Source organism: Schistocerca nitens, chromosome 9 (genome assembly GCF_023898315.1).
Source record: "Schistocerca nitens isolate TAMUIC-IGC-003100 chromosome 9, iqSchNite1.1, whole genome shotgun sequence".
NCBI lineage: Eukaryota > Metazoa > Arthropoda > Insecta > Orthoptera > Acrididae > Schistocerca > Schistocerca nitens.
The window spans coordinates 491,749,772-491,893,950 of NC_064622.1; positions in this window are offsets into that span (position 1 = coordinate 491,749,772).

Sequence of the window (144,179 nt, forward strand, 5' to 3'; positions counted from 1 at the left end):
TATCCTCAGATGTATTGATAAGACCATTTCTGTTTATTATGTTTGGAATAATTTTTAATTGTTTCATATTAAAGACTTTATGGAGATATAAAGATTTTTTATTCAGATCATTATCATTATTATTAATATTGTCCTCAGAACTTTCGATAATAGCGATTAATTGTTGTTTATTAAGTTTAGAATAATTCTTTAATTTTTTCGTTTGAGAGGTTTCATAAGGTTCTTCTGAAGATTGTTATTCTATTTGTTATCATTATTATTAATATTGTCAATGGGATTTATTGTCAATGGGATTTAGAATAAGATCGATTAATTTTTCTTTATTATGTCTGGAATACTTCTTTAAATTTTTGTTTTACAATCGATCTAAGTTCTTTTATATTTTGGTTCCTTATTTCTCCCTTCTTCATTTCTTTCATATCAAAATTCCAGGAGATTTTGTCTCATTTCATTCGAATAACAATTTTCTTTACAATAATTCTTACTCCTTTTTTTGTTCATAATAATCTTCTAAGTTTTGAAATAGCTTTGGAGTACATTTCTTTTTACTGTTTATTTATATAGAGAAAAACTAAATTTTTGAAAATTAAAATGTTTGTGGTTGAAATGTATGTTTTGGAAATATCAGTCACTCATATGGATCAAATCGATCGTGGAGAACTTATTTACAAAGAGAAAAATTGTTTGAGTTTTGATTTTTAAAATACAGTAAAAAAATTCGTGTCTAGGAATAGACAACTTTTTTGTTGTGGGATATAGCAAAACCAAAATCTTATTTTCAATTCTAGAAATTTTTAAAATATATTCTCTTTGGTGCAGAATTCTCATAAATATACTACTCACAACCTTCTCATTGACCTTTATCATGCTGCTTGATCATTTGCTTTCCAATAGGTTCCATGTCAAGTGGGCATCTTGGAGAATGAAATGGGTGACTGCATGGCTAGAGGAGCACTTAATCCCACCTCTTCCGCTTCTTCAATCCAGTTTGTGGGTGAACAAGAGATCTCTATGCACTCAGAAATGAAACAATATCTGATGGGCTGACTACTGCCCAATATAATAAATTCTGCCCAATCGAGCCAACTGTCGAAACATAGAGCTCTTCCTTCTGTTTCTCCTAGAAGGAATTTACAGGCCTATATTACATCCACGGTAGTCATAACAGTATAACCCATAGTTTTATTTTGTACAATGAGCCACCCTTACGAGCTATAAAGGCACATTTCCATGACGTGCGTGAGTTTCCTCGGAAACGCGAAATCTTAATTAAATAATTAATCTCTGACAAATAAATAAAGCCTATGGCACAGAACTGCAGCGCTATGTCGCTGATAAAACAAAAACACAATTATGATACTCTTATGTTTGATTAAGAAGGAGGAGGTCTTGGATAAGTGGTGCGGGAAGCACGTATATTTTATTGACTGGCACACCGCCATATTTGATGTTATATAAGAACACTGCGAGTTGCAATCTTACTAGGCACTCGATTCTGTAAAGAATTTATATTTATGAAATAGACAGTCACCTCTGTACGACGTATTGACATGGCTGGCAAATTATTCTAATATTGAGATATAGATTTGAGTCCGCACTTACCGCAGCAGTCTTTGGAAACGATTTAAATACGAAGTCCGATTATTTGAGTCTTATTTCACAGTCAACTACGAATAACATTACATTTACGAAAAAGCCATTGTCAAGCGTCTGATACCGAATAATTAAACGTCCACGTTCAAGATAAGCAAATATTAATTACATCCAATCACTATCATACAGATAGAATAATTAATATTTTATTCTATTTTATTTTATTTATTTTATATTGGCGACTGCGTGTCGGACTTGTTATTTTGTCATTTGTTACATTGTTCTCTTTGTTTCATGTGAAAAATCAACTTTCTGGACCTGGACTTGACTATATGAGAAATAACAAAAATCTGAAGATATTTGCCAATTATAAAATTTTGCGGGAAGACGCAATGAAGCTTCCAGCAAAATAACGTAAGACGCAGCATCTTTGCATTGGCAGGCTTGACCAGATGCATAATCCAGTGTGTTAGCCCTTCAGTAGATTCTGTAGTATTTCTTTCGCGCGTAGCAGTTTTCAGTGATAAATTTCATTCTCAGTACTTTTCCTTAAACAATAACTTCTGCAACAATACCAATACACGAGTGTACAATATGGCCGACTTCTGTACGATACGTTGTAACATGGACAGCAGCCATTAACAATAATCCCATATTCAGTTTACATTTCTAAATTAACAAACAGCCATTGTTGCTACGAGCGATTCATGCTCAACTGCATTTTATTTTAAAACCAGTGTCAAACATTATTTTCTTGAAACATATATCACGTGTGGCATGGTCATAACTAGAAAACAATACGCAAAGATGGAACAGCAAAGACATACTATTCAGGCGCAATCCGACTCGGACGAGAGACAAATGTTTGAAAGTGACTTTACGACAGCATCCGGTAGTGACGATTCATCAAATATTGACGCAAGTGTTGACGGAAATTTTGACAATAGGCCGTCCACCACAAAAGTTTCAAAGTCTCAGTCAGAGCCCATGTTAATACGTGACGTCACGTCTAATGACGCGGCGGGGGCAGAGACCTTGCAAACAGTAAACATTGCCAACATGTTACAAATGCTAATGAAACAAAACGCAGAAAATATGGTAACCTTAAGGATGCAGAACGCGGAAAACATGGCAACCTTAAAGACACAGTTAAAGACACAAAATGACGAAATTAAATCTGATCTCATAGCAATCAAGACAGGTAATGACACTTTATGTAAACGTGTAGAACTTATAGACGCCACACTGACCAAACAGATGACTGAACTCAGTACGAAATTTTCCAGGCTTAATACGAGACAAGAAAAGACTACAAATGACGTAGCACTTTTACAGACACAATTAAAAAACCTTAATGTCACGTGTGAAGCTCTTACTGAACAAATTCAAACATATTCTTCAGTACACGACAACCTTGAAAAACGAATTACTGACGTGCAGAATAAATTTGACGATGTTGAACAACACCTGACTGACATCTTACAATCTGATGCCACAGCTCATTTTCAAAATATTAATAAAGAATTTCATGATTGGGTAGAGAACAAAGACAAACATTTTGATAGATGCATACGTGAAAATTTACCAACAATTGTGCACGACTCCGTAGCGGAATACATCTGATTAGTGACGCAGTACAATCTGTCACTGCACCCATGAGACAATTCACCGATCAACCACAGTCTGAATGTAACGAAAATATCAGTCAAAATGTACAGTTCAGAAACCAATATACATTCGAGTATGACGCACACATACCGCACACGACAAACACACAAGAACAAAACACACTACGACTACAACACATACCACGACGTGCAACCACAAACACAAGCTATTATCATGGTAAACCACAGCAACATTATCGTAATTACTCGCCAGCTGAACATTGCAGTAATTACAGTGGAACAAATCCATATCATAATGCAAAGGAAGAAGAAAGCTTAATAAAACACAAGCAATTTCAGGCTTTTATCCCAGAAAAACGAACCATTCATCCGGTGATTTTTCTTAAATCTTTTAGTAACGCATTTCCACACACTTGGAGTGACCGGAAAAAGATTTCATATATTGTCGGTTACATCCAAGGCGATGCAGCTGTCTGGGCATACAGTCAAGCTGACGTATGTACCACGTACAGTGAGTTTGAGCGTGCCTTTCTGAACAAATTCTGGTCGCAATCCGTCCAGGAGCGACTCAGAAGACAAATTTTAGAACCTGAAACTTTTAAGAGTAAAAATGGTAACTTACGCAGATATTTTGAAAAATACTTGAACATGGGACATTTTTTAGACGAACCAGTCGCAACACGTGATATACTCCGTGCGTTGAAGGCCAAATTGCCTTTCAACATTAAAGAAAAACTCTTACATATTCCGGATGACGATCCAGATTATTTTTTAACAGCTTTAGATTCGGTCGACATGTTACTAGAAGATCAGCGCTTCGCGCGGCAAAACAGCAGCCACAATGTTTATACTAGTGGTATGCAAAACATGCAGGCTTGCCAACTCAATTCTGGCGCGCCCACAGTTGGATACGCGGTACAGCAAAAACAGCAAACTCACATGCCGTCTCAATACGGAAATCAAAATCAACACGCGTATTCCAATACAAACAACAGTTACAACAGTAATAACACTCCATGCGGCAATCCATACAAAAGGCACCGCGGTAATAACAACAACGGTAACAACGGATACAAATGTAACAACAAAAACACAAACAGAAATAGAAATAATAATAACTACGAGCCAAGACAGCATCAAGGCTGGACTCGTGGCGATCAATACTTTCATTCAAACACTGCTTTACCACAGCAGCCACCAGGACAAAATTGGAGCATACCTTACGACCGACAGGTAAGTTATAATGCGCAACAGCAACAACAACCGCAAAAGTTTGGAGATCACAACAGGCAATATCCGAATGTGAATATAATAGAAATGACACCTGATACACAACCTCAATCTGTGTCAGTACCTAATACAAATGCTAATCCAACAAACTAGAAACAGTCACTTCTATGCCCCGGGTCGTGGCTGAAGAATTCTTGGGGGGCGACTTCAATGTTAATCAGTTATTTGACACCACAATTGAACAACAAAATAATGATATGCCTAATAATTCTAAACAAAAACTACCTGTTTTATTTATAAGATACAACCGCAATGACAATATATCAGATGAACTTTTGCAAGACAGTACACAATGTCGTTCAAACACAAATGAAATTGTTTTAGCATCTACTACTGGTGTAGTAGGTGGGATTCCAACTACTATTATCTTAGATACAGGTGCAGCTGTGAGCGTTTCGTCTTTTAATTTCTATAAAAAGATGTGTGAATTGGAGCCTGTGCCTGAGTTTCCTGCCCAAAACTGTAAAATAACTACTGCTCTAGGTAATAAGTCATGTAGGGTTACGAAGCAAGTCTGGCCCACACCCATTCTTTCCACGTAGAAGACAACATTTGTTAATAGGTGTTTTTTATGGAGTTATTAACTGTGTCTTACTTTAAATGATATAAGTTATTACAAAATAATCTCACCACTAAGTAATTGTGTTTAAGATTCAAACTCAAATGGCTCTGAGCACTATGGGACTTAACAGCTATGGTCATCAGTCCCCTAGAACTTAGAACTACTTAAACCTAACTAACCTAAGGACATCACACAACACCCAGCCATCACGAGGCAGAGAAAATCCCTGACCCCGCCGGGAATCGAACCCGGGAACCCGGGCGTGGGAAGCGAGAACGCTACCGCACGACCACGAGATGCGGGCAATTGTGTTTAAGACTAGATATACGCCTAACATATTGATACCATTTTCAGAAACTGGCTGCTGACATTAAAGACGTAACAGTGTACTGTAAAGGCTAATTGGAACTTCGCAGGGAGCAGACGCTAATACATTACTAGTACATATATTCGCTATGCTGCAATCAGGGGCCCGACATTCGTTTGTTGGGTAAAGCCTTGGCTATGCCATGGTTCCTGAGCTAGAGACTTGTAAGCGCCGCCAGTCCTCTGTCACCATAAGCTCTGGACATGATTCAATTACCACCGTGTGGCGTGGCGGTGGAATTTTGTGTGCCACAGGGAATGGAAATTTTGGCTTGACCGCCTGAATCCCGAGGATGGTAAGAACCTCCATAAAAAATTCTCGGTCTTAACGTTTGCTGCCCACTGAAGCGATACATGGCTGTTGACGTGGAATAGTCACCAAGAAGCAACTTCTGGAGAACCTGCGGCACCTCAGTTATTTAAGTTACTCAGGCAAGCAGGGCTCCGTCTGGGTGGACTGTATGTTTCCCTAGCTGCTCGTGGGATCACTATGGGAACCACAATGTCTTAAGCACTTCCTCGTGACAGTTCCAATGCTCCATTGGGCAATAGTAACATTCATCCTTCAAAGCGAGCATGAGAGGATAGCCCTGCTGAACAGTTTTCCTCTAAATTTCAGGCAATGCAGTTAGCAGGATACACCCAGCTTGTTAAAATCTGTTTCTTGTGATAAGGAGAGAATGTGGTACATTTGAGAGGTACCGCTGTTCTGTATGCAAAAAGGCATTGTGGTTTGTCTGGAACCGTCAAATCTATTAAACGGTTAGGTAATGGCACATTACTGGTCGAAATAGCGACATTACAACAAGTTAACAACCTTTTGAAGTCAAAAATTTTGGGTGAGTAACCTACTGCATTTGAACAACACCATACCCTTAACTTCAGTTAAGGAGTGATCATATGCACTGACATCATTCATACGGACACCTCAGAGCTAAACGAGGAGTGGGCTGGCGAAGTGGTCATTGAGATGAACATGTAATCTGTCGTGTGGATGGGTAACTGGATAAATCAGACTTATTTAAGTTGTCATTTGATTCGCTGGTTCTGGCAGGTCACATTAAAAGCTGGATCTTTAAGACTGTAAGTCGGACCATAGTTCCTCAACCCTCTGACGTGTTTCAGCTGCCAGAAATTCAGGCACACCACTGCCACGTGCAATGGGTGAGCTACGTGTAGTACATCTGGTATTGGTGCCCACCCTGACGTAACTACGTGTGCCTCCCCTGACCTTTGTGTCAATTGTCCAGATCCACATCCAGCTTGGAACAGAAAGTGTGTAGTATTCAAGGAAGAAGAGAAAATCCAAGAGTTAAGGTGAGTAACCACATGTCTTATTCTGAAGCACCTGTACCCCTTCATTTTCTACAGCACTCAAGAAAAGTTCTGTGACTTTGAGTTTCCACCGAGATGTCACCTATGGACGCTGTTACCAAGAAATGCTCTTGCAAGAGCACCTGTGACAGCCACAGTTTAGATGCACCTGTTACTGTCTCCACATTCCAACGGTGACCACCGATTCTGCCGCTGCTATTGATGCTACTTTCGAAGAGCAAGTGCTGCAAACCTAAGCGTATTGTCAAGAAGGCTGAATCGAAGCAGGTGGCTCATCAGATTCTGGAACAGTTAAGAGGATAACTACTTGGCCATGGACTTAGAACTCTGCTTCGATGAACCCTTGAGTCCACTCAGGTCTCCTTCTTCTGAAGTGATTTCTCCTATCCATAGCTGGTCTGGGTGGCCGAGCTCTTCTAGACGCTACAGTCTGGAACCGCGCGACCGCTACGGTCGCAGGTTCGAATCCTGCCTCGGGCATGGATGTTTGTAATGTCCTTAGGTTAGTTAGGTTTAAGTAGTTCTAAGTTTTAGGAGACTGATGACCTAAGAACTTAAGTCCCATAGTGCTCAGAGCCATTTGAACCATTTACTATACATAAACGGGCAAGGGCAAAACATAAACCTCCCAGATAAATGGCTGCTGTGCTTCAACGGAATATGAATGGGTACAGAATATATGTGGAGGAGCTGAAACTATTGACACAGGATAGACACCTCTGCCTGTGTCTACAAGAAACTTATCTTAAACGTAGTGATACCTGTGTGATCAGGGGTTACCACCCTCAGTGGAAAATTGACCTCAGTGAATACAGGGCTAAAGATGGAGTGGCTATCTTTGTGAATGACACTTACCAGTCCTCTTCTGTCTTCCTCAGACCAGCTATTCAAGCTGTTGCTGCCAAGCTGCATATTCCATTCGCTGATCTGCAGCGTGTATCTGACGCCCAGCCCGCATCTCGTGGTCGTGCGGTAGCGTTCTCGCTTCCCACGCCCGGGTTCCCGGGTTCGATTCCCGGCGGGGTCAGGGATTTTCTCTGCCTCGTGATGGCTGGGTGTTGTGTGCTGTCCTTAAGTTAGTTAGGTTTACGTAGTTCTAAGTTCTAGGGGACTTATGACCACAGCAGTTGAGTCCCATAGTGCTCAGAGCCATGTGAACCATTTTTTTTTTCTGACGCCCAACGAAAGTGTAAATAGAGCCGGTCTTGCTTACCTGATTCCACTACTCCCTTCACCCTTCCTACACGATGTGCTACGGGGATCTCCATCAACATGCCAAAGGAGTCGGGTTGTCAAAAGACTTACTGTGTCAGAGGAGCTATACCATCTTTACGATGTTGGCAGCACACAATTTAGCACTGCCATGTGGTCATTCTCGGCCATACTTTCTGTTTTCCTGCCCATCTCGATGCTGCTCACTGGGAAGTGCTCGATGATTGCATACCAGTGATCACTTTGCTATCTGGATCTACCTCTCACATCGAGCTGTCCATGAAATGAAACCGCTATGGCGGATTCTTAGGAGAGAGAACTGGGCACTGTGAATCAGCTGTTTTTGAACGTCGAGATAGTGTCCAGGACTGGGTGGATCACATTACTGATGTGATCCATCACGCTGCTGATGCCTCCATTCCCAGGTCTTCAAACCGTTTTTGAAATGGGCACATCCCATGGTGAAATGATGAATTTCTCTCAGCCATCAGGGAGAGACACATGGCCTTGAGCCGGTTTAAATGTCAACCTTCTGCCTTTCGAATCACGAGGGCAAAGGCATCACGGATAATCACAGAGAGCAGGAGAAGGTCTCGGCGAGTGTTCCTGGACTCGATCAGTTGTTCCACTAGCTCTTCAAGCGTATGGGAATCCATACAGAGAATTTCTGTACCAACTCAGAGGTGTCTAAAATCTGTATCTCGTGACAGCGGACGCCAGTGCACACTACTTTGGTTCGATCACTGCCATTGAAAACCATGGTCCAGCTTCCCAACTCCATCGAGCATTGGTGGAGAGGGGTGGTTGTAATTGTAATTCTGCCAACGGCGAGGACTATAACTGCCCTTTTTCCATGTGGCAGATTGAGGTGTCCCTAGTAAAGACTGAATCCCATGTTACAATATCTTCAACTGGAAAGAAGGACGTACTCTTGTCCCTTTTTAATGTGATTTTGTTGAATGGGAACTTTCCTGACTCGTGGAGGCGGTTGATTTTATCGACACATCTGAAACCGGGGAAGTAGTCCTCACTACATGCATACCAAAGACACTAGAATCCTTGGTGAAGCGTAGTTTTTGGGCCCTAGAATCATGGGACCTACTTAGTTGTTCCATGTGTGGGTTTCGGAGGTATCGCTAAACCCTTGACAACCTCACCCCGTTGGAGGCAGAAATTCAGCAATCCTTCCTATGCAGACAGCACCTCATAGATGTCTTCGATCTCTAGAGGGTCTGTGACACTACTTGGAAGCATTACATCCCGGAACAGCTTTACCAATGCTGCTTCAGAGGACGATTATCAATTTTCCTACAGTCTTTCTTTTCCAGACAAGTTTTTTCGCTATCGGGTCGGAGATATTCTTTCCGAACGATTCGAGCAAGAAACTGGGGTCCCTGAAGTGTCTGGTTTAATTATAACTGTGTTCGCTATTGCCATCAGTGGTATTACGTCCACAGTTTAGTCTTCCATTCGATGTTCATTGTTTGTGGACGACTTTGCCATCTTCTGCTCCTCCTCCTCCGAGTGGGCAGACAGTACAGGTTTTTAATTTTTCTGAGAGGAATGAGTGTGTGTTAATTTTAATCATTCTTGTCCTCTTTTTAATTTGACTCTTCTTACAGTAAGAAGCACTGTCGTTAATTTTAAAATTCAGTGGGCTATTTAGGTCTCACTTTGGATGAACGCGTCACGACAAGGATACTAAAGCTGGAGGTTTAAAGGCACTGAATATTTTTAAATGTCTCAGCGACAGGTCTTGGGCAGCAGACGGAACATGTCTGCTTCAGTTTTACAAGGCGTTTGTACAGTCTCGCCTTCACTACGGTGGCACAGTTTATGCTTCAGTACGACCATCTCATCTTGATAATTGATGTTGTTCATACTGAGGGGATTCGGTTGGCGACAAGATCGCATATGGTGATCCCAGTTCCTAGCATTTGTGTTGAGGCTGGTGAACTACCACTTGTCATCCGGCAGCGGGTCCTGTTGGTGCAACATGTGTGCAGCCTGCTCTGCACGCTATAATCAACAGCGTTCCATATTGTTACTCGCCCTCCACTGTACCAATTGTTTAAAAATGGGCCACTTCAACGAAGCCATTCGGGATTCCCGTGCGGTAGGACGTAGAGGCTCTCGGTACAGATGATATTTCTGTGCTTCATCTTGGTTGGAATCATTCGCCACCATAGTTAATAGTTAGATCAAGGATTAATTTAGATCTCTCAGTTTTCAACTCTGGCCTCTGTTTTTAAATCCACGTTTTACAGAATTTTAGCCAAACAATGTTTACACTGATGGGTCTAGGCAGGATAATTCCATCGGCTGTGCTGTGTTATTTCCAGACTGTGTCGTCAAGATTCGCTTACCTACTACATTCACAGTGTATAAAGCTAAATTATATGCAATCTTGATTGCACTGGAGAAGACGCTGCTCCTTCCTGCTGCCAAATTCCTTATCTGCACCGACACCCCAGGTGCCTTTCAGGGTCTCCATCACATGTATGCAGCCGACAAGTATATTCAGCTGATTCACGACTCCCTTTTGGAATTACGGAGGCAGGAAAAGGATGTGTCATTCTGCTGGGTGCCCAGGGAACTAGGGTATGTGGGTATTCAGGGCCATGAAGCAGCAGACACAGTAGCTAAAGATGCCAGGTTGTAAGTAACAATCTTCAATGTGATGCTCGTGTCCATGCAGTTTTCTCGCTATTGAGACAAAACATCATGCTTCTGTGGGAGGGGAAGTGGTTAGGGTAGGAGATCAACAAGCTGCGGCCTGTGAAACCAACGGCACGACTGTGGCGTTCCTCCTTCTACACACTGCAGAGGGAGCAAGTACTTTTAATGCTGCTCCAGATAGAGCACTGTCCTCTGACCCATGTATTTCTTCTTCTTCTGGAAGACCCACTGGTATGCAGGGCTTGGGGTGTACAGCTTACTGTAGGCCACATTTTAACTGCATGCCTTTTATACCAAGCCACGAGGGCTGCAACCTACTTACCAGTTGACCTATTTTAGGTGATGATGAATCGAATGTCGTTCGTGCTTCAGTATTCAATGTGATGTCTGGTCTCCTCAATAGTGTCTGAGATGGAAGGTTTTAATGTTTTCTAGGATGGTTGCTCCATCTTTTATTTTCAATTTGATCGGGTAGTCTCATTTTCTTACTCTACTATTTTAAATGTTGTGCGCTTGTAGTCTACGTATTTTACTCACTCACTGCCCTGAGGCATGCGTGTTTTGCTGTTTTGTGTGACAGTGTGAGTGAGAGAGGTTAGGATGACTGTGGATTACATTTTGTTACGTGCTTCTCACACAGCCACACTTCACTGAGTATGGGTGTTGATGACCTCGCCGTTGAGCCCCCTATACATACCACTACCATCATCGCTCTACTCTCAGTTGCTGAAAAGCTTATGCAATCGATTTATTAAAGACTAACTGTTGCACATAATGAGAATCTTATCTGGAAAAATGGTCCAGTGGTTACTCATACTCAGCAATATCAAGCTTCCGCGTGTGAGCCAGTGAAACGCCCTTGCCTGGTTTGGTGCAGGACTCTAAAGAACACGTCTCCCCCCCTTCCATGAGGAAATAAAAGAGAGCGTTGCACTGTGACTGGAATGTCGTAAAGCGTCTTGGCAGACGACTTAAGAATTAGCTGACACATTTTTTACAGCTGTATAGCTCTAAGAAAGATATATATTAGGCAAACTCTTGCAATCTTAGCACCGCTCATGACCCTGGCAGATTTCAACTTTCTGAGCTTCATTTTGTACGAACTCAGTAACATAAGCTGTGAGATGAGGCGGATTGCTTCTCGTCTATATTTGTGGGCCTGATCAGAGTGTTTTCCTTTCTATTGGGGTACTGAAGTGTAATCATCCCACACCGTGAAGAACTGATCTCAGTGAGTACTCACAAGTTTAGTGGAAGTGGAAGTTTAGTTTAGTGGGACTGAAGATACCGTTTTTCCATTTTTCCTTTTTATTTCATGCCATACAACAGCATGGGCTGTTTGACATCTCGACGCATTGAGATTTCGAATTGCTTCAACTAGCCGTGTTTTATACTAACATTTCATTCTCTACCCCAATGAGTAAATGACCTGTTTTAGATCCAAACTTCTGTCGAGGTGGATTCTCCTCACGCAAATGACAGTAAAATGGTACCGGGGCAGAGGGGACCCTAATAGAGAGGTTTTCTTTTTTGTGAGGGGAAGAGTTGCTGCATTTTCTGGAGAACTAATGGAAACTTCCCCAAAATCTAGATGGCAATGGGAGGATTTCACTTTATTTCATGGATAATATGTTTCAGACAACAGCATAATGTCCGATGAGTGACTGTGTAACCGTGTGTAATGGAGGTAAGTCACTGACTTAGTTGAATACGTTGCTGTGCACCCTGCCGGAATAAGCGGATCTACATTTTTATTCTTTTGTTTTGCCTTTCACTCTCCACCCTGAAGTTCAGAATTGGGTATTTGATATCAGACCGACTGTAGAGTTGGGACCTTTCCAACAGAATAAGAACGAGAAAGTAGCGAGACACAGAAAGCTTCCAGTTGTGATTATTTGCCTCATCTTTCTTCGTACAGACTGGTACTGTAGCATTGTATACTAAGTAAACAAATAAACCCAGCTTAGCACAGTGTTATTACAAGCTCAAGAGAGCTGCTTAGATGATTCGTAGTCCTGTTGAATTCGGTCTCACATTGTGGCATCTCTACTGGAAAATAAGCTCGCCAGAGAAAACTTTAGTCATCCCCTTACTGCTCGCTTTGCAGCGCTTATGGAAACGCCGTCGTTAGATCGCTCGACGTGGAGGCGTAAGAGATTGGGAAAAAGGAGCTATTCGTCTTGTGACTGAAGCACTCCTTCTTTCCGGCAGCGTTTGCCTCCTAATATACAGGGTGTATCAAAAAGAATCATTCGATATGGCACGTCTATATTCCTGAAACTAATAAACATATGCAATGAATTTTGTTTTTTGATGAACAGGAAATTCAAAACTTCTTTCATACCTTTTTACAGGTGTTCGATATGCCCCCGTTGAGAAATCGTTCCGACACTGCTGCGAGCATGTCTTAAGTTACAACTTCCACAGCTGCTTTTATGTGATGTCTCAGTTCATTCATTGTTGTTGGCAAAAGACACATAAGCGGATTTTTTTATACGCCACCACAAGAAATTATCACATGCAGTCAGGTCTGGTAACCTTGGAGGCCAGTAATGTGGGGCTGAATCATTTGGTCTAGTGAAATCCTTTGATTTAAGAATTCCCACATTTCCAGATGCCAGTATGGCGGTGCCCCATCCTGTTGGTAAATGAAGTCTTTCGAAGCAGTCTCCAACCGTGGGAAAATAAAGTTTTCAAGCATATAAAGATATGTGCTTCCTGTAACTGTGTTCTCAGGAGAGAAAAATGGGCCACACATCTTTTCACGTGAAACTGCGCGAAACACAGTAAATTTTGGAGAGTGCCTCTCATGTTGTACAACTTCATGTCGTTCTTCCGTACCCCATATTCCCACATTATGGCGGTTCACCATTGCATTTAAATGGAATGTGGTCTCGTCACTTAACACTAAGCGTGGAAGAAAACTGTCATCCTCCATCTTGCCAAGAACGAAATTACAGAAATCCACACGTTATTGTTTATCACCTTCACGAAGAGCTTGCAGCAGCTGAATTTTGTATGGTTTCGTGTGTTAACGTCGACGCAACTCACGCCAGACGGACATCGGGGGCATGCTGAGAAGTCGAGCTGAACGCCGAACGGATTTCTGCGGACTCCTTGTCAAACTATGGCGGATGCGTTCGGCGTATGTGTCAGACACTCAGGGACGAACCGGTGATTTAACTTTACACAGACAACCTGTTTCTCGGAACTATTCGTGCCATCGTTTAACGCTCTGTGGTGTAGGAGGGTCCACACCATACCTAATACGAAAGTCACGCTGAACAGTTATTAATGACTCGCACTGTGCAAAACGTAGAAAACGAAACGCTACTGTTGTCCCGACACCATTTTTACTAGAACTGAAGTGGGTGCACACTGCTGCTACCTAGCGGGAACCGTGTAAAACAGGAGAGTTTGCTCTCTCCAACAGTACGTTGTTGATGCACATATCTCAAATAAGGTAATAGTTATAATTTTTAAAAGACAGATGATTCTTTTTGATACATCCTGTATATTTATGGAAATGCGGACATGCCTTGAACAAACAAAAATTCTTCCTGTTTAACACCCAAACGTGTTTCGGTGATGTTTTACCATCGTCAGTTGGTTTATGTGTTCTCTTAGTACCACATACGAATGTTTATCCATGAGCATTAGTATGTGATACTAGGCGAACAAGTGAACCCAATGACGGTGGTGCAACTTTACGAAAATACTTTTCGATTTCAAACATGAAGAACTTGTGTTTGCCAGATTCGTTGATGTATCAACGCCGGCTGTCCTATGTGTCTACAAGAAACGGCGCACGCCTCGAAGCAGTGCAACACGACATAAAAAAAATGGTCGTCAGAAGGGCACAACTGAAAGGGATAGCGGAGACCAGTGTCACGGGTTGTCAACGATAATTAATCAGTGTCAAATCTGAAAGGAAATGCCGCTGTCAGGGAAAGCAGGACCATCTCAACCAGCTTCCGAGCGAGCATTGCGAAGTGAACTGCACAAAATGGACATTCGCTGTGGGGTACCTCGTAAACGGCCATTGCTTCCAAGTACAGCTGCACGTCTTCATTGTGCGGAACAACAAAGTAGTTACACAGTAGCTGGCTGTAGGCGGGCAGTGTAGTCAGACGAGCAGCCAATGTTCCTCATTTGGAATATCGCAAGGTGTCATGTGCACCGAAATCCCTATGAGGCGTTTCACGCGCAACATATGTACAGTGTAGTTGATGCCGGAGATAGTTTTGTGATGTTTTGGAACTGATTTCCCATTGCATGACTTGGGTACAGTCATTCAGGTTGCCGTGAACATGAAGCAGAATCCAGAATGACTGTTCGGTACGCAGCCGAGTGTGTGCTAACCTGGAACAATGTTCTACCAGCTGAGCTACCTGAGCATTTCTCACGATCCGTCCTCCTTGTGAGACGAGCCCGGATAATTAGTTGGTAGAGCAGTTGCTCGCGAAGAGGAAGGTCTCGGGTTCGGTCTGACTCACAGCTTTAATCTACCAATAAGTTTTACGGACCAGGATGTTTAACGTGACCGAACGTTGCCTGCTCGTCTGCATCTTCATGATGGGCATGCTGCTGACATTCTTGCGTTCCACGAAGACAACAACTGCGTTCGAAGCGTTTCACGCGTGTGTTCCTGATTTGATGAACACTCAGGAGTATCGCATCACGACGGACTCGGTGAGTCACTCGATCTTAGCCCCACAGTCTGGGTCATATCGAACAGGAGATGAAAATTATCGCTCAACATTCCCGGAATTTGATAACTCTCCAGTGCCTAATAGGCAATAAATAGTTTCAGCTGGATACAGTACACGCGACAAAACTGCAGACCGTCTTTCCCGCAGAAATGAGCCCCTTACTGAGGCTAACGGAGTGTTCACGGTACTAGGGTCACGTCTCCTGGAGGGGTGACTGAATTTTTCGTCCTCTGTGGCCTGCGTCGCTCTTGCTCGGTATCGGTGCTCATGACGGCAGTCAGCAGCAGCAGGCGGGGGGGGAGGGGAGCGGCGCGCACACATAAACACGGCGTGGGGGCAGCGCCGCGGCGCCCCACCGCCTCTCGCAGGCGGCAGGCGGCGCTATCGCGGCCCCCCGTCGCCAGATAGCGGGTGTTTTATGGCGGGGCGGCTGGGGGCGGCGTCGCGACAAGGGGTCGCTTTGTCGGCCGCCGCGGGGGCGCTGTTCTGCCGCTCTCCGCCCCCGGGGGCCGCTCCCCGGCTTATCTGCCGGCGCCGGCGCCGCCTCCGTCTGCGCGCAGTGACGTCCACCTTCCGTACTGCCGGTCATCGCCACACCTCGCACGCCCCGCGACGGCAGGCGGCCTCTCTGACGTCCACACGCGCGACTGAAGGGGTCGCCGCAAGAAAGTGCTAACCTTAAATTCACGGGCACTAGTCTGGTCACATTTTCTCTTGTGTTCTCCAGTGTACCACGCGCTGGTAAGAAGCAGTTACATTCGTACAACTTCAAAGAACTGTCCACGGTATACACTGTTTTCTGCTGTTGCATTTATCTTCTTGTCGTTGAATTTAACAAAAACACTACACGCCGCATCTCAAAATGTTTTCTCTGTTAATTAAATGAAACAACAAGTTTACTAGTCACTATTTTTCTATCTCCACGACGGGTTTCAAAGGTTTAAACCTCCATCATCAGGTGGATTTACATTTATTAATATGACATTTGTGTGTGTGTGTTGTGTTACGATTTTTAGAGGAACTTGTCGCATTCTCTGGTGGAGAAACAAAACACTACTTCAGAACATGGTTTTGGGTCTCTTTTGACAAAAAATTAAAAGTGTATCTAACGGTAAATATAAAATAAGTAAAATAAAGTACCGCTAGTGGTTCAAATGGTTCAAATGACTCTGAGCAATATGGGACTTAACATCTGTGGTCATCAGTCCCCTAGAACTTAGAACTACTGAAACCTAACTAACCTAAGGACATCACACACATCCATGCCCGAGGCAGGATTCGATCCTGCGACCGTAGCGGTCACGCGGTTCCAGACTGAAGCGCCTAGAACCGCACGGCCACACCGGCCGGCTACCGCTAGTGATCACAGGTTCCTTTCACTGTCGTAACACATCACATGTATACCGTCATATTTTGCAAACAAATTTGGCGTCGGAAACTATTGGGCGCGTGGATCGTATAGCAGAAGAGAAAACATTGTCACAAAGTAAAAAGAATATACGTTCTATCAACATTGTTACAGAATAAATTTTTTAAAGGATTTGGAGGTGTTATTTGAGATATTGAATACATTCGTTGGAATAAATACTTGAGGTGGCACGAAACAAAACATGATGTTAACAACACAAATATCAGCATCCTATACATCGAACCAAAAGGCAGAAAATTAGATATCTTTAAAACACTCCAAATATACAAACACCAAACAAAACAACCTGACAACCTGAATCCATCTTAAATGACAAAAATGATAATATTTACAATAGCATCATCTCTGTTTTCAGCAACTGCCTACGTCATGTGTACATCAACTACCGGCACAAATTGCACATCCATCCACAAGTTTTTAAGCATTAACCAATGTATTACCGCAACCTTTAGGCAGTTATTACATGTAGCAGATATAATCTTAAGACCCCTTGCCTTGTAAAGTTTGCTCTCTTACAATCACTCTTTCCATTGAAACTTCCTGGCAGATTAAAACTGTGTGCCCGACCGAGACTCGAACTCGGACCTTTGCCTTTCGCGGGCAAGTGCTCTACCAACTGAGCTACCGAAGCACGACTCACGTAGGTAGGAGACGAGGTACTGGCAGAAGTAAAGCTGTGGGTACCGGGCGTGAGTCGTGCTTCGGTAGCTCAGTTGGTAGAGCACTTGCCCGCGAAAGGCAAAGGTCCCGAGTTCGAGTCTCGGTCGGGCACACAGTTTTAGTCTGCCAGGAAGTTTCATATCAGCGCACACTCCGCTGCAGAGTGAAAATCTCATTCTGGAGACTCTTTCCATTCTCTCTCTCTTTCTCTTTCTCCCTCTGCCTCCGGCCTTTCATATCTATCTATGAACCCCAACCAAAACTGTTATTTGTGTATAATTTTACCACTGTAGCCGATATGATTATTGTACTTAAAGTTTGTAACGCTTCACCTAACTGTATAAATGAGTATGAAGTTTAAGCTATTTTAACTTATCAAAATCGGATTTATATGCCAACTAAAGTATTTATTCCAACGAATGTATTCAACACCTCAAACAACACCTCCAAATACTTTAAGAAATTTATTCTGAAATAATTTTTTTACGACGTTTATTCCTTGTTCTTTGTGACAGTATTTTCTCTTCTGCTATACGATCCATGCACCCAAGGATTTCCAAAATGGAATGTCCCAGCGTCTAGACCCAAACTATCATTCGGCATTCACAGTCTGTTAATTCCCGTCATGCAGGCACAATAACATCGGAAACTTTTTCACAGGAACCTCTCGAGTAAGTTATAAATGACAGCTCCGCTAACGCACTGCTCTTACATACCTTGTGTGAACGATACCACCGTCACACGTATCAAGCAAAATATTATAAAAATTTTTGCACGCAAACAAAACCGGCAATCTGGGAGGGTTTCCGAATTCGTAAGATTGACATCACAAATTACAACAGTAAAAGAGTGAGTGTGTTAGGGCAACTACTAGCGGAGTGACGTGAGGAAAAGGCGGTGCTTTGACCTGATAGCTTCAAGCATCGTTGTGCTCTTCTACTTATGACCAGTCCTATGGTGGCAACACTGACGTCGGCTATACGTTTTTATCAAATCAACGAAAAACTCCTCCTGTTCCTGTTGACATATTTATAGTGTCCGCTACCGGTTTCAGCCTTCATGTAGAACATTTTCAAGTGAGTATGAAAAGTGGCATAAATATGATAAATATACGAGATGTTAGGAGTGTAAGTACAGATAATCCAATCATTGTTACCTTAATATGTATCCATTTCAGTGTAGTTTTTTTGTGTCTAACGGTCCTGCAGGATGTCACAGAATTTATTACCAGATGTTTTCTTCGTGTTCGTAACTGTGCCGCTAAGTCAGTCTGTCAGTTTTCACTACCCGTTTTGCGTCCAGGCCTCCAGACATGATCACCTGACCTGCCGTCCAGGGGAAGACAGGCATTGTGGCTTGCTCTTGCCACCCACTTGTAGGTACTGTAAGTAGGCTGTTTAGGTTTTCTTATTGGTAACGCCACGTAGCGCTCTGTATGAAAATCGCTGGCTGTGCTGTGTGCAGTCTGTGGCTAGTTTGCATTGTTGTCTGCCATTGTAGTGTTGGGCTGTTGGCTGTTAACAGCGCGTAGCGTTGCGCAGTTGGAGGTGATCCGCCAGCAGTGGTGGATGTGGGGAGTGAGATGGCGGAGTAAGACTGGATGCCATGAACTGATATATATATTGACTTTTGAACACTATTGAGGTAAATACATTGTTTGTTCTCTATCAAAATCTTTCATTCGCTAACTATGCCTATCAGTAGTTAGTGCCCTCAGTAGTTTGAATCTTCTATTTAGCTGGCAGTAGTGGCGCTCGCTGTATTGCAATAGTTCGAGTAACGAAGATTTTTGTGAGGTAAGTGATTTGTGAAAGGTATAGGTTAATGTTAGTCAGGGCCATTCTTTTGTAGGGATTACTGAAAGTCAGATTGCGTTGCGCTAAAAAAATATTGTGTGTCAGTTTAAGCACAGTCATTTATAATTTTTCCAAGGGGACGATACATATGTCGACCCTCAGCCGAGGATACCTCACTGGAATCTTCTGATTATTTCTTGTAGTTTGTGTAATTAGTGTAGCTATTGTTTATTGCTAGCGCGTAATATAGAGAGAATTTCCTTTGTAGTTGTAGTTTTTCATTGTTGTACAGTAAAACAGTTGTGGCATGCATGTAGATTTGCACCAAGTATTGTGCAGCTGCACTAGCGATTAACGAGATATTATTTTCAGTGCTATGTTAATGTGTTTTTGTTATTTTGCTCTTCAAATTGTGCTTTTCTGTGTTGTCGTGTGAAATATTGTGACAATAATGGCGTGTGGAAAACGTAATACTAGGTCCCAAAGTAAACTGAGAAATGACAGTGAAGACGAAAGCAGTGTGTTAGCGCCACCGTGTAATGAATTAACTAATGTTCAAACTAGTAATTTGGTAACTATGCATAGGGAAATGGAGCGGGCTGCAAATAATGGTGTAGACAGTGAAACAATTAGTGAACAGGAAAGCATTATCGATCGATCGGTCGGCAACAGTTCGCCTCAGGAATCCGAAATGACAGGACACAATCTTGCAAATACTGTAGATTCAGGTTTTGCGTCTTCACCGTTTTCTCAAATAAGTCAAGACACATTTTCTGCTCGTCAAAATGTGAATGTTGCCGGTGGAAATGCAATGCCGAAAAGCATAGAGGAACAGATTCCAGATACTAATACATTATTATTGCAATTAATGCAACAAATGAAACAAAATCAGAGACAAACACAGCAACAGTTAGACACAATGGAACAAAATCTTCAAAAGTCAGACAACAATGCAAACTAGCCACAGACTGCACACAGCACAGCCAGTGATTTTCATACAGAGCGCTACGTGGCGTTACCAATAAGAAAACCTAAACAGCCTACTTACAGTACTAACCAACCTAAAAACGAACTACTCATTATATCTACAATTATTAGTCGGCAAATGTAGTAAATACTGATGCAAAGTTGTTCAGTAGACTATTCCCAGTCACCAATAAAAATATGTGCACTTGTAACCCAACACTGTGTATAACAGGTGAAGGAAAGACGAGGCTTAAATATGTATAATATAAGCGCAGGTTTGACGGTCACAAAGCAGATGAAGTTAGGGAATGGTGCTACTTATCCAGGAAGAAAACCAATGACGGACGGGACAAGGAGGACATCAAAAGCAGAATAACACTGAGAAAAAGGGCATTCCTCGCTAAGAGAAGTCTACTAGTATCACACATAGACTTTAATTTGAGGAAGACATTTCTGAGAATGTACGTTTCGAGCACAGCATTGTATGGTAGTGAACGACAGACTGACGGAAAACCGTAACAGAAGAGGATCGAAGCATTTGAGATGTGGTGCTACAGATGAATGTTGAAAACTAGATGGACTGATAGAGTAAGGAATGAGGAGTCTCTGCACAGAATCGGAAAGGAAAGGGATATGTGGAAAATACTGACAAGGAGAAGGGACAGGGTGATGGGACATCCGTTAAGAGTTCAGGGAATGACATCCATGGTGCCGGCCGGAGTGGCCGTGCGGTTCTAGGCGCTACAGTCTGGAGCCGAGCGACCGCTCCGGTCGCAGGTTCGAATCCTGCCTCGGGCATGGATGTGTGTGATGTCCTTAGGTTAGTTAGGTTTAATTAGTTCTAACTTCTAGGCGACTGATGACCTCAGAAGTTAAGTTGCAAAGTGCTCAGAGCCATTCGAACCATTTTTGAACTTCCATGGTACTAGAGGGAGCTGAAGAGGGCAAAATGTGTGGAAGAAGACGGAGACTGGCATACATTCATACAAATAACAATGACTCAAAAAAAAGAAAAAAGACAAAAAAGAAAGAGCAGCGACTGGAGTGGTTTTGCATTACTTAGACAGTAGCAGAATTAGCACATGGAGAACCTAACATATGATTTCATCTTGTGGTGAACGGTAAAAGCGAACATTAAATAAATTCATACTACTTCATACGAAGGAATGCGCCTCTAACCCTGGACGAAAGGCTCATCCATGATATTTGCGAATCTATGACCCTCTCGAATTGGGGATTGGACTTTACGCCGTCAACTTTAGACTCTACCCTGGTGAGCTATCCCTAGCGACATATTCTCCGGGAAGGGAGCTGCTCCCGTCGCGACTCATCGGCAGCTCGGAGGCATTGAGTCTACCGAACTCGAAAGCTATATCCTCCTGTAGTGGATGGTCTGACCCGCAACTGGTTGGTTATGTGCAAAAGATTAGATAGTGTTTCGCTGTCTAATTTAAGGTAGCCATTTAAAGTAAAATTGTGGCAGATGTGGATTGTGCAGTGTTTCTGTAAGCAGGCTGTTTAGGTTTTTATGTTGGTAACGCCAGGTAACGCTCTGTATGAAAAGCACTGACTGTGCTGTGTGCAGTCTGTGGCTGGTTTGCATTGTTGGAATGTTTGCTATTGTAGTGTTGGGCAGTTGGATGTGAACAGCGCATAGCGTTGCGCAGTTGGAGGTGAGCCGCCAGCAGTCCATCAGAAAGAGTAAATTTGTAATATTGGATATTGGGTATCATGAACTACTATATATATATATATATATATATATATATATATATATATATATATATATATATATGATTATTTTTGAACATTATTAAGGTAAATACATAGTTTGTTCTCTATCAAAATCTTTCATTTGCTAACTATGCCTATCAGTAGTTAGTGCCTTCAGTAGTTAGAATCTTTTATTCAGCTGGCAGTATTGGCGCACGCTGTATTGCAGTAGTTTGAGTAAAGAAGATTTTTGTGAGGCAAGTGATTCATGAAAGCTATAGGTTATTGTTAGCTAGGACCATTCTTTTGTAAGGATTATTGAAAGTCAGATTGCGTTGCGCTAAAAAAATATTGTGTGTCAGTTTAGTGATGATCAGAATAAGTAAAGAGCGAAATATCTGAGTACGTTGAGTTTTGCTCAGCTGTTTTGAAAATCAAATAACGCAGAGGTTTTCCAGCACTGTCATTTATAAAATTTTTCTAAGGGGATGTTTCATTTCTAATGATCGTCCTAACGTACATTTACCATCATTTGCAATGTGAAGAGTTACAGAACCTGAGGTACTATGGAGATGCTTTCTTAGGTATTCCCGGTGCTTTTAATTTATTTACTGGTGGCAGCGAAAACTTCTTTTCGCGTTTGGAAGACGATCCTACCCTACACCACCTGCAGTATATTTATTAAACAGAGGAATATCATGAAATTCTATGAAATAAAAGGCGAAGATTTGGACGACATGTTTTTAAAGCTTCTTCGTAAAGAATTCGGTAAGAATCAGACAACAGAGAGCACGATAAGTAAGATGGATGTAAGATTTTGTGTATTTTATGTAGAGAATTTTTTTCGCGAAATTCTGCAGTACTACTGAAATTTTGTGCAGCGAACTCTCAGTACTATAGAATATCTATCAAGAACTGTGAGCAGAAATGTATGTTTCTCGTAAGCCGGGCGCAGCTTCGCACGAGTGAGGCAGCGGGCCAGCTGACTGGACGCAGAGCGGTCGCCTATCCGGCAGGCAGCCGGCGCTGCGTAAGCCGGCGGCTGTGCGCCGCGGCGCTCCACGCCTCTCAGCCTGGGATCGGCGTGCGCTGCCGCTTCCAGATAACGCGGGTCTCTCTCTCTCTCTCTCTCTCTCTCTCTCTCTCTCGCACCGCCAGGCCTCGCGGAATTCTTTCCCCCTCCGTCGACCGCCGCTGTGTACTTCCGGCAAGAGCGCGTGCCGCCCCCCGACTTATCGCGATCTCGCCAGAACTGGGCTCGCCTCAGTAGGGAAGTGGTGGCACCACTGCCTCACACACCAAACTCGATCGCCGACTACGTTTTACAAAAAAAGCTCAACATTAACGTTTCAGAGGAAACCGTTTCTTTTTTTCGTACTACCTAATTTTTAAGTGTAGTTCCGTGAGTGAAAAACGGTGCCTTCATTAACGTTAAAACTAACCACGTACTGCGGTCGACAAAAAATGGAAACACACGGGAAATGCATGACTGAATATACACCGACAGTCAAAACAACATGACCACCTGATTAATAGTTCGTTTACTCGTATCAGGCATACGACAATCTGTTGGTAGGTTTGTCTACGCACAGGTCAAGTGGTTCGCGTAAATAACAGGCCGCTGATTTGCGTACTCGGTGATGACCACCGGTAGCGACCCAAATAGGTTTACATCAAACGCATTTGGTCGCCAAGACATCAAAGTGAGTTAACTATAACGTTCCTCATACCCCTGTAGCGCTGTTCTCACTCCGAGACACAGACAATTATACTAATGAAAGATGGTATCGGCGACGGGGAAGACATCAAGCATGAAGGGATGCAGGTGGTTCGCAGCTGTCAGCGTGTCTTCGATTAGTGCCACAGGTCCCATGCAAGCGCAGCAGAATGTCTACCATAGCACAATATACACTCCTGGAAATTGAAATAAGAACACCGTGAATTCATTGTCCCAGGAAGGGGAAACTTTATTGGCACATTCCTGGGGTCAGATACATCACATGATCACACTGACAGAACCACAGGCACATAGACACAGGCAACAGAGCATGCACAATGTCGGCACTAGTACAGTGTATATCCACCTTTCGCAGCAATGCAGGCTGCTATTCTCCCATGGAGACGATCGTAGAGATGCTGGATGTAGTCCTGTGGAACGGCTTGCCATGCCATTTCCACCTGGCGCCTCAGTTGGACCAGCGTTCGTGCTGGACGTGCAGACCGCGTGAGACGACGCTTCATCCAGTCCCAAACATGCTCAATGGGGGACAGATCCGGAGATCTTGCTGGCCAGGGTAGTTGACTTACACCTTCTAGAGCACGTTGGGTGGCACGGGATACATGCGGACGTGCATTGTCCTGTTGGAACAGCAAGTTCCCTTGCCGGTCTAGGAATGGTAGAACGATGGGTTCGATGACGGTTTGGATGTACCGTGCACTATTCAGTGTCCCCTCGACGATCACCAGTGGTGTACGGCCAGTGTAGGAGATCGCTCCCCACACCATGATACCGGGTGTTGGCCCTGTGTGCCTCGGTCGTATGCAGTCCCGATTGTGGCGCTCACCTGCACGGCGCCAAACACGCATACGACCATCATTGGCACCAAGGCAGAAGCGACTCTCATCGCTGAAGACGACACGTCTCCATTCGTCCCTCCATTCACGCCTGTCGCGACACCACTGGAGGCGGGCTGCACGATGTTGGGGCGTGAGCAGAAGACGGCCTAACGGTGTGCGGGACCGTAGCCCAGCTTCATGGAGACGGTTGCGAATGGTCCTCGCCGATACCCCAGGAACAACAGTGTCCCTAATTTGCTGGGAAGTGGCGGTGCGGTCCCCTACGGCACTGCGTAGGATCCTACGGGCTTGGCGTGCATCCGTGCGTCGCTGCGGTCCGGTCCCAGGTCGACGGGCACGTGCACCTTCCGCCGACCACTGGCGACAACATCGATGTACTGTGGAGACCTCACGCCCCACGTGTTGAGCAATTCGGCGGTACGTCCACCCGGCCTCCCGCATGCCCACTATACGCCCTCGCTCAAAGTCCGTCAACTGCACATACGGTTCACGTCCACGCTGTCGCGGCATGCTACCAGTGTTAAAGACTGCGATGGAGCTCCGTATGCCACGGCAAACTGGCTCACACTGACGGCGGCGGTGCACAAATGCTGCGCAGCTAGCGCCATTCGACGGCCAACACCGCGGTTCCTGGTGTGTCCGCTGTGCCGTGCGTGTGATCATTGCTTGTACAGCCCTCTCGCAGTGTCCGGAGCAAGTATGGTGGGTCTGACACACCGGTGTCAATGTGTTCTTTTTTCCATTTCCAGGAGTGTAGCTCCCACCAGCCTGCGTCCGCGGTGCGCTCCACGTTTCTGGCCGCCGTTCACCTCAATGACGGAGTTGGTGAACACGACCAGCGATCGAGTGCAGCAGAAATCTGATTCACCCGAAGAGCCAACACGTTTCCATTGATCGATTGTCGAATTCCGATGGTCCCGTGCACACTTCAATCGTATTTGACGATTTCGTTGGGCCAGCATGTGAATGCATAGACGAGGTCCGCTGCGGAGCTCCATGGTCAACAATGTACTATCAACGGCGAGCTCCGAAACACTTGTACGTGCTCCAGCATTCTGGTCTTTCGGCAGAGATGCCATGCCATAGATCACCATCTTACCTACATTACAGAGGAGCCAAGCGACTGAAGATTCGTGGACGTCCAACGATTTAGGGCCTGGTGGTATTTTCACTGTCCTTCTAGCTCTTTCCGCCGACGCTCGTGACAGCAGCACGCTAACACTGGAACAGATTCGTCATTTTCGAGATACTCGTACACAGGTTCTGCGTAATAATAAACCAACCTTTGTCAAAGTCGCTTATCTCAATGGATTTCCCCATTTGCAGCCCATATCTTCGCTGGGGTGATGCACCGTCCGTGTGTGCTCCGCTTACTGGTTGCGTCCTACGTCGCTGTGGGCGGTGGTCGTAATGGTTAGGCCGACCAGTGTAAACGCCGATACCTGCAAATCTTGTGATGTATTTGACCACGAACGGCACCCGTACAACGTCCCTAATACGTTGCAAGCGCCAGTAGTTGTCGAAACAGTCTTCTGCGTAATGGTGCGTGCATTATGTCGGCGCTCATTGCATTCGAACGTGGGCAAATTGTTCGACCTCGTAATGTGTGTGCTTCCGTAACAAGGTAACCGAAGTGATCGCTGTTCAAGGATCGCCATATTGTAGATTTAAACTGCACACAAGAAAAGCGGAAAAACTTCATCTGCTAAGTCAAAATGGTTCAAATGGCTCTGAGCACTATGGCACTTGACATCTGAGGTCGTCAGTCCCCTAGACTTAGAACTACTTAAACCTAACTAACATAAGGACATCACACACATCCACGCCCGTGGTCGCGCGGTTCCAGACTGTAGCGCCTAGAACCGCACGGCCACCGTGGGCGGCCACATCAATTGCAACCCGCCACTGCGTTCCACGAACACTCCATCACACTCCTACCATTGTGACATGGCGCGTTATCTTGCTGAAAAATGCCATTGCCATCGGGAAACTTGATCGCCGTAGAGGGCTGCACGTGGTCTGCAATCAGTGTACAATACTCCTTGGCCGCCATGGTGCCTTGCACGAACTCCAATCGACGCATGGATGCCCAACGTAAATGTCCCTTGGAGCATAATGTAGTCGCCGCCAGCTTCTCTCCGTCACGAAATACAGGTGTCAAGGAGCTGTTCTCCTTGAAGACGACGGATTCGCGCCCTGCCATCGGCTTGATAAAGAAGGTATAGGGATTCATTAGACCGTGCAACGCTCTGCCACTGCGCCAACTTCCATCTCTGATGGTCACGTGCCCACTTCAGTCGTGGTTGCCGATGTCGTGGTGTTAACATTGGCACACGCATGGGTCGTCGACTGTAGAGCCGCAACGTTGGGAGTGTTCCGTGTACTGTGTGTTTGGACACGCTTTTACTCTGCCCAGCGTTAGTCTGACGTTAGTGCTGCCGCAGTTCGCCGCCTGTCCAGTCTGCGGAGATCACGACGTCCGACATCGGTAACGAGGGGTGGCCTCCCAACGTTACGACATCAGGATATGATTTCGCCAAGTATTGAAGACACTCAGTACACCACTCCTCGAACAAAAGTTAAGTCGTGCAGTTTCCGAAATGCTCGCGCCGAGCCTCCGGGTCATCACAATCTGCCCTCGGTAAAACTCAGATAGATCGCGCACCTTCCCCATTCTACATCTACATCTACATCTACGTCTACATCCATACTCCGCAAGCCACCTGACGGTGTGTGGCGGAGGGTACTTTGAATACCTCTATCGGTTCTCCCATCTATTCCAGTCTCGTATTGTTCGTGGAAAGAAAGATTGTCGGTATGCCTCTGTGTGGGCTCTAATCTCTCTGATTTTATCCTCATGGTCTCTTCGCGAGATATACGTAGGAGGGAGCAATATACTGCTTGACTCCTCGCTGAAGGTATGTTCTCGAAACTTCAACAAAAGCCCGTACCGAGCTACTGAGCGTCTCTCCTGCAGAGTCTTCCACTGGAGTTTATCCACCATCTCCGTAACGCTTTCGTGATTACTAAATGATCCTGTAACGAAGCGCGCTGCTCTCCGTTGGATCTTCTCTATCTCTTCTATCAACCCTATCTGGTACGGATCCCACACTGCTGAGCAGTATACAAGCAGTGGGCGAACAAGCGTGCTGTAACCTACTTCCTTTGTTTTCGTATTGCATTTCCTTAGGATTCTTCCAATGAATCTCAGTGTGGCATCTGCTCTACCGACGATCAACTTTATATGATCATTCCATTTTAAATCACTCCTAATGCCTACTTCCAGATAATTCATGGAATTAACTGCTTGCAGTTGCTGACCTGCTATATTGTAGCTAAATGATAAGGGATCTTTCTTTCTATGTATTCACAACACATTACACTTGTCTACATTGAGATTCAATTGCCATTCCCTGCACCATGCGTCAATTGGTTGCAGATCCCCCCGCATTTCAGAAGAATTTTCCATTGTTACAACCTCTAGATATATTACAGCATCATCCGCAAACGATTCCCGGCGGGGTCAGGGATTTTCTCTGCCTCGTGATGGCTGGGTGTTGTGTGATGTCCTTAGGTTAGTTAGGTTTAAGTAGTTCTAAGTTCTAGGGGACTGATGACCATCGATGTTAAGTCCCATAGTGCTCAGAGCCATTTGAACCATTCTGAGCCATCATCCGCAAAAACCCTCAGTGAACTTCCGATGTTATCCACAAGGTCATTTACGTATATTGTGAATAGCAACAGTCCTTTGACACTCCCCTGCGGCACACCTGAAATCACTCTTACTTCGGAATTCACCTCTCCATTGAGAATGACATGCTGCGTTCCGTTATCTAGGAACTCTTCAATCCAATCACACAATTGGTCTGATAGTCCATATGCTCTTACTTTGTTCATTAAACGAATGTGGGGAACTGTATCAAACGCCTTGCGGAAGTCAAGAAACACGGCATCTACCTGGGAACCCGTGTCTATGGCCCTCTGAGTCTCGTGGACGAATAGCGCGGGCTGGGTTTCACACGATCGTCTTTTTCGAAACCCATGATGATTCCTACAGAGTAGATTTCTAGTCTCCTGAAAAGTTATTATACTCGAACATAAGACGTGTTTCAAAATTCTACAACTGATCGACGTTAGAGATACACACGCACAGCGCGCTCACTGGTACCATATTTACCGCGCGTGTGTCTGAGTAGCAGTCATTGCTCGCCAGGCGACGCTGCTATCGCCTGGACAGGTTTATATCGGTACTAGGGCGGTGGTCATAGTGCTGTGGCCTCTCAGTGCATTATTAATTGCCTGTAATGTGCGAAACAGTTCGGGTACTCGTACTGTCGGAAGAGGGGCGACTCTAAATTGACTTCATCTCTTGGGAAAGCAGTTACTGCGAGATCATAATGAGTAAGGCATTGGCGGTGATTCGTTTCGACGAGGTGGGGATACGGAAGCCATCATCAATCGGTGCGCTCACTGAGTTAATTGCTGCGCCCTCAGAGGGAAAGGGACTGAATGAAGAGGGGGAGAAAAAAGGCAAAGCAGCCGCTTCACGCACTCGCCGACGCCGCTACTCGCAGCTTCCCCCGCAAAGCCGCGCAGGAATGGAATGCGTGAATCACGGAGCGGGTGCTCGGGAAGTGGTGCAGTGTAGCCGGCCGACGGGCGCCGACCGCCGGCCGCCGCTGTTTGATTTGGCCGCCTGACGCCTCTTGAAATACGATAGGCGCCGTGGGGCGGCGCCGCGACGCGCACAGTGATGGATTGCCGCCAAAGGGCTGCCGTGATGAATGGCCGCCAAAGGGTGGCGCCGAGTGCGCTGTGCGCTGTGCGGTGTGAGCAGGGCGCTCCGGTTTGCCTGCGACCCGGGTCACCGCCACTTCCACCCTGCGCCGTGTAAAACACATCCATAAGTCGCGCACCGATATCCTTTTAATCGCTCGGATGGGCTATTAAATCTCTCTCGAGGATTTTTGACAGTGGGTCGAACATGGCACCCACGATTAAGCAATTATCTGCGTGACTCCAACGTTCGGAGGCGGGCAACTATTGTACTTTCACGTGGAGCACACAATATTCAAACACGTGGCTGGTAATCGTGATATGTCAATTATCCCGTCGAAAATAATATTTGAACCGTGATTTATTTTCAAAAAAATTCTTAAGAACTTATTTTATTTACTAGCGATTCATCAAGAGCATTAACACATTTAATCACGCTATGTAAGCATGGAAGTAGTTGCCAGGCAGTAACTGATGAAATCATAACCAAATTCCTTTTAACAAACGGGAATTTTATTCACTTTAATAGTGCCTAAAAAGCATTTTTTAAAAGAAACAGAGAAACAAGCTTTGACTGTATGAGCTTTCGGGCAGAGAACCTTCCCGCTCACTTTTGACACGGCCGTTGTTACGACCGCTCACAACAGCCTCTGAAAGACTACACTGGTGCAAATCTGCAACACACCAGATAACTTTAAACTAAGAGTTTAACAATTTATCAATTTACACAAGCACACAAACTATGCACCCCCTCCCCCCCCCCATAGGAGGGATGGAAATGGTACAAAACACTAACAATTAAAACATTAACCTTGCCACCGAAGGTGCAACTTGATTTTAACTTCTAAGAAAAGTCTTACAGTGAAAGGGTTGCAAGTTTATATAATAAAATGATCATTTAAATAAAAGCCCATGAAATGCAATCTTATATAAACTTCTACAAGGTTGGTCAAAAAATAGTTAAGATGCTTTACAGTACACAGATACCGCCTCTCAAGATCATAGGCAATAATATCAAAGTTTTCAAAGATCAAAACATATTTCAGGTATTAGGCCATTACACTCCAAGCAATAAATTCGTTAACACACCAAATCCGACAAACATGACAGAGGTAGCTCCTAAAGTACGGTAGATTGATAGGGAGATTACCGAACAACCCGAACCGCAGGTTGCTCTAACAGCCCCTACTCCACAAGGGAAAAACGGGCCACCCAATTTATAAACTATCACCTTCCCGCGGGTGGGCAAACGGAGAAGAATGGTGGGACGACCACAAAGCAAAAAAATGGTTCAAATGGCTCTGAGCCCTATGGGACTCAACTTCTGAGGTCATCAGTCCCCTAGAACTTAGAACTACTTAAACCTAACTGACCTAAGGACATCACACACATCCATGCCCGAGGCAGGATTCGAACCTGCGACCGTAGCGGTCTCGCGGTTCCAGACTGCAGCGCCTAGAAACGCACGGCCACTCCGGCCGGCCCACAAAGCAAAACGGCTGGTGACGTCACAAAGAAAACAAGTAGAATTTAGCAAGAGCAAATCAAACAAGATATCACCAATCACTTAACTGCCGGCCGGAGTGGCCGTGCGGTTCTAGGCGCTACAGTCTGGAGCCGAGCGACAGCTACGATCGCAGCTTCGAATCCTGCCTCGTGCATGGATGTGTGTGATTTCCTTAGGTTAGTTAGGTTTAATTAGTTGTAGGCGACTGAGACCTCAGAATTTAAGTCGCATAGTGCTCAGAGCCATTTGAATCACTTAACTGCTAATGAACTGCGATTTCTCGAGAAGACCTGGTGCAGCATTCCCAAATCACTCTCCCAAACCGTCCGCTGCCAGCCGCTTCAACGGACGCAGGAAGGCGCGCCGATCCCCCGTCTCACGGCGTCGCAGCTTGGACCGGCCAGACTGATGTCGTAGGTTGACCCCTGTTGCTCTCGTGTCGACCGCGAAGTCACTACCGCTCGCTATACGCCGCGGCCCACTGGACTCACGTGGCGACCTCACATGCGCCGGCGCTCAAGGCGGACAAGTCATCTCGTGTCTCAGTGCGCGACCGACCGACCGATCCATCCAACCGCCAATGACCATTGCTGAGCAAACTCGAGCAGACTGGCGGCCTAAGGCGCAGACTCAGGTGCAGGAACAAAGCCCCGACCCGGCGACCACTCGCTGAGTTCTCTTACTGGCGGAGTGGAAAGACTCTCATTTTGCCGGCTTTAAAGGTTGATCCGAACGACAGACACTAACTGCCTAACAAATGCGGACCAGAGACTGACCCAGACTGACCAACTGGCGAGCTCATAGCGCCCCTTAAATGCACGTGAACAGGCAACCTTTCCCCTTTCCCACCAGAGGGAGACACCAACACCAAAGCTGCGATTGCCACAGCGGCGCCACCGCCAGAAACGGAGGGCGACTGCTTCACACTACGCGCTGCGGCGCTCTCTTCAGACACCAATTTTTACCACGGCTCAATATTATTACGTAAATAATGTTTGGTTTAATGGTGTCTCTCTCTTTGCGTGTTATGGCGAGTTGTTCTTCCCAGTTCTTGCACGATATTTCCACGACGACTCAGTCATCTTGTTCAGGTGCTGCGAGTTTTCCTGTTAATGGGTACTCGCTGGCTGGACTCCAACCGGAAAGCGAACCACTGTTGGCCTCTTGCCGCTATCTGAACCTGTGTTCCATTGCCGATAGCCGCTATGCGCTTTCGTGCTCAATTGTTCCCAGAGCCTGCGCTGATATTCCGTAAAACGCAAATTTTCTCAGCGTTTTCCAGTTCTGACACAGCTTAATAAACTGACTGCTTTGTGTAAATAAAAACTTCCGTCCGTCTTTGCTACGTTCTTTAACATTTTTATTTCGACGGACTCTTTAATTAAGCCGTTCCTGAATCTTGCCCTTAGCAACACGGCACTAGCCTCAAAGTATTTCATTTCATCATTACATTTGAGGCAGTGCTCGGTGGCAACTCACAGCTTGATTGTTTTACTCGGGCGTGTAGATAATGTCCCTCGCATTGACTTCTCTGATAGTCTGCCTGTAAGGGATCCGTGATCCCACGAACATAGATGCTAGTATCCGACACCCAAGTCGATAGTAGAGAGGAGTCGACTGTCGAGCACTGCAGGAGTCAGTGAGACTAGTGTCGAGTGAGCGGTAATACTGGAGAGACGGGCAAGAATGGTGGTCGAGTGAGCAGTAAACGGCAAATTCACCGGAGTGTGACAGATGAGCGCGTCCCCCTGATCGTCGTGGGGTTGACCCTCATCGATACCCATTCGCGAGTGATATGAAACCAAAAGTGACAAGTGCCGTGTTTCGCATCAACCGCATCGGCCAGCAATAACCATGGATTGCAGTGAAGATTGTTGTGAATATTAAACATCATCATTGTGTGTGATGGAGTACTTAAAATCGGCAACCAATAAAATATGTAACCGTAATTAGACGTGTAAGACGAAGGTAGCAACTGCCTCAGAATTTGTGTGTCCGTAGAAAATACAATACAGTTTGTACATCGCAACCTTTATGGCTTTTTAATAATAGGCAAACTCTCAATACTTAACTATTCCGTCTCAGAACAGCCGCACTCGGTTGAAATACCCCCGAAACCACAGCAGAAAAACCGACAGTCTTTCATCCATTAAGCACTCTGTCATATAATCATAATAATTAACTTTTTGGCGGCTTCGGTAAATTCACCCAAAAATCCAATAACAGAATTTAGACGGGGGTGTTTCATGCCCCATGTAAGGCATGTCACATACTCATGGAATGCTTTCGGGGACTTACACCGTGATTTAACGTTACAAGTTGACGGGGGGGGGGGGGGGGCGGAGTGTCAGTTTTGCTGTTTTTCGTAACCCTATGATGTTCAGGCTGATCTCTGATGACCCACAAAGAAGGGAAGCACCCCATATGACCATGCAAGTTCATTAAAGGAAATAATTATGTCACGCTACGGGTCATTAAATACTACAGCGAAACGTAGCCTTGGCACAGATGGGTGGGCATCATAAATGCAAAGTTATGCAGATAATACACAAATATACAGTGGGAGCATGGTTAGCAAATTACAGACACAACGTGGAAAGGCGGGATCGAACATCAGCGCATACCGAAAGCGAAATAAATGACTGTGGAGCCTCAATACCGAATAACTGGCTCTTGAAAGAAGTGAACTAATGCCGCAGTCCCCGTCAAATTGCCGGCCGCGGTGGCCGTGCGGTTTTGGCGCTGCAGTCCGGAACCGCGGGACTGCTACGGTCGCAGGTTCGAATCCTGCCTCGGGCATGGGTGTGTGTGATGTCCTTAGGTTTAAGTAGTTCTAAGTTCTAGGGGACTTATGACCTAAGATGTTGAGTGCCATAGTGCTCAGAGCCATTTGAACCCCGTCAAATTACCTGTCGCAACGATGGCTCATCTTACGACACTCGTGGCGTATTTCGGAAGACAGCGCAGGTAGCGGCTGCAGGCCCTGAATTCAGCTGTGTCTCCGTCCACAGAACTCATGTGGAAACGTCTGTCTGTGTGAACCCAAGGCTCGCCTCATCAGTCACCCGGCAACAAGTCTTTATTCCATTATCTCCCAGCGTCATGTCTACTCACTCGTCGCATAGTGTTAAGTCTAGATGAACAATACTCAAGAATCGGGCGAACAAAAGCCTTATAAGCCACTTCTTTCGAGGATGAGCTACATTTCCTTAAGATTCTTCAGATGAATCTTAGCCTGGTATCTGCTTTTCCCACTATATGTTTTATGTGGTTATTCCACTTAAGGTCGCTGTAGATAGCTATGCCTAGATATTTTACGGCACACGTTGTCTCCAGCCGTTTGTAATCAATAGCGTAGCTGTACAGTAGTGGATTTCTTTTCCTACGTATGCGCAATATGGTGCATTTGTTTATGTTTAGGGTCAACTGCCAGAGCCTGCACCATTCATCAATTCTCTGCAGGCCGTTGTGCACATTCTTACTATCTTCTGGCGTTGCTGCATCATCTGTAAATATCCTTAAAGAGCATCCGACGCTTTCTACTAGCGCAGCGTATGTATATTGTAAACAGCAACGGTCCTGTCGCACTTCATGTGGCACTCTGGATATTACCTTTACCTCTGTGGATTTAGTTCCGGTAAGAGCGACGTGCTGAGTTCTTTCTGCAAGAAAGTCTTGAATCCAATCGCAAGCCTGTTCCGATACTCCGTAAGCTCGTATCTTTCTCATTAAATGGGAATGCGGGACAGTGTCAAACGCCTCACTGAAATCAAGGAGCACGGCGTCAGTCTGAGCGCCGTTGTCCACTGCGCTGTGGATCTCATGGAGCCACAGAGCGAGTTCAGTTTCGCAGGATCTCTGTTTGCGAGATCCATGTTGATTTTTACAGAGGAGATGTTCATTTTTCAAAAACGTCACAATTCTTGAGCATGAAACATGACGTCAACGATATAAGTGCGGATCTGTCTTACGGCCTTTCTTAAACCGGGCTTGACCTGCGCTTTTTTCCAGTCGTTCGGTACCTTTAGTTGCTCAAGCGATCTACGGTAAATTACAGCGAGAAGTGGAGCAAGTTGTTTCGCATAATCTTTATACAATCATATAGATATCTTATCTGGTCCCGATGCCTTTCCACTACTAAGCGATTGTAGCTGCTTTCAGTTCCACGAGCGGTTATCTCAGTATCTGCCATTTCGACGTTCGTACGACGATTGAAAGGAGAGACGGTGTTACGATCTACCGAATTTAGTGTTTCGGCCTTCTCTCTGTTATCTTTCCTTTCTGTGCTTGTGTGGTCGCTGAGAGAATGAATAGATGATTTTGACTCACTTACTGATTTTACACACGACCAAAATCTCTTAATACTTTCACTTAGGTAGGTTGACAAGGTCTTACTTTCAAAATCATTGAACGCTTCTCTCACTGCTCTCCTTACGCTCATTTTCGTTTCGTTCACCTGTTGTTTGTCAGCTAGGTGTTTACTTCTCTTGAATCTGAGATGAAGTGCTCTTTGCTTACGTAGCGCTTTTCTAACACGGCAATTAAACCATGGCGGATCTTTCCCATCTCTTAAAAACTTATTCGGAACACGCTTGTCTAGGGCATATTGAACGATGCCTCTGAATATTTGCCATTTGTTCTCCACATCTTCGTCCTCATCACCGAATATTTGATGCTGACTGCTGAAATACGAATATTCTCAAATTTGTATTCTGTCATCCTTGGTGAGCAAATATATCTTCCTACCTTTCTTAACATTCCTTGTAGGACCCGTCGTCATAGATGTTTTCACAGTCTTATGGTCACTGACACCTTTCTCTGCGTTAAGTGATTCGGGAAGTTCAGGTCTGTTTGTTGCCAGGAGACGTTACCCTCACGAGTTGGTTCTCTAACTACCTGCTCCAGGTAATTTTCGGACAAGAGATCCAGAACAATGCCACACGAATCGCTGTCTCTGGCATCAGTTCTGATGGCATAACACTCCCAATCTATACCTGGCAAGTTGACGTCAGCCCCTATTACAACGGGGTGATCGGGAAAATTACTAATGATATTCTGCAGGTTCTGTCTGAAGCGCTCTACAACTACAGATTCTGAGATAGGTGGTCTATAAAAACATCCGATCAACATTTTTGACCGTTCTTTGATACTCATTGTCATCCAGATTAATTCACATTCGGAATCCGTGATAACCTCGCTAGATTTTATACAATATTTTACTGCAATAAACACGCCGCCACCATTGGCGACTAACCTATCCTTACGATAAACATTCCAATCTGAACTCAGGATTTCGTTATCATTGACGTCTGATTTCAGCCAGCATTCTGTTCCCAATATTATTTGTGCATTATAACCTTCAATAAGCGATACTAATTCTGGGACCTATCCTTGGATGCTCCTGCAGTTTACTAAAATCACATTAATCTTTTCTGTTTGTGATCTCCGAGAACCACGATCCTCTGAGGTTACTGTGGGTGATTTAACAGGCAAATCGTCTTTGATCCCAAGGGAGGGGTTCTCTAACCTAAAAAAAAGCCACACGTGCACGCCACATGTGCACGAATACAGCCACCTTGGTTCTACGTGCCAAACGGATGTTTTGCACTAACTCAGCAAGTGAGAGACGAAAGTTTGGTAACATAGGTGTCGGTGCAGCCCAGAGAGACAGTCGCAGTAAGCAGAGAGGCTGTGAGTTTGGGATGGCAGGTACAGAGGCGGCGGAACGGAGCCCTGTGGAACAGGGGCGCGCCCACTGCAGCGGAACGGCCTCCGGCGCCGTGCTCGCTCAGGCTCGCCTAAAATAAATCGAAATCCGATCCCCTCACCCCTCGCCGCCTCCCCTGCCTCTGCCACCCCAGCCTGCAGCCACCGCAGCGGCTTCTCCATCCCCCCCGCCCCCTCTTTTTCTCTCCTCTGCTGCCTGGTTCAGTTTCACTTCTAGCCAAACACTACACTACTCCTGTGCTGGCCGTGAAGTTATCGCGCAGGCGTTAACTCCACCCCTACCCTAATCATACACGCTTGTAACCGTACACACACTACTATCTGGAAATCTCTGCTTCTTTCTTCAGTTTATCAGCTTTGTACGGATTTGGTACTGTTATTGATATCCAGTATCAGGAAAGGGTCATCAGACTCAGGTCAACTTACTTCGTTATAATATACTCTCGCCAGATATATGCTGGACATCTGAGTATTTCGATGTGAGGTTCGCCGTAGATAATTACTGGGCAATTCCTTCGAAAACCATGTCCCAGTCACTGTTTGTGGTCTCGTAACAGATACAATGTCTGCACACCAGTCCAAATAAATGTAATAGGAAATATGTGTCGTGTTTGAAAGCTGTTGTGTTCGGATTTTACATCATGAAATGCGATCTCGGCCCTTCACGCCCACGTTTGAACTTTGGCAATGGTAGGAACCAACAATGCTTGCAGCAACATATAACAAAAACTTACAAAACGAAAGACAAAGTAATCCAGCAAAACTATTGTCGTACACACAAATACTGAACTTCGAATATGCATTGCTGTACAATCAATTACGCTCGCAGCGCAGATACTTTGTATATCTACCGTGAAGAAACATTTGGCAAGTTTTTGAGGCTTTCCCAATGGACAAGTTGTAGAAATGGTTTTCAGGTGAGATGTCGGATGTCGTCGTGATAGCGCCACAATATTTCAGAGACGCAACTGATCCACATCTAAAAAATGGTTCAAATGGCTCTGAGCACTATGCGACTTAACTTCTGAGGTCATCAGTCGCCTAGAACTTAGAACTAATTAAACCTAACTAACCTAAGGACATCACACACATCCATGCCCGAGGCAGGATTCGAACCTGCGACCGTAGCGGTCTTGCGGTTCCAGACTGCAGCGCCTTTAACCGCACGGCCACTTCGGCCGGCACTGCAGTCTGAGGCTGGTCGGCATTGTTGCAATATTCGCCATTGTAGTGTTGGGCAGTTGGCTGTTAACAGCGCGTAGCGTTGGGCAGTTGGAGGTGAGCCGCCAGCAATGGTGGATGTGGGGAGAGAAATGGCGGAGTTTTGAGAGCGGATGATCTGGACGTGTGCCCATCAGAGACAGTAAATTTGTAAGACTGGATGTCATGAACTGATATATATATATATATATATATATATATATATATATATATATATATATATATATATTATGACTATTCAGGTAAATACATTGTTTGTTCTCTATCAAAATCTTTCATTTGCTAACTATGCCAATCAGTAGTTAGTGACTTCAGTAGTTAGAATCTTTTATTTAGCTGGCAGTATTGGCGCTCGCTGTATTGCAGTAGTTCGAGCAATGAAGATTTTTGTGAGGTAAGTGATTCATGGAAGGTATAGGTTATTGTTAGTCAGGGCCATTCTTTTGCAGGGATTATTAAAAGTCAGACTGCGTTGCGCTAAAAATATTGTGTGTCGGTTTAAGCACAGTCATGTATAATTTTTCTAAGGGGACGTTCCAAACTTAAGACATGTTCATGTTTCTTCAGTAATCCTATTTTCTACGAAACGTCGCCGACCTATGACAAGGCTGCCATTGCTCTTTCTTCTTCACTGTCTACTAGCTCCTGAAACGCGTCAGGCAGTAGTCGGTCTCGCGTTTCATTCTTTTTTTTTTCACTCAGCACATTCAATCCATCGATGTGTTAGGTCAAATTAGTCAATAATTTCCGATGTATATTCAAGAGAGCGGTATTATCCGTGAGAGTGGGTGATTTCCTGTAACTACTCTTAATTCTAAAGTACATGTTGAATTAGTCATGAATTCTGGTAGTTAGTTGGGAATGAAAACATTGCTCTTACAAAATGGTTCAAATGGGACTTAACTTCTGAGGTCATCAGTCCCCTAGAACAGAACTACTTAAACCTAACTAAGGACATCACACACATCCATGCGCAAGGCAGGATTCGAACTTGCGACGTAGCGGTCGCACGGTTCCAGACTGTAGCGCCTAGAACCGCTCGGTCACAACGGCCGACCAGCCGGCTCGCTCTTACACCTCACGCTCGCGTTGACCCGATTTGGGCGGACAATACTGGCGGCTGGACGTGCACTGGGGGTTAGCGCAGTCCACATGAGTCCTGTCGCATTCACCGCGGCAGAGGCGGCGCGCGACTCTCACAGGATCAGCCACGCTCGGGAAAGAATGAGCTTGCATGCGGAGTTCAGCAAGCTCGCCCTGTCCTCGCGAGTTGGCGAATATGAATATGAAGGTTTCTCCAAAATACAGACCACCCACAGAAATGACATGTCCCGTACAGTAAAATTGCAATCTTGTCCTGTAGCCAAGGGGTGCTTCCAGAAACGACCTTTTGTCTAGTGCTGACGGGCTGCTGACATCTTGAGCGCAAAAAACTGAGAAGGCAAAGTTAAGGGAAGATTTTTGCAGGACGCCCCTTGATAGGTCGGAACTCGGAATATTTGGGAGCGTGTATATGCCGTAGGACGGCGCTCGCAGGTTTTTTGAACGAGCAGCTGGGAAAGTTAACATTTGGAGTTCTTCAGAAAGTGATACCGAATGTTCCAGAGCAAATAACTGTTAGCTTGTTCAGACTGGAGAAATACAACGATAAAAGCACTGCATTTCGCGAGCCTGGATGTCGCCTGATGGCGCTGCGGGAATGTAATACGTTAAGAATAGTATGTAAGCGGAGCAGAGACGAATGGGGTGATCATTTAGAGACGATACTGGTCGAAAATGGACAAATTCTCTGACATAAGCATGTTTGACAAAAGCGAGATTGTTATTATCCGGAGCGTATGGATGAGTATCTCGAAAACGGCGAAGCTGGTCGAATGTTCACCCGCTACTGTCATAAACACATACGGAATGAAGTAGAGGGACAGTGAAATTATTTCTAGGCACTAAATGGTTGGACATCCACAATCTTCACAGAACGTGAAATGGTTCAAATAGCTCTGAGCACTATGGGACTTAACATCTGAGGTCATCAGTCCCCTAGAACTTAGAACTACTTAAACCTAACTAACCTAAGGACATCACACACATCCATGCCCAAGGCAGGATTCGAACCTGCGACCGTAGCGGTCGCGCGGTTCCAGACTGTAGCGCCTAGAAGCGCTCGGGCACTGCGGCCGGCACAGAACGTGAAGCTTGCAGGCTTGTCGGCTCTCTGAAGTGGGACAGACACCGATCTGTGGCATCTCTGCCGAAAGAGTCTAATACTGGTGCACGTGCAAATGTTTTGGAGCACACCGTTCATCGTGCATTCTTGAATATGGAGCTCCGCAGCAGAACACGCCTATGTATTCCCATGACGACCCAACGACACACTATTTCAGTGGACACGAGACATCGGGATTCGTTTGTCGATCAATGGCAACGTGTCGCCACTTCGAGTGAATCATGTTTTTGCTACACTATGTTCAGAAGCACTGTCATCGTGGTGAATGGCGGTTCTAAAAGTGGAGAGTGCCACGGACACAGGCTGGTGGGAGTAGCGTTGTGCTATGGGAGACATTCTCCTGCCCTCGCAAGGGACCTGTGGTAGTCTTCCCCGATGGCGGTGTCATCTTTCAGCAGTATAACTGTCCGTGTCTCGGAGCCAGAACCATGCTACAGTGGCTAGAGGAGCATTATAGTGAACTCAAGTTGATGTCTCAGCGACCAAATTCACCTGATGTAAATCCTGAGGAGCGCATCTATGTCGTCAGATCAGCGGCCCGTTTTTTTTACACGAGTTACATGACCTGTGCGTAGATATGTAGTGCAACATACCTCCAAAAACCTACCAACCAACTGCAGGACCATTGATTCGCAGAATCAGTGACGTATTTCGTTCCAAAGACGAACAACGAAGCCATTGAGTAGACAGTCAAAATGTTTTAGCTCATCAGTGAAATGTACGTGGTTTCAGACTGGCCAAAACGGGCAATTTAGAGGGTTCACAGCCCAAAGGAGCAGGAAAGCGAAGTATCAAGGCCTATGTGATGCCCACAGAAGAAGCTGGTCAGCGTGAGAGAGGGACGGAGCTGGAGAGGAGCAGTGGATTCAAGAGCAGACGGGTAGCCAAATGACACCGCCTGCCCCTCCTGTGACCTCACTGCGCCTCATCTCCCTCAAATGATGAAGTGTCGCAGCAGTGGCATACGAGGTACGTATTGGATGACAGACGCGGTGGTTCAGATTAATCAATCAGCCACTGTGTGGTGACCTTCCAGCCAACGTTTCACTTTGTGGTGTTCTATTTCTCTTTACTCACTACTTGCCAATTGAATCATCACCAACACTTAAATTTCGCGATTTTGAGTCAGTTAGCAGGTTTATGTGTTTGTTCGGCCTTTTCATGATAACTTCTCCAGTCCTGTTTCCCTCTGAAGATCCACAGTTATTGCACGTTCTTATGTGTGCAGTCGTTCTCCCGTTTCAGTATTTCATCTTTGTTTGTTTGTTCTCGGCACAACGTATGAACGTACGTGACATGTGACCTTTGTTTCATTACAGTAGCTGACAGTCGCTATCACTATTTTGTAATTATTAAAGATTAATCAGGGCAGATAACTACATTGCACGTGTTAGGGTGCATGCAGTGAAAAGTCGCTATTCCTTCACATGCGGACTTCCCACGCAGCGTCTCTCATCACCTGGGTGGTCCGGTGACAGGCGGGCTCTGCTGATCTTGAAAGGGTTAAGCTGACGGGTGTGACGGAGTCGAGTGATTGCTTTCCAGACGCTGACATTGTCATAAGAGCGGCGGAGACACGCCCGCAGGGGCCTGAAGGAGCGGCTGGGCTAGAGATTCCGTTACTTCGCAGAAACTTAGCGAAAACACGTTTTGGCGGGCTACCAGCGAGGCGTGGGGATAACTTGTGTTCCCAGGCAGTCTTGGCGGGCAAATTCCCGCAAAATCGTAACTGTGATTGGCTTGCTCAGGGCATAGCTCCATGACGTAACAAAATCGGCGCACAAATTGGCGCCAAGAATCTCCATTGGTGGAATGGTTGTGCTTCGGCAATAGAGTGGAATTTTCCGCCAGTTTTCGAGTGGCTGATTGGAACGTTTAACCACGGCCATTGTCGTGGGGACAGGAATATTCTGTGTTCGGTTTGTATGGGTACTCTTGAGGAGTCGGCTCTCGCCTTTCGGTCGGGGTAGGTTACAAGACTGAGCTCTCGCTGCTCTGGACAGCCTGCCTTCCGTTGGCTGTCTAATATACTTTCATTTAATTGTAACTGTTTGACGAAGTTGCTGAATTTTCGACTTCAACGTAACTATCTGAGTACAGTTGGCAATTGAGCGTTCTGTGTACAAGCGGCCTATGTTGCCCATCTTAAGCAGTTTTGGCTAAAGTTGACTGTATCGGAGTTACTGTGTGACTTCGCTTGTTAAAATCAATCACTGTACCGTCAGTGATTGTGTGGCGAGCCTTCTTCGTCTCCCTCAGAGGCGCATTTGTATTGATAGGAAGTCTTTCTTTTGGAACAACCAGACCAGGATAATTTGTTTCGGGCTATACTCGCGACATTATCATCACCACAGCGGGACGTCGAAGCAACCAGCCACCGCTTCCGGTACGCCAGATCGTGTCCTTGCAGTTAAGAAGACAGCTTGGTAACGTATGTCTGCAGCACCGGCAGATTAGAGAATTTGCTCTGTGATAATCAGAGCTCAGCAGAGCGCGCCTGTTCCCGTCTTTTCTTACGTGGTTGAAGGAATTGGCTCCACATACCACTTGGTTGTAAACGTCACAAGCTAGTTTATGGACAACTTCACTTTCACAGCATTTATTTGAGTATCCAATTTGACGTATTGCAAATGTTTCATGTGTTTTGTTTATTATTTTGAGTTTAGTCATAATAAATCAAATTGTTGTTTTGGACAGAACTTTCATTCTGTGGATCGGCAAAGCAACACTTTCATTTCTCACTACGTTAATGAAACTTTCCTTTATCAAATTAAATTATTGCAGGTGCCAAACTCTTTGCTACTCCACTTGCAGGGTCGATTACAGTCAGTTAGCGTTTCTTCTTAATCCATGTGCAACAGCAAAAGTCGGAGTTAGCAAAGGAGGAGGGGGGGGGGCTTAGAGCATCATTTCAATATGAAGATTCTAGAAGAATTTAGTCTTAAATACACTGCTAGCCCCGGCACCTAGCACACTCAGTGCCTGTCAGTGGCAAAACAGACTGACTAGAGGCTTACTCCAGTGGCTGCTGGTAGACCTCACATTATCTGACATGAACCAGGTGGAAGTGACGGCGACTTTTCGTTCGGAATAGCCATGTTGCAGGTATACGGTGCGGTGGCGAAGCTCATACGATAAGCTGTCTCAATCGGATTTGGAACGTGCTTCTAAGCACGCAATTTCGTTGCGAAGAGTGGTGACATCTGGTGACATGTAAACGTTAAGTCTGTGCGTGTCGGTTTACAGTACACTGCGTGTCCCAAGTCGCCATCCTGTTTCCTCCACAGTCCTGGCACTGTAGATCGTAGTTTTACTCCATCTCCGTTGTAAATGTGATGTTGGAAACAAGAAGATTTAAATGCTGTGGAAATACATACAGTGGTACAGTGCGGTGGGAACCATATTACAAAGGTATCATCCACTTATCGCCGAAAGACTGTATGTCTTAATAGGTCGAGATGAGCACGTCCTTGAACAAATGTTATATCCTCTGGATAATAAAGAAACAGCGTTTTATGCAGCGGTACTACACACAATATACAATGAAGCGCCGAAGCAATTGGAATAGGCATGGGATGTCTAAACAGGCAGAATAGGGCGCTGCGGTTGGTAACGCCTATATAAGACAACAAGTGTCTGGCGCCGTTCTTAGATAGGTTACTACTGCTACAACAGTAGGTTATCAAGATTTAGGTGAGTTTGAACGTAATGCTATACTCGGCCCACGAGCGATGTAGCGTTGAAGTGGGTATTTTCCCGTACGACCATTTCCCGAGTGTACGATGAATATCACAAATCCGGTAAAATATCAAATCTCCGACACTGGTGAGGCCGGAAAACGATCCTTCAAGAACGGGACCAAATTGCTGCAGATTTCAGTGCTGCTCCATCAACACGTGACAGCGCGCGAACCATTAAACGAAACATCATCGATATGAGCTTTTGGAGCCGAAGACCCACTCGTATACCCTTGATGACTGCATGACACAAAACATTACGCCTCGCCTGGGCCCGTCAACTCCGACATTGGACCGTTGATGACTCGAAACATGTTGCGTGGTCGGACGTGTCCCGTTTCAAGTTTTATCTAGCGGATGGACGTGAACGGGTATGGAGAAAACCTCATGAATCCAAGGACCCTGGATGTCAGCAGGGGACTATTCAAGCTGATGGAGGCTCTGTAATGGTGTGGGGAGTGTGCAGCTGGAGTAATACGAGACTCCTGATACGTCTAGATACGACTCTGAATGGTGGAACGTACGTAAGTCTCCGTCTGATCACCTGCAGCCATTCGTGTACATTGTGCGTTCTCACGGGCTTGGGCAATTCCTGCGGGACAATGTGACACCCCACGCGTCCAGAATTACTACACAGTGGTCCAGGAACATTCTTCTGAGTTTAAACATTTCCGCTGGCCATCAAACTCCCCAGACATGAACATTATTGAGCATATCTGGGATGCCTTCCAACGTGCTGTTCAGAAGAGATTCCCACTCCCTCGTGCTCTTACGGATTTATGGACAGCCCTGCAGGATTCATGGTGTCGATTTCCTCCAGCACTACTTCACACATCAGTCGAGTCCATGCCACGTCGTGTCGCTGCACTTCTGCGTGCTCGTCGGGCTCTACACGATAGCAGGCATGTGTATCAGTTTCTTTGGCTCTTGAGTTAATGATAGTGGAGTCGTAAGTTCTTGAGTCGGAAAACCTGAGATGCATATGTGGTGCTAATATTTACCTTCCAAAGACCTAAATTATGCTGCCAGATGTTTCTCCATCTTGCATGTTGGCTCCCTACTATTATAATTGGCTGATATGACACGCTATCTTAATGAATTTCAGTCACTCCGTATAGCTTGGGAGAAACAGCTGTCTGTGTCCGCGGTTTCTTGGACACAACATCGGAGATCTCGCTGTTCCTTAGGAGCTCTGAAGTTGTTCACTGGCGCTAGCGCGTGTCTTACGTAACTCATCACCGTGTTCGCCCCACCTCAAAATGTTGGTCAGTTGCGCCAACGTAATATTGTGGGGATTTCACAATGACGCCCGACGTCTTGTCCGAGGACTATTTCGACAACACTTTCATATTTCATGAGATTTCGATATTGAAGCCGGATAATTACTTATTGCTGTAGAATTTCGACTGACCACCAGATACCCATTTTGGGGCGAGTATTACAGCTGGAGATTACCGATGCTCGTCGCTGTGTTTTTGTACCAAACGTTGTTGTATGTATGTACACAGCTGGCCACCGTAAACGCAACACCCTGAAGGAAGCATCCGAATCAAGTGAAATTTACACCATGGGTTTGCAGCGATGAGATATGCAACTGATTAGAATTTCAGCGCAGACGCACATCACGCGCGCCTGTGGCGCCACCTCATAGCGCCATTTAAGACTTGGCGATTTCGACGAGTGTACGTTCGGCACGTGTGTTTACCTTGTGGTTGTTTCACAAGACAGTCAGTTATGCCTCGTAGACAACAGCGAACATCGTTTGATCAAGTATCCGAGTTCGACAGAGGAAGGATAGTGGCTTACCGAGATTGTGGATTATCATACACAGAAATCGCTAGTCGTGTTGGACGAAACCAAACAACTGTAATGCGGATATGTGACCGTTGGATACAGGACGGTACGACGGACCGACGTGGTCGATCGCATTCACCTCGGTGCACCACTGCATGTGCTGATAGGCAAATTGTGCGCATGGCAGTGACGGATCGCTCAGTGACATCCCGAACCGTAGCACAGCACATTGTGTCTGTAACGCATCATCCAGTGTCTGCGCGTACCATTCGACGCCGTTTACAGCAGAGTGGTCTGTCCGCAAGACGTCCATTGCTTCGTCTACCATTGACGCAGAACCACAGACGTCTCCGTCGCCAATGGTGTGATGACAGACGGATGTGGACGGCAGAAAGGAATGACGTTGTCTTTACTGACGAGGCACGCTTCTGTCTGCAGCACCACGATGATCGGATTCGAGTGTGGAGACACCGTGGAGAGAGGATGCTGGACAGCTGCATTATGCACCGCCACACTGGTCTTGCACCGGGTATTATGGTATGGGGCGGTATTGGATATTACTCTCGCACGCCTCTAGTACGCATTGCCGGTACTTTAAATAGCCGGCGCTACATATCCGAGGTGCTGGAGCCAGTTGTCCTTCCTTACCTTCAGGGCTCGGCCACAACCATATTTCAACAGGATAATGCGCGACCACACGTGGCACGCATTGTCCAAAGGTTATTCGTCAATAACCAGATTGAAGTGCTTCCCTGGCCGGCTCGCTCTCCGGATCTTTCGCCGATAGAAAACATGTGGTCCATGGTTGCTCAACGAGTGACCCAGATTACATCCCCAGCTGCCACACCAGATGATCTTTGGCAACGTGTGGAAGCTGCTTGGGCTGCTGTACCCCACGAACACATCCAACGTCTGACTCAATGCCGAGACGTGTGGCAGCGGTGATCTCCAACAATGGCGGCTACTCTGGCTACTGATTCTGGCAGGAACCACATGTCACAGACGTCTGTAAACGTAATCATTTGATACTTGGTCGACATGTTATCTACAAAATAAATTTTGTTGTGCTACCTCTTGTCTTTCTTGGTGTTGCATTTACGGTGGCCAGCAGTGTATATGTGTGTATGAGCTTACGGTAAACGGAGTGGCCTAACGACCCATCCACATCCCGACTAACTAAGACATCTAGAAACGGTAGACTTTTTTCACTTACATCGTAAATCAGATGTTCTTCTGGAGAGAGTTTCGGTCTTGTGAAAAACGTGACGTCTCTTCTTCACCTTGGAGCCACAGTACAAACATATTGTTTACTCACTGAGAGAAAAATTTGGTTTTAGTTCCTCCGACTCGAGTGCATTCCCCTCACAGCCATGAACTAGAAAGTTTTGTAGCAGAGACGACAACGTAGTTCCCATGTAAATGTCATCAGTGTGTTGAAAATATTCACTGTTGAGCAAATATTAAGTTGAGGAGAAGCCATTACGGAACAAATACTGGCGTTGCTCTTATCCGCTGGAAGGACAACCATGTAGTGCTTGCTAAGTGCTGTCCTTTCTGCAGAGGAAGTGTGTGAACTTTCTGAGGAGGAACTCTCGTAAGTGCATGGCACGCTTCACGTCTCATTTCGTCTGCTGCGCCACTGAAAAGGGATCTGATAGCAATTTAAGGGTGTCTAATACAATCAGATACCTGAAGAATTTGCCAGATTTTAAACATGGCTGAAGCAGCAACTGTTGAAATTCTTCACGGTAAATGATAACAGCCAAACAACTGCAGGATAAAGATTTATTAAAATCCTTGATCACGGTTTCGGTATATCTAAATATACCTTCATCAGACGTAAAATACACTAAAATCACATCCTGTAGTGGAGATACATAAAACAATCCTGCCAAAGGCGTCGTCAGTAGTTAAAATATCATCTCCATTTATATAACATAATTATGAACAAAGGGTCGATGCGAACACAGCATAGCATCACTACTTCGATGGAGATGATGTTTTAACTACTGACGACGCCTTTGGCATGATTGTTTTATGTATCTCAACTGCAGGATGCGATTTTAGTGTATTTTACTTCTGATGAAGATATATTTAGATATACCGAAACCGTGGTCAAGGATTTTAATAAATCTTTATCCTGAAACTGTTTGGCTGTTATCATTTACCGTGAAAGGGAGGAGTGCTTTAGGCGTAGGTGCGAAGCTCAAGTCCTTTGTTTACTCTGTAGCATAAGAACTATCTATTTAGGTTCGTGCCAGAATTTTTACTTTTCATATGCGCAACTGTTTTATTTTTGTATGGTATGCTCTGATTGCAAGAGGATGTCTTCGTGTGAGAATCTGTGACATGCAATATTCGTCCTGAATCCCATAGTTATAATAATTGTGTTAAATAGTGTGTCGTCATCCGTTTTCTGTGCCTGGCGATATTGTTTCCGCAGCATCCCAATAATATTCTCTGTTTCATCCTAAACATGGCAGCGAGCCCTGATTGAATGTATTGGTCCTTTGTTGAAAGATAATTAAATTATACAAGGAAAGCACATAGTCGTTTTGAACTTATAACTGTTATTGGTCACTTTGCTTTTTCGGCGCCAACTGTTAATACACAAAAGTAACATCGATTGCACAGCTTTGATTAATCGTGTTCGAAGAGATTTCGGGATTGCAGCTGGTAGTTGTAAACTTCACTCCACGGTATTTCAAATGCACAGTTGTTAGTCACCTTTAGGTGAGCCATCGAAGACTTCGAAGATTGTCTTCGGGCGCTCACCTGAAGATGACTGGCATGCGTCCAGTTCAATTATACACTCCTGGAAATTGAAATAAGAACACCGTGAATTCATTGTCCCAGGAAGGGGAAACTTTATTGACACATTCCTGGGGTCAGATACATCACATGATCACACTGACAGAACCACAGGCACATAGACACAGGCAACAGAGCATGCACAATGTCGGCACTAGTACAGTGTATATCCACCTTTCGCAGCAATGCAGGCTGCTATTCTCCCATGGAGACGATCGTAGAGATGCTGGATGTAGTCCTGTGGAACGGCTTGCCATGCCATTTCCACCTGGCGCCTCAGTTGGACCAGCGTTCGTGCTGGACGTGCAGACCGCGTGAGACGACGCTTCATCCAGTCCCAAACATGCTCAATGGGGGACAGATCCGGAGATCTTGCTGGCCAGGGTAGGTGACTTACACCTTCTAGAGCACGTTGGGTGGCACGGGATACATGCGGACGTGCATTGTCCTGTTGGAACAGCAAGTTTCCTTGCCGGTCTAGGAATGGTAGAACGATGGGTTCGATGACGGTTTGGATGTACCGTGCACTATTCAGTGTCCCCTCGACGATCACCAGTGGTGTACGGCCAGTGTAGGAGATCGCTCCCCACACCATGATGCCGGGTGTTGGCCCTGTGTGCCTCGGTCGTATGCAGTCCTGATTGTGGCGCTCACCTGCACGGCGCCAAACACGCATACGACCATCATTGGCACCAAGGCAGAAGCGACTCTCATCGCTGAAGACGACACGTCTCCATTCGTCCCTCCATTCACGCCTGTCGCGACACCACTGGAGGCGGGCTGCACGATGTTGGGGCGTGAGCGGAAGACGGCCTAACGGTGTGCGGGACCGTAGCCCAGCTTCATGGAGACGGTTGCGAATGGTCCTCGCCGATACCCCAGGAGCAACAGTGTCCCTAATTTGCTGGGAAGTGGCGGTGCGGTCCCCTACGGCACTGCGTAGGATCCTACGGTCTTGGCGTGCATCCGTGCGTCGCTGCGGTCCGGTCCCAGGTCGACGGGCACGTGCACCTTCCGCCGACCACTGACGACAACATCGATGTACTGTGGAGACCTCACGCCCCACGTGTTGAGCAATTCGGCGGTACGTCCACCCGGCCTCCCGCATGCCCACTATACGCCCTCGCTCAAAGTCCGTCAACTGCACATACGGTTCACGTCCACGCTGTCGCGGCATGCTACCAGTGTTGAAGACTGCGATGGAGCTCCGTATGCCACGGCAAACTGGCTGACACTGACGGCGGCGGTGCACAAATGCTGCGCAGCTAGCGCCATTCGACGGCCAACACCGCGGTTCCTGGTGTGTCCGCTGTGCCGTGCGTGTGATCATTGCTTGTACAGCCCTCTCGCAGTGTCCGGAGCAAGTATGGTGGGTCTGACACAACGGTGTCAATGTGTTCTTTTTTCCATTTCCAGGAGTGTAGTTGAGTGAAGTTCACGACGAGCGGCTGCAATCCCGAAATCTCTTCGAACATTTAATTCGCCGGGAAAATTTTAAATTTCATTCATCATTTTAAAGATTTTCTCGAACATTAACATAATTTCCGTACTTGTTTCGTTATTTCAGTTGTGATACTTGTGTCTTTGTTGCACCATCGATGTTCTCTCCCGAATGTTAAGTTAATCAATACTTCATACTCGCTTTAGCGACATCCATCGTCGATCCCTTTCCGTGCTACCGTCCGACTCACAAAACTTGGCGTCCGCTCCGCGGGGTAGGTCTACTAGCGCCGCCTGCTGTGATCAGGTGAACAGAAGGCAGGGGTGACAGCGTCAAAACACGTTCCTTTCACTTGAACGTCAGTGAAAGGCAGTGCTAATCTGAAGAATTTCTTTGCGGTACAACTACAACAAAGGAGCACTGACAAGGGGAGGCCGCCAATTGTGAGATTCAGATTCGATTCATACTGCGCATAATAAAAGCTCATGGCCAGAGGTGTAATGTGGCAAAGCACCAAGATGCACTTCTCAGCCGTTGTCGAGAAAATCGACAGTTAAAAGAAACCGTTGCAGTGAAATACTCTCTACGATTAATAACTTTCTACAGCGTCGTGGTGCAGCGGTAAGCGCTCGGGTTCGTAATCCGAAGGTCGCCGGATCGAATCTCGCGCCATGCAACCTTTTTTTTTTTTTAGTATTTGTTTTTTGTAATTCAAGTGTGTGTGTGTGTGTATAAAATTCCCGGCAATCAGTTGCAACAATTATGTATATAATATGTTGTTGAAAGTCGTTTGTCGTGGAAAAACTGGCGACTTCGAACATCGTTATGTTTTCCGTAAACAATGTTGTATTTCACAAATGTTATTGTCTTCATAATGTTAACCACGTATAGTTAACGGAAGACGTAGAAACGATATTCCGAAACGAATACGTATAGCGTAAGTCAAACGTTCGAATTAGAATAGAGACCCCACGAACATAAATTTGCTGTGGCAGGAATGAAATATAAACTCCGTTACTCGCTCGTTACACTTGAAGAACAGACGTTGAATGGGCCGAAACTAGCCGTTGCGTAACTAGCGTAGTTGCCTGCTAACTTCGAAAGAAGGTAGATGCGGTCCCTAGCGCAACTTATAACTTCGTCGAAAATCAGTGCGGACGGGAGAGCTTTGGTACACCCTGTTAAAAAAACGGAAAAATGGAGGTGGTACAATTGGAGAGCGATCCGCCTTCACCAACATGCATAAGCAATTCATTAATATATATATATATATATATATATATATATATATATATATATATATATATATATATATATTTGAATTACAAAAAACTAATTATAAAAAAAATTACATGGCGCGAGATTCGATCCGGCGACCTTTGGATTACGAACCCGAGCGCTTACCGCTGCACCACGACGCTGGAGAAAACTATTGATCGTAGAGAGTATTTCACCGCAACGGTTTCTTTTAACTGTCTATTTTCTCTACAACGGCTGAGAAGTGCATCTTGGTGCTTTGCCACATTACACCTCTGGCCATGAGCTTTTATTATGCGCAGTATGAATCGAATCTGAATTTCACAATTGGCGGCCTCCCCTTGTGAGTAAAGGGACGAATTTAAATGTTCACTAATACACAGTGGTGTTCAAAATTAAAGCAAAAACGGAAATTTCGCAAGGTTGCGTTTATTTTGTCACGAAACAGTATAAACAGGTGATAGCAAAGTAGAAACAATGCAAATAATACAGAATGTATGTGGTGTCACCGCTAGACACCACACTTGCTAGGTGGTAACTTAAATCGGCCGCGGTCCTGTAGTACATGTCGGACCCGCGTGTCGCCACTGTGTACTCGCAATCCTAGCGCCACCACATGGCAGGTCACAAGACACGGACTTGACCTCGCCCAGTTGTACGGACGACATAGCTTGCGACAAGACGTATCAAGTCTTACTCTCAATTGCCGAGAGACAGATTAAATAGCCTTCAGCTAGTCCATAGCTACTATCTAGCAAGGCGCCAATTGTATTATTGCTAATTGCTTACTACTATGCAAGAGATGTATTTCAACAAGAAGAACATCATTAAAAGTTAAGTAGATGACAATCTCTCTTCTTTTCTTTATAGTTTTTCATCCAGTCTCCTGTTTCAGAATTTACGCCCGTCTGCGTTAGTTTCGCGTGCAACTAGCCACTCATTGTGTCGAGACCTTAGGGAATCGACACAACAATATTTTGGCGCCGAGGAGTGGTGCCGCGCCCACGTTGCAGTCTTTGTGTTATACTTGCTCTAATTTGCTTGTGTCATGGCTTCGCCGCATTCTCCAGATGTACTGTCCGAATTTTTTCGCTTGCAGAATCAGCAGACGCAGGCGTTATTGGAAGCCCTTGGACAGCTCGTCCAGGGTCAACGTGCGCTGCAAACCGATGCGGCGGCAGCCGCTTCTTCGCTACCGCAGCCACACAACGCTGTCGCACCGCCATTTAGGCCCTTTGAGGCCACAACCGAAAGCTGGACTGAGTGGGCCGATCAGTTCAACTTCCACCTCACTGCTTATGGAATTCAAGGTAAAGAGCGGCAGCCGTTTTTGCTTTCTTGTGTCGGTGTGTCTACCTACCGGGTGATAGTGAAATTGTTTCCCCGACGCGACGTAGCAACTCTGACCTACGAGGAAATTTTGTCGGCTTTAGATGCCTATTTCAAAGAAACAGTTAATGTTGTTGCAAAACGGTATACGTTTTTTCGTACAAAACGTACCGCCGGTCAGACTAATAGGGAGTGGGTAGCAACTTTGCAAGGCCTTACTAGAGACTGCGCGTTTGCCTGTGAATGTGGCCTCCCATATTCAGATACTATGGTGCGTGATGCAATTGCACAGAACGTTTCTGATGTTCGCATAAGGGAACAGATTTTGAAACTAGTTAATCCCTCCCTGCAACAAGTGATAGACATATTGGACAGGCAAGACACACTTGACTTTGCTCAGGCATCATTTGAAACTTCGCCAGCAGTGTGTCACGTTAATCGGCCCGCCCGGCCCGCTGCACGGGACGCTAAGCGGCCCTCGCGCCCGACTTCGCTGCGGCCGCCTAGCTTGCAACCACGTGCGCCGCGTAAGCAAACAAATGCAGTGAAATCATGCCCGCGGTGTGCAACTAGACATTCGCGTGAAAATTGCCCGTCACGCCAAGCTATTTGCTTTTACTGTCACAAGAAAGGACATGTACAAAGTGTTTGCCAGAAAAAGTTACGATCAGACAATCACACAAATTCCAGGCCCTTTGCTTCGCGCCGGAATCGAACCCAGGACAATCAGGCTAGTGGACCTTCGCCCATGGACATTCATGTAGTTCATGCCCACCCGTCCAGTGACACTTTAGCTAACAGTGACTGTGTTCGTCCCACCCAACGTGTGCGTCGACGTCGCCGGAAATCCCGTAAAGTCGCAAGTGCTTCTGTACCTGTATCAGTTCAAATTACACGAGACAGTCGCTCTTGTCGTCAACAAGACAATAAACTTTTTGTGGACTTAGACTTTGCAGGAAAAGTGATCCCATTCCAGCTCGATACCGGAGCTGCTGTTTCATTGCTCAATCACGACACGTACAAACAACTGGGCGCCCCGCCATTGCGTGCCGCAAATGTTACGTTAACTAGTTACTCAGGACAGCATATCCCTGTGTTAGGACAGTGCAGCCTTCTTGCCACATACAAGGGACAGACAAAACTTGTGTCATTTTATGTTCTTCGTTCTTCTAGTGCAGTGAACTTGTTTGGTTTAGATTTGTTTCAATTGTTTAATTTGTCTATAGTGAATCAGGTTCTATCAGTGAATCAGACTGTGCCTTCTGCCAGTGTTTCTAGTCTTTGTGAAGAATTTGCAGACATTTTTGCACCGGGCCTTGGTTGCGCTAAGAACTATGACGCGCATTTGGAACTGAAAGACAACGCGCAACCGAAATTTTTCAGAGCGCGCAATGTTCCCCACGCATTGCGTGATGAGGTCGCACGAACATTGGCCGAGTTAGAATCTCAAGGTGTAATTGAACGTGTGCAGGCTTCTCTCTGGGCCTCACCCTTAGTAATTTTGCCAAAACCTTCCGGAAAATTGAGACTTTGCGTGGACTTCAAGGCAACTGTGAATCCACAACTTGTGACTGCTACTTTTCCTTTGCCCCGCCCGGAAGATCTTTTTGACAAACTGTGCCCGGGAAAATATTTTTCAAAATTGGACCTAGCAGATGCGTACTTGCAAATACCTGTGGACGAAGAATCCCAGCGCGTCTTGGTGGTAAACACGCATCTTGGCTTGTATCGCTTCAAAAGACTGCCATTCGGGTGTGCATCCGCCCCTGCTTTATTTCAGCAATATTTACCAACTATTTGTGCGTCGGTCCCTACGGCTGCGAACTATCTGGACGATATTGTAATCTCAGGAAAGACAGAAGCAGAACATTTGCAAAATCTCCGAACATTATTTCAGGTATTGCGTCAGAATGGTCTTCGCTTGAGGAAGGACAAATGTGTGTTTTTTGCTCGTGACTTACCGTACCTGGGGCATGTCATAAATGCCCAAGGTATACATCCGAGTCCAGAGCACCTTCGTGCCATTCAGGACTTGCCGTCACCGCAGAACTTAAAACAGCTACAGAGTGTGCTGGGTAAGGTAAATTATTATCATCGATTTGTGCGCAATGCTTCTTCCATTTCAGCTCCGCTTCATCGCTTACGCCGTAAAGGTGTTCCGTTCGTCTGGACGACGGAATGCGAACGCGCCTTTCGCCAGTTGAAATCGGCGTTACTTTCAAATACTTGCCTTACGCCATTCGATCCCCGAAAACCCCTTTTGTTGATGGTTGATGCCTCGGATTTCGGGATCGGTGCTGTGCTTGCGCACAAGGATGGCTCGCATGATCGCCCTATTGCCTTTGCGTCCAAATTGCTCTCATCTGCGCAAAGAAATTATTCACAAATCGAGAAAGAAGCTTTGGCTCTTGTGTTTGGTGTAACAAAGTTTCACGATTTCTTGTATGGTCGTCACTTTACAATCATCACGGACCACAAACCTTTGACATCGCTTTTTCATCCGAACAAACCTGTACCTCCACGTCCAGCGCAGAAATTCATTCGCTGGTCTCTTTTTCTCTCGCAGTCCCGCTACGATATCTTGTATCGGTCCACTGCTAAGCACGGCAACGCTGATGCGTTGTCCCGTTTGCCTGTTGCTGAGGATAAAGCATTCGATTCTTCCGACCTTGCTTGCATGTTCATTGATTCGGAAGCCGATGACGTGGTCGCATCGTTTCCGATTGATTTTCGTCGTGTAGCTACAGCCACAGCTGCTGACCCTGTCCTTGCTCCTGTTTTGCGTTTTGTTGCTACGCAATGGCCCTTGTCAAAGTCACGGATCGAAGATCCTTTGGTTCGCCGTTTTTTTGCTCCCAAGGAGAGACTTTTTGTACGACGTGGTGTTTTGTTGTTGCGTTCCGATAATGATCAATCCCGAGTCGTAGTCCCACGTTCGTTACAGTCCTCTGTCTTACGGCTTCTTCACCAAGGACATTGGGGTATAGTGCGAACGAAACAACTTGCTCGACAGCACTGTACTTGGTTCGGAATCGATGCTGCGATTGCGAATATGTGCTCCTCTTGCGTGGCGTGTGCCGAACAACAATCCGCACCGCCGCGGAAATTCTTTGCATGGCCGAAAGCCACTTCCCCTTGGCAACGCTTGCACATAGATTTTGCTGGTCCATTCTGGAATGCTCGATGGTTGGTTGTGGTCGATGCTTTCAGTAATTTTCCTTTTGTTGTCCGGATGTCTTCCACGACGTCTTCTGCCACCATCCAAGCCTTGTCTGCTATCTTTTGCATTGAAGGTCTTCCGCAGACTATTGTTTCCGACAATGGGCCACAATTCATGTCCGCAGAATTTCAGTCGTTCTGCAAGGCCAATGGTATTCAACATCTGACATCCGCGCCGTTTTCGCCTCAGTCAAACGGTGCCGCTGAACGATTGGTCCGGACTTTCAAGTCACAGATGTTGAAGTTGAAAGAGTCGCATTCTCGGGAGGACGCTTTGTTGCTCTTTTTGTCCTCATATCGCTCTCAGCCCCGCGATGGTCGCTCGCCGGCTGAGTTGCTCCATGGTCGTCCTCATCGAACTCTGATGTCTTTGCTGCATCCGCCACATCAGGTTCCTGTGCTGCGGCAGACTCCTGCTTTTGCTCCTGGCGACGTTGTCTATTATCGCCACTATCGCGGTTCACAGCGTTGGCTCGCAGGGCGCATTCTTCGCTGCCTCGGCCGCGCGATGTATTTGGTTTTGGGGGCCTCTGGTGAGGTGCGTCGGCATCTCAATCAGCTGCGCCTCTGTCGTCGCCTGGGTTCTGCCGCTCCCCGTCTGCTTTCAGCGACGGAGCCGTCCGGTCAGCGCCTTGGGGACCCATCTACTGGCTCGCCTCATCCCCAGGTGTTACCGACGATGCCTTCCATTTTGCCTCATGGCGTCGCGCCGCCGCAGCCGCCGCCGGCGCCGCCCGCAGCGGACGCTTCGCTGCAACCGCATGGCGCCTCCCTGGGTCACGCGCCGCCGCTTGCTTCCCGTGACCAGCCGTCCTCCGCCATGGACTTCTTGCCCGCTCCGGACCAGATGTCGTCTTCGCCCGTCGGGTGCTCCGACCACATGGAGGTCGACCCTTCTGTATCATTACGTGCGCATACACCTCATGTTGACGTGCACCCTGGACTAGGTTTGCAGGCGTTTCCTAGCTCCCCTCGGACCGAATGGCCGGGTGCGGGTGGCACAGCCTCGCCTGTTGTTAGGCTCCCCACCTCATCGCATACGTCAACATGGGGTCCTCCCCACGGCGGGCGGAAGCCTTATCTCACGACCGTTCGCCGATTTGCGGGGGAGGAATGTGGTGTCACCGCTAGACACCACACTTGCTAGGTGGTAACTTAAATCGGCCGCGGTCCTGTAGTACATGTCGGACCCGCGTGTCGCCACTGTGTACTCGCAATCCTAGCGCCACCACATGGCAGGTCACAAGACACGGACTTGACCTCGCCCAGTTGTACGGACGACATAGCTTGCGACAAGACGTATCAAGTCTTACTCTCAATTGCCGAGAGACAGATTAAATAGCCTTCAGCTAGTCCATAGCTACTATCTAGCAAGGCGCCAATTGTATTATTGCTAATTGCTTACTACTATGCAAGAGATGTATTTCAACAAGAAGAACATCATTAAAAGTTAAGTAGATGACAATCTCTCTTCTTTTCTTTATAGTTTTTCATCCAGTCTCCTGTTTCAGAATTTACGCCCGTCTGCGTTAGTTTCGCGTGCAACTAGCCACTCATTGTGTCGAGACCTTAGGGAATCGACACAACAATGTAAACAACTGCAATATGCATAGCAACAGACGAAAATATTCTACTTTTTTTCCAACTTAAAGGATTTGCACAGCAATTCTGACAACCAATTAATGTGCTCAATAAGGGGTACGACCACCTCTGGCAGTAATAACGAGCTACAACGACGGAACATGCTGTAAATAACGTAATCAATCGCATGTGGAGGCATCAATGCTCTTTCTTCCTGCGGAGCTGCTTCCAAGTTTTGGAGCGTGCTCACGTGATGCAACTCAGCTCCGTGGAGCATCCCAGATATGGTCTATGGGATTCAAATCGGTAGAGAGACCAGCGCGCGCCATGCGTGCGGTATCTTCCGTTTACAAGAAGCCACTCGCACACTATTAGGTCCAGTAATGTCGTCCATCAGTACGAAGTCTGGGCGCACAACACCTCGCAACAACCGTACATGATTTCCCAGGACCTCGACACGATACCTGACACCAGTTAAACCTTGTCGATACATCCGTACAATTTCATGAAGAGGTGCTCGAGTGATCAACATAATCCATGCCCACACCATAAGGGCTACTCCTCGATATCGGTCTCTTTGCACAATGTTAAGTATCGAAATTGTGTTCCACATTCCCTTCAGATCCGTTCGATCGAGAATCACTCTCCAGACCAAATCGAGACTCATCTGTGAAAAGAACATTGGCCCACATTTCGTCCTTCCAGGTGGCATGTTGACGACTCCACTCTAGACGTTCCTTCCTGTGAAGATGCGTCAGAGACACACACACAGCAGGTCTCCTACAATAATGGCCACTCTGCCGAAGCCTTCTCTACACCGTTTGCCTCGATACAACACGTCCAGTAGATACTGCGAGGTCAGATGCCAGTTGCAGTGCAGTACTAAGGCGGTACCGTCGTGCCATTACAGCAAAATAACGCCCCACTTTTTCTGATGTCATACGTGGTCGTCCCTGTCCTGGTATTCGGGATACAGTTTCGGTCTCTATAAACTGTACCCTCGTCAGAGAAACAATAGAACGATTCACATTAAGCCATCGGGCCACATCTGTTTGCGGCACTCCTGTTTCTTACTATGACCCTCCACAGCAGAGAGTCTGGTAGGCGTCTTCTCTGTGCCATACTGCACCGTCTGTGACTGTGTACACAGCGATTGTGGATGTGGGACAACCCTGCAAACTCTACCTTGCTTGATAAGTGCCCTGACGTCATTGCTAACATGGTTCTCCGTTGACTGGACGGCCATCTCCCATACAGAACACGTTCGCATGGAAATCTGGTTGACAATTTGTATGATTACATCGTGAATTAGACACAGGACGGGGAAACACCGGTTTGTCGATTAAATTTTGGACACCATTCCATCTGTCGCAATGAATGGCAACTCTCTTTATCTGTGGATACATGTAATGCAATTGCTATAACATCTCTAAAGAACACGATAATACCCGATTTCAAGATGGTCAACATCTTCTGCACGTTACGTCGTGTAAGTATTTAGGAGTACTACTAAGAAGTAATTTGAAATGGGATGTTCACGTAGAAGTCAGTATTAGAAACGGCGAACGCAAAACTTGGATCTGTTGGGAGGGTTCTGCAGTGCGTCTGTAAAGGAACTCTCCCACAAGACACTAATGTGACCAATTCCAGAGCACTGTTCCAGTATTTGGAGTACTTATCAAGCAAGTGCGACAACAGACATTGAAATAATTCATAGACGTTTTGCTCCTATCGTAACAGATCGACACAGCGCTCAAGAAGGAAATATAGAAACGTTTGCGGGAATTAAATGGGCAACTTCAGTGCAGAATGCGATCGTACGAACGTCGGTTGACAGTTTGTACTATTATATCGTGAATCATACACAGCACAGGAAGGGGAAATAGCCCATTATTGCTTTAATTTTAGACACCAGTGTACAAAGAATTTTAATATCAGTGCATCAATAAAAATATGAGCTGTCAGCTGGATATGGCGACCTTACAGTGGGATCGATAGGGTAGATTATGGTTGGAAAAAGGGTTGCATCTTGGGTATGAGCCCACTTTATGAGAGTGGAAGGGACTGAAATTCCTTTTGGAATGGAGAAGAAGTGTATGTGGAAGGGACTGAAATTCCTTTTGGAATGGAGAAGAAGTGTATGCAAATGAGCGGGAGGTGGGATCCGTAGACATAGGCGCTGCAAGTGCTCGGACAGACAGGAGGGTGCGGGAACTCGAGTTTATGGAAGAGGTAGGAAAAGCGTAGATGATCTCTGTATTAATGGAGATTTAGGGATTTGATTAACTGGTTAAGAATGTGGGAAGCACGGTAGGTGGAAGCGGAAGATAAGGCGGAGCGCAGAGCTGTGTAGGATTCGGTGAGAGAGCTAAAATTTAGCGCGGTGGAGGTCCGTGTAGACCTGGCAAAGTACTTGTACGATTCTCCCCAGTAACCTCCTCTTTACGGAACAGTGAAGCTGGCGAATGTGGGCGGATGTCGTAACTGAGTCAGGAGCTGCGATGGAAACGGCTGCGGCAGATGCGAGGTGCCAGACGCGATAGCGGCCAGGTCTCGGCCTGCTGCGGGAAACGTATGAATGAATCGGGGGCGGCGCGTGCCGCAGTTTGTCGCGGAGTGCCATCTGGCGGCGGCCTGTCGCGCCAGCGATTACTGGCGCCAGCGAACAGGTTTCCACAAAGGCGGCGCTCGCGCGGAGGCGGAGCTGCCGGAAACTAATGGTGCAGCGAGAACTCGGATCTGCTATTGAGATGTTAGGTACGGGACGGTGGGCGGCCTGGCGAGGCCGGCAATAAACCGCACGCGCCGCGCGTTTCCGGGGGGCGGCGCTGGTGGAAACGCTGCGAGCAACCACTGCTCGTCTCTCTTTAGCATTCCTCGCACCTCAGTAGATACCACCAGCAATACACAATCGCCCGTCTACTCTTTTGTGTCTATTTTATGCACGAGCCTGGACGATTTTTGACAAGGTCGTAGGGCAACATTCCTTTATCCTCGTAACATCCGTGGCTCGACCCGGATTAATTCTGCGCACTGCTGCCAGATCAGTGTAAATAGTGATAAAATAAGGGCAAAATTAAAAAAAATGACAAAATCGCCAACCTCTTTCTGAACTGCATGGTAGGGTCAAACAGTTCACCACCCCAAAGTGAAGAACTAAGAGTCCTGTAACAAGCCTGTTGTGTACAGCTTTGTATTCAATAGTAATGAGATGTGGGCTGCAGAGTGGGGTGGTAACTGTCGTCGTAGGAAAGCTGGGCAGGTGCAGAAATGATTCGCGAAAAAATTAACACAGTAAGCAGATGACTTACTTAACTCGTATTTCTCCAAGCACACAAAGACTCACTACACATAATGGACCACGAATCAAAGTCGAAGTGTCACAGTGTCAACTGGGAAGAGGCTCACTGTACTAAGCGCAAACGACGGTGTCGTAGTGAAGAGCCACAGAGTGCGAGTCGGTCAGCGTCTGCTGCTGGCCGTTGTGTATTGCGTTGGCAGAGGGCGCTCTTAGTCCGCAGCTACTGGAAGTGTGGCTCAGCGGGCGTGCTCCATTGTTTCCGCCAGGTCCCACAAGGCCGCTATCGGCGTCGCATGGAAACTTGCAGTTCCATTGTCAACTCGGCAACACCCATGGGGTGGAATCGACATGCGATACCACAAAGCTGACCAGTCTCTGAAAGGGACCCAAATCTGACCACTGGACCAGAATGTTATCACCACTTCAATTTCCAACAACTGTCTCTTAAAAGCTTCCCCTAATAAACACGACAACAACAAACCAGGAATACGGCTGACGTCAAAAGGGTAAATGTCAAACAAAAGTGTCATACAATCAGTTTCACTGAAACAAATTCACCGCTAGTCAGTGGATAGCTGGTTGAGCGGAGCTGACTAGGAGAGACTGGAAAGATAGAAACCCCCGCCCCTTCCTGGAATTGAACCAGTGACCTCTATGCCTAGAATCTAGTGTTCTAACCACTAGATTACCATGGCCACTGCACTCGCCTCAAAAACTTTAAAAACTATTGACCTCTCCACACTCACACACAAGAACCGCCCTTAGCAGTTCTCTCAACTTCCCATACTGGTAGACGTGATTCCTGGTCACAAAATCTCCAATGACCGAAATCAGTATTGCTTTCGAATCCCAGAGAGCTCACGACTCCAACTAGCAGACGTGTCGATCGACTCCTCATTTCGCGAGCTCCAAACCTCTCCATAAAATTTTTAACGTCCCTACGCTTCAGCCAGTCAGAATTAATGGCTGCGTGCAAACATTTTCATCAGCCACTTACTGCCCGCGCTAGATAAACACCGCAAGACGCTGCTTCCATCGAGTACTAGTCAACACCTGGCGTCAACGCAAAATTCCTCGCTTTTCAGCCACCCCCGTAGGCCCCATCACAACCCGTTTAGAAGGGTCGGGGAAAGAACTGACCACCACCTGTCCGTTGGAGAGAGCCTGCTTCCCGCCAAAGCCGTCTCCACCGCAGACAAAGAATAGCACACCGCCAAAAGAATAGCACACATGCGTGGCCACGAAATGAGGTGCGACAGTGTTCATTCAGTTTTCCTACTTTCATTAATATGTGCACATGTTTCTCATTCATTTTTATACTATTTTAATCGTTAGAAAGAGAGTAGATGCCACATATTAGCAGATGCTACTAACATGTAAAATCATACACACATCAAAAAAAGTTTTCTATCGCCCCGGTTCCCATTACTCCTGAAGATAGTTTTGACTGTGGATATTGTATCACAGACACAGTCCCTTTGACTGTTCAGAGGTGTCACTTAACACGCCCAAAGAAATAAACAACCACGCATGGGCAGCGCCTGTTAGACGGAGGGGGTCCGACAGCTGATCAGTTCCAGTCCTTCCACCAGGAAGGGGGTACATGGCTCGTGTTGTCTGTACTTCAACCATGCCTAAGACGGTCAATACCGCTGTTGAATCGCGTCCGCATTGTTACTTTGTGCCAGGAAGGACTCTCAACAAGGGAAGACTCCATGCGTCTCGGAGTGAACCAAAGCGATGTTGTTCGGACATGGAGGAGATACAGAGAGACAGGAGCTGTCGATGACATGCCTCGCTCAGGCCACCCAAGGGCTACTATTGCAGTTGGTGATTGCTATCTACAGGTTATGGCTCGGAGGAGCCCTGACAGCAACGCCACCATGTTCAATAACGTTTTTCGTGCAGCCACTGGACGTCGTGTTCCGACTCAAACTGTGCGAATTTGTTGCATGACGCGCAACTTCAATCCCGACGTCCATGGCGATGTCCATCTTTGAAGGTCTCGCTGTATGGTGGTACAACATGAAATGTGTGGTTTTCATGATAAATAAAAAGGCCGGAAATGACGGTTATGTTTATCTCTATTCCAATTTTCTGTGGTTCCGGAACTCTAGGAACCGAGGTGATGCAAAACTTTTTTTGGTGTGTGTATGTCGGTTCTAGGTTATCATTTAGTTTCAAACAGCTTGCAATAGAATATGAAGTTATGAACATATACACATGAAAGAGGATACACTGCTGAGCTTTCTGAGATTAGATGGGTAGATCACGTAACTAATGAGGAGGTATTGAATAGAATTGGAGAGAAGAGGAGCTTGTGGCACAACTTGACTAGAAGAAGGGATCGGTTGGTAGGGCATGTTCTGAGACATCGAGGTCTCACCAATTTAATATTGGAGGGCAGCGTGGAGGGTAAAAATCGTAGAGGGAAACCAAGAGATGAATAGACTAAGCAGATTCAGAAGGATGTAGGTTGCAGTAGGTACTGGGAGATGAAGAAGCTTGCACAGGATAGAGTAGCATGGAGAGCTGCATCAAACCAGTGTCAGGACTGAAGACCACAACAACAACAACCTGTTTTGTAAATGTGCTATACTTTGTAACGTGTTGCTGCACCAACACCCTCGCACATGTACAAACTGTAACCAGTAATGACTCCTCTTCTTTTATTTTTACTGTTTAGACGAAATATTGCTGTATTTTACGTCCGTGATACTCAAACCATATTTTCAAATATTGCATCCAGATGCACATACATAGCTTTAAGGATGAGATAGTAAAGACATCAGAGGATAAAGTGGACAAAAAGACAATGACAGGTGTTAAAAGACTGTATCATTTCCCACTTTTGCAAAAAAAAAAAAAGAAGAAAAGAAAAGAAACGGAAACAAATTAATATAGTAGAAGAAATTGAAATTTTCAGTCATTTAAAAATCAACCTTATGCAATTTTTAGTAAGCAAACAGATCATCTGAGCAACACATTTATTAAGAACTTCAGTCACAGTCTGTTATGACTAAACAGAAATCACCTGTACAATAAAATTAAATTTGAAATTAAGTTCAGCGTCACCTTATGTTTTAATATTTATTTTAATTTAATTATATTTTCCATACTCTTACATTTTTCTTGCTGTTTTGACTTTCCTCAAGTACTCACACACTATTTGAAATTATTATTCCATTTATTCCATGATTAGCTTTGTTATTTGATCAGTGTGACACATTTGTAAATGTCAAGTTACCAAACCAACAAGACAGTGACTGTGAATCAAAACGCTTATATTTGCGTATGAAAAGCATAGTTTTCTATTTCAGAAGTACAAAATCCCTAAAAGGCTGATAGCAGTAGTCAACAAAGAAAATTAATGCAGCAAAAGTGGGAAATGACATCGTCTTTTAATTACTTCGTAACTGTGGTAGCTGCAATGAAGAAAAAACTGACACGTGTGTATATTACCAAACCATTAGTTTAATAAGTCACGGTTAGCAAATAATGACACAATTATTTGCAAAATAGTGTAGAAACTGATCGAAACCAACCTCGCGAAAGACTAGTTTGAGTTCCAAAGAGACATATTAAGACTCGAGTCTAAAATGACTTTACAGCTCACACTGGTCACCCACAACATTACGACGACCAACTCAATAGCAGGTATGTCTCCCGTGTGGCACGGATGACGCGTCGTGGCATGGAAGCAATGAGGCTTGGTAGGTCGCTGGAGGGAGCTGGCACGACGTCTGCACATACAGGTGACCTAATTCCCGTAAATTCCGGGGGGGGGGGGGGGCTATGAGCTCTAACGCGGCGTTCCATATAACATCCCAGATGTGGTCGATCGGGTTCAGATGTGGCGAGTTGGGGACCGGTACATGAACTGTAACTCACCACTGTGTTCCTCGAATCACTCCATCAAACTCCTGTCCTTGTGACATGGCGCGTTGAAGTCGTGTACGTGGTCTGCGACCAGTTGGCCGTAATGCTGCCTTGCACGAGTCCACTGGACCCATAGATGCCCATGTGATTGTTCCACAGAGCATATTGCAACCGCCTCCAGCTTGTCTCCATCCCGCAGTACAGGTGTCATGGAGCTGTTCTCCTGGAAGACGACGGCTTCGCGCCCTCCCATCGGCATGATAATGAAGGTATCGGGATTCATCAGACCGTGGAACGCTCTGCCACTGGACCAATGTCCAGTGCCGACGATCGCGTGCCCGATTCCTAGCTGCCGATGTGTTTTTAACATTGGCACAAGTATGGGTCGTCGGCTGCTGAGGCCCATCGTTAGGAGTGTTCGGTGAACTGTGTCTTCAGACACACTTGTACCGTCTCTGATATTAGTTCCGCCACAGTTTGCCGCCTGTCCTGTTTTACCAGTCTGCCCAGCCCACAGCTTTCGACTAGAGATGGATCGTTCGCGAACTAACGGGTCCAAAAGAACGGTTCACCAAGATGATGAACGAACGAGAGAGGAACGAATTCTAAGGAACGGTCTTTCATAGTTCACTTCGGTAGCGGCTCTCTACTTATAGCTGCAAGGAACGGGAAACAGTCGGCCTCGTTCCCGCAACGGCACGTCGGCCGGCCTCGTTTCAGCCTCAGTCCCGTTCCCGCCTATCTCGGTCTCGGTCTCGGTCTCGGTCTCGGTCTCGCTCGGCCGGACTCGTCCTTCTTCGCGTGGCCACTCGTCGCAGTTCCACTGCCGACTGATCCTAGTTAGTTCAGTAGCGAGATGTTCGTTTCGTTCGCTTCACACGCCCATTCTAGATCTGTTTCAAACCTATGTTGAACTCTGGACTTGTGGTTATTTTCATATTCTATTCAGCGTCAACGACCGGTAATTAATATGTATTTTATAATTACGTAAATTACACAAAAATTCCGTGGTATGTAATACATACATCTTTTCAGGTAACAAAACGGCATATCAACTTACTTCACTATTTCGATAAACAGCAGAAGAAATACTTGTAAAAAGGCATGATTTTTTTTTGTTATTACACATGCAAAAGAAGTCATCAGGGCACACACGAGTGGCCATTTCCGTCTTTTTTTTTTAATCCAAGGGAAAAGAGCATGTTCATTTTTATATAAGGCAGACCGAGTTACAACCGAATTAAGCCTGAGCTCCATAGTCGAGTGTCTGGTGTCATATTTTGTAAAGAGAATATGATGATTTCTACAATATTATTTCAGTGGTACAGGGCGCCTCACGAAAAATCGGCCCCGAGGACTAGATTGCTGATTGTCACCCACCAATCATCATCTATTGTTGCGAAGTTGTTGTTTGCTTTAGCTTATTTGTTATTTCTTCACTACTTAATTATTACATGTTTATCTGTTCTGCTCGTAGCGGTCAACAAATCGTGCATAATTGGCAAGCAGTCTGTACTCGGGGCCGGTTTTTCGTGCGCCACCTTATATTATTTCTTTGCGATCAGCCACATAACGCTACAGTTGGTTAAACGAGTTGTTTTGCAGGATCACGAAAGTTAAGAGTGGGTGAGAATTCTGCTATGAATAAACACTCTGTACTCCATGGAGGAGGCAAGTGCCCCCTCTTGGCGACTTCCATCTTCGGTCACCTATGCTACTAATTTTCAGTTTTTCATAAGAACCATATACCAAGCACAAATGAATGGTGAACGAGTAAAAATGAACGGTTCCCAATAAAGAGCTATCACCAGTGAAGTAGTTCCCAAGGTTAAAAAATGGTTCAAATGGCTCTGAGCACTATGGGACTTAACTACTGAGGTCATCAGTCCCCTAGAACTTAGAACTACTTAAACCTAACTAACCTAAGGACATCACACACATCCATGCCCGAGGCAGCATTCGAACCTGCGACCGTAGCGGTCACGCGGTTCCAAACTGAAGCGCTTAGAACCGCACGGCCACACCGGCCGGCAGTTCCCAAGGCTGAACGAGTTTGCCCACCTGTACTTTCGATATCTGTAAGAAGGGGGAACCACCCAACACCACAACGTCTGTAGGTGGTTTCACCTTGGTTTCGTCAAGTTTTGAAGACACCCACCACAGCACTCCTCGAACACCCGAAATGTAGTTTCAGGATTGCCCGAGCCGAGCCTAAGGCCATCATTGTGAGCCCTCGATTAAACTCAGGTAGGTCACGCCTTCCCCATTCTACACACGGGCTGCACACTCACTGGTACCACATACACTGTGCGTGTGTCTGAATAGCAGTCATTCCTCGCAAGATGACGCTGCAATCGCCTGGACGGTTTTATATTGACTGTAGCTCGCCGGTCATAATTTTCTGGTTGATCGGTGTATATTAAAAGATAGGGTGAAGAAAGGCAAACCTACAGTTACAGCATTTTCAGATTTGTAGAAAACTTTTGACAAAACTGACTGGAGTACACTCTGTGATGTACTTTTTGCATTTCTTGCTTAAATCTCTTTATTTAGGGAGACAGTATAACTCCTTGAAATTATGAAGATGGCGCGGATGAAGTACGGCGGCAAAACGTTATTTGCAATTTGTGGAGACTGCAGTTGTGAGTCTAACGGCATAACGGGAGTCAGTAGTATAAAAGGCAGTGTTGTACTCTCTGTCACATGTACGTTCAGGAAGAAGTAAAGGAAATTACGGCTAAAATTTCGAAACGAAGCGACTAAAGCTTTGAGATTCCCGTGTGGCATTGAAGTTGTGACAGAGACGGCAGAGTAATTGGAAGAGCAATTGAACGGTACGGATTGTGCCTTGAAATAACCTTATAAGATGAATATCATCTAAAGTGAAGAGGTGTAATGGAGTGTAGTCGAATTTGAGAAGGGAATTATAGGCTTTTTCATTGCAAATACGTGTCTGAGTATGTTCTCCTGTTTGATCGATACCGGTGGTGTTTTAATAAATATGCGACATGCAGCTTTTGTGTCAAACCGTGATTTTATAACACGAAAATTTTATTATATCTAAATTTTAACCAAACAGACAACTCCTGAAGCCATGACTGTTTAGCATTCGTAGAATATAAATGGAAGAACATCAGTCTCCATTCACACACGTGGTTTCCAGTTGTTGTTGTTGGGGTCTTCAGTTCTGAGACTGGTTTGATGCAGCTCTCCATGCTACTCTATCCTGTGCAAGCTTCTTCATCTCCCAGTACCTACTGCAACCTACATCCTTCTGAATCTACTTAGTGTACTGATCTCTTGGTCTCCCTCTACGATTTCTACCCTCCACGCTGCCCTCCGATGCTAAATTTGTGATCCCTTGATGCCTTAAAACATGTCCTACCAATCGATCCCTTCTTCTAGTCAAGTTGTGCCACAAACTTCTCTTCTTCCCAATCCTATTCAATACCTCCTCATTAGTTACGTGATCTACCCACCTTATCTTCAGCATTCTTCTGTAGTACCACATTTCGAAAGCTTCTATTCTCTTCTTGTCCAAACTGGTTATCGTCCATGTTTCACTTCCATACGTGGCTACACTCCATACAAATACTTTCAGAAACGACTTCCTGACACTTAAATCTATACTCGATGTTAACAAATTTCTCTTCTTCAGAGACGATTTCCTTGCCATTGCCAGTCTACATTTTATATCCTCTCTACTTCGAGCATCATGAGTTATTTTGCTCCCCAAATAGCAAAACTCCTTTACTACTTTAAGTGTCTCATTTCCTAATCTAATCCCCTCAGCATCACCCGATTTAATTTGACTACATTCCATTATCCTCGTTTTGTTTTTGTTGATGTTCATCTTATATCCTCCTTTCCAGACACTGTCCATTCCGTTCAACTACTCTTCCAAGTCCTTTGCTGTCTCTGACAGAATTACAATGTCATCGGCGAACCTCAAAGTTTTTACTTCTTCTCCATGAATTTTAATACCTACTCCGAAATTTTCTTTTGTTTCCTTTACTGCTTGGTCAATATACAGATTGAATAGCATCGGGGAGAGGCTACAAGCCTGTCTCACTCCTTTCCCAACCACTGCTTCCCTTTCATGCCCCTCGACTCTTATAACTGCCATCTGGTTTCTGTACAAATTGTAAATAGCCTTTCGCTCCCTGTATTTTACCCCTGCCACCTTCAGAATTTGAAAGAGAGTATTCCAGTTAACGTTGTCAAAAGCTTTCTCTAAGTCTACAAATGCTAGAAACGTAGGTTTGTCTTTTCTTAATCTTTCTTCTAAGATAAGTCGTAAGGTTAGTATTGCCTCACGTGTTCCAACATTTCTACGGAATCCAAACTGATCTTCCCCGAGGTGCGCCTCTACCAGTTTTTCCATTCGTCTGTAAAGAATTCGCGTTAGTATTTTGCAGCTGTGACTTATTAAACTGATAGTTCGGTAATTTTCACATCTGTCAACACCTGCTTTCTTTGGGATTTGAATTATTATATTCTTCTTGAAGTCTGTGGGTATTTCGCCTGTCTCATACATCTTGCTCACCAGATGGTAAAGTTTAGTCATGACTGGCTCTCCCAAGGCCATCAGTAGTTCTAATGGAATGTTGTCTACTCCCGGGGCCTTGTTTCGACTCAGGTCTTTCAGTGCTCTGTCAAACTCTTCACGCAGTATCTTATCTCCCATTTCATCTTCATCTACATCCTCTTCCATTTCCATAATATTGTCCTCAAGTGCATCGCCCTTGTATAAACCCTCTATATACTCCTTCCACCTTTCTGCCTTCCCTTCTTTGCTTAGAACTGGGTTGCCATCTGAGCTCTTGATATTCATACAAGTGGTTCTCTTCTCTCCAAAGGTCTCTTTAATTTTCCTGTAGGCAGTATCTATCTTACCCCTAGTGAAACAAGCCTCTACATCCTTACATTTGTCCGCTAGCCATCCCTGCTTAGCCATTTTGCACTTACTGTCGATCTCATTTTTGAGACGTTTGTATTCCTTTTTGCCTGCTTCATTTACTGCATTTTTATATTTTCTCCTTTCATCAATTAAATTCAATATTTCTTCTGTTACCCAAGGATTTCTATTAGCCCTCGTCTTTTTACCTACTTGATCGTCTGGTGGCTTCACTACTTCATCCCTCAGAGCTACCCATTCTTCTTCTACTGTATTTCTTTCCCCCATTCCTGTCAGAGCACGATAAACTACGAGCCATGAATATGCAACTTACACATTAGTTCGATAACGAAATATACGTGACAAAAAAAGTTATAAAAATAACTAATTTCTTCAGAATTACACATTACAGCGAATTTTTCCCTCAGAAGTTAGCATTTCCAATAACCGTGTCCGTTAGAGACCTCAGCACTATGAAAGTCTATAGAGCTATTCAGCTGGCGAAGACACAAAATGGGGCTCTGTCCACGAATGTTCGAACTTTAGTACTGCCGCCGCTGGAACTTGGGTGAGGGGATGCTTCCATGTCGTTGGCAGCGGAGTAATCGTTCGTGGCAGCGCTTTTGTAGCGCGGTGGCAGCTGTACGAAACTCACGGAGTACTTGACAGCGCGCGTATTTTATAGTGCGGCCGACCGGATGGTGCGCCATACCAAAAAAGTCGAGTCACAGTACTTTCACTTGTACTTGCATCTCTTGTCAATAGTTGTGCCTGGGTCTCGAAGTATACTAAATAGATCGGACACGATCTTCGTCCCTGGTACTACCTGAGTAATGATTAGTTTGTCCTGCCAACGGTGTCCAGGTATTTTTCCTGGTTTTTCGTCTGGTTGGAACACCGATGCTACTGAGATGTGGTGTCTCGCTCTTCTGCAGATTGAAGCCTGATTCTTTGTATATCATTCCTGTATGACGTTGTTTTCTACAAGCCGGCCGGAGTGGCTGAGCGGTTCTAGGCGTACAGTCAGGAATCGCGCGACCGCTACGGTCGCAGTTTCGAATCCTGCCTTGGGCATGGATGCGTGTGCTTAGGTTAGTTAGGCTTAAGTAGTTCTAAGTTCTAGGGTACTGATGACCTTAGATGTTAAGTCCCATAGCGCTCAGAGCCATTTGAACCATTTTTGAACAGACCTACCTGTGTAGCAGGCTATCGATAATATTACAACTATACACTTCCCAGTACCCGCCAAAAATACATTCCTGGAAATTGAAATAAGAACACCGTGAATTCATTGTCCCAGGAAGGGGAAAGTTTATTGACACATTCCTGGGGTCAGATACATCACATGATCACACTGACAGAACCACAGGCACATAGACACAGGCAACAGAGCATGCACAGTGTCGGCACTAGTACAGTGTATATCCACCTTTCGCAGCAATGCAGGCTGCTATTCTCCCATGGAGACGATCGTAGAGATGCTGGATGTAGTCCTGTGGAACGGCTTGCCATGCCATTTCCACCTGGCGCCTCAGTTGGACCAACGTTCGTGCTGGACGTGCAGACCGCGTGAGACGACGCTTCATCCAGTCCCAAACATCCTCAATGGGGGACAGATCCGGAGATCTTGCTGGCCAGGGTAGTTGACTTACACCTTCTAGAGCACGTTGGGTGGCACGGGATACATGCGGACGTGCATTGTCCTGTTGGAACAGCAAGTTCCCTTGCCGGTCTAGGAATGGTAGAACGATGGGTTCGATGACGGTTTGGATGTACCGTGCACTATTCAGTGTCCCCTCGACGATCACCAGTGGTGTACGGCCAGTGTAGGAGATCGCTCCCCACACCATGATGCCGGGTGTTGGCCCTGTGTGCCTCGGTCGTATGCAGTCCTGATTGTGGCGCTCACCTGCACGGCGCCAAACACGCATACGACCATCATTGGCACCAAGGCAGAAGCGACTCTCATCGCTGAAGGCGACACGTCTCCATTCGTCCCTCCATTCACGCCTGTCGCGACACCACTGGAGGCGGGCTGCACGATGTTGGGGCGTGAGCGGAAGACGGCCTAACGGTGTGCGGGACCGTAGCCCAGCTTCATGGAGACGGTTGCGAATGGTCCTCGCCGATACCCCAGGAGCAACAGTGTCCCTAATTTGCTGGGAAGTGGCGGTGCGGTCCCCTACGGCACTGCGTAGGATCCTACGGTCTTGGCGTGCATCCGTGCGTCGCTGCGGTCCGGTCCCAGGTCGACGGGCACGTGCACCTTCCGCCGACCACTGGCGACAACATCGATGTACTGTGGAGACCTCACGCCCCACGTGTTGAGCAATTCGGCGGTACGTCCACCCGGCCTCCCGCATGCCCACTATACGCCCTCGCTCAGTCAACTGCACATACGGTTCACGTCCACGCTGTCGCGGCATGCTACCAGTGTTAAACACTGCGATGGAGCTCCGTATGCCACGGCAAACTGGCTGACACTGACGGCGGCGGTGCACAAATGCTGCGCAGCTAACGCCATTCGACGGCCAACACCGCGGTTCCTGGTGTGTCCGCTGTGCCGTGCGTGTGATCATTGCTTGTACAGCCCTCTCGCAGTGTCCGGAGCAAGTATGGTGGGTCTGACACACCGGTGTCAATGTGTTCTTTTTTCCATTTCCAGGAGTGTATTTTGCGAATTTTTCCTTTCTTTGGTGCTATTTCATTAACTGTTTTGCACCAAGGTAACATGTAGGTTCCTAGAACCAGATATTGTTCCAGAGTTTATGAGAGATACTTTACTTCCAGACGGTTAAGTCCTCCGCTGGTGTTTGTTAGTCGGTCAGACCCGGCAGTGCGCTCCTCGGCGCTCGTGCACTGGGGCGGTTAGCAGCGAGCGGCGATCCCGCGCCCGCCGGCGGCCGGGGAGGAGTAACACGGCGTAAAAACAGAGTGGACGCCGATGTGGAACGCCGGCCGTTTCATTAGGCGCCCCGGGCGGGACGAGGCCTGCAAGCAAACAGCGGCCCGTTGTTTTCCCTGTGTAGCGGCCGGCTGCCGTTCTCCAGGGGGCGCCAGCCCGGAAAAATGATCGCCTCGCGCCCGCTCACTTCTGCCGGCCTGTTTGCAACGCAAACACTGCCGCGGGGGCCGGTGGTCGGCTCCCGAGGAGCGGGAAGGGGCGCAGCGGCGCGGAGGAGGCGCGGCGTGGCGTGGAGGCTGAGGCGAGCAGGCGCCGGCCTTCGTGCCGTGTCGACCGCCGCGGCGAATATCGCGCAGGACGCTCTCGTCGCATGGTTGGCGCGCGAGCGAAGAGACACGGCATCTCCTAGGTAGCGACGAAGTGCGGATTTTCCCGTACGACAGTTTCACGAGTGGCCAGCCGGTGTGGCCGAGCGGTTCTAGGCGCTTTAGTCCGGAACCGCGCAGCTGCTATGATCGCAGGTTCGAATCCTACTTCAGACGTGGATGTGTGTGATGTCCTCAGGTTAGTTAGGTTTAAGTAGTTCTAATTTCTAGAGGACTGATGACCTCAGATGTTAAGTACCATAGTGCTTAGAGCCATTTGAACCATTTGAATCATTTCACAAGCGTACCTGGTGGTGGTGGTGGTGGTTAGTGTTTAACGTCCCGTCGACAACGAGGTCATTAGAGACGGAGCGCAAGCTCGGGTTAGGGAAGGATTGGGAAGGAAATCGGCCGTGCCCTTTCAAAGGAACCATCCAGGCATTTGCCTGAAACGATTTAGGGAAATCACGGAAAACCTAAATCAGGATGGCCGGAGACGGGATTGAACCGTCGTCCTCCCGAATGCGAGTCCATTGTGCTAACCACTGCGCCACCTCGCTCGGTACGAGCGTACCGTGAATATCAGGAATCCGGTAAAACATCAGATCTATGAATCAGTGCTTCCGGAGAAAGATCTTGCAAGAATGGGACCAATGACGACTGAAGAGAATCCTTCAATATGACAAGAGTGCAACCCTTCCGCAAATTTCTGCACATTTTAATGCTGGGGCTTCAACAAGTGTCGGCAAGCGAACCATTCAACGAAACATCAACGATATGGCCCACTTGTGTATCCTTTATGAATGCATGGCACAAAGCTCTAAGCCCCACCTGAGTAGGGGGGCAACAAGGACGCTGCCCCACATTCCATTGTTGCCAGATATATCCAAGATGGCGGCGATGACGTAATCCAAGAGAGTGGCGTTCAGACTTGGCAACAGTGCATGATGTCAATCAAGATGGCTGCCATGACGTCAATCAAGATGGCGGATTTTGGCAGGAAGAAGGTCAATTGAGCTACCTCCACTAACCTAAACCCCTCCCCAATAAAAATGGTGTGAAGTTCAAAATCTAACAGGACAATGAACCACACCCCTGTTATCTCTACTAAGCAAGGAAAATGGCGAGAAAAAAGGACTTCTCTTTATTATTTACCCAATTTCATATATGTAAGACAAAGCATTCACTATACTTTCAATTACATAGTTTCAACTACTTTTCAAGGTCCAGACCGCCACCTCTTCCTAGGAACCAGTAAAGAAAGATCACTTGGGCTTTCACTACCAACCTAAGAAAATTGTTGCAAACGAAGCTCACCACCACTAACCTAAGCCACAAGGGCGCAACCTCTTCCTAGGGGTTGCTGGTAAAAGGACTCAGTCCCACTAGGCTGATGGAGAGAGGAAGGAATGTACTTTATTTATTTGACAACAATTAATTAGTGATGGAGTATATGTATCACAGAACACACGCTCTGACACGCCCCACAGCATACAGACCTGCAAACTACTCCTACGTAACTCATGTATATGGCTATACACACACGCTTGCTAATTGTAAACCGTCAAAAATAACTCATTGCACAGCCTACAGACATGTGAACCACTCGTAAATAATGCAATACATTTACGTCCACATAGCCAAACAATTTGTAAATTATCAAAATAATAATCCATCTAAAACACTCTGCTTGCTAATGGTCAGCTGTCGAAATCATACACCAGCCTTTATTTAAACAATTAGAGGCAGCACCACCACCCACTAGTCCATAGCCCATGTGACTTAGTTCCTATCGATGCCACTAGAGGACGCTGTAGTGACGTCAGGTGATGACGCAAGTACTGTAATCTAAGATGTGCCACCTAGTGGGTTCACCACAAGCTCCAGAGCCCAACTGGCTACCAGAGAGTACTACCGTGACGTCAGGTGCTGATGCAAGTTCAGTTATCCATGATGGTGTCAAACAGCGTGTTCTCCACGAGGTCTAGTACTCAGTACCACCAGCAGAGGACGCTGGAGGAGTAAACGTCTTAAACTTCCTAATAACAAACAACCCTAAACTCATTCAGTCTTTTAACGTAGAGTAAGGTATCAGTGATCATAAGGCTGCTATGACTACGGGCACTCAAAGGAATTTTGGGAAAGATACGAAAATATTTTTGGTTAGCAAGAGTGACAGGATACAAATTCCAGAGTATCTGTCATCATCAAATATTCCTTGCTGAAGACGAAGATGTGGACAACAAATGGAGAAAATTCAAAATCATCGGTCAATATGCCTTAGACAAGCGTGTTCCGAGGAAGGCGTTAAGGAATGGGAAAAATCCACCGTGGTTGAACAATCGTGTTAGAAAGCAGCTACGTAAAAAAACAGAGCTTCATCACAGATTAAAGAGAAGACAAGACCTAGCAAACAAATAAAAGCTGAAAGAAGCAGAACATGGTGTAAGGAGAGCAGTGAGAGAAGCGTTCAGTGACAAGGAAAGTAAAATTTTATTAACTGGGGTGGGTAAAAACCTCAGAGGTTTTCCTCTTACGTAAAACAGTAAGGGGTTCTAAATCCTCTGTTCATTCAGTGGTACTGGTGCAGAGGATAAAATAACAGAGATGAGGCTGAAATACTGAACTCGGTTTTCAGAAATTGTCTCACCGCGGCAATCGTAATTCGGTCCCTCCTTTCACTTACTGTGCCAACGTCGAAATGGGAGATACTGACATAACCGATCACGTAACACAAAAGCAACTAAGTGACTTAGCAGCGGAAAGGTCTGAGGACGAGGTGAGATAACTAAAAGATTCTGCAAAGATTATGCAAAAGAACTTTCTCCCCTTGCACTGGAGTAACGAAGGGTTCCTAGCGACTGGAAAAAAGCCCAGGTATTACCGTTTTCGAGAAGGGCCGTAGGATAAATGCACAAAATTTTACCCCCATATCGTTGACGTCAATTTTTTGTGGAATTATGGAAAATGTTTTATGCTAAAGAATTATGACGCTTGCAGAACGAAAATCGCCTGTGTAAAAATAAACATGGTTTCTTCAAACAGAGATCCTGCGAAACTAGGCTCGCTCCGTTCCACCATGAGATCCATAGCGCTATAGACAATGGCGCTCAGGTTGATGCTGCGTTCCTTGACTTCAGGAAGGCATTTGACACCGTCCTACCCTGCCGTTTTGTGAAAAGAAGACAAGCAGATTTTTGACTGACTTAAAACTTACTTAACTTAACAAAATCGACAGCTGTAACAATAATATCCCGAGCACCCGAGGGACGTGTGATAGGAACGTTACCGTTTACAAAGTATGTAAATGATACAGAAGAAAGCGTCGGAATCTCTTTAAGCAGATAATGTGGTTGTCTATAAGAAAGTAGGAACGTCAGAAGACAGTATCGATTTACAGAATAATCCATGCAGGATTTATGAATGGTACAGGCTCCGGCATTGACCCTGCGCGTGAAAAAGTGTAACAAATTGTTCATACATAACAAAAGAAACCCAGGACTCTACAACTACACTACTGTTGACAAACTGGTGGAAACAGTATCTACCACAAAATACACACATCAAAAAAAGTTTTGCATCACGCCGGTTCCCAGAACTCTTGAAGAGAGACATTGACTGTGGATATTGTATCACAGACACAGACACTTGGACTGTACAGAGATGTCACTAAACCCGCCCAAAACTGTACAGTCATTTCACCAGTAATGAGGTACACGGATCGTGTTGTCTGTAATTCAACCATGCCTAGACGGTCAATACCGCGGTTCGAAAGCGTCACAATTGTTACTTTGTGCCAAGAAGGGCTCTCATCAAGGGAAGGGTCCAGGCGTCTCGGAGTGAACCAAAGCGATTTTCTTCGGACACGGAGGAGATACAGAGAGACAAGAAATGTCGATGACACATCTCGATAAGGCCGCCCAAGGGCTACTACTGCGTGAATGACCGTTGCCTACGGATTATGGCTCGGAGGAACCCTGCAACAACGCCACCATGTTGAATAATGCTTTTCGCGCAGTCACATGACATCGTGTTACGACTCAAATTGTGCACAATAGGCTGCATGATGCGCAACTTCACTCCCGACGTCCATGGCGAGATCTATCTTTGCAACTATGGAACCATTCATCGCGGTACAGATGGGTCCAACAACATGCCTAATGGACCTCTCAAGATTGGCACACGCTCTCTTCAACGATGAGTGTCGCATATTCCTTCAACCACACAATCGTCAGAGATGTGCTTGGAGGCAACCCGGTCAGACTGAACTTCTTAGACACGCTGTTCAGTGAGTGCAGCAAGCTGGAGGTTCCCTGATGTTTTGGGGTGGCATTATGTGGGGCCGACGTACGCCGCTGGTGTCGTGGGAGGCGCCGTAACGGCTGTACGATACGTGAGTGCCATCCTCCGACCGATAGTGCAACCATATCGGCAGCATACTGGCAAGGCATTCGTCTTCATAGACGACAATTCGCGACCCCATCGTGCACATCTTGTGAATGACTTCCTTCGGGATAACGACATCGCTCGACTAGAGTGGCCAGCATGTTCTTCAGACATGAATCCTATCGAACATGCCTGGGATAATTGAAAAGGGTTGTTTATGGACGACGTAACCCACCAATCACTCTGAGGGACCTACGGCGGATCGCCGTTGAGGAGTGGGACAATCTGGACCAACAGTGCCTAGATGAACTTGTGGGTAGTATTCCACGACGAATACGCGCATTCATAAGTGCAAGAGGACGTGCTACTGGGTATTAGAGGTAACGGTGTGACAGAAATCTGCACCTCTGATGGGTTCGTTGTATGGTGGTACAACATGCAATATGTGGTTTTCATGAGCAATAAAAAGGGCCGAAATGATGTTTATGTTGATCCCTATTCCAATTATCTGTACAGGTTTCGGAACTCTCTCAACCGAGGTGATGCAAAACTTTTGGTGTGTATCTACAATGAACTATCCTAGTGAACTGCAGTGAAATATCCCCATGAAGCAAACAAAGTAGTAGGAAAAGCAGATGCCTGACAGAGATTCACAAAAAGATCCTTGCGGGAATGTAACTCATCCACGAAGTAAGTGACTTATAATGGCCTTGCTCGACCGCTTCATGAATGCCTGAATGCCGTTCATCAATATACCAGGTGCATTCAAGTTCTAAGGCCTCCGATGTTTTTTCTAATTAACTACTCACCCGAAATCGATGAAACTGGCGTTACTTCTCGACGTAATCGCCCTGCAGACGTACACATTTTTCACAACGCTGAAGCCATGATTCCATGGCAGCGGCGAAGGCTTCTTTAGGAGTCTGTTTTGACCACTGGAAAATCGCTGAGGCAATAGCAGCACGGCTGGTGAATGTGCGACCATGGAGAGTGTCTTTCATTGTTGGAAAAAGCCAAAAGTCACTAGGAGCCAGGTCAGGTGAGTAGGGAGCATGAGGAATCACTTCAAAGTTGTTATCACGAAGAAACTGTTGCGTAACGTTAGCTCGATGTGCGGGTGCGTTGTCTTGGTGAAACAGCACACGCGCAGCCCTTCCCGGACGTTTTTGTTGCAGTGCAGGAAGGAATTTGTTCTTCAAAACATTTTCGTGGGATGCACCTGTTACCGTAGTGCCCTTTGGAACGTAATGGGTAAGGATTACGCCCTCGCTGTCCCAGAACATGGTCACCATTATTTTTTCAGCACTGGCGGTTACCCGAAATTTTTTTGGTGGCGGTGAATCTGTGTGCTTCCATTGAGCTGACGGGCGCTTTGTTTCTGGATAGAAAAATGGCATCCACGTCTCATCCATTGTCGCAACCGACGAAAAGAAAGTCCCATTCATGCTGTCGTTGCGCGTCAACATTGCTTGGCAACATGCCACACGGGTAGCCATGTGGTCGTCCGTCATCATTCGTGGCACCCACCTGGATGACACTTTTCGCATTTTCAGGTCGTCATGCAGGATTGTGTGCACAGAACCCACAGAAATGCCAACTCTGGAGGCGATCTGTTCAACAGTCATTCGGCGATCCCCCAAAACAATTCTCTCCACTTTCTCGATCATGTCGTCAGACCGGCTTGTGCGAGCCCGAGGTTTTTTCGGTTTGTTGTCACACGATGTTCTGCCTTAATTAAACTGTCGCACCCACGAACGCACTTTCGACACATCCATAACTCCATCACCACATGTCTCCTTCAACTGTCGATGAATTTCAATTGGTTTCACACCACGGAAATTCAGAAAACGAATGATTGCACGCTGTTCGAGTAAGGAAAACGTCGCCATTTTAAGTATTTAAAACAGTTCTCATTCTCGCCGCTGGCCGTAAAATTCCATCTGCAGTACGGTGCTGCCATCTCTGGGACGTGTTGACAATGAACGCGTCCTCATTTTAAAACAATGCGCATGTTTCTATCTCATTCCAGTCCGGAGAAAAACAGTCGGAGGCCTTAGAACTTGAATGCACCTCGTATGACTCTTACCAATCGATCTGATACAGAAGATACAACAGAGTGCAGCGCAGTTCCTCACGGGATCGTTTAATCGGCGCGATGCTTAACAAACTCCAGGGGAAGACGTTATAAGAGAAGCGTTGTGCATCACGGAGAGGTTTACTACTAAAATTTTGGGAGAGTTCTTTCCAGGAAGGGTCAGGCATCATATTATTTCCTCCCACATACACCTCGCGAAATGAACACGACGAGAAAAGTTGAGAAGTTAGAGCCAATACAGAGGATTGCTGACAATCACTCTACCCTCGCCAATCGTGAGTGGAACAAGTTAGGGGGGACCAGTTCGTGACGTCAGTCGTACCTCCACTGCGACCATTAGGTGGCTTGCAGAGTGTGATGTAGAGTAGATGCAGGTATCATATACCGAAAGACTTTTCATGGACTCAGTGTGGCGCACCATAGTGTCAATGTAGTTTTTTGACATTGACATCTGCATATACACGGATACTCTGCAAATCGCACTTTAGTACCTGGCAGAGGGTTGGTCGAGTCATCTTCACAATAATTCCACTCTCGAAGAGCGCGCGGAAAAAACGAGCACCTATATCTTTCCGAGCGAGCTGTGATTGTCCTCATTTTATTGAGATGACCGTTTCTCACTATGTAGGTCGGCGTCAACAAAATATTTTAGCATTCAGAGAAGCAAGATGATGATTGAAATGAGAAACTTCCGCCACAACGAAAAACCCTTTGTTCTAATGATGCCCATCCCAATTCTTGTATCATGTCCGTGACACTCACTCCCCTATTTCACGGTAATACAAAACGTGCTACTCTTCCTTGAACTTTCTCGATGTACTCCGTTAACCATATCTGCGAAGGCTCCCAGACCACGCAGAAGTACTCCAAAGAGGACGGACAAACTTACTGTACGCTGTCTCGTTAGTAGATCTGTTACATTTTCTAACTGATCTGCCAGTAAAATGAAGTCTTTGGTTTGTGTTGCCCACAACATTTTATATGTGTTCTTTCAAGTTTAAACTGTTCGTAAGTGTAATTCCTGGGTATTTAGTTGAATTTACAGCTTTTAGATTGTACTAATTTATCGTGTAACCGAAGCTTAACTGATTTCTTTTAGCACTCATGTGGATGAGCTTACGTTTTTCAGTATTTAAGGTCAATTGCGACTTTTCTCACCATTCAGATATCTTTTCTAACTCGTTTTGCAGTTTGTTTTGACCTTCTGATGAGTCTACTAGACGATGAAGGACAGCATCATCTGCAAAGAATCTAAGACGGACGCTCAGATTTTGTCCTAAATCGTATATATATGCAAAGAACAGCAGATGGCTATAACACTACCTTGGGGAACGTCAGAAACCACTTCTGTTTTACTCTACGACTTTCCGTCAATTACTACGAACTATTACCTGTCTGACAGGAAATCACGAATCCAGTCACCCTCCTGGAACGATATTCCATAAGCACGCAATTTCATTACCAGCTGCTTGCGTGGTGCAGTGTCAATTTCCTTTTGGAATCTAGAACCACGAAATCAATTTTGAAACATCCCCTTAGAAAAATTAATGAATGACAGTGCTGGTACAGTGATTTTCATACAGAGCGCTACGTGGCGTTACCAACATAAAAACCTAAACAGCCTACTTACAATTTGAAAGCCCTTGCCAATAGCACTCAACACTGCGTGTGTGTGTGCTAAGAGCTAGTTGCGTTTTGTAACAGCTTCTCAAACTATAAATTATAAGGAGGGCCTGTATTTATTTTGTAAGTGTAGTTGTACCAGTGTGATTGTACTACATGACTAAAAGTTTACATTTTTTAATGAGCAGACTTGTAGGTCACGGTCCTGCCGATTTTTTAAATCACCAGTCCTTAAGTCTGGTAACACCAAATCGGAGTGAGTTGTAGTGTCACTTCAGAGTTGGTCCGCCCCCGGTAGCTGAGTGGTCAGCACGATGGAATGTCAATCCTAAGGGCCCGGGTTCGATTCCCGGCTGGGTCGGAGATTTTCTCCGCTCAGGGACTGGGTGTTGTGTTGTCCTAATCATCATCATTTCATCCACATCGACGCACAAGTCGCCGAAATGGCGTCAAATCGAAAGACTTGCACCCGGCGAGCGGTCTACCAGACAGGAGGCCCGAGACACACGATAAAAGAAACTTCAGAGTTGCAGCGTTACTTCTCTTGCAGACTATTCCCCTCGATGTATTCAGTAACAAGCTGCGGTTTCTCTGACCGCTGCACGTCATACGCTTCACCACGCCGGAGGACGCAGCTCGGTAGCGCGGACTTGCAGTGCGGTGGGAGCCGGCTAACTCCTGGGACGCTGCCCGCTGTGTTATTCACGGCGCGCCGATCCCTCGCGCGGTCTCGGGTGCGCCGCTCCTGCAGCCAGGCAGGCAACGTTCCCGCGCCAAATTTTTCCGGGCAGGCGCTGCAGTTTCCGGGTCAGCGGTCGGCGGGCTGTGATCGCGGGGCCTTGCAAATGAGGCGCGCCCTGTGAATACAAATTGCAGATTGCCGCGCGCGGAACGGCGTCGCTGCAGACCGAGCCGCAGCCGGAACCACAGCCGAGGGCCGGCGGGGATTGCGCGCGCCGCCATTGCTGTTGACACAGTGCGGCCGACGTATCTGTGGGAACAGGGCGACCCGCGAAATTACACACCACCCGTTCAGACTGCCGCTTCTGAATCTGGTATAACCTAATTACGCCACACACGTCGTACATCCTGTCCTCACGTTGATACACACAGGAAAACTGCACGCAGCTTGTACAGGCAATACTCAAACTCCGGAATCTAGAAAATATCCGCGACGTTCCGTTAATTATTAGCAGCTGTCCTGGATTACGTCGTCTATGATGTGGAAAAACACAACCAAAAATTTCGGACTGAAAATAAGTAAAACAAAGACAACAGAAATGACCACCAACAGGCATGGAACAACCGCAAATATATTTCTAGGAGGTAAAGTTGAATCTGTTTCACATTTCAAGTACCTAGGAAGAATGACCTGGAAAGACAACACCATTAAGCAGGAAATACTAAGCAGGACATATAAAGCATCCAATTTTTACAGTCAAATCAGAAATCTTCTCTGGGATGATAAAATACCACGAAAAGCAAAAGCGGCCGTGCATCACACCTATTTTGCACCAAGCCCAACATATGGTTTAGAAACATGTACCCTACTAAACAAAGACCTCATCAGCATTCAGGCAACAGAAATGAGATTCATTAGAACTACATATCAATCAGACAACTAGAAAGGACAAAATCAGGAATAAGGCTTCAGTGGTGTGAGCACATAATCATAATGAACAGCCAAAGACCAGCCAAAAGGTATTTCAACCTGAGCCTTGTAGGAATAACACCACATGGAAGACCAAGAAAAGTGAAGGAGGAAGGACACAAATGAGATCTGTCCTGGAACAGAAAATCTATGAAGACAAACCGAGATGGCGAGCGCTTGTAGACAACTTCCAGAAAACTGGAGCTGGAAAACGATGATGATGATGATATGGTGTAAATTTTACTGTTTTAGTGTGTGGCAACATGCTTATCATCTACAACATTTCTTAAGTGTTCAAAAATTCAATGCAAAACCGACAAATAGAACAAGCAGTGCATTCAAGTAAGCAACTACTTGTCAGAGATGCAACTTGATTGAATAAGGAGCATACAGGAGGTCACTGAATGTTATTGAGAATACAACAAAGTGAAATGTATTGTAGTCATTTATCATTATGTTAGTCATATACGTATACAAAAATGTATATGTATGTATGTGCGTGTTTGTGTGTGTGTGTGTGTGTGTGTGTGTGTGTGTGTGTGTGTGTGTGTGCGTGTGTGTATGTATTAATGTGTGTGTGTTCCACATCCCTTCCTAAACCACTATATCAATTTCAACAAAATCTGGTACACATGCTGCCTATTGTCTGGCGAGAAGTACTGTGGGGCCAAGAACCATCTAGCTCCCATAGTGGGAAGGGTGGGGTGAGAACGTTTGGTAAACCCTGGCATCTAGGCTGTCTTGCATGACAGGCATGTTTTGTGGGTGTTATTGGAACACATTCAAGGGGCTAAATGTGTGGATAGTCACAACTGAGTCGAGAGAGAGATAGAAGGACATGGGTAGTGTAAGGGGAAGGATGATGTCGACAGATCAATTGGGAGAACGAGATGAGTGATGAGGAAGGAAAAGATTTACAGAGATGTAGGGGGCAGGAGGTGGTCACAGAGATGGGGTAAGAAGAAATGGAAGGAGAGAGAGAGAGAGAGAGAGAGAGGTGGAGATAGACAGGGTGTGAGGTGAGGAGAAAATATGAGCAATGTGTCAAGCACATATCTGGGCATAGTCATGGATAAAATGCTAGTGTTACAATAAATTTTCAATATGAGCACCATTAACTACAGTGCGGAGCCACTATCAATGTGGTAGGGGACCCCATGCTCGATGGAAAAGGTGTGGCATGTTTAGTATGTGTGTGGCCACTAAGAGAAATTTTGAAAGTAATGGCTCCTCTGACTTCCTTCCTTCTTCTTCTTCTTATTCTTAACTGTCGCTTATGCCTTGTAGACCATACGTATCCTCTACATTCCTCTTCCAGTACTCGCTGTTCCTAGCTTTTGTTGTCCATTCTCCTTAGGTCCATTGCTACTGAGTTCTCGTTGATGTCATCCTTCCATCTGGTTCGTGGCCTCTCTCGCTTCCTTCTGACCGTATGGATCCAGAGAATGCTACTTCACAGAGATACACTTAGGTTTTCATGTGGCTCCAGTGAAAGAAGGATAAAAGGGCGTAGTGTCGTAGTTCTTGCCACGTGTAGCACTCCCTGTTATGTACTTCGACCATCAAGCAGGCACTACAGTGCCACATGCTGTTTACTGCTTCAGTACGAACATCAGGACATCATTACACGTTATACCCCAAATCAATACTTCGGTCGCGAGTGTAAACGACGACAGTCAGCCAAAGCCATTGCTCGTAAATGGAGAAGACATTGAGGCCGATGCCTTCATGCCACATTCGTTGTCTGGTTTGCTGCCTGAGGACTCGTGCATGCGAGCCACTCGATGCGTCAGCTGAACACTGTCTGGTAACGATACACACCATAACATTTTTCTTGGCCTTCTAGATTATCTTTGAAGGAGAATTTTGTTTGTAAATCTGCAATTGATAAAGTATTTTTTGGAAATTAAAGTTTTACATCTGTAGTTTTCTGTTTTATTTTATACGTACAAATTATATTCTTGGTGACTGATTTTGGGATTGCAGCCCCATCCTCAAATCCACAGTCTTGTGAACAGCGGAGCTATCGAAGTGGGACCTAGCTTTATCAGTCATGATTATTTTAAAAATATACTGCATCAGTAATGTAAAAGTCATCATCATCAGGGATTAGGCCCTTCGGTCTGTTACAACTTCACTCCATCTTAACCGTGGTCTTCTTGCTTCTCTTCGGTCAATAGATACATATTACAGCGCCATTTTCGCAGTCCATATATTATCCAGTCCTTCTAAATGGTTTTCCCGTTTTCTTTTGTATTCGCACATTTTTCCTGTATTGCGAATATTCGTAACTATTTTCATATACAAGGCTTATTTTATCAAGGCTAGTGTGGTACAGTAATATCCTAATAAATTTCATTCCTGTGGCTTGTATTTAGCTATGGTCTTTCTTTTTTAATGTCCACTCGTCATTACCACGTAGAATAACCAGCCCTGCCATCATCTCGTAGAACTTCACCTGTGTTTAGCGGCGCGGTGTAGCCGCGTGGTCTAGGGCATCTTGTCACGGTTCGCGCGGTTCCCCCCGTCGAAGGTTCGAGTCCTCCCTCGGGCTAGGGTGTGTGTGTGTGCGTGTGTGTGTGTTGTCCTTGGGTAAGTTACTTAAAGTTAGATTAAGTAGTGTGTTACCCTAGTGATCGATGACCCACCCCAGCAGTTTGGTCCCATAGAACTAACCAGAAATTTCCAATTTTTCATCTGTCTTTCGGTCCGCTCAGCTTTCAGTATTTTTGCAATAGCTCCGCATATTGCCTGGTATCTTCGTAATTTATTATTTATATATGTATCGTTATCGTACGAGATATCGCAGCCTGCGTAATTAAAATGTTGAACGTGTCATAAAATTGTATCATCGAAAATAGTCTTTGTTCTTACTGCGTCTTTGTCTTGAATGCCTTGGTTACTGGTACTGAGGTAGAGTTTTAAAGTTGTGTTCTTTTTCTGTTACATAATATATAAGTAGCTCTTTAAAGATTATCTACAGTGCTTTGCATAATTACTCAGTCTATAGTGTATGCTAGCATATTTAAAGTGGTCCTTCATAACTTAGTTCCACACGGTACCTGTTTCTTCCATTTGTGTAGGATACTATCGGCATCAATTCTTAAAGAGAGTGCGCGATAATACTCACCCTTGTCTTACTGCCTGATTAATAACTAAATTTCCCCTATTAAAATTAGGAGGACAGGTGCCATTATATAAAGTTTTTACACATATTATTATACACTGACGGCAGCCCCTTTCAGCCATTATATTCCGTAGTTCCCGCCTTTCTACCTCATCGAAGATATTCTTCAGATGTACAAAAACCGTATGCGTCGGCAAATTTCGTTCTCTTCTGTTGCCCATTAGCTGTTTCTCCGCAAATACGTCTTTAATGCTAGTTCGCCTTTTTCGAAATCCATTTTGTTCGTCTAGCAAGAGTAACCCTGCTATTATGTTTATTTGGTTCCTTAAAATACCAGTGATTTTATACATTGATTTTAATATATTTATACGTCTGTAGTTTGTGAGTGTATTTTTTTTTTTCTTTCTTATACAAACAGATGCCCATAATCATGCATAGTGGACTCTCACTGTAAGCTAACAGGTGTTTAATGGATGAAGAAGGCGGAGTTCGAGTAAAAGTCGTCCGTTCTTTATGAGTTCCAAATTTATGCGCTCTAGTCCTGGTGATTTTTTATTCTTTTCTTTCCTTATTACTGCCTCTAACTCTCCTAATGTCAATATATTTTGCTAATTCCCCAGTCCTATCTTCGGGATTAGTAGAAAGAAACTCTGAGGTAATTAGTTATATAATAACCTCAACGTTTGTGATCGACAGATGTGGCTTAGAATAAGGTATGTGAAGGAGAACTGCTATGCTGTAATTAAAATAAATAAGCTTCCTTAAGTGGTACTGCACAGTTTCTATAAAAACACAAGTAGCTAAAAAATATGACATCAGCCTGCGAATAGTATCGACACTGTAGTTTATAATCTGGAGGACACATAAAAAGTATGCGATGTACTCGATAATTGTTTTAAAAATCGCCGTATTATGACTCTTTCCGTGTCCTCCGGAAGATATAGGACGGAACCTACGTAGAGGACTGCTGAGCTCCTATGACCGTCGTGTCTGGAATGTGTGTGTGTACACCAGCCTCGAGTATTTCAGTCTCGGTGCGCACCTACGTCGCTTAGCGTAGCCTAAGTATCGGCCAAATTGAATCCACCAATTTGCATTTGGTAATTCCGTCATCGGATTCCTGCGAGCCTGAGAATCTCAAACGTACACAGTTTTGTAGGATCTTAGAGATGTACATTTTTTCTGTTATGTCCAGGTTTCGGAGGGAGTTGGTCCACTGTGAGCCGGCGCAGCCGTGAAACAGGCCGTGCAGACGTTAAGCCTCGGCGCTCGGGTTTCGCCGCCCCACGACCGACGGGACGGCCGAGCGCGCGCCCTACACCCTCCGGCGTGTTGTCGCAGAGCGGTAACCGAGCCGCCGCTATCGGCAAACAATGCCCGCCACCCCAGCAGGACTGGCCAGTGGCACGGGGGGAGCAGTCCCCCGGGGCGCCGGGATTACACAGGCCAGATCAGAGCGGCCCAGCCCGGCCGCGCCGTGACGTCATGCGGGCGCAGATCGCGTTTTAAGCGACCGCCGCCGCGGACGGCCGCCAGCTTTGCATTTGTTTGGCCGGCGGCAGGGGGAAGGGGGAGTGGCGGAGGATCGCTGGACGAGGCCTCTGAGACTATGGAACCCGCTACAAAATTAAACTTATCGAAATGTTAGCCAGATTCTTATAGCGTTCGAGACCGACCTTCTACATCTACATCTACATAGATACTCTGCAAGTGCCTGGCAGAGGGTTCATCGAACCACCTTCACAATTCTCTATTATTCCAATATCGTATAGCGCGTGGAAAGAATGAAAACCTATATCTTTCCGTACGAGCTCTGATTTCCCTTATTTTATCGTAGTGATCGTTCCTCCCTATGTAGATCGGTGTCAAAAAAATATTTTCGCACTCGGAGGAGAAGGTTGGTGATTGGAATTTCGTGAGAAGATTCTGTCGCAACGAAAAACGCCTTTCTTTTAATGATTTCCAGCCCAAATCCTGTATCATTTCTGTGACACTCTCTCCCATATTTCGCGATAATACAAAACGTGCTGCCTCTCTTTGAACTTTTTCGATGTACTCCGTCAGTCCCATCTGGTAAGGATCCCACATCGCGCAGCAGTATTCTAAAAGAGGACGGATATTCTAAAAGAGGACGGACAAGCGTAGCGTAGGCAGTCTGCTTAGTGGGTCTGTTACATTTTCTAAGTGTCCTGCCAATAAAACGCAGTCTTTGTTTAGCCTTCCCCACAACACTTTCTATGTGTTCCTTCCAATCTAAGTTGTTCGTAATTGTAATACCTAGGTATATAGTTGAATTTACGGCTTTTAGATTAGACTGATATATTGTGTAACCGAAATTTGACGAATTCCTTTCAGCACTCATGTGGACGACCTCACACTTTTCGTTATTTAGGGTCAATTGCCACTTTTCGCACCATTCAGATATCTTTTATAAATCGTTTTGCAGTTTTTTTGATCTTCTGATGACTTTATTAGTCGATAAACGACAGCTTCATCTTCAAACAACCGAAGACGGCTACTCAGATTGTCTCCAAAATCGTTTATATATATAAGGAACAGGAAAGGGCCTAAGACACTACCTTGGGGAACGCTTAGCTACATCTACAACGTAATCCAATATTGACTTCATCGACAGTGAGTGTCAGTCACAATTTTTTGTTGTTTTCTTCAGCTGTTCTCAAACCCCCCTCCCAACCGCTTTCCAACGTACCATCAAAAGGAATAATATAGAAGTTTATTGATAAAATTTCCAGAATCGCTAAATGTTTCATTTTGTAGCAAACAACCTCAAGTTTCACATAAAAATGTCAAGCGTCATTTTTGGTTCGATGCGACTACCATTTTTGACGCGGTGAACACCCCACGGGTAGTCAATTTCTTCCCACACCCGTTGCGGCAAATCTGGCGTAACCTATGAAACGGCGGCGTAGATTCTATTTTTTGGGTTGGCTAAATTGTTTTATACGGGAGGAACATACACAATACACACAGTCTTTAATAAAAGCCCAGAGAAAGAAATCCAGTGGTGTCGAATCTGGTGGGCAAGATGGCCATGCGATTTGCCCTTCACGGCCATTCCAGCTATCTGGGAAGCAGTTATCGAGGAAATCTCGAACTTTTGCCAAGCGTAATTGCAGGCCTTCTTGGAGGTTTTAAGCGTATTCAGTGTGAAATCTGTACCGAACAGTTGTTGCAGAGTTCGTTTCATGACACGAAAAGCACACACAGGGCACGCTCCACGCCAGCGAAAGTAGCCATTTTAACTGTGTTGTTCTAATCATCATCATCATCATTTCACCCCCATCGACGCGCAAGTCTCCGAAGTGGCGTCAGATCGAAAGACTTGCACCCGGCGAACGGTCTACCCGACGGGAGGCCCTAGCCACACGACATTATCTTTTAACTTTGCTCTACGCTGGCGCTGCTGGTTGCGGAATAGGGTTCTGATGCACTACGTGAATCAAACGTGAGCTTGTTCGCTACAATATGACACACTACCGATTCTATAAGTTATCTCAATAAAGTTCTATATTATTCCACAAAGTTGTAATATTGTATTTTGACGCTAAAGTTACAAAGTTGGCAACATTATAAAGTACCACAAATAAGTAAATTTATTGCTGTTTCGAAACACTGGTCAGCCACACTGACAAAACCAGAATCGACACCTCTGTCTGGCGCCCTGTCTTACAGGTACTCCTGAACGTCTCTTAACTGACGAAGAAGTCCACATAGACTACACGGCAAGTGGCGAAATCGAAAGACTATTTAGTAACAAATCGCTCTTTCAATTTTGTGCATGGTGGACTCCTGAGTGTTCTGCGCTAACACAAGAGCATATCGTATACTATTGCCATTTTCAAGACCATAATTTTGCAAAACCGGAGTTTCTGCTTAGGTTCCTTTGAAGACAGAATAGAAATCTCCAGTAGATAGAAAAAGAACGCAGAGTATCTAATTCTGACATTAAATCCTCGTTCGAGAATCTTTGCTCTGACAGCCAGGATTAAGGAAGTCTTTAATTTCAAGATTTTAAACACGGCTGAAACAGCAACTATTGAAATTCTTTACGGTAAATGCAACTGTTTTGGCTGTCATCATTTACCGTGAAGAGGTCTTTAATAATTATAAAACTTATTTTTAATTTAGTACTGAATAGTTAGTTATTAAATGCATTGTACAGTACTGATACAGTTATATTTATCAGCGTAGTATATCAGTGTAAATGCGGACTTTAATTTATAAGTGAGAATGTATTTTGATTGGCTTTTCTTTCAGTAAATTGATAAATTTTGATCTATAATTTTTTTCCTTTTCGATAAACTCACGCCCCACAGTTAGTTTTATCATTCCCCCAAAGGGTAGGGGGGGGGGGGGGGGGAGGGCGCCCCCCACGGCATGAGAATCGCCGGATTTGAGGTACAACTGGCAGAAAAATTTTTAAGTTATGTTTCAAGGAACTTTTTTCAGACTTGATGAAGGTAACGAATCAGCTATAGCGAAGCATTTAGACGAAACAAAACTCAGTGCGGCAATTGATAACGGTCGTCAAGTGCTGCACACTTTAGAGAATAGTGGAAAATCGACCCTTGGAGACAATGGAAACGTACGTAGATGGTCAAAGGCGGAAAACAAAGATCCTAAACCAAATTACAGATTTCAAGAATCCACATTTCTTCACCAAATTCAATTCAGCACTTTTAAAATAGAAAGTATGTAAAGATTAAGAATATATTCCAGTAGCAATATTTCTGCAATACTCTAAAATATATTTTATACTGTTGCTATTAACTGTCACTACCTCTTATAGTTACAAATGTTTCCTCAATCGACATCACGGCATCAGCTAGGTGAGCAAAAGACATTGCAAGAGATATATAACTCGAGTACCGACGCCTCGATAGCAAAATGGAGACAAGCTTTGTTATTTTTGTCAGATCTAGGAAAAATGTCTAAGTGGAACTGGACTCAAAAGCTTCGAAAATTTTGGAGGAAGAGATCAAATAACCAATTTGCAAACCGTATAAAGGAATTTCAAATATTAGTAAGCGAACTTGCGTTAGTCTGATCTGAAGTTGTTATAAGAATGAATTACGACGAAACGAAGATCATGATGAATGAATGAAAGTGGGTGGGAAATTTGTATTCTGGATGTACACAACATTTAGACGTGGTTAATTTGGACTGGCAAGCTTGACTAACATAACTTACTCTTCAGTTTTCAATTCTAAGATGTCTGCTGGGGTGAAGCAAGCACGTTTTGACGAAAATATAATACGAGTATTAACTTATGGCTCTAGCACTGCCCTTAAATGAGAACATTGTTAGAAAAATCATAGTACCTCAAAAAGGAATGGATAGACCAATGTTGTGCTACACAAAGAACGACAGAAACAAAGCATTAGATATCAGACGTACAACAGAGATTAGTGAAATAATGGAAAGGGCAATATCAATGGACTGATTACGTCCCTCGAAGAAAGGAAGGCAGACGGTCAGAACAAATACTAGAGTGGAGCCCAATTAACCGGAAAGACCTAGAGGAAGACAACTAGGTAGATGGGACGCAGACTTAAGAAAGACAGCTGGATTCAGTTGGCAATGGGAAGTTCAAGACGGACAGAAATGAGAGAACCGGCACGGATACTGCGTTGCACGCTGACTCAAAGAGGCAACATGACCGACTGACTGAAGTGGCTGACGATGAATTATAAGTGTTGGATTGTTATAATTAAACCGACGGTGTTCCAAGCGCTGCAGTACGGGCTGCATACATCACAGTACGCTCAAACAAGGTATGTTCATTAGTCGGTGCGCTCGTGAGGTACGCTGAACAAATAATAGTTGCTTTTCCTGCCACCAGGTGAAAATATAGCGTTCCAGGCAGTCAGGATGTGAAATGTTTCCTACTTCGAAGTTTGTATGATGATTTCTTTTGTGAAGCAGTTGTTTGTGTAGTGTTGGGAAGTTTTAAGTTCCCCACACGAAACGCGATGGATACTGAGAATGAAGACCGTGAATTGCTGGTAAAGTTGTTTTACGAGAACGTGTAAAGTGGATGCATTAAGTTGTTCTGAAAGCTGTGCTGATATTCAAGATAATAAAAGCGGGTTAAAAGCTGTGAGCTATCTGGGGAAGTTATCCTTGCATTACTGAGCAACTGTTTCACCATGTATCCGGTCTAGGTTACCAAATTGCCAACCAAATTAACATTAATTATAATCTTCTAATAGTCATCTTACGGCAAAGAATTTAAATAAAAAGGAATAAATCAGTTTATGTTTGGACATTTATTGTAACATTGATCATTGTTCTGTTAAAATTTCAGCATATTAAACTTGATTCATAACTAAACTGGTGCCTTATTTAGGATTCTGAAAATGTGAGTTTGTAATCTTACGGAACACATCAAATATGGAGCCAAGATTGGGAGACTGCATACAACACTGCATTCATAAAACATATGCAAGAGGAAATTAACCACAACCAACCGACCCAGTTTTCACCCAAAAAAGTTACGGTCGTAGCGCAGTCCTGTCCGTCATGAAATTATCACACACTGGTATACTAAATTCATACTAATTGTCTGTGAAATCTTCTCGAAAAGAATAGCTGAGGGCTACTTTGATGATTACACCACATGCTTCAAGTGGTCAACATGGTTTACACAAAGAGTGTAACTCCACAATAATTTTGATAATTAAAATAAATTACATCTAAACACAATTTACAAAAGAAAAACCTCAGACTGGTTACTATCGTCATACTATTAACCTGATGGGTCAAAAAATTATATATGCACGTGTTACTGGTCTCACAAAGTACACTCCACGAGGGTTGAACATAAAGAAAAGTTGCTATATTGAAAAATATTGTCAAGACGAGACATTATAATCTCACGCACTCTCGCATTTCAGATTAATGATCTTAGTTAGACATACGGATCATCAACACATGGTTCCACTTTGCTCACAAAGTAGTGACAAAGCAGCTACTGGAAGATATTCTGAAATTCACACTCGAATTAGACTGCGTTGCAATTTAAGATAAGATATTTTAGATCTAAACCTGAAACAAAGGTGATTAAATTTTTAGTTAGGCTGAACTTAAGAAATCCATTGTCCTACAGACTTAGCAGAGACGCGCTTAGCCGGAGATCTTACCACTTCAGACACTCGCCATGGACCGACTGGCGTGGGCCCCTACTGAGGGTGCCTCACAGATACAAAGGGAAGTGACCAGAGAGGCAGCTTCCTATGCCAACATGACAAGGGACAGACAGGACCATACCAAGAATAGAAACCTCTTTGCTTTTAGAAAGCGTAGCTACCTGTTCCGACGTTGGTCCTACTGTTCTCTAGCAGATAGGCTTGTCTGCTACCATCAAGCATGCAACTAGAAATACATTTGTTCATTCATCCTTTCACACAGAAGGGAAGGGGGATGACAGTATCTTATCATATACACTATATAAAAGAAAGCGCATGTAGGTTCCATATGAAAATAAACAGTGTTTTAAAGTGTAGTAGCGTGACAGATCGTTGTTATTTATGTGTAAAAGTAACACGTTCCACTGCTCAGTCTCCTCCCAGATAGAGTCAGGAACACCACAGTAAATTTAGAAGTGTAATTTATGCTGTAAATGACAACAGATTTAAGAAATTAAGATGAAAGGAATCCAACAGAGATCTTTCAAACGGCAGCAATGGAAGTGCTGCATTGCGGGAATATTGGACACAAACAGCAGTGAAGGGACCCGTTGTCAGTACATGGGCTTAAGGAATACATCAAGAACTTAGAAGAAACAGGTAAATGAGATGATACGTCAGGGGGAGGGAAGAGACCTGTTCCCATAGCAGCTGCTGATTTAGTTTCGTAACTATAGCCGACCGCGCAGCTCATTCCTTATATTCACAGGAACTGCCTCTCCCTTGGTCAACTGTGCCCACATCATGATTTTCATGTAAGATGTGGCCACACCACTTGTCGCTTGCCAGGTGAAAGATTTGCATTGAAACCCTCGGTAACAACAGCATCGCCTGTAGGCGATTTCAAGATCTGTCGCCTTTCAGATCAAAAATGGTTCAAATGGCTCTGAGCACTATGGGACTCAACTGCTGAGGTCATTAGTCCCCTAGAACTTAGAATTAGTGAAACCTAACCAACCTAAGGACATCACAAACATCCATGCCCGAGGCAGGATTCGAACCTGCGACCGTAGCGGTCTTGCGGTTCCAGGCTGCAGCGCCTTTAACCGCACGGCCACTTCGGCCGGCTGCCTTTCAGATCCCCCGACCTAAATCCATGTGACTTATCGTTGCGGGGATATATGAAAGATCATGTCAAGTAGGGATTTACCATGAAGCGTACTGATATGTTTCTCGAAAGAAAAAATGGGTCAAAAAATGGAATGCCGAAAGGAAACGTTCCAGAAATGTGGACCTGATGTAGAATCGTTGCCGTTCCTCCGAGAATCTGAAGGTTCGATATGCTAGTATGAGGGTGTTCCTGCTCTTGTATGAAGTACGGTGAATCGCTATACTTATAAAATAATGGACATAACGAAGTTATGAATAATGCGATAACGAACAGAGTACGACTAATTTTTTTATTGGCACTCATCGTACACAATCCATCCTCCCCCCCTACCCCTTTTGTGCTTCTTTCAGGAGGCCTGTGTCTTTCGGAGATCTTTGCTGTAATTGTGTATGCTACGTTTCGGAGGTTGGCCAACACGCTGTTAACCTTAAAACTATAAAGGGGGGAAAAGTTACAATGTTTCTAAATCATTGTTAGTTTTACTACTTCATATTTTATTCAAAGGAAGTCATAATTGACAGTTTATGCACAAGATAACTATGATTAAATGGTCCCCACCGGTACGTCGCTAACAAAATAAGTACGAAATGCCCCGTTTTACATCCCATACTGACAATGCCAGATTGTCATGAATCGCGAAATGGTACCAACTGCAATCGTAAATTTTACGAGGATTTAGTAATCCATGGTTAAGCAGATGATCATAATGTTTCGGCTCAGTAGTGAGTATAAGAAATTTGCTGTGTGTTTTGCACCCTTTGCTATGATTTTAGTTGCAACTGGATCCACAGCGGAAATAAGTTTACAAAAAACAATAACCTGCCACATTGTCGTAACTTTGATTAGGATATCTGTTTATTTTCGCTTTCACTACCGTAAAGCTTCTTCTGTATAGCTGTTCGCACGTGTGTGATAAAACGCCGCAAACGGACAAATCTGTGTTACGCTCGAAACTTACATTGTTTAAATAATGAATGACCAACGACAATTTTATCCGTAAGACGAATAAGTCCGTGTACTGTGTTATAACACACACCTGAAAGCAGCTGCACAACGAAAACTGTGGAGTAGTGAAAGTGAAAAGAAAACGTTATGCTAACCAAAATCAGTGTGGCAAATTATTTCGTAAACCGTTAATTAGGAAGTCGTCTTTCAAATAATTCATTTTATGCTAGGTCTGTGGCGCTAAGTTGTTGCAGAAACGTTCTGTATCTAGGTTATCGACTGCTAAGCATACTACAGTCTTTGGCTGGAATCGCACGTCTCTAGGCGATACTTTGAAGGTATACTGACCTTACCAACGGGACGTTCGCACAACAGATTTGTGGGACACGATACACAGCCGTAGTACTTCTCAGTTCCGCCTTTCGCCTGACGACTAGCTCTTTCCTGCTTTGCAGCGCTTGTCAGACCTCTATTTTCGACGCTGCGTTTTGAGTTGAGGATACACTCCTGGAAATGGAAAAAAGAACACATTGACACCGGTGTGTCAGACCCACCATACTTGCTCCGGACACTGCGAGAGGGCTGTACAAGCAATGATCACACGCACGGCACAGCGGACACACCAGGAACCGCGGTGTTGGCCGTCGAATGGCGCTAGCTGCGCAGCATTTGTGCACCGCCGCCGTCAGTGTCAGCCAGTTTGCCGTGGCATACGGAGCTCCATCGCAGTCTTTAACACCGGTAGCATGCCGCGACAGCGTGGACGTGAACCGTATGTGCAGTTGACGGACTTTGAGCGAGGGCGTACAGTGGGCATGCGGGAGGCCGGGTGGACGTACCGCCGAATTGCTCAACACGTGGGGCGTGAGGTCTCCACAGTACATCGATGTTGTCGCCAGTGGTCGGCGGAAGGTGCACGTGCCCGTCGACCTGGGACCGGACCGCAGCGACGCACGGATGCACGCCAAGACCGTAGGTTCCTACGCAGTGCCGTAGGGGACCGCACCGCCACTTCCCAGCAAATTAGGGACACTGTTGCTCCTGGGGTATCGGCGAGGACCATTCGCAACCGTCTCCATGAAGCTGGGCTACGGTCCCGCACACCGTTAGGCCGTCTTCCGCTCACGCCCCAACATCGTGCAGCCCGCCTCCAGTGGTGTCGCGACAGGCGTGAATGGAGGGACGAATGGAGACGTGTCGTCTTCAGCGATGAGAGTCGCTTCTGCCTTGGTGCCAATGATGGTCGTATGCGTGTTTGGCTGTTCCAACAGGACAATGCACGTCCGCATGTATCCCGTGCCACCCAACGTGCTCTAGAAGGTGTATGTCAACTACCCTGGCCAGCAAGATCTCCGGATCTGTCCCCCATTGAGCATGTTTGGGACTGGATGAAGCGTCGTCTCACGCGGTCTGCACGTCCAGCACGAACGCTGGTCCAACTGAGGCGCCAGGTGGAAATGGCATGGCAAGCCGTTCCACAGGACTACATCCAGCATCTCTACGATCGTCTCCATGGGAGAATAGCAGCCTGCATTGCTGCGAAAGGTGGATATACACTGTACTAGTGCCGGCATTGTGCATGCTCTGTTGCCTGTGTCTATGTGCCTGTGGTTCTGTCAGTGTGATCATGTGATGTATCTGACCCCAGGAATGTGTCAATAAAGTTTCCCCTTCCTGGGACAATGAATTCACGGTGTTCTTATTTCAATTTCCAGGAGTGTACCTTCCGATGGCGATTACGGTGAGGTCGCGGCAAGTTCGTGACGTTTGGCATCGCATTTTGTTTGCGCCGCTTTCAGGTCTATAGACGTACTTTCAGTCGTGTCAAGACTTAACTTCGGCTATTGGAAGAGAGAGATCTTGTTCATTACTAGGGGAAAAGTGTCGATGTTTAAACTGTCCATCAGTGAGGGTACCGTATGGGCTTCATTGGATTCCCACTGACTTAACATTGCTTAAAGGACTTTGGTGTGCATAAAGATTTCTTTGGTTCTGAAACTTCCTGGCAGATTAAAACTGTGTGCCGGACCGAGACTCGAACTCGGGTAGAGCACTTGCCCGCGAAGGCAATGGTCCCGAGTTCGAGTCTCGGTCCGGCACACAGTTTTAATCTGCCAGGAAGTTTCATATCAGCGCACACTCCGCTGCAGAGTGAAAATCTCATTCTTTCTTTTGTTCTGTTGTTAATACATCGTGGACTTATAAGCAAGACAAGCGCCAGTTTTTTGTTTGTTACTGTTTATTGAATTTCTTATTAATTATTAGGAATTTATCTACTGCATCATTGATCTGTATCCCTTCTGCGGTAATTTATGAAGACTGTACAATATTTGAACGGCATACATGTGCTCGTATATTCATATTTAATTCAGACTTGAGTCTAGAACGAACTTTTCAATGTCTCATGACTTCAGTGGAATTATTAGCGAAAGCGAAAGCGAGTGCCTTCAGCAGAAATGTTTGAATTCCTTGCATGCATTTACAGCTCGTGAGGTAAGTCAACGTTGCCGAGACTTTGAGACTTCTTGCTTCTTGAGATTATGTTCGTGGTGACTTATATTTCATATTCTCTATAGATAAACATTAGACTTTCAACATGACGTTGTACATCCTCATAGCACGTAATCTGCCTATAAGGCAGGCCACATGCACAGTTCTGAGTCATGAGAGGATAGTACCAGATGTAATTACGATCCTACATTCATTCAGACGTTCGTTAGTTCCCCGTTTTCTTGCGCATTTCGCAATAGAAGCATCTTGAATATCTCAAGTAAACTGCGGTCGCTTACCGCTAATAATAATTCTTGGGACAGATCAATGTATAAAACGTGATAATATTCAGGGGAATCAACCGAGGTCACATACGGCATTTCATGTACTCAATTCGCTTGAAAGAAAAGTGTACAAGGCTTTCATTGTTAGTTCAAAAAACTTTAGATTTCCCTCATATTTTAAGTGCATGCAATGCAAAGATGGAAATTAAAGTACAATACATCCAATAGTTAACTAGCACGACTATTGTAAGTCACAAGTGTTTGAAAACCCCTTAACTTTTTGCAGTTGTGGAAGAGGATACGTGTATTGTGCTGGTCATGGATAATATTTTTATTTCTCATTCAACATCTGTTTCCATCCGTCGGATGCCGAATGCATGGGTACAACGTGCCAGGTATTGTCTTACTCTGTACTCTTCAGTGCTTTTATCATTTGTTTCATATCTTGAGTGAAGTACTGGATCTATGTTTAATCTGCAGTAACACAGTAGGCTACAAAACTAGTGACACTATTTTTAAAACGGTGTAACGTCACTGCTACCTGGTAAATGAGTGTGTTAATCAGACAGGGCCTATACCTGACCTGACCGCCCCCAGACAATAAGCGGAACCAGTTTCCCGTGAAAACAGGTCGGGTTAGTGAACGCCCTTCTGAAACGTGGGCTCATTCTCAACGTCTCTGGGGTGGTCGCGCATCCACGTATTCATGCTATTAGCTTCTCTTCCATAAACGAAGAAGACGTTACAAAGGACACTGCAGTTGGTCTACTCATGAAGGCAAGTTTGCGAATCATAAATAAACAGGCATTGAATCTCGAAGAATTATCAATGGTAGCCATGAACAGTGAAATATGGTGAATTAGTCAATGATCTATTTTATTTCATTACTCTCATCAGTGAATAGTTACTGTATGCTGAAGTATGCGGAAGTCTAAGAAGTGTTACGAAAATTAATAAAACATGAGTTCTACTGTTGACACTGAGTAATCACGAAACACGAACACGCTGATTTTCGGAAGTAAATATTAAACTAAAAGGAAGCAACGTAAATTCTATAAAGTCACCCACACTAAACCAAGCACTAATACAATAAATAATATTCATTGTTTACAGAAAAGTCACTGGCAATGCATATGAAGCAACACAGTAAATTGTGTTGAGCGCAGAGGAAACAGTCTCAAAACTGCGGCTAATTAGTTAATAGTCTCTAGCTTCTCCAAGCATTCGGGTAAACTAGATAACAGTTCTTCAGCTGTCGAAAGAACTCCTATGACAAACCCATCGTTTCGTCCCCACCTGTGGAGGACATCTTCAGTCGAATGTTGTAGCTTAATTAAGTCTCGTGTTGCTCCAAGCAATCGGGTAAACTGGATAACAGTTCTTCAGCTGTTCAAAATGGTTCAAATGGCTCTGAGCCCTATGGGACTTAACATCTGAGGTCATCAGTCAGCTACAACTACTTAAACCTAATTAACCTAAGGACATCACACACGTCCATGCCCGAGGCAGGATTCGAACCTGCGACCGTACTGGTCGGACGGTTCGAGATTAAAGCGCCTAGAACCGCTCGGCCACTCTGGCCGGCTCTTCAGCTGTTAAAATATACCGGGCTATTGCGCTCTTGTCGAAAGAATTCTTATGACAAACCCATCGTTTCGTCCCCACCTGCGGAGGACATCTTCAATCGAATGTTGTAGCGCCTACGCCTTCAGATACACCTTCTGGCTCTTTAATGGCTGCATTGAAAGCTAATTTCTTGATTGCTCTCGCATAGTTGCGTGACGTTCGCTACTGCCGTCGCCTGACACTGGCATTACTCTATCATTCAGTTACGCACCATCTTCTTTCCGATTAAAACTAATGTACATGTGCGTCAGTGAAAAAGACCAATAAAAAGGTGTTAGCATGTGGACGTAATGTGCTGCTCCAATCTCTTCTGTACCTAAGGTCCATCACCGTTCCCTTTGGATCCCTACGTAATTCGGTGCTCTCAGATACACACGATCGAACAGCGGAGGAGTGGTACTCAAGCGTCAACTTTAGGTTACAATATCTCCGGATGTAATTAACATTTTACAATGCAACAAACGGCACTGATTACGTATTTGTTTATATGTTCAGATGTGCTAACAAAACTAACGGGGTTCCATTAAAAAAAACGTAGGTTTGTGTTAAAAAACATACTTCCGTGAATTTTTTTATGGTTTGTATTAACCAATTACACTAGCCCCTCTCCTCACGTTCGGTCTGTGGAATCGATTCGTCAGTATTTGATGTGGTTTACGAAATATATATCCAGCGGTAACGTTAGGTGACTCACCCTGTACATACATGACCTAGTAGATAGTGTCGGAAGTTCCATGCGGCTTTTCGCGGATGATGCTGTAGTATACAGAGAAGTTTCAGCATTAGAAAATTGCAGCGAAATGCAGGAAGATCTACAGCGGATAGGCACTTGGTGCAGGGAGTGGCAACTGACCCTTAACATAGACAAATGTAATTTATTGCGAGTACATAGAAAGAAGGATCCTTTATTGTATGATTATATGATAGCGGAACAAACACTGCTAGCAGTTACTTCTGTAAAATGTTTGGGAGTATGCGTGCGGAACCGTTAGAAGTGGAATGATCATATAAAATTAATTGTTGGTAAGGCGGGTACCAGGTTGAGATTCATTGGGAGAGTCCTCAGAAAATGTAGTCCATCAACAAAGGAGGTGGCTTACAAAACACTCATTCTACCTGTATTTGAGTATTCCTTATCAGTATGGGATCCGTACCAGGTCGGGTTGACATAGAGAAGATCCAAAGAAGAGCGGCGCGTTTCGTCACAAGGTCATTTGGTAAGCGTGATGGCGTTATGGAGATGTTTAGCAAACTCAAGTGGCAGATTCTGCAAGAGAGGTGCTCTGCATCGCGGTGTAGCTTGCTGTCCAGGTTTCGAGAGGGTGCGTTTCTGGATGAGGTATCGAATATATTGCTTCCCCCTACTTATACCTCCCGAGGAGATCACGAATGTAAAATTAGAGAGATTCGAGCGCGCACGGAGGCTTTCCGGCAGTCGTTCTTCCCGCGAACCATACGCGACTGGAACAGGAAAGGGAGGCAATGAGAGTGGCACGTAAAGTGCCCTCCGCCACACACCGTTGGGTGGCTTGCGAAGTATAAATGTAGATGTAGATGTAGATGTAATGAACGACTGGTAATGTTTGTACTTCGCAGGCAGCCCCTTAACTTTTTCTGCGTGGTGGTCTTAACACCAATTTTATTTCAGTTCTTTCACAAGGGTTGATCTGTGAACACTTAGGACCACCGATGACCAGTTTACCACTGGCGCATCACGTCTGTAAACGGCCGTCATTTAAATTACTTCTGCGGTACGTCTGGTTTACCTACACTGTTAGTCAGGTAATTTCAGTAACAGTTTTCACTGAGACATTAATTTCACAAAAACACTAGTTTACATTTGAACAACTTCTAAACTCACTTTTTCTTAAATAAAATGGGCATTTTTCACTTGTTTATCGGTTGAGAACCACAGAATTAGGCCTACTCTCACAATTTCGCTACTTGTACTGTGTTGTTCTTCTTTCCACTTCACTATTGGTATAAATGACCTTTCAAACTGTAACACTCTTTTCTGTTTCCATTGTAATTAGAAAAATTACCCTTCAGACTATGACTGTTAGCTCACTTTACATTGCACTTCATTGAGGTGATTAATTTTTAGCATATTGTAGCTTTCCGTATATCTCGTGCAACGTGTCACCAGCCCTATGTCACAAGCGCCATTATTTCTGTCTCAACTACATGTCCTTCAACGGCCTCCATCTGTTTTTCCAATTTTTACATTAATATTACATTCTCTGGGCGCAGTAATTAACTACCATAAGGCGTACATGTACCCTGACTGCCCAGACATAAAATTTACGTTGGTCATATCACATAGTAAGATTAATTAAAGAAGAATAACAATCATAAACACGTGTAGACAAATTTTTTCGTGAAACCAAGGTTATTTGAACATTTCTATGTCATTCTCACGGGAGCTTTATTTTCAGTTTTGAGGATATGTGTACAATAAAAACCCAGCAGCTTAGAAAAGTTTCGCCATGGAGCAATGTACAACGCCTCGCAGGTTACAGATGCGTGCTACGTCACCAATCCGTGGTGAAAACCGCAAGTTAAACGAGGAGATCATCATGACAGAGCTTTCGTTCCCTACTGAAAATCGAAATACAAATACTTGACAGACTTTTGTTCGTAAAATACAGTGATGGCAGCGGAAAGTGTCGCACTGTGAAATACCAGTTCCGTGTTTGTCGCATTTTGTGGGGTTGAGAGGCACCCACATGCCTTGCTCATACTGTGGCATCAAGCAGTCAGGCCTGCAAGATGAGTGGTCTGCCAAGCGAGTGGATTCATTCTTATTTATCGAGTAACATGAACTATAGTACTCACACTTAAGTTACAAGTTATCCTCCTATATGATTAATACGCAACGGAAACACGCATCTGGCTATCAGTAATTTACAGAACTCTGACTGTACACTACGCACTGGCAATACCACATTTTCTTTCTTTTTTTATTTAACGGCTTTTGTCAACACGTGGCCACCGCACTGAATATGAATGGCGCACACATTATAAATTCGGGACATTATGACAACATACAATTCGAAGGAAAAGTCCACCAATCTTTTTCTTCTCACAATCTTATTTATTCAGATAATTTCTCTAACCTAAACACACAAATTCTATAACCTACAACAATAACACATGAGAAATTCCGGCCAGTGGGCATGGCTTTACATTGGTGAATCTCTATATTATGGTCTCGTAATTATTTAACGCTACAGTGCACTTTCTGGATAGGATGGTGGATCTTTTATTATATCTCACACTTCGACTCTCACAATCATCATCACGAAACTTTCCTCCAGATCGAGCGGTACAGAAGGAACAAGCATAACCCACTAATCTTTTTAAAACTACCTTGCTACTCTCCCATGCAAACCACACATACCCAAATTACATGACATACATCACACTACAATATGAAATACAAAACACTAAACAGTCACAACACTATCACTTTCAGCTTTCCCACTTCAATTAATATTTATCCCAGTTTCACACGACACTGCCCCACTTCGTAATTCTACTTTCCTACTATGAACTCTGGAGATATATGCACGTCTTCCTGTGCAATGGAAGCCAAGTGGCGTTGCTGGATAGACGGCTGACTCACCTTGCTTCTCTCTCAGAGTTTGAATCTAGCGTCACACGGAATCATATCACGCAAAGTAATATTAAGAACATATTCATCACACACACGAGTCCTCAACTGATACCATGGACGAGTACTTCTCTTTATCTTTTGTCTCATACACAGTTTGAGACTCACACAGTACTCACCACGTGGAAGTACTCGTCTCTAATTTCAAGTCCTGCACACGCCATTTCTTAAATATTTCAACTTATGGTACACACGCTATTTCTTAAATATTTCAACTTATTGTACACACGCTAGTAATTCAGCTTAACTTAAGCACACGGAAGTATTTCAACTTATTGCTACACGTGGTTTCATTGTGACCGTTGGTCACTTCCGAAGATTACTACAATCCTATTAATATTACCTGCCTGACATTTAATTCTCCCCACAAAAGTTCCTGAAATAGAGAAATTATTATTTCAAACTACTCTTAAATATTCCACATGCATACCATGTCTCCACTCTTTTGTCATTACGGAGCACAACTAAAACAGGTCTTAACAGCACAGGATCCAGCGGCAGAGTGCTGAAACATGGCCGTTCTCTAGGTCCTCTCACACCTCTGTCGAAGTGGGGGAGCACCTTGCTACCGTATTGGTCAGCCATATTTCAGGCGCTCAAAGCTCAGGTAAATTTCATCTCTTTGGTCCCACCAAAGGTGGCCAAAGGATCGTCTCAAAGATGATCATATATTCACATTCACTATCTGCGGTTAGCAGACGACCATACATTCGTTCATTTCACAGATCTCACCAAACAGGATGTAAGGATTTACTTTGTGGGAGTGCACATGTGATCAATTAAATAAATAAATTGTCATTCCTTCCCACACTGGTATCCGGCTTCGCTGTATTAATTGAAATTGAGTTATTTTACAAAAAAAAATGTGTTGTTCTGACAAAAATAATGAAGTATGTTGTACCTATTTTCAATGTCGGGCGGTACTGTACCCTTTCAGGTTGTTCATCACGAAAATCTATACCGTTTTCGTAGAGAATTCCTCTCGACAGCAGGTCTCCAGGAGACGAACAGGTCTGTGTGTGGAGAATCGCTACTTCCTCCGATTTTTCTGCTGGTCCCCTGGGATTCGTTGACGTCGATCTGACCGCCACCAGCGAGCACGAGATACATCACTGAACTCCACAGAGTGCCACTCAGTATTCCAGTTGTGTCTGGCTCTACACTTCTGCCACCTGTGCTATGCTGAAAGTTGTGAACGACGCATGGCAAATCGAGGAATCAACCCAGCTTCCAGTAACGCGTTTGCGACGGTTCGTGTTGCCATTCTGCAGTAGTCTCTGCCTGAACTACAACTTTTGTCGTCCGTCTATTAGTAAGTGCCAGCCGAACGGTGTAGTCCTTGCGAAAGGACCTATGTCCATTCTTCTCGCAATGTTGTCCTGAGTTCATCCTGTCGAACTATAGCCAACTGTGTGAAAGGTCTGTCGGTATGATGCTTCCCATCCACTTAAGAAGTTCCAATAACATTAAACACCCAGAGTGCTACTTATTTAGTCACTCCGAACTTAATCTCTGTGGATGGCTTTTTCTGCACTGAAAATAAGCTCGTGTAAGAATGAAATTTTAACCAACAGATTATTTCAGTGCTTGTTTCCGAGACGTGGCGTCACTGTTCTAAAAGAACAGGAATGTAAAGCAACGCGCTTTATTCTCCCGCTTTCGCTGGGTGAACGACCGGTAATACACTACTGGCCATTAACATTGCTACACCAAGAAGAAATGCAGATAATAAACGGGTATTCTTTGGACAAATATATTATAATGGAACTGACATGGTATTACATTTTCATGCAATTTAGGTGCATAGATCCTGACAAATCAGTACCCAGAACAACCACCTCTGGCTGTAATAACGGACTTGATACGCCTGGGCATTGAGTCAAACAGAGCTTGGATGGCGTGTACAGGTACAGCTGCCCATGCAGCCTCAACACGATACCACAGTTCATCAAGAGTAGTGATTGGCGTATTGTGACGAGCCAGTTGCTCGGCCACCATTGACCAGACGTTTTCAATTGGTGAGAGATCTGGAGAATGTGCTGGCCAGGGCAGCAGTCGAACATTGTCTGTATCCAGAAAGGCCCGTACAGGACCTGCAACATGCGGTCGTGTATTAACCTGCTGAAATGTAGGGTTTCGCAGGGATCGAATTAAGGGTAGAGCCAAGGGTTGTAACACATGTGAAATGTAACATCCACTGTTCAAAATGCCGTCAATGCGAACAAGAGGTGACCGACACGTGTAACCAATGGCACCCCATACCATCACGCCGGGTGATACGCCAGTATGGCGATGACGAATACACGCTTCCAATGTGCGTTCACCGCGATGTCGCCAAACACGGATGCCACCATCATGATTCTGTAAACAGAACCTGGATTCATCCGAAAAAATGACGTTTTGCCATTCGTGCACCCAGGTTCGTCGATGAGTACACCATCGCAGGCGCTCCTGTCTGTGATGCAGCGTCAAAGGTAACTGCAGCCATGGTCTCCGAGCTAATAGTCCATGCTGCTGCAAATATCGTCGAACTGTTCGTGCAGAATGTTGTTGTCTTGCAAACGTCCCCATCTGCTGGCTCAGGTATCGAGACGTGGCTGCACGATCAGTTACAGCCATGATAAGATGCCTGTCATCTCGACTGCTAGTGGTACGTGGGCGTTGGGATCCAGCACGGCGTTCCGTATTACCCTCCTGAAACCATCGATTCCATATTCTGCTAACAGTCATTATATCTCGAGCAACGCGAGCAGCAATGTCGCTATACGATAAACCGCAATCGCGATAGGCTACAATCCGACCTTTATTAAAGTCGGAAACGTGATGGTACGCATTTGTCCTCCTTACACGAGGCATCACAACAACGTTTCAGCAGGCAAAGCCGGTCAACTGCTGTTTGTGTATGAGAAATCGGCTGGAAACTTTCCTCATGTCAGCATGTTGTAGGTGTCGGCACCGGCGTCAACCTTGTGTGAATGCTCTGAAAAGCTAATCATTTGCATATCACAGCATGTTCTTCCTGTCGGTTAAATTTGGCGACCGTAGCACGTCATCTTCGTGGTGTAGCAATTTTAATGGCCAGTAGTGTACATTGCCTGAAGCGAAGAGTGAAAATTTGTATCAAGGCCAGGAGTCGAATCCGGGTCTCCTGCTTACGTTCGATGGTGAGGTGCTATTCCAGAACATGGAAAGCCTCAGCAATTCTGTTCTTGTGTAAAGAGCAATTTAAACTAGACTGGGGCAACAGTAACAAAAAAATGGCTCTGAGCACTATGGGACTTAACATCTGTGGTCATCAGTCCCCTAGAACTTAGAACTACTTAAACCTAACTAACCTAAGGACATCACACACATCCATGCCCGAGGCAGGATTCGAACCTGCGACCGTAGCAGCCGCGCGGTTCCGGACTGAGCGCCTAGAACCGCTAGACCACCGCGGCCGGCAACAGTAACAGTTTGGATCGAGGAGAGCGGCGTGCCAGGGTAACCCGGCCAGTTGTGAACTGCTGTGCCAAAGTTGCTTAGTGGCTAACGCCTGTGGGTAGTAAGCTGGAAAACCGGGTTAGATTCCGAGTCATGAAAAAAAAAAATTTCACTCACCGCTTCAGTCTGTATACATAAAACCTTTACAGACTGCTTAATCTTCAGGATCAGCTGCCATTCTTTACATCACACAGTGGTTACCCGCGACTTTCTCAAAGTTTTGTGATAAATTTCTAGTACAGTCACCACCCTGCAAATTGGTTGGGTTTCGGTTGTTTAGGGGAAGAGACCAAACAGCGAGGTCTCGTCGGATTAAGAAAGGATGGGGAAGGAAGTCGGCCGTGCCCTTTCAAACGAACCATCCCAGCATTTGCCTTTAGAGAATGAGGGAAATCACGGAAAACCTAAATCAGGATGGCCGGACGCGGGGTCGAACCGTCGTCCTCCCGAATGCGAGCCCAGTGTGCTAACCACTGCGCCACCTCGCTCGGTTGTGAAAATTGCCTGTAGCAGAATCGGTGTAAGTCGAGCCCTGACAGTTTGCAGTGGGCTGGCCGCGGCAGCTTTACAGGCGTACCAGCAACGTAATGCGATTTTGTAAACGCGTCTACGGCAATCCCTCAGTGTTGTCACAGCTCTGTAGACAACTACAGTTTTCGCCTGCAGACGTTAGCACTTGAGAATTGAAAGCTGCCAACAACAGTGCGAGCTCTCAGAGATCCTCTTTCGCCCTATGAACTGTAGTAGAGGAAGACGTGATTGTATCGCGGTCGTCTTTCGACGCAACTCACTAGAAGGAAAAACTAAGGAGGGCTATTATTATTTAATGCCGCAGGCGAGGCGAACGGCGGCGAAAACCACCGACGGCACCTCGGCGAGTGTGGCGGCTCGCTGGAAGAGTCTGTCGCACGCGTGCTGTGCCGGCGTGCGCGGCGTGCGCCAGCCACCAGCCGCGATATAGCCAATTAATGAGGCAATCTAAATGCATGATCAGCGGCTATCTGTCATTAATCAGAGCCGCCCCGCGGTCGGCTGCGGCGAGGGTGGCGGCGGCCCCAGGACGGCACGGAACGGGGGAGCCGAGGGCGGCGTGGGGCGCGCGAGTGCGGCGCGGCGCGGCGCGGCGGAACACAACGGAACACACGGGGGTGGTGAGTGGGGTGGCGGGGGGAAGGGGGGTGCCCCGCGCGTCTGCCGGCCGGCCGCGCGGAAAAGGCGCCGGGGCAGGCGTTCTGGCGGCTGCAGCGTGCCACATGTGCAGAGTTTCGTGAGTGGAGGGCGTAATTTCAGAAATACCTGCCCCACATGTACACTCCTGGAAATTGAAATAAGAACACCGTGAATTCATTGTCCCAGGAAGGGGAAACTTTATTGACACATTCCTGGGGTCAGATACATCACATGATCACACTGACAGAACCACAGGCACATAGACACAGGCAACAGAGCATGCACAATGTCGGCACTAGTACAGTGTATATCCACCTTTCGCAGCAATGCAGGCTGCTATTCTCCCATGGAGACGATCGTAGAGATGCTGGATGTAGTCCTGTGGAACGGCTTGCCATGCCATTTCCACCTGGCGCCTCAGTTGGACCAGCGTTCGTGCTGGACGTGCAGACCGCGTGAGACGACGCTTCATCCAGTCCCAAACATGCTCAAAGGGGGACAGATCCGGAGATCTTGCTGGCCAGGGTAGTTGACTTACACCTTCTAGAGCACGTTGGGTGGCACGGGATACATGCGGATGTGCATTGTCCTGTTGGAACAGCAAGTTCCCTTGCCGGTCTAGGAATGGTAGAACGATGGGTTCGATGACGGTTTGGATGTACCATGCACTATTCAGTGTCCCCTCGACGATCACCAGTGGTGTACGGCCAGTGTAGGAGATCGCTCCCCACACCATGATGCCGGGTGTTGGCCCTGTGTGCCTCGGTCGTATGCAGTCCTGATTGTGGCGCTCACCTGCACGGCGCCAAACACGCATACGACCATCATTGGCACCAAGGCAGAAGCGACTCTCATCGCTGAAGACGACACGTCTCCATTCGTCCCTCCATTCACGCCTGTCGCGACACCACTGGAGGCGGGCTGCACGATGTTGGGGCGTGAGCGGAAGACGGCCTAACGGTGTGCGGGACCGTAGCCCAGCTTCATGGAGACGGTTGCGAATGGTCCTCGCCGATACCCAAGGAGCAACAGTGTCCCTAATTTGCTGGGAAGTGGCGGTGCGGTCCCCTACGGCACTGCGTAGGATCCTACGGTCTTGGCGTGCATCCGTGCGTCGCTGCGGTCCGGTCCCAGGTCGACGGGCACGTACACCTTCTGCCGACCACTGGCGACAACATCGATGTACTGTGGAGACCTCACGCCCCACGTGTTGAGCAATTCGGCGGTACGTCCACCCGGCCTCCCGCATGCCCACTATACGCCCTCGCTCAAAGTCCGTCAACTGCACATACGGTTCACGTCCACGCTGTCGCGGCATGCTACCAGTGTTAAAGACTGCGATGGAGCTCCGTATGCCACGGCAAACTGGCTGACACTGACGGCGGCGGTGCACAAATGCTGCGCAGCTAGCGCCATTCGACGGCCAACACCGCGGTTCCTGGTGTGTCCGCTGTGCCGTGCGTGTGATCATTGCTTGTACAGCCCTCTCGCAGTGTCCGGAGCAAGTATGGTGGGTCTGACACACCGGTGTCAATGTGTTCTTTTTTCCATTTCCAGGAGTGTAGACTGCAGAAAACATTTCAACACGTCACCCAACTGCCTGCTTGTTCTGTCTCGGGTTCTTTGATCCACGTTTGTTTGATGACTTTTCTGACGTTTAACCAGCAAGAGTGATCGGCACAGTCAGAGCTTCACCTTCCATTGAATCCTGGAGTCGAGCTCGCTGCCACAGATTACACGTACCTGATGGCCAAACGTCTGAGGGCTTTTCTGAGGTTATTTCCAGTGCGGTTCTCCCATTGCTACCTGCGATGGTCATTTGCTGCTGCACAAGCACCATTCACCTGCAGGATTTCTTCTTTCTTGTTGAAGCTGTTTTCATGTTTCTGTATTTCTATAGTGTAATGGGATGACCAGAGCAGGTGACATGGGGTTGTAGGGTGTGGCTGGGTAGAAGAAGGTGGCTGTTTTTAGCAATCTTCCTCTTTATTGTTGGTTCTTCCAATACATTTTCCGGTAGCTCAGCCCCACCGCTGGTGTCGTGGTGGAGACATGCTGATGCACGCAGCCCGCGGAACGCGACGACATGCTCGGTCAGCGGCTGTGCAGGTGATAGGAGGTTAGCAACACGAGGCCCGGCCAGGCTCGCCTCCTGCAGAAGCGGCGGCTCGTGATGACGCCGGGAGTCGGCGGTGCAGCAGCGGGCAATGCCCTCCGCCAGCCGGTCCTCAGGGACAGCGTCACAGATGACGACGACGTAACAGCGACCGAACGCCCAGTCGGTCGAACCGCTGCCGACGCCCACCTCTGATGCCCTTAAATAGTGCAGACCGCTGCTGAATCCGCCGGTTACGCGGCAGCGTCTTTATTGGAATGTTCTCGATGAGTTGGCTAACGCAACCGCGCCACACGTGCCATGTTCTGGCTGTTGATGGCTGCCGTGCACGTACACACATACCGACGCTCGTTGCAAAACTGTGTCACCTGCATAACGCGCCAGCCAGCATTCGTCCTCCGTCTGCCGTGAGGCTGGTGCATCGCGCACTGAAACACACTAAATCACAATTTCGCACCATATTTCCTAAAAATAACCCCTTGTCCTCTACAATAGTGTGTGGGGATGTTATAACTCTTCCCTACAGCAAGAACTTTCTTGTTTGCGAATTTTACTATCTGGTAGGTCTCCCACAGCACATGCTCCACCATGGCCGATTTCTTCATCTGCCCAAACCTGTAATACCGCTTAGGTGATTCTGGTGTTAACTGATAGTCCTGTCATTTCAACACAGACTTTCCTGCATATTTTTTCTTTTGCTGACCTGAGACGCTCTTTGTCTGTTTAAAAATAGTCTTTGTTACCCGTTCACGCAATATACGGCCGATTTTGTCGGTCAGTCTGGCAGAAAGGCTGTATGTGACATTTGTTTTTCCGATGTGTCACTTTGTGGAGTATTTGATTCTGTGACACTTCTTGTGTAACTGGTGGAGTACCCAGTGCTCCTTGCACTGGCTTAAGCTGCCGCCAGCACACCGAACAGCAAATATGAAGCGCGAAGATCGATTAGTAAGCGCTGGATGAAGCGCACTTATCACGATAGTGGCCAGAGACACACCCACAAGCAACACGTGGCCAACGCCCTCTCTACAGCATGTATTTATGCGATCGCAGTTGACCAGAGGGTCTCACACATTCACTCACTCACTCACTTATCCAGTTCGGTGTTTGTCGGTTTACTCACAGAACAGGTTTAATTCATCACAGGCTACAACAGTACATAGTAACCAGATTAGTGACTATAGCGAGACTGTTACTAAACTGGCTTCTACCACAAACATTGCCTCCGTTCAAGTTAAGTAAATGTTCGAGTTCGTGTAAATAAAGAACCGTATTAATCCACGTGTGTATTTGTGTTCTAAAAAGAGGATACCGCTCACTCATAACAACATCTCCCCTTCTTTCTCGCGATACAAGGATCTACACTCCTCAAAATGATTTTCAGGTGTTACATATCGCGTCTGAACTGCTGTGGCTCACATAATCGTCTTGCTAGCGTCACGAGAGTATTAACCATACCTGTTTCTGGGCTCCGATGGTGATATGACAGTGATCCGTCGACACACAAGTTGTTGCTGTAGAGAATACCTATCACACCCACTTATTCAGAGAAATTACAGAAATGCACAAGCATGAGAACAGCTTCAACGAGAAAGAAGAAAGCCTGAAGATGGATGGTTCCTAGATTCCGGAGCTGCAGCGAGCCGCTGTTGCAGATGGTAAGGGGAGAACCCCACCGAATTTGTCCACCGAGAAAAGTTCAATCCAAGTACCAGTCAGCCGTATGGCTGAAGTGTTCAGGAGCGACATGATGCAAGACGTGTTCAAAGATCTGATGTATCGTGTTATCCATCAAGTTTGTGTCCTGACCACATACTGGGGGAGACACGCACCTGCTGACGACATGAAACAATATTACCCGTGGATTTTCGCATGCCCGTATACACTGAGGTTACAAAAGTCGTAAGATACTTTGTAATATCGTGTTGGAGCTCCTTCTTCCCAGTGTAGTGCAGCAACTCGACGTGGCATGAACTGGAAAAGTCGTCAGAAGCCACAGCAGAAATATTGAGCCATGCTGCCTTAATAGCCGTCTATAATTGCGAAACTGTTGCCAGTGCAAGAACTGACCACATGACTATGACCCATAAAAGTTCGATGGGGTTCATTTCGGGAGATCTGGATAGCCAAATCATTCGCTGGAATTGTCCACAATGTTCTTCAAACCAATCGCGAACAATCGTTGTCTGGTGACATGGCGCATTGTCTTCCATAAGAATTCCATCGATGAATGGCTGCAAATAGACTTCAAGTAGCTATGACCAGTTTAGTTTGATGAGAGGCCCCGTGTAAACACAGTTCACACCATTATCGAGCCACCACCAGTGCCTCGTTAACAACTTAGGTCCATGGCTTCATGGGGTCTGTGCCACTCACATACCTTACCATCAGATCTTACAAAGTCAAATCGGACCTCATCTCACCAGGTCACTCTTTTCCAGTTGTCCAGGATCAACACATATAGTCACGATACAAGACTATTGGGACAAAGCAGTTTCCGGCCAACTCTGCATTTTTGCTAGATGTATCCAAGATGGCGACAATTACGTCATCCAACATAGCCAACTTGGCAACAGTGCATGACATAATCCAAGATGGTGGCTGTGACATCATCCAAGATAGCAGTTTTTGGTGGGAAGTTTGAATTTTGGTGAGAAGAAGGTCAATTGGGCTACCTCCACTAACCTAATCCCCATCCCCTCCCCTCCCCCAGAAAATAGCGGAAAGTTCAAATACCAACAGGATAATGCATCACACCTCTACTAATCTAAGAAAATCGCAGGAAGGTAGGTCACTTGGGCTACCCCCACTAACCTAAATCATCCGACTGTTACCTCTTCCTAGGAACTGGCACCAATTTGAATTTTGGTGGTATAGAATGGTCAATTCATGTATCTCTAAAAAGCTAAGAAAATGGTTCGAAAGAAAGGATACTTGGATTACCTCCACTTAAGTCACCAGATCACCACCTGCCCCTAAGGGTTCAAGGGAAAAGGACTCGCCCAGTGCTGGATGTAAGTCTTTATTTTGCATGAACCAGTCTTTATTTAAACAATTTCATGCACACAGCCATCCAGTGTGTTCATCACGAGGTCCGGACTCCAACTGACCTAGTACACAGTACTCCCACCAGAGGTTGCACTCATCTGTGACGTAGTCCAAGATGGTGGGTGGAAATGGCAGGAGACAGTCTGTTCGCCACGAGGTCTGCACTCAAACTGACCTAGTACACAATACTCCCACTAGAGAATGCTGCCATTACATAATCAAATGGTTTAAATGGCTCTGAGAACCATGGGACTTAACTTCTGAGGTCATCAGTCCCATAGAATATAGAACTACTTAAACCTAATTAACCTAAGGACATCACACACATCCATACCCGAGGCAGGATTCCAACCTGTGACCATAGTGGTCACGCGGTTCCAAACTGTAGTGCCTGGAACTGCTCAGTCACCCTGGTGATTACATAATCCAAGATTGTCGTTAGAAGTATGTGAAAGTCCCGTCACCTCCTCTGTACCTGCAGTCAGGTGCTGAGAGAGAGATGCTAAATAAAATAGATGTCATGTGACAATGGCCTCCTGTCAGGTAAACCGTTCGCCAGGTGCATGTCTTTCGATTTGACACCACTTCAGCGACCTGCCCGTCAATGGGGACGACATGATGATGATTAGGACAATACCCAGTACCTAAGCTGAGAAAATCGCTGACCCAGCCAGGAATAACCTGGGCCTGTAGATCTGACATGCTGTTGCACTGAACACTGAGCTACCGGGGGGCAGACGGCAATGCATCCCTCTCATGCGATTCTAACGCGGAATGTGCCATGTGTATAGCCCGCGACTGTGCAAATGCTGATGTAATGGGCTCTAGCTCGCATGTGCATACTGATACCACAGATCGTCATCTAGAAATACGCTAGCAATTCTAACAGAACACATGTGACACATCACACATCTAATGTATGAATTAATTAAGTACTTAATTCCAATATAATTTTAATGGTATTCGATAACTGAATGTATCATTTGGCGATTGAATGATCAAATGAGAAGTCTGAGGTTTTCCTACTAGGAGCGCAGTCATCATTCATTCATGACATAGTACCCCCCACCCCTAGAATGCTGTGCTCCTATTGGCTACTGCATCAGTGACGTGATTCAACATCATAGAAGCTATACAAGCCAAGCCACAACCGAACTCGCCCTCAGTCTGCTACTGTACTTCTATGAGTTTCTCAGAGGTCAATCATTGTACTTTAATCAACATTATGAAGCACCAGCAGCATGTCAAGCACCAGCAGCAACAGCAACAGCAGCGGCAAGCGCCGCTGAGGAGATGAAGATCAATTACCTATTAAGTACATTTTAAGTTTTCAAATATCGGTCTGAGCCACAGTCCACAGACTGTCATGCCCTTTAACGGATTCTGTGTCCGTGTTATGTGTTTTCTGTGTATATCAAATATCTGTTTTGGCACAGTCCATACACTGCTGTGCCCTTTAACAAATTGTATATCTGTGTTATCTGTTCGTTTGTCAAATATCTGTTTGGGCCACAGTCCACAGACAGCTGCGCCTTATAACAGATTGTGTGTATGTATGTGTATGTGCATGTCACAGGGAGTTTTTTCCATCCTGGATATTATACTCAGTCTTTTCCGTCTTTCTAGTATTCATCCCTCACGTGTTGGCTAAGTTAGCCCATCAACTAGAGGTCGAGAAAACTGGAGCACAGTGCGAATGAAAATACATTTGTAAAACGTAGTTCTTAGATAATTTTGTGTAATATATATTGGTTTTCTAAGTGCCTAGATTGAGCTGTCTGAGATATATTCTTTTCTTTTCTTGTAGATGATTCTATGCGTAGGGAGGGAGTCACCAAGGGTGGCCTTTTTAGACGAGGCAGAGGATGTACGGGAGTGTGTGGGAGACCTCAATGAATGTGATGATGAGTTGCTCAAGCCATGGAGCCTGAATGAAGAAAGTGAATATTTTTGAGCATTATCGTTACAGCAAGTAATTACTATTATTTAGTGTTATTGTTGATTGTTTCAAATCTAGATCATTAAACTTCATTTTTCTTATTTATGTTACATTCAAATCACATGAAGTACATCATGTATCTAGAGTGGTGATTGCATGGCCAGGAATTGGCCACACACCACAGACACATGTTGCGCGATGTATAGCGCCGATCACAGCTGCACAAGAGTCGGCAGCAGCACCTGCCCCTGCACCACTGCTAGCCCTCTGGCACACATGGGCAACTGAAGACGAAGATGGGCATCTGTCTCCCACCTCACCTTTCGCTAATGGGGACATCAGACCCCAGGAGCCATTATCACAGGCCGGTTGTTCCCATCGAGCATCACCACCTCCACCTCCTCAGACAGTTCGCCCCACCATCAACGAAAGGTGTGTATACCAAGGCGCATACCCCTCCATGCAGTTGACGCACCCTCACCAGTTCCGTCATCGACAGGATGGTCTCCTAGTTGTAGAAGTAGTACTAGAAATATTGATTATCCTATAGCTAGAGTTAGTGCTCTCCTAAATCCTATAGATAATGAAGGGCCGGCAGAAGTAGCCGTGCGGTTCTAGGCCCTGCAGTCTGGAACCGCGAGACCGCTACGGTCGCAGGTTCGAATCCTGCCTCGGGCATGGATGTGTGTGATGTCCTTAGGTTAGTTAGGTTTAACTAGTTCTAAGTTCTAGGGGACTAATGACCTCAGAAGTTGAGTCCCATAGTGCTCAGAGCCATTTGAACCATTTGATAATGAAGGACATCAGAATAACAGTATAATGACCCCTCTAGAGTACTCAGCAGTTGGTAGGGCTTTTGAGGATCGCATCTCACTCATAATGATTGAGAATCCGCGAGTGAGGTATTGCGACCCTGTAGGGTTCATGGAAGCGTGCTTCCCTGTCTTGGAGACTCAGCTCCTTAAAGTCCTAGATGATCTGAGAATTAACGCCATTATATGAGGCGCAGTACAATGCTGCAAGTTGAATCGCCCACCTAAACATCCAGGTAATGCAGAGGCTATAACTCTGCGCTATATATGGGGTGACAATGGCATTATTTCTCGGAGCACATCCATTGCTGAGCGGTGTCATAAATCCACCTTGAGCGCTATTATGGCCTGATTTTCCGAGAAGAAAGTACGCGGGTTTGCTAAAGCGCTTAGCCATTTACCTCACCTTGACATCCATAAACCGGGTGATCAAAAAGTCAGTATAAATTTGAAAACTGAATAAATCATGGAATAATGTAGATAGAGAGGTACAAATTGACACACGCGCTTGGAATGACATGGGGTTTTATTAGAACCAAAAAAATAGAAAAGGTCAAAAAATGTCCGACAGATGGCGCTTCATCTGATCAGAATTGCAATAATTAGCATAACAAAGTAAGACCAAAGATGATGTTCTTTACAGGAAATGCTCAATATGTCCACCATCATTCCGCAACAATAGCTGTAGTCGAGGAATAATGTTGTGAACAGCACTGTAAAGCATGTCCGAAGTTATGGTGAGGCATTGGCGTCGGATGTTGTCTTTCAGCATCCCTATAGATGTCGGTCGATCACGATACTCTTGCGACTTCAGGTAACCGTAAAGCCAATAATCGCACGGACTGAGGTCTGGGGACCTGGGAGGCCAAGCATGACGAAAGTGGCGGCTGAGTACACGATCATAAACATGAACCGATATTACGGTATTCTGCACCTCAAATTTAGGTATGTCCTGGATCTTTGTGGGGAACCCTATACAATCAAAGCTATAATATGTCTTAATATCACGGACCTTGTAACTGTTCGGAAGCTGTGGATTTGTCTTGTAATTTCTCTCACAAGCCGAGATTGACCATGCAAAACGAGCTTGATCCTTTTGATTTTTGATATTAATGCATGGCTTCTTGTTAGCTATATCCTCTGGGAGCTTGATATAGCTAGACCCTCCATTTACCAGATCATAGATATGATATGTACCGGGTGATCAAAACGTCAGTATAAATTGGAAAACTTAATAAACCACGGAATAATGTAGATAGACAGGTAGAAATTGACACACATGCTTGGAATGACAGGAGGTTTTATTAGAACGAAAAAAAAAAAACGAAGTTCACAAAATGTCCGACAGACGGCGCTGGACAGCAAAACGTCAGTGACTGCTCATGACAATCGTGTATAAAAGGAGCTGTAATGATAGAGAGAATCATACGCCTCCCATCCCCCACGCGGATCCTCTATGATCTCATTCCCTTCCCCCATCTGCTCCTATTCCTCGAACATATCCGCATCCTCTACACCTCCCGCCGTCTTGAACCCCCTCACCCCCTGGTTGCTCCTCTCCTCTCCAATCCCCACCCCCTGCCACGTCTTCACCGTTGTGTCCCCCCTACCCTCCATCTCTACACCCTACATCTCCTTTCCCAAGGTGGCTTCCATCAACTCCCCCTCCCAGATGATACCCTCTCTCCCTCCATTTATCCCTCCTATCAACTCTGTTCCTCACTCCCCCTCCTTTCCTCTGTCCTTTTCCCGGGCTCCCTCTCCCCCCCTTCCATCCTCTTTCTTCCACACCTCCCCTCTCTTTGCCCCCTTCTCTCCCCCGAGTCCTTTTACATTTCCCTCCTCTGCCTCCTCTCATTCCCTCTCGTGTCTGCCCTTCTCCCCCTTTTATTAGTCCTCTCCCTCCTTGGTTCCCCCCCTTTTTTCGTTTTTTCCTCTCCTCCCTCCTTGTTTTCCCCCCTACTCCAGGTCCCCCCCCCCCCCCTTCTGCCTTGGATCGGGAGTGCCATCTTTGTGCCGCCATTTTCATGCAGTGTTTTACGGTGTGGTTTTCCAGTGAGTGTTCCGTGTTGTGTCTTTTGGGAAGTGTAGCGAACAGCCATCATACTGTCGCTGGGTGTGCTCTTTTTATCTCTTGCGAACAGAAACCAGACTGTCGCCATTTTTTTTTAATTGTGTGTCTACTATGTTACTTGTCTGATTCCTGTGTATTTTAACAACATTGCCAACCCCTTTTGCTTTCTGTTTTAACTTTCCGCATTTTTATGCCATTTTACACTTTAAGTCATCATTTTATCGCCTGTTTTTTCTTGTTTCTTTCTTCTTCCTTTATTTAAAAAAAAATGTCTGTAGGCTGTAGAGCAGCGTAGTAAGCTGCTGCCAGCCCGCCCCCTTCGGGGGGAATTGAAAATCAATAAAGAAAAAAAATAGAGAGAATCAGATGCGCCAGCAGTCGCAGCATGTTGAAATTTCCTGAAAAGGCGCTTTCAGTGAAGCTGTATTATCAGAATGGGGAATGTGCTAGTTCAGCGTTACGATCCTATCGCCATAGGAAGGGGATTCGAACGGGTAAAGGTCCGTTGACAAATGCAGGTGTGGCGGGAATGATTTCGAAGTTCGAAGCCACGGATTATTTAGACGGTAGACCCGTAGTGGCCGACCGAGCACAAGGCGTATTGCTGCTGAGACAGTTCAGGAAGAAATGGAGACTGTAGCGGGTCCCCAGAAGGATGAAAATGAACTTACGGTTATATCTTAGGCATGAAACTCGCTGTGATTGGCCCAATGGAATACGCTTGTGACGCTATTCAGGGACAGCTCTGTACCTGCAAAACAAATGGCCCATTCCTCAATGATCTGTGGGTAGACTGCTGTTGCAATATATCCCCAGAAACATATGAGGGACTTCACGAATACTTGTTATGCTGCTGTATTGGATTCATAACCAGGAACAACACACTATTAAGCCGGTTTTCGTAATGTTTTGATCTCTGTAGACTTGGCAGGCCACTATATATATGGTTCTGTACACATCATAATTTCTTCTCATATTGACATGCTTCTTACGTGACAAATACGGTGGTGGCAGTGAGACGGACACACGGCCGCCTTTGAATACACCTCCTTCAAATTTACCGACAGCGTCTCGAGAGAACAATGTCGACTTTGTTCCAAGTACTCCTATTTAAGTTCTCTGGCCAAGTCGGCTACAAGACACTCTGACATGTGCTGCACTGGCCAGCTATGATCCTGGCAGTGCGTCTCTGTATTCGATGTCTGTTGTCTCGCCCACTTGATAAGGGCTCCAAACATAACAATCTAGTTCAGGTCACGCCAGCCTCTTTTATGTGATTTCCTTTACAGATACATTTCGTCTGCCTTTCAGATTTTTAGTGATCGTCCCGTTTCACAGCGTCTCTTAGTATTACCACTAACTTCTCGTATAATGTTCACCATTAACCTTGTAATCATAAACTGTGGATAACTTCTCGCCTATAGAATAGTTTATCCTTACCCAGAAAGTTAATCAAGAGCCAGACGCATCTTAAAGAGCCAAACTGTAATAAATGTGCACAATGGAATGGAACAGTTACCAAATATGAACGGTGAACACTTTAGGAAAAGAGCTGAATATCGTGGTAAGGTTAACCTTTGTAATTCTCGGTGCTTATATTCTAAGCAGTGTCCAGAAACACACGGCTCTCGTGAGCTTCTCAATATGACAAACTTAGAGAAATTCTGGCTTATGCCAAGCTATGCTGATAGCTGACTTATCGACAGTTGTCGGCTGACGGAAGAGGAAAGGAAGGACAGCGAGGCAGTATTACTCCCCACTTTGCAAAAAACAACCAGAACATCATTGTCGAGAACTTATCTTGCAGTTAGCCTGTATTTCTTAGGTGGAATATCTCACGCAAAACGTGAGGTATAATAAAACTTGTATCTGTTTCCTCTGCAACATTAAATTAACAAGAACGAATAAATGTGCACGCATATGAAGTGCTTTATGAAACTAAGGAATTGTGTTTGTACTATTACAATTCTAGTCTTCGGCTGATGTTACCACAGAAGAGTATTAGTGATTTTTTTATCAATACTGCTACCAACTGATAAAACTGAATCGACATTCCACACTCCGTCAGTGCTGAACCATAACTGAGTATCAGGTACCTTTTCATATTTGTAACTGTTGTTAAATACAGGGTGTTTCAAAAATGACCGGTATATTTGAAACGGCAATAAAAACTAAACGAGCAGCGATAGAAATACACCGTTTTTTGCAATATGCTTGGGACAACAGTACATTTTCAGACGGACAAACTTTCGAAATTACAGTAGTTACAATTTTCAACAACAGATGGCGCTGCAAGTGATGTGAAAGATATAGACGACAACGCAGTCTGTGGGTGCGCCATTCTGTACGTCGTCTTTCTGCTGTAAGCGTGTGCTGTTCACAACGTGCAAGTGTGCTGTAGACAACATGGTTTATTCCTTAGAACAGAGGATTTTTCTGGTGTTGGAATTCCACCGCCCAGAACACAGTGTTGTTGCAACAAGACGAAGTTTTCAACGGAGGTTTAATGTAACCAAAGGACCGAAAAGCGATACAATAAAGGATCTGTTTGAAACATTTCAACGGACTGGGAACGTGACGGATGAACGTGCTGGAAAGGTAGGGCGACCGCGTACGGCAACCACAGAGGGCAACGCGCAGCTAGTGCAGCAGGTGATCCAACAGCGGCCTCGGGTTTCCGTTCGCCGTGTTGCAGCTGCGGTCCAAATTACGCCAACGTCCACGTATCGTCTCATGCGCCAGAGTTTACACCTCTATCCATACAAAATTCGAACGCGGCAACCCCTCAGCGCCGCTACCATTGCTGCACGAGAGACATTCGCTAACGATATAGTGCACAGGATTGATGACGGCGATATGCATGTGGGCAGCATTTGGTTTACTGACGAAGCTTATTTTTACCTGGACGGCTTCGTCAATAAACAGAACTGGCGCATATGGGGAACCGAAAAGCCCCATGTTGCAGTCCCATCGTCCCTGCATCCTCAAAAAGTACTGGTCTGGGCCGCCATTTCTTCCAAAGGAATCATTGGCCCATTTTTCAGATCCGAAACGATTACTGCATCTCGCTATCTGGACATTCTTCGTGAATTTGTGGCGGTACAAACTGCCTTAGACGACACTGCGAACACCTCGTGGTTTATGCAAGATGGTGCCCGGCCACATCGCACGGCCGACGTCTTTAATTTCCTGAATGAATATTTCGATGATCGTGTGATTGCTTTGGGCTATCCGAAACATACAGGAGGCGGCGTGGATTGGCCTCCCTATTCGCCAGACATGAACCCCTGTGACTTCTTTCTGTGGGGACACTTGAAAGACCAGGTGTACCGCCAGAATCCAGAAACAATTGAACAGCTGAAGCAGTACATCTCATCTGCATGTGAAGCCATTCCGCCAGACACGTTGTCAAAGGTTTCGGGTAATTTCATTCAGAGACTACGCCATATTATTGCTACGCATGGTGGATATGTGGGAAATATCGTACTATAGAGTTTCCCAGACCGCAGCGCCATCTGTTGTTGAAAATTGTAACTACTGTAATTTGGAAAGTTTGTCTGCCTGAAAATGTACTGTTGTCCCAAGCATATTGGAACAAACGGTGTATTTCTATCGCTGCTCGTTTAGTTTTTATTGCCGTTTCAAATATACCGGTCATTTTTTAAACACCCTGTATGAAGCACGGCAGGTCCTTCACGTAGCCTCTTTCCGTTCTTTGGTCATCTCCAATTATGGAAATGGAGAGGAGCTGAATTACTTTAATAGGGTACATATTATCACAGTCGTGGTACCTGCCGATTTCAGTTCCACTTTTTAAATTTCTTGTAATGGTGCTGCTTACTTTTGGTTGAGTTCTGTGCTTATTTTAGAAGCGAGGAGTGCTGGGAGCATGAGATGGTTTCGTGCGTTGAGGCCTGGCGGAATGAGCCGTGGGAAGGCCAGAGGCGCACCAGCCATTGCAGAAAGAGTGAACACATAGCAGTGGGCGCACCCGCCTCCTGCGCAGCGGGTGGGCGTCGCTTGGGACGACAGACTGCAGCCAGACAAGCCACCGTCCGTTTGTACAGTGGTTGGCGCGTGGCCGAAGTAAGATGGAACTCCGTCGGCTGGCGATACGTGCTAGGAGCATCTGAACTGGCATACTTGGGGTTATAAACATCTCCTGGCTTTCCTAAAATGTCGAAAACAGCTCTGACCTAATTCACGGATGAATACCGGAGCAGGGTCGTCTACTAGCCTCATAGCAAATTTTTTTTACATTTTTGCAGCACCTGCAACATGAGGCTAGATGACTGCAGGACGAGCACCAACTGGAGTGTTACTTGTGACATCATCAGGATGTAACACTCAGCAGAAAGTCTTTTTATTTTTTTTTTAATGACGGAAATAAATGTGACTTACTGGCTTGTCGATATTTCGGCGTTTTTGAGCGCAAAATCCTGCCTGTGAGCGGTTACACCATTATGTCGCGCTGGCAACTTTTTAGAGGATTTGTGGACCTGTTGTGTTAGCAGGAGGAGAGCACCAAGTTAAATTTTTAGTGATGTGAAAAAAGCAGTCGCTGGGTGGACTGCAAGTCACCGCTGGCGTAGGGTTCTTGTCGGTCTGTTTTGCCTCTCACGTGGAATGAATATCCCCTCTCAGGGTGCAAGTCCCACACTATGGACCAGGTGTATGTAAAAGAATTGTGCACATGGAAACAGGAAGAACGTGGTTGCCCCTAACACGCGCAGTGTAGTTGTCGTTCCTGATTAAACATTAATAATTACTAAATAGTGAGGGGGAGTATCAGCTACTGTAATGAAACAAGGGTTACAAATCACGTATATTTATTGGTTGTGAATTCAACGACTGCTTAGAACAAACAAGGATCAAATACTCAGCGCAAGAAAATGAGTGCATAGGGAAACAACTGGAAAAGTTCTCATAGAATAGACCGAACGACCAAGAAATTGTGTTAACAGACCGGTAATGTTGAAACTCAAGTGTTGGTGATGATTGTATTGGCACGTTAGTCAGTAAAGAGAAATACAATCCTAAAGAGTAAAGTCATGGCCGAAAAGTAACCGCACAGTGACTGATTAATCTGAACCTGTATGACCCTTTACAGCATTGCTGCGACACATCTTTTGAAGCAGATGAGACCCGGCGACACCGCAGGTACGGATGGTCATCGACCGCTCCTCTCTCGCACCGACCAGGAGTCTTCCCCCGACACTGCGCGCTGAAGGAGTCTGTTCTCTATGCCTCTCAACGACGAAGTGCCATCATACTTTGTGAGCTGGTGTAAGCTGTCGCCAGCACACCGGCTGGCAAAGACGTAGCGCGAAGATCGATAGCAGGCGCTGGATCAAGCGCTCCTATGGCGAGAGAGGCCGGAGACACACCCACAAGCAACACGCCGCCAACGCCCTCTCGACAGCAGGTACTTAAGCCGCCGCCACTGGCCGGACGGCCATGACAGTGCATAGTGACTAGCTTAGTGACTAAAGTTTGTAATAGCCAGATTACCGATATTGTCTGCAAGAGGACTACTACCGATGAGCTTGTACCACAACACACGGAATCTGTTCAAGTTAAGTACCCAGTACAAGTATATAAAGAACAGTGTTAATCCACGTGTGCATTTGTGTGGTAGACAGAGAATACTGGCCACCCATAACATCCTGTTCCTTGCTCCCTTGCCGTACACGACTCTACACTTTCCTCTCCTGCACCTTCAGGGTGCGAGCCCGCCAAAACTGACCTTCTTAGCCAATCTGAAACTGCGTACTTTATTTCTCCAAACCGAAAACTCCTAAATATTTGGTTGTGGAAGGTATGGCGTCGCTTTTTTGAAGATTCCGAACGCCGACCTATTCCAAATCCCTGTTCAAAAAACTTGCAAGTGCCACCCTATGCACTACGGCACATCACTCTTCCCAAAGATTCAGAGTTCGGACCTATCAAAGTGCGCCCCTCAGAAACTTTCAGTGACTCTGCCTTCTCCGTGTTTACGCTCAAGGCCTCAATGGCCCGTCGGCACTAGACACTAGACTCGCTCTTACAAGGGAACCGCCCCATCACACCCCCCTCAGATTTTGTTATAAGTTGGCACAGTAGATAGGCCTTGAAAAACTGAACACATATCACTCGAGAAAACAGGAAGAAGTTGTGTGGAACTAGGAAAAAAATAAGCAAAATATACAAACTGAGTAGTCCATGAGCAAGATATGCAGCATCAAGGATGATGTGAGCACAGGAGCGCCGTGGTCCCGTGGTTAGCGTGAGCAGCTGGGGAACGAAAGGTCCTTGGTTCAAGTCTTCCCTAGACTGAAAATTTTAACTTTTTACTTTCAGACAATTATCAAAGTTGAGGCACTCACACAAAATCCAAAATCCAAAATTCCAGGACATGTTCAGATTTGCTTGGACATATGCAGGATTTGACGGTCTACACACGGAAAAATTTGAAAACATTAAAAACATATGTTTTGACAGAGTACAGGGAAAACTGAGCGACTGTGAAACTGTTGCATTCATTTGTTGTAGTTTATGTGACAAACTCTTATGTTCTCATCACTTTTTTGGGAGTGATTATCACATCCACAAGAAAACCTAAATAGGGCAAGGTAGAAGAATCTTTTTACCCATTCGCCAAGTGTACAAGTTAGGTGGGTCGACAACATATTCCTGTCATGTGACGCACATGCCGTCACCAGTGTCGTAAAGAATATATCAGACGTGTTTTCCTGTGGAGGAATCGGTTGACCTATGACCTTGCGATCAAATGTTTTCGGTTCCTATTGGAGAGGCACGTCCTTTCGTCTACTAATCGCACGGTTTTGCGGTGCGGTCGCAAAACACAGACACTAAACCTGTTACAGTGAACAGAGACGTCAATGAATGAACAGAAAGATCATAACTTTGCGAAAATAAAGAAAGTAAAATTTTCACTCGAGGCAGGACTTGAACCAAAGACCTCTCACTCCGCAGTTGCTCACTCTCACCACAAGACCACGGCGCTCGTTGGCTAACATTGTCCTTCTATGTTACGTATCATCTACATGGACTACTCAGTTTGTATATTTTGCTTATTTTTTCGTAGTTCCAGACAACTTCTTCCTGTTTTCTCGATTGATCTGTGTTCATTTTTTCAAGGCCTATCCACTGTGACAATTTATAACTAAATCTGAGGGGGGTGCGATGGGGAGGTTCCCTTGTCAGAAACTTTCCGTGACTCCGCCTTCTCCGTGTTTACGCTGAAGGCCTCAATGGCCCGTCGGCACTAGACACTAGACACTAGACACTAGACTCGCTCTTAGAGGCACCCCTTGACTAAAGCACAACATTGTAATGTTACCGTACGGCACACGCCATTTGCATTGGGCATCTATCCTTAGGAGAAACCCCTGCGTTCATATTCGCCAACTGGCGAAGACAGGACGAGTTTGCTGAACTCAGCACTTAAGCGCTTTCTTTCCCGACTGTGGCTAATGTTATCAAAGACGCGCGCCGCCCTCTGCCGCGATGAATGGGACAGAACTCAGGGTGGACGACGCTAACCACCAGCCAGCCACCCGTCTCTTCCGCTGAAGGGTGGCCGAGGTGAGCGGCAATGTAAGGGCCATGTTTCCATCCACCAATAATTACCAGGATGAACTGAACATGCACTTTAAAATTAAGAGAAATTAAAGGAAATCCTCTAGTCATCACCCACTCCCACTGATAATATTGCTATTTTCCATGTACATGGGAAATGGTCGATTAATTAGACCTGTCATATCGATGGATTAAGTGTGCTGAGTGAAAGAAGAATGAAACACGAGGCTGGGTACAGTGTGAGGCGTCTTATGAGGTGCACGTGGGGGTGGTGATCGGGACGCGAACGAGAGAGAATGATTACGAGACGCAGAGGCTGCTGCAGCCTAAGTCACGTGGAGTTGCTGTGCCTCTCCTCCGCTCACAGTTCAGTCATGATTATCGCGAGCACCGCTTGCAGCTGCGGCATATTAGAGAAATCGAGAGTACGGTTCAACTGCAAGATGGGTAACAACTGGCTCATTTACCGGTACTTCCCTAGAATTGTAGGATTGTTGAGTGTTGGTTCCAGTCCAAATGTCACTGTAATCATCACAGTCAGACTACTGTACCCATTTCACACATGTAGATCCAAGATTTGATTCAACTCCACGTCTTTCAGTAGCTTTACGAGATGATGGCGCTGGTTAGCAATATCTACAGTAGTGAACGTTTTTGTAATGTAATTGTCAATTGACAATAAACTGTAGTGTTTTTTTTTTTAATTTTGAGTTCGTTATCATAACCTTTAAATGATAATATTGTGCCAATTCTCCATCTTCAGTTTAACTGCTAAGACCATTCAATTAAAGCGTTAGTAATTCAGTTGTGCACAGTAAACTTAGCGATAGATCTCAAGGGTATGCCTGAGTCTTCATTAATCTCAGGTTCAGATAGGTTTCACTTTCCTCTCATACTCACACGAGGTTTTGCAAGGAAATCAGCGTAAGTTGCGCGCACGAATTATTTCATATTTTACTGTAACGTACTGGTCTTTAATAAGAGATTGCACATAATGACTTTTAATTCTATGATTTCACACAACTAGTAATGTGCCTGATTCGTCTTCAACTTTTAATAATTACATCTTTTCAAATTTTTTTATGGACGGTAATCGCTACTGTTCTCAAGAAGGAAGACAGGAGAATGAACGTGCATTGTATAGTATCTCTTACAGTATACAATGTTAAACGAAAATTGTTACGAAAACGATGCTGTATTCACTTATTACAGTTCACCATTTTAACCAGATGCTCTTTCATCACTGCCATTGCCAATAAGAAGTTGAGAAGCTACGCATGGATTTGTCTCATACTTTTCTCTACAACGCATTATACAAAAAATTGCCACAAAAATGCTATCAGATTGTTCCTGTAGCCAAGTGATAGAAGATCAGAAAAGGATTGATTACTGCAAAAATTCCGAGTAGCTGCTAATATTTTTACATAGGCAGGAGGGAGTCCAGTGAACAACATACTAAAAATCCCGACCGCTGTGGTAAGTCCAAGGGGGCAGGTGATAAGTCTTTTAAGGGTCTTTCTTTTACGTTTTTCTTGAAAACCTTGAAAATTGCGCTTTCTGGAGAAAACGTTTTCCAGTATGAAATGCAATTACATTAAATTTGGTACAAAAAGTGCCATTCATCTTTCCTCTAGGATTTATAGTTTCGATGTTGCAGGAGGTGGAAAGATCATCTACATCTACATGATTACTCAGCAATTCACATTTAAGTGCTTGGCAGAGGGTTCATCGAACCACAATCATACTATCTCCCTACCATTCCACTCCCGAACAGCGCGCGGGAAAAACGAACACCTAAACCTTTCTGTTCGAGCTCTGATTTCTCTTATTTTATTTAGATGATCATTCCTACCTAATTAGGTTGGGCTCAACAAAATATTTTCGCATTCGGAAGAGAAAGTTGGTGACTGAAATTTCGTAAATAGATCTCGCCGCGACGAAAAACGTCTTTGCTTTAGTGACTTCCATCCCAACTCGCGTATCATATCTGCCACACTCTCTCCCCTATTACGTGATAACACAAAACGAGCTGATTATTAAAAACAGGATTTTAGTGGAATATAAACCTAATATCATTATTAAATGAACTGAGTTAAGGATAAATTTTAAATACTTGGACCAAGTCTGAGTCTAATGGAATAAATTGTGTTCTAAAAACAACTATCATTATTAAATGAACAGAGTTAAGGACACCTATTAAATACTTGGACCATGTCTGAGTCTGATGGAATAAATTGCGTTCTGACGGTGTTACAGGGGGGGGGGGGGGGGAGAGGATGGGGTGGAAAATAAACTACTGGAAATGGAAAAAAGACCACATTGACTCCGGTGTGTCAGACCCACCATACTTGCTCCGGACACTGCGAGAGAGCTGTACAAGCAATGATCACACGCACGGCACAGCGGACACACCAGGAACCGCGGTGTTGGCCGTCGAATGGCGCTAGCTGCGCAGCATTTGTGCACCGCCGCCGTCAGTGTCAGCCAGTTTGCCGTGGCATACGGAGCTCCATCGCAGTCTTTAACACTGGTAGCATGCCGCGACAGCGTGGACGTGAACCGTATGTGCAGTTGACGGACTTTGAGCGAGGGCGTATAGTGGGCATGCGGGAGGCCGGGTGGACGTACCGCCGAATTGCTCAACACGTGGGGCGTGAGGTCTCCACAGTACATCGACGTTGTCGCCAGTGGTCGGCGGAAGGTGCACGTGCCCGTCGACCTGGGACCGGACCGCAGCGACGCACGGATGCACGCCAAGACCGTAGGATCCTACGCAGTGCCGTAGGGGACCGCACCGCCACTTCCCAGCAAATTAGGGACACTGTTGCTCCTGGGGTATCGGCGAGGACCATTCGCAACCGTCTCCATGAAGCTGGGCTACGGTCCCGCACACCGTTAGGCCGTCTTCCGCTCACGCCCCAACATCGTGCAGCCCGCCTCCAGTGGTGTCGCGACAGGCGTGAATGGAGGGACGAATGGAGACGTGTCGTCTTCAGCGATGAGAGTCGCTTCTGCCTTGGTGCCAATGATGGTCGTATGCGTGTTTGGCGCCGTGCAGGTGAGCGCCACAATCAGGACTGCATACGACCGAGGCACACAGGGCCAACACCCGGCATCATGGTGTGGGGAGCGATCTCCTACACTGGCCGTACACCACTGGTGATCGTCGAGGGGACACTGAATAGTGCACGGTACATCCAAACCGTCATCGAACCCATCGTTCTACCATTCCTAGACCGGCAAGGGAACTTGCTGTTCCAACAGGACAATGCACATCCGCGTGTATCCCGTGCCACCCAACGTGCTCTAGAAGGTGTAAGTCAACTACCCTGGCCAGCAAGATCTCCGGATCTGTCCCCCATTGAGCATGTTTGGGACTGGATGAAGCGTCGTCTCACGCGGTCTGCACGTCCAGCACGAACGCTGGTCCAGCTGAGGCGCCAGGTGGAAATGACATGGCAAGCCGTTCCACAGGACTACATCCAGCATCTCTACGATCGTCTCCATGGGAGAATAGCAGCCTGCATTGCTGCGAAAGGTGGATATACACTGTACTAGTGCCGACATTGTGCATGCTCTGTTGCCTGTGTCTATGTGCCTGTGGTTCTGTCAGTGTGATCATGTGATGTATCTGACCCCAGGAATGTGTCAATAAAGTTTCCCCTTCCTGGGACAATGAATTCACGGTGTTCTTATTTCAATTTCCAGGAGTGTAGAAGCGCGAGGGAAGATGGGTCACAAATATTAGCCATGCACAACCGCTTTTCGTAGGTGTGCGACCTAAAGAACGAGCGGTGATTCCTCGCCCTGTCTGCCACACTGCTTCATATGGAGCAGCCACAGGGTTTCTCAGAAAGTTATACAGACTGTCTGCAGTGCGCCTTACGAACCAGCGTCGACAGAGAACATAGACATGCCTGGGGGTGTCTTTTTTTCCACATACTGCATTAACTGCATTAAGACACTTATGAGTCACTAGTAATACTAATGCAAGAAACACATATGGACAGAATCTATGTAAACCTGTGCACAGTGTTCTGCACTGATAGAGGAGAAACCGATTCTCAGTGATCCTGTACGGTAGCTGCAGCTGGGATATTAACTGAATACTTGTTTGCACTTGTTGAGTGAGTTTTTATGTAAAAAGTCTCAACAGCTGAGGGTGTCAACTGTCTGCCCACTGAAGAGCCTGTCATAAGTGTAACATGCATTCAGTGAGTATTCGTTAATGTCGATATCATTGTCTCGACTGTCACAAGCCGGAATACTTTTCACAGCACGAGTGCTATCAAATGCATCACCCAAGCCTCAGCTTTCTCAACATCTGAAGTGGCCCAGAGTCTTAAATTGTCTCCCTCTGCAAAAGAAATAGGACACATAGACGTTATGGACATCAGATGTTTCAACACTAGTCAAGCAGTGTATTTTAGCAGCGTACAGTTCTACACTTGAACATGATGCGTCCCATTCCACTAGATATATTCACACTCTCATTGGCAGATATACTGTGGATGTGTTCTAAGTGGTTCCAGTCGGTCAGTCTACTTCACAGGGACCGGAAATTCCTGAATGGAAAAAAAATTACTGGTGAGAGAAACACAATATCTTTCTGGTCTTCGTTAATTCATAGCCAAGTGATTACAACAGGGATACACGGCTATACGATAGGCTGACAGAGACAGACAGCAGCAAAATTTCATATTTACTTATCCAGACACTTCCTCACGAGCACTACATACATCACTGACAACATCACACTTAAAAATTAATCACTTCTCAGCCACTCTTTATAGAATCATATTTTATATACCAGCTCACTTAACAATTGCAAGTAAATACTCATTTAATAAACTGTAAGTAGCTCCACTGTGTGAACATGTCCTCGGTGAAGTTATTTTATCTATTCACATAATACAGCTGGAAAGAAAATGCTGGGGAGATAAAGTCCGACTGTAAACTGAAAATGGGGGAAATTGCGTTTCCTAGAAGGACGCTACAGTGCACAGATTTACCACTTATTCACTAAAAACGTAAAAAAGTCACCTGAAAACGCCTCTACCTCCAAGATAACACTCCACAGCTCGGGAGTTTTAGAGTGCTGTTCATCGCACTCCCTCCTACCACTGTACAAAAATTTGCGACTGCACAAATTTTTTCCCTAAATTTCCTTTGCTGTAACAACGTGTACTTACTATACCACCCAGTATCTTTGTGTTAAGCTTAATGCTCATCTTATTATATTAGATTGCAAGTATTTTTTGTTCCATAGAACCACAGCGGGGAGATGCTCAAGGACGTAGAACATGTATTAAAATTGTATTAAATGTATTGTATTAATTGTATTAAATGTATTAACATTAAAATACACGACAGTTTTTTAAAAGATATATTTGATGTTCCTTCCAGATATACATTGAGTCAAATGATACTCATTGATGTGAAAGAAGTCAGAAAATCTTGAACACTTTTTGGTTTAAGAAGTTATTACAAACCTGCCAAAAATATGTAAATACATTGAGGTACGTATGATAATTCTTGTGCTATTGCAGCCACGCGTCATCAGAGAGAAAAACGGTTTACAACGCTTTTCACTTTTTTACCTTGGTAACATAACTTCACCGGAACAGTGCACAAGTCAGATTTTCCGTAACGTTTAGATCATGGTTCATGGAGTGGGTTCCTGTGGTCATGTCCTAGTTCATGAACCACGGGCAACGTGTGAGTTGCCAAGTAAGTGGTCCCGAGAGTCGGGATACCAGTTACTTTGGAATAAGGCTGGGCATCTCGGACATATTCTGAGTCGTGGTCACCTTTGTGCTCATACGGCAAAGACTATCAAATCCATCGGTTAGTCCCTCAACCGTTAACGGTAAAACCCAAAGGGACTCGGCGCAAGTAAGGCTAGCAACCTGCTTCCCTGGTACTTTAAATATGATGCTGGCAACAATCAGAGCAAAATGCCTCGGACCTTTGGAGGTGACGCAGTCCCACCTCTAACTGACAAACCAGGGACTCCAAAGATACGACTTGGCAAACAAATGGTAATGAGATGGGGAGTTATTAATATCAATGGGGGCTACTCTGGGAAGAAGGTAGAGCTGGCAGAGGCTGCAAGTAAGATGGGGCTGGACGGTTTAGCTGTTAGTGACATTCGGGTAAGGGGTGAGAAAGAAGAGGAAGTGGGAGAATACAAGGTCTACCTGTCAGGAGTCAAAGCAGGAATAGCACAATGGGGTGTAGGGCTTTACATCAGGAAAGAAATGGAACCCAGCGTAGTTGCAATAAGGTATGTAAACGAACGACTGATGTGGATAGATTTGACAGTGTCTAGCAAGAAAATTAGGATTTTGTCAGTATATTCGCATTGTGAAGGGGCAGATCAAGATAAGGTGGATAGTTTTTATGAGGCACTCAGTGATGTAGTTGTTAGAGTAAAGGACAAGTAAATCGAACAGAAGGGTATGAAAAGGTTATGGGTAAATTTGGAGAGGATATGGAAGCCAACAGGAACGGGAAACAACTCTTGGATTTCTGTGCCAGTATGGGCTTAGTAATCACAAAATCCTTTTTTAAACATAAGAACATTCACCGGTATACTTGGGAAGGCAGGGGAACCTGATTTGTCATTGACTATATAATAACAGATCAGGAATTCAGAAAGGCTGTTAGGGACACACGTGTATTCAGGGGATTCTTTGATGACACTGATAATTATTTAAGCTGCAGTGAAATTGGGATTGTGAGGCCGAAAGTGCAGGAGGTCAGGTCCATATGTAGGAGGATAAGAGTGGAGAAACTTCAGGATAAGGAAATCAGGCACAAGTACGTAACAGCGATCTCAGAAAGGTACCAATTAGTTAAATGTAGTCAATTACAGTCATTGGAAAAGGAATGGACAAGGTACAGGGACACAGTACTAGAAGTGGCTAAAGAATGTCCTGGAACAGTAGTGTGTAAAAGTAGGATGAAGCAAACAGCTTGGTGGAATGACACAGTCAAGGCAGCCTGTAAAAGGAAAAATGGCTACATACTAGAACTCAGGTAGACATAGAAAGTAATGTTGAAGAAAGAAACAAAGCCAAACAGATAATTGCAGCATCCAAGAAAAAATCTTGGGAAGACTTTGGAAACAGGTTGGAGACTATGGGTCAAGCTGCTGGAAAACCATTCTGGAGTGTAATTAGCAATCTTCGAAAGGGAGGTAAGAAGGAAATGACAAGTATTTTGGACAGGTCAGGAAAACTGTTGGTGAATCCTGTGGATGCCTTGGGCAGATGGAGGGAATATTTTGAAGAGTTGTTCAATGTAGGTGAAAATACGATCAGTAATGTTTCAGATTTCGAGGTACAATGGGATAGGAATGATGATGTAAATAGGATCACATTTGAGGAAGTGGAGAAAATGGTCAATAGATTGCAGTGCAATAAAGCAGCTGGGGTGGATGAAATTAAGTCGGAACTCATCAAATACAGTGGAATGTCAGGTCTTAAATGGCTACACAGGATAAGTGAAATGGCCTGGGAGTCGGGACAGGTTCCATCAGACTGGACAAAAGCAGTAATCACACCAATCTTTAAACATGGAAACAGAAAAGATTGTAATAACTACAGAGGTATCTCTTTAATCAGCGTTGTGGGTAAAATCTTCTCTGGTATTGTTGAAAGGAGAGTGCGAGTATTAGTTGAGGACCAATTGGATGAAAATCATTGTGGGTTTAGGCCTCTTAGAGATTGTCAGGACCAGATCTTTAGCTTACGGCAAATAATGGAGAAGTGTTATGAGTGGAACAGGGAATTGTATCTATGCTTTATAAATCTAGGAAAGGCATATGACCGGGTTCCTAGGAGGAAGTTATTGTCTGTTCTACGAGATTATGGAATAGGAGGCAAACTTTTGCATGCAATTAAAGGTCTTTACATGGATAGTCAGACAGCAGTTAGAGTTGACGGTAAATTGAGTTCATGGTTCAGAGTAGTTTCAGGGGTAAGACAAGGCTGCAACCTGTCTCCACTGTTGTTCATATTATTTATGGATCATATGTTGAAAACAATAGACTGGCTGGGTGAGATTAAGATATGTAAACACAAAATAAGCAGTCTTGCTTATGCGGATGACTTAGTTGTGTTGGCAGATTCGATTGAAAGTTTGCAAAGTAATATTTCAGAGCTAGATCAGAAATGTGAGGACTATGGTATGAAGATTAGCATCTCCAAAACGAAAGTAATGTCAGTGGGAAAGAAATATAAACGGATTGAGTGCCAAATAGGAGGAACAAAGTTAGAACAAGATGACGGTTTCAAGTACTTAGGACGCATATTCTCACAGGATGGCAACATAGTGATAGAACTGGAAGCGAGATGTAGCAAAGCTAATGCAGTGAGCGCTCAGCTACGATCTACCCTCTTCTGCAAGAAGGAAGTCAGTACCAAGACTAAGTTATCTGTGCACCGTTCAATCTTTCGACCAACTTTGTTGCATGGGAGCGAAAGCTGGGTGGATTCAGGGTACCTTATCAACAAGGTTGAGGTAACGGATATGAAAGTAGCTAGGATGATTGCAGGTACTAGTAGATGGGAAGAATGGCAGGAGGGTGTCCACAATGAGGAAATCAAAGAAACACTGGGAATGAACTCTATAGATGTAGCAGTCAGGGAGAACAGGCTTAGATGGTGGGGTCATGTTACACGCATGGGAGAAGCAAGGTTGCCCAAGAGACTCATGGATTCAGCAGTAGAGGGCAGGAGAAGTCGGGGCAGACCAAGGAGAAGGTACCTGGATTCGGTTAAGAATGATTTTGAAGTAATATGTTTAACATCAGAAGAGGCACCAATGTTAGCACTGAATAGGGGATCATGGAGGAATTTTATAAGGGGCTATGCTCCAGACTGAACGCTGAAAGGCATAATCAGTCTTAAATGATGATGATGTTTTAGATCATGTTGTGTTCTCGCGAATGGACGCAACCGGAGCTGGTGCGCCGAGACAGTTTGCGACTGGCTCCATCGGTGGCGCTGGAAGTTCTCCGCCAACCACAAGTTCGGCCCAACCAGCAACCTCCGCGCCGCCGTCGGTGAGACGGACTTCTGTGTTGTGACAAGCGGCGGCCACAGGCAGCAATGGACGTTTCAGAATCGGCGTTGGTGTCCGACAGTTCTAGTACGGAGTTTCAGGGTTGCTGGTCGTAGCTACAGTTCGCAGTGGAGATCAGCCTATAAGTCGAGTCACCTACAGCCTTCGCATAGGGATTGACAGTTTGGCGCCCTGGAGGGACGTAGTGTAGTTGACACTGTATCCAGTAACACTGGCCTTAATAGGGAACTGCTTAGTTGTATGTCCACTCGCAAATCCAGCGAATTGCTGTACATCCTGAGCGTCGCAGCACAGTAAAGTGTAAACAGAGGGGTCCAAAAAAATGTATCCACTGTTTAAAAGTCCATAACTGGCAAACTAATTGACGGAGTTGTCTCATCTTTGTTAGTGTAATAGTTTGCAGTTCCGGCAATCGCCACTCAAGCGTTGTATTGCGTTGTTTTGTTTTGTCAGATGACAGTCGCCAAATAGTCAGTGTTTTGTTCTTAGTTGCACCTAGTTACTAGAGTAAACATAGCTGGCGCAAGGCTTACATTCGATGAAAGGAAGTCAGTTTTTACGTACGAAAACATTAATGAATTTTCAAATAACTTCCGGGAATTCAGCCAGGTAACACTTTCAGCGACCGCCGATATTTCGGCGGGAGAACACCCCGCCATTTTCAAGGCAAACTGCAACGGACAGGCGGCGTGCATGCAAATTTAATACCTCGGTTCTGCGACAGAAGCAGGAAAAATAACACACACACTGAACACTAGTGCCACCAAAGATGACCAAAGTCAGAGCTATCGATAGTGAGACTATGAATTCACAGGTGAGGCAGCATTGACTCTGTTCCTCTGTTTTTTGACAAGGGAGAGAGCAGGATTCCAAACAGAGTTTAAACAGAAACCTCCATCCCTGTTAACGAGGTTGCTCGCTAGTTTAATCTCAACTGCCTCCTTAATGACACTGTCCCAATAGCTGGACGTGCATGCCAATATCTCGGTGTTATTATATAACATGGGGTGACCAGTATCCAAGCAATGTTCGGCAATAGCAGATCTATTTGGCTGCTGTAATCGTGTGTGCCGTTTATGCTCAGTACATCTGTCCTCCACGGTCCTGATAGTTTGACCAATATATGCCATACCGCAGCTACAGGGAATACGATACACACCTGCCTTACGCAATCCAAGATCATCCTTAACGGAATTCCCGGAAGTTATTTGAAAGTTGTATACGCCAGGAGAAACTCAGGTCTCACAACATTAATGAAGTTCAACGGAAATGGCAAAATGAGTATCAAACAGAGCCACCGATACATTTAACGATTCGTCGCATTCGAGACAAATTTGAAGCCGAAGGCTGTGTTAAAGATGTTCACAAACAGCGATCTGGACGACCTGTAACAGTAACAAGTCCAGCTAACTCCCTAACATTTCACTCGCTCACCACAGAAGTCTGTGAGACAGTATGCCCGTGAAACTGGAGTGAGACGCTTAAGTGTTCGGTGAAAGTGGAAGTGCTACATCCCACGATTTCTACACGCAATGAACGAGGACGGCCCAGATCGTAGAATGAAGTACTGCGAGTAGTTTACTAACATGGTGGGCAACGATGAAGTGTTTGCAGAGATGATTGTGTGGTCTAATGAGGCACAGTTCAAACTCAATGGGACAGTAAATCGCCACAATTGCATCTTCTGGGCCGAAGAAAATCCGAACGTCCATGTAGACAAAGCCATGAATTTTCCAGGAGTAAATGTCTGGTGTGGGTTGCCCCACCGGGGCTTGATTGGGCCATTCTTCTTTGACGTCAGAGTTACCGGTGAGGTGTACCTTCAGAAGCTTCAGACATCCATTTTACCTGCCATCCGAGACTTGGAAGAGTTTACTTTCAACAAGATGGTACCCCAGCCCACTACCAAAATCGTGTTAGGGCGTATCTCGACGAAAATCTACCAGGAAGATGGATAGGCCGCAGAGGTGCTGTGGAGTATCCACCACGTTCCCCAGACCGAACTCCTCTGGACTTTTACCTGTGGGGAACAGTAAAGGACGTCGTTTATGCACAAAAGCCACGCAGATTGGATGAACTTCGAGAATGCATCGTACATTCATGTGCAAATATCCAACTGAACACGTTACGGTCAGTAGTTCGCGCTGCAGTTCGTCGGCATCGTTTGTGTGCGGATGTTAATGGTGACCATTTCGAACACCTACAGTAATATCTTCAAGTTGTACTTTAAGCTACACTTTCACCAAAAATGAGACAACTCCATCTATTAGTTTGCAAGTTATGGACTTTTAAACAGTGGATACATTTTTTGGACCCCTCTGTATTTGTGTGTCACTAACTGGTTTACACTGTCACAGTTCTTCCATCAGCCTCGGAGCACCTGCACCGAATACGACATGTGTAAGCCATTCTACACAGATGACCCGTACACATCACTTTAATTGTCAGTCAGTTTTACTAGAAAATTGGGCAAAGGAGCAGAAAGAATTACCGATAAATAGATCGTCTGGTCTACTTTTAAACAGAACTTCATTAGCAGTGTAGCTTTTCATGGCTGCTAGCAAGTTATTCAAAATGTCTGTTTCTGAATAATGGACACTTTTACGTTCCAAAGTAAGTGAGTTTAAATATTTGTAAAGGTTATTCTTATTTACAGAGTTGATTTTATGAACTGAGCTATTGTTTCGAGGAATAAACTTAATAATTTTGACAAAATTTATTAAAGAATAAATATATGGTAGCAGTAGTTAGTATACCCAGTTCCCGAAATAGGATCTTCTTGATTATATACAACAAATAATTCATATTACAAGCTTTTTGACGCAGAAAACTTTGCTTGACTTATGAGTTACGCCAAAAAATGGTGCCGTGTTACATTATGGAATGAAAGTAAAAGGAACATGACACTTATTTTGCTCTTATATCCCCTATGTCTGACAACATTCGCTGTTCGAGCTGAAATTTGTTGATGTGCTTCAGTTATGTGACATGCTCTTTCATATGAATTCATCATCGAATTGAAATTCCGAGAAAACTGTAACAGGATGTTATTTCTTTTATCTGCTTTTTTATACAAGGGCTTTATTAATGACAGCATATTTCAGCCAATCAGGAAATGTTCCAGTGATAAATAACTGATCAGAAATAATAAGTCACTGTGTTCACAAGGACACGCTTTAATTAAGTTTGTTGATGTTTTATCATAAATATTAGAATTTTTTGATTTTGAATGTTTTATGATGGGCATGACTTCTGTTATGTTCTTGAGGCTGTATCCAAATTATTCATATTACGTATGTACCCTGCACAAAGCATAAAGAACTGTTGATCATTTTCTCTTCCTGACATTCACTTTCATAAGTCAGTAAACACTACTATAACGTTTTTAGAAAGACAGTTACAACATAGATTAGATTAAATTAGATGTAAGCTATTTTTCGTTGCAATAGGTCGATAGTGACGAGACCCTTCAGGATGTAGAACATGTCAGAAAACTAGAATATCCAATAAATATTTTCAAACAACAAATATGTTAGTGCACCTTCCACAGGTGAATGGTGCTCATGGATGTGGTATAACTAAAAAATTCATAAACACCTTTTCATTTAAAAGGTCATGAGCCCCTTTCATACAGCTCCACCCACTTCATAACTTAGCCCTCTGTAATTCTTTCCCTCCCCCTCCTTCAAACATGTCACAAAACTTACAAATGTTCAACACAATGAGGTGTGTATCATAATTCTTAGGGTATTGCAGCCATGCATCACTAAACGGCAAATAGAGTAGAGGTTGTCCACCAATAAATCCTTTAGGTTCCTCTAAAACGGAACTTTATTTATGGCTCCTGGTACGTTGTTGAGAATGTGTGTTCCAGCATAATGGTCATCTTTCTGAGCGAAAGTAAAGGTCTTTAAATCTTTGTGAAGAATTTTCTTATTTCTGTTGTTTATTTCAGGACCTGAGCTGTTGTCCTGTTAAAGAGATATACTTTAATGACAAATTTCACCAAGGGACAAATATATTGGGCAGTAGCAGTTAGCATGCCTAGTTCCCTGCACAGACCTGTGCTGGACTTTTCTGTTGCTCAGCTGTTTCTCATCAGGTGATTGCGAGGTGTCGTTGTACACGGATCAAAATGCTACTACACTTACAAGCGGAGTACTGCATCACAGCTACTGTATATAGGAACTGTGTGTGTGTGTCGTGTCAGTAGTTTTAATATGCGGTAATGTGGTAAAATACTTTGTTATATGATGTTCCCTCTTACTGTCTACCAACTATTTTTGATTCTGCTTAATTTGTGTTTACTGCTATTGTATAATAGGTAAATTTCCAATGTTTCTTTCAGTGTTATGTGAATTCACGAACATTTCGACAGTAACTCAAGGATTTTGTAAGTTTTCATACGCAAGTCCTGCTTTAATTCATTTGACTAAAGGCACAGTAGTTTAATATTTTGTCCTGTGGCTATGATTATGTATGTCTGCCATGTATTTCGGAACTGGACGTGAGAATCCCTACATATTCGATACTGCAGAGTAACTGTGAACCCAAAGAAGGTGTATTCTAATGCTGCCAGTAACAGCGGGTATGGCAAACTGTTATGATTCATAAAATTACCACTCGTTCATGCACTGGGAGAGACGAAGTTTATACAGCATGAGGTATCGTTGGTGTAACATACCGCCACTTCTAGAATGAGAAAATTGCCACAAAGCTAAATCCCTGATGTAGATCTTCACTAATTACCCTAAATCGCTCCAGAGAGACGCAGGGTGGTTCTTTTGAAGAAAGGACACAGCCGATTTCTTTTCCCATCCTCTCATAATGTGAGCTTGCGATAATGACCTGGCTATCGACGACACGTTAAAATCTAATCGTCCTTATTTCTTCCTTCAAAGGCAAACGTTGTCGTAGACGAAGGGAGAGGTATAGAGACGTGGCGATTGGTGCAGTCTGTACCCTACATTCGTTGCTTTTCCGAGTCCAGATAAAGATGTACATGCTGAACCCAAACTCCACCGGTAAAATTTCGGGGGCTGATCGGGGATACCTTCTGAGTACCTTGGAATAAAGGAGTCACGGTCTCTGGTGGCTTGCTATAGAGTAAATGCATTTCGTGTGATTCATTACTCATATTTGCCTTTGATTATGTATTGCTCTGATGATATTTACAAAGAGAGGTCGCCAATCGTGGGAACGATATTTTGAAAACACCTACACGACGATGTAGGTTAAGGTCAGAAGTAGCACGTCCTGAAGCCTTTCATCATGGTGTGCCCTCATGTCCGAGTAATCGGCGAATAAAGTTCTGAATTTTGCATTATGGTCTTTTTTTTAGCTTTGGAACAGGGATATTTAACAGACAGCTTGCCCAGCGTAATGATTAAATAAAGGCGTCAGCTACAAAAAACTGTGGGTTCGAATATCATCAGGAGCTTCGAATTTTTTTTATTTTTAAATATTTCTCGCAATGACTTTGGTCATTATTTCTATTCAAGAAATTGTTTTTTCTTAAATTTTTGTACCTTGTCACACTACTTTGCTCACCATATTAATTTTTTAAATCGCTCTCATTTTTTCTTCCTGCCATTCTCTTTTCAGTTGGATTATTTACGAATGTGTTTTAATTCTTTTTAGTTATCTTTGACTATATTCAAACATTTGAAACTGCCTATGTATCACTAAAATAAGAAAGAAGAAAAGAAAGAGACGAAATAATCTCTTTATATTGACTGTACACAGGTGGCAAACACATTTTTTTTTCATTACAGGATGTACTTTTTTATGGTAATCGACACAAAAACATTTAAAACATAAATTCTTATTGCAATATGGGCAAAGTAATGCAGAGGGATATTTAAACGAAAGGAAGGAATATAAACAAAACGAAATTCAGACAAATTGAAGAGTGAAAATAATGAATGCAATAACATGGACAGAAACACAGAATTGTAAACGGAAGAGATTAAATCGAGGTTAATATATAATTGTAGTTAAAATCAGATAAACAAAGATTCCAATTGGACAAACAATGATAGGAAGAAAAATAAAAGCAAATGAAAAAATTATTCAGTGATTATAATGGTGCGACAAAGAAACACAATTAAAAATTACATGTAAAGAAAATAATCGAATAAATACAATTCAAAAGTCAGCGCATGAAAAGATTCGAACCTACGACCTTTTGCATGTGAGGATCATACCTTATACATTACGCTGCGAAATATATTTTTTTCGAAATTGTACACGATCATGCGAAATTCCAAAACTGTTTTTCGTCCGTTACTCGCAAACAAGGGTCCACCAAGGGCATGGGTGCAGGGTGTAATACCTGCAACCTTAACCCTTATCATCGTATCGGTAATTTCAATATGTCGACCCGTCACTGGGAACCTCTCCTTCTTAGACGAGAAAGTAAGTATCGACGGTATGAGCTATGTGTCTTAGTTGGAAACAAACTTGTTCCATTCGCTCCCGGTGATACCTGTTGACAACAATAACACCTACTCTATTCTTCGCAACGAAGTCTGCATGCGGTACTCCTCGGCCCTGTATCGGTTTGTTTTTCCAGGCGGTGTTAATTTAGTTTAATAGTGATACACATTGGTGCGGAAAGATTTACTGGTGGGGAGATGAGCGGCACAACGACGCCTATACTGACCTGATACAACAATGATGGCGACCACATCACAATACTGTTTTGATCTGTTGACGTTGTCGTCCTCAGTATCGAAACTGATTTGCTGCAGCTTCTCACACTAGGTTATTCTGCGCAAATCTGTTCATTTCTACGCAACTGCTGCAACCTACATCCTTGCTGTAGTCGGGCCACATCCTCCCTCTTCAGCTTCTACCCCCACACGCTACCCTCCACTACCTGACTGACGACTCCTTCATGCTTCACAGTGTGTCCTACAAAATTATGCCTTCTGTTACTCCAGTTACACCTCAAATTTATTTTCTACCTAATTCGATTTAGCGCCTCCTCATCAGTATCCCACCTACTTATTTAACCTTCAATATTTTCCAGCAATAGCTTCCATTTCACTTTCGTATGAAGCATTTGTCGTTCACGTTTCACTTACGTACAAGGCTGTAGTCCAGACAAACAGCTCTTAAAAGAGATTGCTAAGAATTAAGTGCTATATCTGTGGGGCCCAGGACGACTTTGTTTACACTGGGGCGTCCAGATAACTTTGTTTCCATTTGTGAGATTACACGAGCCAGTCAGTGCCCTACATATGACGACACAAGCAACATCTACTTACGGATGAAGGCATCATTATCACGTGATAGGTCACACCCTGCGAATCTATGACGTCATTCACGTTCAGAGAGAGCACAACTCATTCTCTTGGAATGGCGGTGGCACTTAAAACGAAACAGACGAACGCAGTACGGAATTATGGTAGTCATTAAAATGAATCAGTCAATCACAGTATAACCCCAGCGCATTCAGTTCGCTAGGCACAAAAGTATCTGAATGATCTCAAATTTTTTGAGCTACATTCAAAAGTATTCATCCAAAAAATTTCTATAAAGAGAGGGTCATCTACTCATAATCATACACCCACACACGGACTTAAGAATACCTAACCATTGTCTAGATTGCGTAAAATGGCGTCATCTAAAAAATTCCAACTATATTTTCATACGTCACTAAAACACATATATACTCTACTACCTCGTCAGTAAATTTCATCTCACATCAAGAAATATCATTGGAATCCATGTAGCATTCTCTGTGGAATGTGAGAAAGAGTATAAAACACACTTTACAAGACAATGTCTGCACCAAGTGCATTTTTCAGTTTGTTTTAGAAACCAACGGCTTCGGCCGCAATCCCATTATCTAGTGCTACATATTATCAAACAGAAAATAGAACAGAATTCATTAAATTTTAGGAATAAGCATCTGCAGCAACCAAAATACATAAATGTTTAAAACAGTTCGGCTACTCACTTCATAAAAGCAATAATCTAACAGAATGGAGTGTGAACTTGTCTAGTATTAAAATGGTTGTAAGGTTTGTAAATAAAGTAGCGTTGAAAGACAACTTTTGTCAACAGTCATAATAAAAACACGATGATAAATATCGTAAGAAGTCAGTTACGCTCTAAGGAATCGAGATACATCTCTTGAACTTACGTGTCAGGCGTCTTAAGAGGTCATAGAATGATTACTGAGACAGCGCAACTGGTGTGTATATTTTCCTCAAAACCATTACCACAACTGCGGAATGGACACCAAGATATTCCACATACTTGGCAAGAAAATAAAACATACTTCTCATAAATAATTAACAGCCAACATCCATTTATGCAATGTAATTAACAATTTTATAAATAATTAATAGCCAACATCCGTTAACGCAACGTAATTAACACGTTAGAAATAAACAACGTTGAAAATGAGTAATACTTCAGCTACTGTTCTGGAAGGCTTCAAAATGCAAAATAAAATCAACCGTTGTCTATGTTCCTTTTGCTTGTCATCACAAAAAATGGTAACTTTCGTAGTTCAACAGATCCTCAAATTATCTACCTTCCACATACAAAATATTCTATGGTGCTTTCCAAATGTCATAATGTTAATTCAACATCTAAAATGTTTGAAAAAAGGCGTGAACAATACAAAAAATGCGATGTTATGTTAAGGGTAACAATGTTATTTTTCACACACACACACACACAGATATCCCTTACGTAGATGCCTAAAATGTGACTGGTACCCTAAACTTAAACGCCACAGTGCAATTTCATACCTAAAGAGTTATAAAACCCATACATAAAAAATAGCATACTAAGCTAATAAGCTTTAGACCTACATTTGGTGTAATGAACAGTGGATCTGTTCTATGATGTTTGTCAACTGTTACAATGCTATCTCCACATCTGAAACACCTAAATACCTGAGACTACGTTATTGGTAGTTCAAAAATGAAGTGTCCGTATTACATATTCTCATTTATTGGCACTACTTAAATAAATTATAATGTAATTGGTGACCACTACTGAATCTTTAAACTCCCATTAAATTCATCAAAATGCATAAAACTTGCATTACAACCTTCCAAACCATACAAGGGTACAACAGCTGCTCTAAACTACATCTTAAAGTGCAAATGTCCATGAGAATTAGCAGAGTAAACAATGTTATTCCAAAATTTTGGCTTGTACAATATCTTAAGCTTACAAAAAGCAGTTTCACCTAGTTTACCATTCATCCATAAATCTTCCCCAGGCCTGGAAAGCTTTTGGCATAGGATACAATAGGAATGCCCACTACCAGCCAATCCTTTTTGGCTATACGTCGAACGACGAGTGTCCAACAAACATTTCTGCGAAAATGGAGTCGCTAAAACACGTTTCCCCCACTATCATCGTCTTACCCAGCCTTGGTTCAGTTGGCAGCTTAGCAAAGCTCCGGCACAGCCGAGCAAGTTCATCATTACTTCCCTAAGCACTTCAATCCTCGAAGTAACATATTCTTCTATGTAACTTACCATTCTGCAACTGAGTCATTCGCTTTATTTTCCACAGCCATTGTTACCTTAAAACTATAAGCGATTCTTCTCAAATTTCTTCTTTAATGGATATTATTTCACTATCGTGTGAATTATCGCCTACCGCTTTTAAAGTTAACAAGGAAACTTATCAGTTCACCAGTTGATTTGGATTATTTCACTTGAGAACATAAACGTTTTTATTCCCTCCCAAAGAGGAATGTATGTCACCATCTGTCAATAATGATTTGCTACTGTATTTAATATGGTGTTCAAGAGTTGGACGTATTTCTAGTATATGTTTGGATTTAATGCTCTGTAACAGAAATAGCTTTGTTTAAAGTCATTGTTAGGCTGGAAATTTTCTTACTTGATGATTCGTCAACATAATTGCCATAATCTCTATCGTATTCATCATCATCAACTTCTTCTTCTTCTTCTTCTTCTGCATCTCTTTCTTGTGCTTCTTCTCAACTTTCTACTTTCATAATTACATTTCCTCTGACAAAACGTGGTGAGATGTTTTGCATCCTAATATAGGCTCAGTTGGGTTAGGGTCTGAAGTTGATTATAATATACTATCTCTATTAAGTGACAGTAAGAGAGTACTTAAATATTGTATTTGCCGTTTCTTTAAATAATGATTCAC